Below are 144,179 nucleotides of genomic sequence, written 5' to 3'. Positions count from 1 at the left end.
AGTTCATTGTATTTGAACCAAATCAATTGTATAAAGAGTTTAAATTTTTTCATAAGGGCAGCAGGAAGCCTCTGACGTCGTTGAATGCATCAAGAGTAATACCAAATCAAAGTTACATGCTAGAACTCTCTGCTTGCCACTTAGACAATGGATTGAGAGGGAGAAATCTAGAGGACAGAATTGAAATCTAGTTTTAAGGCTTATAGTAAATTAAACTAAAGAGAGGCCATATAAAGAGATAAAAAGCTATGGCAGAATAAAACATAGGAGTCTGAATCTGAAAACTTGGGGTGCATTAGTGGTTGTTCTGCATTGAGATACTGCCTGTTACAGACTTAGGAATTCTGTGAGCTTATTTTTAAACTGTTGGCAGTTGGAAATCAGCTCTTACAGGAGTAGTTACACCAGGAAATTTGCTAACTCTGTCTCTCAATCTGTCTCTCTCTTTCTCTCTCTCTCCCCCTCCCACCATTCCTTCCCAGAAACAGAGTCCCAGCATGCCAAAGGTAGAGTGATATTGAAAAACCTCACCTTTTAAGCAGGGGAACTAATATTGGCTCAAGATGAAAATGAGGTGGTATGCATGAGGGAGCAAGGTAGACAGAATTGCAAAACTATTTTGATGCTTTTGCAATCATAAAAAAGGTAGTATGGATCCTGTTAAGATCCTGTGAACAGATCATGGGTAAAATTTTATGTCACTAATAATTTTCAGTAGCTCAAATGCATTCTCATCACTAGAGTATGATCTATTTGGATAATTGCAAGTAGAAATATAAATACCTAGGTAAAGGAATATGGTTCCTCATACGTAAACATATACATATGCATACATGCACACACAGTCACACACACAGAGAGGGTTAAGGAAACTTACAAACTTCTCTTGATCTTCCAACTTTCTATTGAGTTAAACAAAAAGAGAGACAAATTGAGATTAAAATAATGTTACTGCTATTCTGACAAGCTGATTCAGAAATAAGGATTTAGATCTTTGACCAAAGAAGTTAGCTCACTCTGCCCCTCAATTAGACCAAAACAACCACTGATATCATTGTAGGCAATGCTGGAAAACCATTCCTTACCAACATGAGCAAAGCCTTCTGCCATGTGCAGAGCACCAATGGTCTTCCTTTGTAAGCAGCCTGGTTCTAAAAGACAAAGGGAAAAAAAATATCAAAACACATTCATGCCAAATTCCTTCTCTCAAAGCCAGCACATCAGAAGAGAAGCATCCCTCTTTCTCTGGGGAGCTAGGAGTGTGAGGAGAAGAGAACGACAGAGAATGACTTTAGTGCCGTGGTTAAGTGATAGGTGGCTCCCCCATCATGGAGAAAAGGGGGAATTTACATTATGGAAGGGAAAATATCCCAACGATACTATTGTAGTATTATTTTTATTTTAAGAATGACATTAATTTTTATATTAGCATAGAAAGTCACATACATGCTAGTAGTAATGATTGAACTACATGGAGCATGAGTGAGAGAGAAATGACATTTCTGCAATGGTGGTAAGAGTATGAATGGATCCAACTTTTGCAAAAGAAAAATAGTAGTATATTTTACAACCAAAAATATGCTTTCTCCAGGGTGCCTGGGTGGCTCAGTCAGTTAAGCATCTGACTCTTGATCTCGGCTCAGGTCATGATCTCACTGTTCTGTGAGTTTGAGCCCCACATTGGGCTCTGTGCTGACAGCAGGGAGCCTGCTGGGATTCCTTCTCTCCTCTCTCTCTGCTCCCCCCACCCCCACTAGTACTGTGTCTCTCACTCTCTCAAAACAAATAAACATTTAAAATTTTTTTTAGATATGCTTTCCCCTTGATTAAGCAAGCACACTTGAAGGAGTTTAATTTATATTTAACAAATAAAAGCTGAAGGAAGACATAATACCTGCAAGTTTATGTAGTTGGAAAGGAAGGGAGCACGTGGACTATAAAAGATAGAAAAATCTTTTACATAAGGTATGACTTTGGCCTTGAATAACAATGCCATTCTTTAGCTTGCAATTCCTTTTTTAACCTGGGTCCTGCTTACACCCATTTTGCTGTTTTTCTTTCATCTGTAGGTCATTTCTCCACATGGAATAATCAGGATTTCCAGGAACTACTCACATATTCAAAAATTCTGAAAAAAATAAAGGAAAAAAAAGTTCTGTCTCAGCATTGTCTCCTTGATAGTCTTTAGCAAGAAATAGTTATAAAACAAATGAAAAAAAAATGACTATAATAAGAGAAGATGTTTTAGTGTCAGATATCCTAAAGAACTCTGGATATCAATGTTATGTTTAATGTATGTAGTAGTCTAAACACTTACCCACTATGTTGTGATTGTAGCTGGCAAGTGCCATTCTTCAGAGCTAATTCATTTAGGATATGTTGAGAAAAAATTCTGTGGGCAGCAATAACTGAGGAAAATTGAATGCTTGAAATTTTGTCAGAGAACTGGCTCCACACATCTTATCTATTAACCAAGAGGAAGCTGACAGCTTGTTATATCCTGAACTTGTTTTAGGGAAGATTATGGTTGTGCAGGGCATGGGTCCACCTGCAGTGGTGTGCAGTGTGACCACCCATGCCAGTGCTCAGGCAGTCATCTGTCCTTCCTCAGAAGTCTGTCCTTCCTCACCTGGACTGCTGCCTTACGGTCACACCACCTGAATATCCCTCATTGTTTGGCCTGTCTGGCTCATCATCTTCCTGATTCAGCAGCCAGAGTTACCAGAGAGAGTCCATCCTCATAAGGATAAATGACTTGAGAAAAAAAAAAGTCGGTTTTTGGCTTCTTCTTCAAAGAATGCAATAGATTTTGTGAAGATAATATCTTGGATACAAAAAAAAGGAGTAATTATTTCTGAAAGGATCTTGTTTTATCTTTAGCGATAGCCTCCATATGTCAATAGAGGAAAGGAGACAGAATCTTAACATGCGGGAAAACCCACATTCACTGCCACTTGACCTCCTAAGTTGAACTAGAAAGGGAAGTATTCAATTTGTATCCATAGAACACTTCCAAGAATTGCATATTTTTCCAGAGTCATACCTAATCTTAATCTGATTTAAGGCTAATAAAAGATTAAACATATCTGACTTTTGAAAAAAAATATGTAAGCCCCATGGCCTAAAAATATAGCAAGCACATTTATGAATACTGTGATTTTTCCAAGGAAGCAGATTACTTTTTTTTTTAATGTTTATTTATTTTGGGGGGGGTGGTGGGCAGAGAGAGAGTTGAGACAGAGGATCCGAAGTGGGCTCTGTGCTGACAGCAGAGACCCCGATGCAGGGCTCAAACTCACAAACCATGAGATCGTGACCTGACCAGAAGTCGGATGCTTACGTGACTGAGCCACCCAGGCGCCCTGGAAGCAGATTACTTTTTATAATGCCCTTCATTCTCAGGCCAATATAGTAGGGTCAATAATAGCTATCAAGTAAGATTAACTATTAAAGAAAATTCTTCATTCTAGAATCTAAATGATCTCTCACATTATATCAGAATTACCCTAATATTCTTTGCTAAGATATGAAATCATCTATTAGAGCAGAGGAACATAAAATTATTTCTAATAACATGTTACCCAAAATTTTTGTCTTACTTTTCAAAATAAAATATAAAACATATTTGACTTAGGCTTTTATAAGAACAGAGGAATGTGTATACCTTGGCTGATAAACAATTATGTCATCCTCATTCACAGTATGGGAGATTTTTCTATAAATATTGTACCTTGTGGATTAATTTTCTCTATCTCAGTGTGTGTTTCTTAAGTCTTCCACCTCATATCTTATTTTCAGCTGAAGCAAGTATTTCTGTACTGACTCAGTCGCATTTTAAGAGGCATGGTAGACCAGAACATTAGGACCATTTCATGATGGCCAATTCCAAACTTTCCTTAAGAATTCTTTTTAAGCATCTGTTGAGCTTGATGTTAAAATGCTAGAACCAGGTGGTTCTGATCCAGTGACCTTTCCACTTATGTGCCAATATGTCAGCATTAGCTGGATGTGAGCAGATACCTAAGTAATGGATTTGATTAACATTATCCTGAAAGTATCATCTTTTTTAGATATGAGATAAAACCTAGCTTAGAGAGGGTAAGTCTTTTAAGCTAAGACTTCATTTTCTTTTCTATAAAATGGAAATGACAACACATACCTCATAGGGTTTTAGTAACAATTAAATTATGACATATGGTAAAAGAAGCCAGACGAAAAGCCTACATACTGTATAATTTATTTTATGTGACATCACTGAAAAGGCAAAACCTTAGGCACGAGTCAGATGGATGGTTTCCAGTGACTGGGAGTACAGGTAGGAAGTCAACTAGTAAGGAGCACAAGCAGAATTTGGGGGATGATATATACTTGTCTTTATCAACTGTTGTGGCAGTTATACAGCTATATACATTTGTCAAACCTCATCATGGACTTTTACTTTATGTAAATTATGACTCAACAAACCTGTTTCTTATTTTTAATGAACATGTGTAATGAGTTTCACACATAATGCAGGATCAATAAACATTAGTTCTTTCCACACCCTTTCCCCAAAGGAGCTAAGCATAACAGTTCTTAAATTAATGTCCTTTATCTTGCAAGGTATAATTGGAAACCAAAGCAAGCATTTTCATTCTTAGCACGTTTCTAAGGCCTTTGCATTTCTCTAAAGAAGCAATGCAGACGCGTGATCTGATTCTAGGAATCTAAACTTACTAAAAAGTCCTTGAAAATCACTACAAAAGCCTAGATCTAAAAACATTCTGAAATCCATATGCAATCAACTGATGGAATAGTCCATATAGATACAATCTCTACACTTCATTGCTTGTTTTTGTATCTGCCAATGCACGCACGCACACACACACACACACACACATATAATCATAAATTAAAAAGTATCAATAACCCAATGTCTAAGAAGAATCAAGTATTTGTATTTATTTATTCAACACATCCACTGTGGGTTTTAATCTGTGCTGGGAGTTAGGGACCCAGGGATGATTATATAGAATTTCTGTCCTTAAGAATCTCATAACTTAAAATGATAAAAAGATATATATGGTGAAATTGACACTCTTATGTGAGCCTGAATGGTTTCTAGGCAAGCAAATGGTCTTCATGTACAGCATTCCCTAACCATCCTATCCATAACAGTAAATGGGGCCTTGAGGCTTTGTCTTTATTAACTTGCTTGTTAAAGTGCCCCATATTTGAACTTCTCGAGAGGGGGAAAAATAGTAATCTTAAGACATACTTGGCTATTAGAGAAAGGAACAGAATAAAGAGACAGGAGGTTTGGGGTGATTCTGTTAGAGTCAAATAATTTTATTTTAAGAAAAACAAGTATATACCCTAACACTAGCTTTAAATTTTTACTAGAAAATTGAAGAGACTTTTACAAATTATTGAAGTTCAGAAGTTAACTGTGAAGCAGAAATGACTATATTTATCATGATTGCAAATAATGGTATATGCTCTATAAATGCATTGGGAAATTCATTGACGAACTGGTAATAAATGAACAATAGTGACTGAGTAACATCAATGGGCCAAAGCTTCACAAGAATTTTTTTTTTTTAATATAGTAGGAACCCTACAAGAGTTAACTTGTTTTCCTGAAACATGAGATTCAACTACTTCTTTGATCTGATGCTAACCTTTATCTCAACTTCATCTCTGTTAACTATGGACAGACCCTGTCTTGAACTCTTCATATAATTTAATTCTTTCAAAAATTTTTTGTAGTAGTTATTACTATCATTCCCATTTTAAGGATGAGAAATATGATACTAGATAGATCAAGTGACTTACCCAAGATGACACAACCAGTAAGTAAGAGAGATGGAATTTGAACTCAACCAGTCTGGGTCCTGATTCTCACTCTTGACTCTGCAAGATACATTGATATGTTAAGTGATTAGTTAGATAGAGATACAACTAGAGGGGAAACATTATGCATCATCTTATTTAGTCCTCAAAACAACTCCATAATTTACTTACTATTATTATCCCAATTTTATATATGTAATGAAATGTCCAAGGAAAGATTTAGTAGTGAGTGGAACATACCAGGAGAATCTACTGCTAGACTTAAAGCCCGTATATTACTCAAATTGAGATATGCCAATGTAGATATCTAAAAGTCCTTTCTAACCCTGAAATTAACTGATTTTAACTGGGAGTTTCGGGTTTCTGTAGCTGGTAGGGGGTAGACTCATGTTGGTGACAAGTTTAGAAATGTCCTAAAGCCATACACAGAAATTCAAGGATCAGCATTTCTATCCCACTTCTGGGCATTATGGAAATTTTCTCTTATTCTTATCAGCTTCCTTATAATCTTGCTTGAGCTGAGCTTAAACTGAGTAGATTTCAGCCTGCAGGAATATTCTAGCAGGCCAGAGGAGCCTCGTAAATTTTCATTCTCTAAGCAATGTTTCCATGAAGTCTTACAACTGATTCCCTCTGAGTATATGGCAGCAGTAATTAGAAAGCTGTAGCCAGAAAACAGAGAATATTCACATTTCCAACAATTAAAATCATAGCACTTTTTGTTTAACCATTTGAATTGCAATCTAAAAACATATCACACAATTAAACACAGTTCATAAATATTGGATACCTCTAATCTATGCTGTTCTAGGCTTCGGCAATAAAAACAATAATAAGCTGTCTCAGATTTCAAAGAACTACCCTTTAAGGTGACAGAGATATCTAAGTAAATAAATTTACATTCTTGGTAATAAATATACAGAGACACAAGGGAACTGCCCTGAAGGAGACAAAGTTCACTGTGATAGGATGCATAAAGCAGGAGAATTTGGGAATGAAGTCAGAAATGTCTTTCCAGGAGAACTGGAAAATGAGATGGGTTTTGAAGGCAGGATGGGAAAACATACTGATTTAGATAGAGTGATTGATAAAGAGACAAAATTTCAGAGAAAAAAATTAGGTGCACATACATCTTAGTTGTTAGGGACTTTATCTAATTGAGTGAACAACTAGACAACAATTAGTGATCAAAAAGTCCTCCATGATCTGATTCCTGGCTACCTCTCCATTTCTGGAAAATTTTCCCATTGCACCATGGGTAAACAACCATGCCCTGGTACATCACACATCCATGCCTTTGGACACATCACTCCTTCTGCTTGAATGGCTTTGGCTACACAGAGAGGGAAAAGACCCACACTCATCCTTAAGGTTGCAGCACTTCAAGTACCTTGTCAACGAAAACTTTCCTGACTTTCATTTCCCAAATTATGGATCATTCTTTCCCTTGTGACATACTTTCATTGCAACAGCTGTTCTCCAACATTATATATATGTATATGTATATACATATGTACCTTTATTGAGAAACCATATATCATACAGCTCACTAATTTAAAGTATACAAGTCATTGGCTTATGGTACATTCACAGAGTTGGACAATCGTGATAGCAATCTAATTTTAGAGTATTTTTATCATCCCCAAAAGAAACCCTATGCCCATTAGCAACGGCTGCTGATTCATCCCAGCTCTTGGGCCCTTGGCAGCCATTAATCTGCTTTCTGTCTTTATACATTTGCCAATTTTAGACATTTCATATCAGTGGAATCATACAATATGTGGTCTTTGGTGACTTACTTCACTTAGCATGTTTTCAGGGGCTATCCCTGTTGCAGCATGTATTAGTATTTCATCCGTTTTTATGGATGAATAACATTCTGTTTTATGGTTGGGAAAAAGTTTATCCATTCTTCAGCTGATGGAAATTTAGGTTGTTTCCACTGTTTGGCTGTTATGAGTAATGACACTTTGAGCATTTGAGCATTTGTATACATGTGGGTTGTTTTTTTTTAAATGCCTGTTTTTTTTTCATGCTAAGCTTTATCTTTTTAAAAAGTTTTTATTGTAATTCTAGTTAGTTAACATACAGTGTTATATTAGTTTCAGATGTACAGTATATTGATTCAACACTTCCATACAGCACCTAGCACTCATCACAGCAAGTGCATCTCTGAATTACCTGTAGGGTCATTCTTCCTTTGTCTTGAAGAACAATTCCTGGCCTCTACTAAAAAGGGTTATCCACACTAATCTCCTTATCTAGTGGTCTCCTGGCCACACCCTGTGTTATCATTTTTTGCAATATGAATAGGCTGAGAATTTTCCAAATATTTAAGTTCTGCTTCCTTTTTGCTTAACAATTCATCTTTAAGTTTTTTCTCTATTCTAGTATTTTAGTATAGGTAATCAGGAGCCAAGACTCTATTTCAAAGATTTGCTTAGCAATTTCTTTTGCTAAATATCTAATTTCATCACAAATGTTCTTCCTGTTGGGGCACCTCGGTGACTCAGTTGGTTAAGTGTCCAACTTCAACTCAGGTCATGATTTCTTGGTTAGTGAGTTCAAGCCCCTCATTGAGCTCTTGTTGATTCTCTCCCCTTCCCCTGCTCTCTCTCTCTCAAAAATAGTAAATGAACATTTAAAAAAAAAGTTCTACCTGCTATAAAACACTAGAACATAAATACAATTTAGCCAAGTTCTTTACCACTTTGTAATGAGGTTTGCTTTTCCTCCAGTTTCCAATAGTACATTCTTCCCTTCTGTCTAAGACCTTGTCAGAATGCCTCTTACCATCCATATTTCTTCCAATATTTTGTTCATGGTTCTGTAGGTTTTCTCTAAGAAGATGGAAACTTTCTTTACAGTTCTTTTCCTTCTGAGCTGTCTCCAGAATCGCCTTTAAAGGTCCATTCACAACAGTATGGGTTTTTTCTAGAATGTACCTCAAATGCCTCAGTCTCTATCCATTACCTGGTTCCAAAGCAGCTTCCACACTTTTAGACATTTGTTACAGCAACATTCCACTTCTTGGTACCAGGTACCAATTTCTGTCTTAGTCTGTTCAGGCTGTATAACAAAAATACCATACAGTAGGTGGCTTAAACAACATATATTTATTTCTCACAGCTCTGGGAAGTCCAAGATCAAAGTGCTGGCAGATTTAGTGTCTTGTGAGGATCCTGGATCATAGATGATTGTTCACTCTCTGTGTTCTCATGTGAAGAAGAGAAAAGGGAGTTTTCTGGGTACTATTTCATAAGGGCATTAATCCTGTTGATGAGGGCTCCACCCTCATAACATAACCACATCCCAAAGGTTCCACTGCCAGATGTCATCATGTTGGGTATTAGGTTTTAACATAAAAATTTTGGGGGTGGCCATATTCATTCTATAGAAATTTTTAGATCCTCTTTTTTTTGTTTTTTCAATTGAGTATTGAATTTGGATATATTATTCCTACTAACTCATATTTCTTCTAGACAAAAGTTTCAGAAATGGGCAATTGTCCCATTTCAATCTCTAATGTTAAGCCACTTGCTACAGTCATGGACAGCAAGTAGAGAAAGGGGTTTTACCCGATGCAACTAGCTGGGAAGAGCAGCCATTTCAGAAATGCTAAATGCCTTGTGCTGAAATCCATTATAACAGAACTTGAGAAATAAATGTAAAGTAGTATTTGATTCCTCATCTCAAAGCTGCAATCAGTAATAAATACGAAACCAACAGCAGCAAATATTTAAATGACAACTTTACATCTCTTTAAATGCAATATAATGTCCTGACTATATGGTAATGACATCATTAAACAGAAATGCCTTGATCTTCAGTACCAAGATATTTTATAGTAACTTTTGCCAAGTGACATCCCCCAAAAGCTCCATGCCCTTTAACTAGACTCCTGTTCACCCATCATTTGGGTGACAAGGTCTGCCTAAAAAATTGTAGGGTAGTGGTACAGCATGGTCTTTAGGCTCAATAATCTGAAGATATGAATTTGAATATTTCTTGTCTTTTATTAGTTGCTTAACATTGCTTGGTTTCAGATTTAATACCTTTAAAATGGGAATAATAATGTTCATCTTGAGAGTAAGATAATCAAATAAACTATATTACTTATAAGATGTACTTATAATTCAGTAAGATATTGATATCATCATTATCACCATCAATCGTCATATTCATCATCATCATCATATTTAAGTAATATTAAGGGATTATGTTTGTAACGGTAGACTAAGTCTTATCCTAGGTTCAGTGGATCATAGTTGATTTTCACAATGCAAGACGCTAAAGTGTACTACCCATGAAAAAGTTTCACTTTTGTGTGTGTGTGTGTGTGTGTGTTTTGAATGAAAAAAATAATATGAGTGACATTGGTATGGTTGGGATTATATAATGTGATTTAACCAAATAATAATATTCAAAAATATCTACTGAGTCATATAACAATAGTTGCAGTGGATAAATCTATAACAACTCCAAGTTTTGATGCCTTAATATAATAAGGATTTATTTCCTATTCATGTTATAGTTGATTTAAGATACATGGGGGAGGAGGGGGTAGGTTGGTTCTGCTCCATGCAATTATTTAGGGTTTCAGGCTTATTCTGTCTAATGGCTTTGTTAAGCTCTAGAGTCTTGGAGTGTCCCACTGGACCTGCTTTGATCAAAATGGGAGTTGAAAAGAGAAAATATCATAAAGGATGACACAGGAGAGTGCAGGAACCAGGCCTGAAAGTGGTATGGGCCAATTTCATGCAATTCCTATTGGTCTCAACTTGGCACATGGCAGCACCTAATCCCAAAACAGACCAGAACCTAGAGGCCACATATATGTGTAGGTGGAAAATATAATGGAAATTTGGTATTGCCAGCAGCCTCTGCCACAGGGTTCTAACATATTAAAACAAATCATGAATTTAATTGAATGAAAGACAATGTATAATTTAATAGTGTCACAATCATTTGTGGTACTTATAAAATTGATGTATAATCTATTCTCCCCTTTCTTATACAAGTAAAAATTAGCAGCACTTTGATGATGGTCTTCTAATTAGTATATACCTCTGGGGAACTTCAAGATAAAAGACTTAGTTTTCTCTCCTGAATGTACATGTGGAGATTAAATGCTCTTCATGTGAATGAGGAACTCTCTTTCATAAAGATGAAGCTAGGTTCTCACAAGAAAAACAGAACAGAAGCAACCAGACCCTTCTCAGGATCTTTCTCTAGAGATAGAGATGATGAGAGAGAGAGAGAGAGAGAGAGAGAGAGAGAGAGAGGTGGTCCAGAATGACTTTAAGTGTTAACAAAATGACAATTTTCTCTCTGGGATTTAGCTGAGGTCATGGCAGCTTCTCATCAAGGTTGTAGCATACCTAGGGCATCAGAGGTCTCCCAGTTTCCTTAGAGGGTCTTTTCATCTTTTTATCTTATAAAAGTTGAACTCATGACTGAATACTACTAATTTTTGTCAGGGTCCAATCTAATATCAGTTTACACTTTATATCCCATCATAAGTCCAACTTGACCTTACTTGCCATTTGATTCTATGGCCTGTTTATAACATGTTCTGGTCGGTGATAATCACCCCCTTACCATATCCTGGCATTAGGGATGTCCAGAACTGCGCTAGAATCATCTGATAGCACTCTGGAATTCTGTCAGTACTGTTATTTCATCAAGTGGCATTTAGCCATTCACACTTTGTGACCATGGTTATCAATAATTCCAAAACTATTTCCTTAGAGGGTATCATGAGAAAGAGGGAGGGAGAGAGGGAGGGAGGGAGGAAGGAAGGGAGGGAGGAAAGAAGGAAGGAAAGAAAACAGAAAAGTAAGGAAAGAACAGAAGGAAGGAAGGAAAAAGGAAAGATCTGTCCTGACTAATTCAAGGAAATCAAATGCAGATGATACTGCTATGATAACATAGGAGGTTTTTGTCACCAAACTCCATCAACCATTTTTATAGTTTTACTTTGAGGAAACAAAACAAGTGGCAAACTGTCATACTTCATTTTTTCCCCCATGGAAACTTCTTTATATGTGAATTGTATATTCCTTAGAAAATACAGTTCCTTGGAAAATGTAAAAGACATAATTAGTCAAAGTGAGCACCAACCTCAGTAGCAATCTAATTCCAGAAGTTTGAGTTCAGAATTATTTAATGCCTTAGGATACAGGAGACAATTTGGTTTTAAGATATATACTAAGAGACAATATGTTTATATATCAAAACAAAAATTAGCTGGTTGTTGTTCTTAATTCCATTAAATTTTCAATGTTTACTGTTACCTTAACACACCACTAAATTTTGCATATACTTATTTAAATGCCACATTTCTCAAGAAAGATGCTTTGGTGTTTGAAGGGTATTATTATTTTCATTATTAGAAATTTTGTTAAACTATATTCAAGTAAGATGTCTTAAATGCTTACAGAATTGATTGGTGAATTTATCAACATAAAAAGAAGGACATTTTAAATTAATAGACTTCCTGGTTAAATTACTTTAATACATTCTTATTTTGACTTGGTCTGAATGAGAATTTTGCATATGTTGAGGGTAGATATGAGACACTCTTGAAGTCAAGAACATTACAGTGTTATTGGGAAGATTATTCTGTTGAGTGCCATTTGTCAGTTACTGAGAATATAATGGAGAATGAAACACTTAATTTACGTGTGATTGTCTTGTCTCTCCTTCTAGGATAGAAGTTTCAGAAGGCAAGGGATGTGTAATATATTTTTTCCTTTTTTTAACCACTCTAAGATTCCCATAAAATGCCATATATTTGCAGCCAACAAACAATAGTTGAATAAAATTAAAAAGAAAATAAGTGAATAAACACAAAATAACTTTTTACAGAGAGGGATATCAGTACCAAAAAACTTCCATTCTCCCAGTGAAATGTCTCTGCACGTACAGTTTGGAGGCAAACAGTTCTGGTTTTTCTAAATCTTCTTAATACATGGCTGTTATCAGTTTGCTGTATAGATGATTGTAAAAGCTCACAGAGGCAAGTTGCTTTTAGCTGTGAATCTTCAAATACTTGAATGTTTCCAAATGAATTAAAAGTGCCGTTAGAAATGTCAGTAAGTGATTATCCATGGACTGTGGGATTCATGGCTTACTATTTATTTATGCATTTCTTCATTTATCTTTGTGCAAAGGGAAACAGGTATACTCACTGTTTGAGACACATGGTGCAGGGGTATGAAAAGATTCATTGGTTGCAATTTCAGAGCACATGATACAGAAACTCCTATTGTTTTTCCATCAAGACATAGGCTGGAACCAGCAGACTTCAACATACTGTGAAAAGCATCCTGGGAGAGAAAACCCTGCCACTGTGATCTTCTGCCCACGAGAAAGTAGGGAAGCAGGGAACATCTAGGTAAATAAAATAATGGAAGCATCTTGCCAAAGAAAATGACCTTTTCAAAAAGGGTCAAATATCATGAGCTCAGTCTATGGGATCTGCCTGTTGTTCCATTGATTTATGTCAGATCTGCAGAGCCAGCTTCTCATTCAACTACCGAAAGGGAGAAGGTAACAAGGGTCCAAGGCCACTCACATTTGCCTCCTTGCGTGCATCTTCCAAATTCTCCATAATCCTTATGTATCATTTTCTTAATAATAAAATAGAATTGTTTTTTTTTAATGTTTATTTATTTTGAAGGAGAGAGAGACAAGTGTGAGTGGGGGAGGGGCAGAGAGAGAGGGAGACACAGAATCCGAAGCAGGCTCCTGGCTTCAAGCTGTCAGCACACAGCTGACGCAGGGCTCGAACTCACAAACCATGAGTTCATGACCTGAGCCAAAGTCGGACGCTCAACTGACTGAGCCACCCAGGTGCCCTCATAGAATTTTTTTTTTTAATAAGGCACATTAAATCTTATATCGTACTTTTTACTCTTCAAATACCTTTTACAAATGCATCCTCCCATTTTATCCTTAGAACTACCTTCTAAAGTAGCCCTAAACAAGTGTTATTCCTGATTCACAGCTGAAGTAAAGAAATTAAAGTGGCACGAAGTCAGTCACTTCTTCAAAGTCATCTCAGGAAGCTACACCTAAGCCTACTAAATTAAAATTGTGTGTATGTATGAGTGTGTGTGTGTGTGTGTGTGTGTGTGTGTGTGTGTATGTGTTTCTATGACCATACCACAATTCTTTATACTTACCTTTGGCTGTGGCAAAAAGTCAGAGAAAGAAAATTCCTTCGAATTAGATTATTGAGTTTATAGAATCTGAAGTCACCCATTTGAGTAGGGAAGAAAAATAACAGTTATACTGACTGCTTCTGAGGGGACACGGGAACCAAATGGTCAATTGAGTGCAGTTGTTATCAACACCAGTTTAACTTCTCTTTTTATTTTATTGTCACATTTACAGATTTAGAGCATTCAGAGCCATGGGAAAACACATTATGCAAGAGTAAGTAATTAAGTGGGTAGTGACTATAGTAGCATTTTATGTTAACTGCATCCTTAAAGTAAATGTTACCATATCCCAGCTTTTCTGGAGAATAATTTCAGTGATTTCAATTAGCTTGTTTCAGTAATTTCACACGATGCACCCCACATAGTAGAATGGAAAGAAGAGAGTGAGAACCAGTGGACATCAGCTTGCAAACACTCGTGAGCTTTCTGGTCATAAGAAGAGGGAAGGACCATGCTCTCCCCTGTCATTTCTACCACACAGGGTCTATATAATGATCAAATGAGACAACATTGGTGAAATATGCTAATCCAGAAGCATAAACCATTTCCTTTACAAGGAAAATTAAAGTACAGATTGGAAACAAAAAGGATCTATGAGCAAAATCATTAAAATTAAAAGCTAGTTTAGGAAGGATTTAAAGAAATTTAATGATGTAATATAAAAACTAAATTAAAGCCTTTAAAAGTAAACAAGATTTGAAAAGACCCTTAACTCAGTGATTGGAAGTGTAAAATTGCATCCGGGGAAAAATGGTAAAAAGAAAGTTAATTGAAAAAAGGAAGGGGCTTAAAGAGAAAAAGCTCAACGCTGGTGATAGAACACACCAAAACAACAGCAAAAATAAGCATTTCAGAACAAAAATCTACACCAGAAAAGAATCATAGTTAAAGCACAAAGGCAACTATTGTTCTTCTTTCATTTACTCAACAGTACTGACTAAAAGCAGGGGTGAAACAAAAGTAAGTGAAAACAGTTTGGCTGCCCTCATGGAGCTTCCTTTACTGAGGCAGGAAACAGATATTAAATAGCTACACACATACACATAAAATACATGCATCTGGCATTGCTCTTGTGCCGCTTAAAATAACCCCATCCTTCCTCTTCTCGAGGCCCTGCTGTCGCGACCGATTGGTGACTATTTGTACCAGTTGCTCTCAGGTACAAGGTGGCAGCACTTTGCCCTTGTACACGCACAAGCCCAGGGCAGGACACTTGATGCCTATAGGGCCATTCTTGATCCAAAGGTGGTGTGGTGCTGGTGTGGAAATTCTGAGAGATGTTCGACAAAGCTTCTCAGAAGGCCCCCTGGGATCAAGAATCTCCTGTAGTGAAGGCCAAAGTGATAAAGTAGCATTATCTTGGCTTTCTTTACTTTTCAAATCTCCCTTCTATCACTCACTTTACAGATAAGAATGATCAGGGTTCAGATAGGTTATGTAATTTACTCAAGGTCACCTTGTTTATAAGGAAAAACAACACTTGGTCTTAAGTGCCTTGCTTCAGAACTTGAGTCAGTTTAAATTTTTTTCTTCTTCTCTCTGTCCCTAAGTAGGCCTTCCTTTCTCCCTCCCCTCTGATAACTTTAAGACATTCGTGCCCCTTCTCATGTGAAGATATCAGTAGTGATTGCTTATTATAACCCTTTCAAGCATATCCATATGGAAAAATATTACTCCAGAGGGTGGAAGTTTAATCCAAAGGAGCTGATCTCTAGTGAGAACTCCAGGCGTTTTCATTCCTGAAACTGGTCAAGTCTTTTCTTCCCCCAAACTCATAATGACAGTATGTAGATGGCCCCTCAGGTAGTTCCACACAGGTACTGATAAAGCCTCCCTGGTAATAAAAATTAAGAATAATAGTCACTCCCATCTTGGGTTGGTTTCAAGTACATCAATAGAACAACTTATAGAACTGTCATATTTTAGGGAAAATTGCAGAAAACAGTGTTTCCAGTCATTTGCTAACTGAGCCAGAAATTATAATGGCATGCCAAATTAGACTGAGCTGTAAAAGGAAAGTATTCACATTATTCTTCTCTGCCCTCACAATATACATAAGAAGCTGAAAAGGCAGTAATTTTTTTCTTTTTCTTTTCTTCTTCCTTCTCCTCCTTCCCTTCCTCCTCCTCCTCCTTCTTCCTTCTACCTTCTTCCTTTTTCCTTACTAAACTTTTTCAAGATTTTTTCCACTCTAGGAAATAGATTTTTGCTTCATTTATTTTCCTTTGCATCCAATCCCTTTACAGCTACAGTAACTCTGTCACCCTGTAGAGCAAGTGGGATTGGGCTCCTTTCTGGTTACTGAATGGTTGAAAGAAATACATGACTGAACTCTTTAATCACACGTCATCCCTCCCCATTGTGTTTTGAGTCTTATGTGTTTTTTAAAGTTCTTAAAAATAGACAGCATTCTGCTCTTTTGGGAGAGATGATGGAAATAGGGCACCTGTTGTTTTTTGTTTTTTGGGTTTTTTTCCTCTAAAGTTTCCCCTTGCCAACGTTGCTGCCTGGTCTGGTGTGAGAAACACTGTCTCTAACTATGGAGGTGTCCTTTTCCCTGTTAGTATGTACATTGCTGGAAGCTCTGTCCTTGACCAAGTCCCACTGCCTCCTGCTAGGAAAGGGCCTCTTTCATGCAGGCAAGAGGACTATAACTGAGGGAGGGATGTTAGATACCATCTTTGAGACTCATGAATGGCACAGACATGGCCAGTTCCTTAAATAAAAAACCAGAAACACACCTCTCAGCTTATGAGCATTTGTGTTGCCACATCACAACACTTGAACTCAAAAGTATTTATTGAGAATTTACCCTAGAGATAATCCACAGGGCCCTGGGAGTTCAGCAATGAATAAAATGGAATCCTGTCCCTAAGAGATTTCAGTCTAAGGAGCTAAAGAATTTGTAGACTGGGATTTGAAAAATCAGAATGCATTTCGCTTTATTAATGCCATTAGGTGTGGGATCTAGTTTTTCCATAGTAACCTATAAAAGGTGCCTTAAACAATAAAGAAATTAAATAAACTGCTAAGGAGAATTTAAGCCTAAATTCTATATTCTGGCAGGAATAAATAGATGGAAGAAGGTAATCCCATTTTCTTTTCCTGAACTCAAGGCCAATAAGCAAGATTTAAAATGATAGTTTGTCTCAGCACACAAAGCCCTAATTTCATTTTCAACTACCTCCTTCCTTCTTTCTTATGCTAATACACTTGCCCCAGAGCTCCTATTTGGAGAACAAGACCAGTAGCTTCATGATACAAAATTGCTGTTCTCCTTCTTTCTAGCAAAGCCTCCAATTTTTACATGGTAGTTCGTCTCAGCTGTGCATTAGGGGAAAATAAGCTGATTAAGCTAAATCACTCTATAATATGAATGACAGAACCTTTGTTCTCCTAGAGATATTAGCGTTTAAGTGTAAATTCTCCTTCATTTAACTTTTTACCTCAATGATTCTCGAACTTCTGTGAGAGACATCATACTCCTTTGGAAGGAAACACATTTTCAAGGACTTCTGAAAATATATCTATGCATCCTCAAGAGTAAGAGGATAATAGCTGGAGAAGCACTGCTCTGTTTCACTGAATCTCAAGGCAGGGAAGTGCGGAGCAAGGAGGAAGATGTCTGTCAAGATGGTGAGGCATGTGGAAATTGGGCCAGCATGTAGTTTGAAAAGATTTAAGCAATATTGAGGTGTAATCTCATGTTTAGAAAAAAAGCCACAGTTTCTGTAATCCAGATTACATAAAGTAAAATTTTATTTTATAAATCATAGAGAACATGCAGAAAAAAAAAAATTGCCATAATTCTCAGGTAAGAAAATGTCTCTTTAGAGGTTCATTCCAGAGCCTCCAGATGTTTGATTATATAAAAAATGACATGAGCCAGTCTTGAGCACCCATCTGGTTACCGATAGTTTAGTTCATATCAAAGTGAGGTGAATTGGAAAAGCCCAGAAGAACCAAATGGCACTGTGGTATTTGGTTAAGAAACCCACCTGGACCAGCTCTGGCCAGGACTCTAGAAAGCTGGGATCTCTAGACTCTCCATCTTTTCAGATATGTTCCCTTGAACCATTTTATCCACACAAAAGAAATAATCCAGACCACTCTCATGGTGGCCATGGCATTTATTCAACAGTATACTGAATATCTATGTACCAAGCATAGTTCTAGGAACTGAGGATACATCCTCTTCTTTCTCCTGGGGTTCCCAGATAAAGCAGAGTGTCAGATGGTGATAGGTACTGTGAAGAAAATTAAGCATAATAAAAGTGATATGATAGGAAATGACAATGGTAAGAGTAGGTGATTGTTTTCATTTGCCTTGTGGTTGGGGAACTCTGAGGGGCTGACACTTGAGCCCAGGTTGAATGACAGGAACCTAGCCCTGCAGAGAACAGGAGACAGAATTCCCAGTACAGGATACAGCAAGCACAGAGGCATGGCAACAAGAAAGAGTTTGGACTATAGAAACAGAGAGAAGGCCATGTGAATGATAGAGAGTAACAATGGTGAGACAGGCAAAAGCTGAAGCTTTGTAGGTTCCAGAAAGCAATCTCATTTTTATTCCAAATGAGATTATTCTGCAGTGGGCAGATATGGGAGAGTTCTTAGTAGGAGAGTAGCAGGCCCTACTATTTATAAACAGCCCCTTATAATTAATTAAATGCTTGTACGTCAATGATTGCTCAAATATTATGCGGATTCCTTGAGAGAACACATGCCAGAAGACCAGGACGATCTTACTGTTCTAGAAAGTGGTGAAGCCAGTGACAAATACAGCTTTACTGTTCAGGCCACTGTCACCAAGCCATGCAAAGTTCAAGCTACTTTTTGCATGAGCCTGTAAGACTTCTGAGGCCGAAAATTGTCTACCTATTTAGCATGCACGTTGCAGTTTGTCTAACTATCTTGTGGGCTACCCACTTTACTGTGATCTTCTTTTGGAGTATTTTAATGGATTTTAGAAGAGTGTTAAATCTCTGCTTTGTAAAGCCTTATTCCTATCCTCAAATTATCTTAATTCATTACCTTCTTGCTATGATAGTTTAATTGAGTGTAGGATATAAAGCTAATTTATTTCACATTTTTGCTCTTAATAGTTTTCACTTTCTTTATTGAAAAAGTAATTACTGAATTCTAATACAATAACTGGAAATTACTTTTTCTAATAACACATATTATCCCGTCACCATCTGCAGAAAATACTTTGAAGTACCCCCAACTTTGGGTTACTGGAAATGAGCTTAAAATTGTTAATGTGGGAAAATCACTAATTGGTTATCTCAGTGCTGGCCTTTTTATTTATTTATTTTGAAATTACATACTTGCCCAAGTTTATTGAGAGAAAAATGATAAAATATAGAAAAGGAAAAGTAAATATAATCCTAAAACTCAGATATAAGTACTATTGGTATTTGGTTGAAGGTCTTCCATATATGTTTCTAGGTACATATCTATAGATATACATACATAAATATATTTAATAGTGTTCTGGTATTTTTTTTATTCTTATGTACTCTAATTATTAAAGTGAGCCCTATTAAAGTGCCATTTTCTTAGGTCATAGATAATTAGTTACAAATTATTTCATTTTTTTTTTTAATTTTTTTTTTCAACGTTTTTTTATTTATTTTTGGGACAGAGAGAGACAGAGCATGAACGGGGGAGGGGCAGAGAGAGAGGGAGACACAGAATCGGAAACAGGCTCCAGGCTCCGAGCCATCAGCCCAGAGCCTGACGCGGGGCTCGAACTCACGGACCGCGAGATCGTGACCTGGCTGAAGTCGGACGCTTAACCGACTGAGCCACCCAGGTGCCCCAGTTACAAATTATTTCAATACAGTGCAACATAATGTAATAATTTCTAAATTTTAAATATTTGTTTTTAAATTTTCAGTATCTTTAGAAATACCATGTATACACAATCCTGTGTTTGTCTAAATATATGTAAGTAAATGACATTTGCACAGTTGCCTACTAATTTCTTCAGGATAAGTTCTCAGTAGTTGAACTGCTGGTCATGGAAAAGCATATACATTTCTAAGGCATGTGACATACATTTCCCAAATAAGTCCCCTGAACTTATTTGTGCACCAGCAATACATGAGGTTGATCATATCCTCAGCAAAACTATTATTCTTTTATTGGCAATCTTATAGAGACAACAAAATCTTTTCCTTTGCATTTCTTTGACTTACTAATCAAAAGAGTTGAGCATCTTTCATAGTATTTTTTCACCATATCTGGTCATTTAACTTTGTTTGAATGGTATCTTTCCACAGGTTGCCGTAGGTCCATGAACTTTGTTCCCTTAGCAAAGCCTTCCTAGGAAGGATCATCCCCAAGAATAGAAAGTGGGCTAAGCAGTTGGCATGGAACAGTGAGATAAACTGTGAGAGTCACAGGTGGTTCATCATTATGTGTTTCATAAATTAGCTGTGGTTTGGGGCAGGGGCACTAAAAATCAACCAGCACACAATACAGATTTCACCAAGCTCTTTTCTAAAAGCCCCATGTAGACTTTCTGGAATCAGAATCTTCACCACATTAATCCATCAAGACATCTGGGTTAAGAGCCATCAGATACAAACATTTGAGAATAATGTATATGAAAAACCCATAAGCCTTCATGATCCCTACCCAAAGTAAGGACCTAGAAGTCTACACTCACTTATGAGAGTGACAGAGGAATACATTTTTGCCTGACTAGAGTTTTATACACCTTATAGGGAAGGAGGACAAGGGAGTGTAAAGGTAATTATTGACAGAGCAACATGAGAAAAAGCTGGCATGTTGGGATTTATTCCCATGATCTCATCCAACAATCAAGCCCTCAGTTCCTTTCACATAGTCCAGACAATAACCGAGGACAGAAGGTAAATGAGCAATTCTAGAATTGCTGAGGACCTTGTTACTCAATGAGGTCCCTGGACCAGCAGCATGGCATCACCTGGAAGTTTGAGAGAAGTTCAGAATGGACATGTCCAAACCTGCTGATTCAGAATGTGCGTTTTAACAGGATCCCAAGCATGCTTATGCATCTTAAACTGTGAGAAGCCCTGATTTTGGATATTAGACTTACAGAGCCTGGTGGCAAGTGAGACACAGAAAGTGAGAGAGACTGTGGGAAAAGGAACCATTGAGTTTCAGTCTCCCTAAGTAAATGCATTGTTCAATACACAAGTGGCTGGATATGACTGGTGAGCTAAAGGTCCAAGGTGGTGTGATGAACAGTAAGTGAGCATGTGCTCCTGACTCCTTGTGATGCAGAACTCTGGAGAAGAACAAGTGCCATGGGTTGAATTAGTTTGCCTCTGACGCATTGAGAAATGCTTAAATAATTTTCTTGACATCATTAAACGAAAGGATGCATTTCAAGGGCTTACGTGATGCCTGGCATATGGCATGCAGACAACCAACTTTACTTATTATTATGGTTATTATCATTGTCAGTATCTTTGTTATTTGTCAAGTAACTAGATTATTAAAGAAAAAACTATACGTATTAAAGAACAATACTGTGCGGATAAGGGCATGGTATGATTATATAGGCCACCTTAATTACTAAGAAACAAAAAAAGGAGAAGAAAACAGAAAAGAAAAAGTTGTCACTTTTAAAAAGCTCAGCAACTGAATATCCCCACATCAGCACTTAGTGGATATGCTTGCAATTAAAGCCATGGTGGGGAATTCCTGATGACTCAGCTTTTGCAAATTGAAGGGATAATAAATAACACAGGAAGGAAAATGGTTACTTCTTCAAAGATGTATAGAAACAAACATCTAATTTTCATGTTATGCTTGTTTAATTAGGTAATTTACTGTAACATATTTATCAGACAAGAGTATAGATAAGAAGAGACTCTTTTTCCCCTTATATCATTTTATGAGTATTAATTTATACTGCACAAAGGAACTTGCTGATTCTCACATAACGATCCTGGTGATTGAAATTTACAGGCAAAAGACATAAGCATGAGTATAGACTATAAAAGGACAAAAAAAATGAGGGGAAAATGATTTGAGAAGAATGAAGAGTAACATAAAAAGAGTGAAAACACTGTTCTAGTATAGTAGCCAATTCATGTTCTCAGAGTAAAGAAACCTAGACTCAAGTGTGAGGTCACACCAGACATCAAACAAGTCTGGTGTGTGTAATCACATCACTCTGGGATTCTTTTGCTCCACCCCTGAATAGAGAAACTGGGGTCAGGTTCAAATCACCTCAGAAATGGTGGATAAATCCAATATTGTCATGTCTCATCTTGGGGTCAGGACAACTTTAGTCTGCCTCACCCACTGAAACAGCTCTGTGAATGTGATCAAATTGACAGATTTGCATATTAAGAAACAAATGAGTGCTAGATTCCAAGAAGAGTAAATAGTGCTAATAGTATTTTCTGGAAAGTTGCTAGAAAGGAGCTACCAGAGAGGAAGTGAAGTACAGCTTCAGGGCTCCCTCATCTTTTGTTGTTACCTCTGATTTTTACTTTTTACTTGGGCTTCCAAGTGAGAGTTTGTTTGAAAATAGATTTCCTCTGGGGGAAAAAAATGAAAACTACAGTATGTATTTCAATATCTTATGTGAGAAAATAACCCGGGTCGTCAACTCTCCTGAACATGCCTACCATCTGTCCCCACTGAGGAGAAGCAGATGACTATAGATTATTGAATGGGCATTATGGCTTAGCTCAATGACCAGTGAACATGGCCAACAGGAAATAAAGAAGGACAGCTAGTAATCAAATGGAGGAAAACACTAAAGACTTGCTACGATATTCAAGTATACATATGTGGCAGGCATCTGTACTATAAAATGCAAAGCTTTTAGTATTACAACTATTAGAAAGTTACATAGAAAGGAAAAGCAATTCCTCTGATGAAATGTCAAACTCTGGTGATCTAAACAGTCATATTATTGAATTAATATTTCACTTTTCATCTAGCATTGGATAACAGTCATGTCTTCAAGTTATCGTGCCTCTGTTGATTTCTTTATGAGCTCTAAGTGTCAACAAAAGAAATCAAAAAATTTAAATTGACATACCCTATTTCCCTAACTTTGAATTCATTGGTGATTGAGGCACCTACGTGGCTCAGTTGGTTAAGCATCCAACTCTTGATTTTGGCTCAGGTCAAAATCAGATCTTACCGGTTTATGAGTTTGAGCCCCACGCTGGGCTCTATGCTGGCAATGCAGAGCCTGCTTGGGATTCTCTCTCTCTCCCTCTCTCTCTGCCCCTCCCTTGCTTGCTCGCTCTCTCTTTAGAAAATATATAAAATAAAACTTAAAAAAGAAGTTTGAATTAATTGATAATTGACATATATTCTTAGTTTATATTTTGTGTTCATTAGATACTATTGAAGAAGAGCCATGATTATGGGTAATGAATAAATGAGCCAGTCAAATCTTTAGGGTGTTGCTTCAATATGAGAATACAATGCATGGAGCACCATTTGAACTTGATGTATATTAGCAATAACACAAGGGCTTGTAGTGTTGAGATGACCTGTAAATAAGGCATCACTCAGAAGTGTGCTTACTTTGAAAAGTTATGAACAATCATGTTAATTAGGAAACCACCAAATTCCCCATTAGAGTTGTCGTCCATACACAAACTCAGATGTTTGCCAAAGAGAAGTAGGTAAATTTCTTGTCCAAAAATAGTTAATATAGCAAGCTTGCATATGCTTGGGCATGCTTAAAATGTTGACCCTTGGCTATCACCTGGGAACATGGATTTTGAGAGGGTTGTTCCCTGGCAAAAATGGCTTATTGTACCTACAGTCTTTCTACAAACAATATGCTTGTGCTGAACACCTTTTTTTCTGGGTGTCTGGAATTTTGGTAGATGCAAGGCAGAGGGTGCCTATATGACCAACCCCCAATGAAAACCTTAGGAACTGGCTCTCTAATGCCAACCTTTCACACACGTTGTCAGAAATTGCTGAAGAATTAAGTATGTCCCATGTGACTCTACCAGAAGAACTCTTAGAATTTTGCACCCTCATTTCCTCTGGGCTTTATCTATGTATCTTTTGTTTATTTTGTTTAGCTTTAGCATCCTTTTACTGTAATAAATCACAGCTATAAGGATGATTACAGTATTGTGGGTCTTCTTAGCATATCATAAACTCCCAATGCAACCATATTATTGTATTCCTTAATATTTACTTAAAAAACAGATATTAATTGGTTGCCTACCGTATGTTGAACTCAGTTTGGGCTACTAGCAATACAGCAGTGTTCAAAAGATACTGCCCCAGCAAAAACTTAAAAATGTCACAAACTGTCTCAAGCAGAATGCTAAGATATCCTACACATTGATTATCTGGGTCCCACTTGCCTACTTTGGCCATCTACAAATTACTGTCAAATTAGCAGCCAAATTAACAAGACAATTTCTAAAATACTCCTTCACTTGAGACATGCATTGATTCAACATTTTACTTCTGATACCATGCTAATTTTTTCAGTTTTCATGTCTGGATACCAATTCATTATGGCCAAACTATATGTTTTCCTGTATTGTTTTGTAATTATTCTCCAGTATATCATATGGGTATACTTCATCTCTCTAGTAAGTTGAAAGCAAGGAGAATATATTTTTTCTTTGTCTTTTTTATCCTAAGATGGCTCATTCTGGTATCCTACAGATAAAGTGTGCTTCAAAAACATTTAATACTGTTTTAATATTTCCAATGTGCTAAAATTATCATTGCATTTCTACTTTTGAGCTTTATTTTTAACCTCATGGCCACGACAGGTCCATATTATATTTTACTTTTGGGTTTTTTCAGAAGAATGGTGACAGAAGGATGGCATTTTCCCTTGGGATTTGACATTATCTGTGACAGGTCATTCCAGTCTTTGTCCAGCTGTGACTTTTGGTACAGTCCCTGAGCCACCACCAACCCATGCATTATTAACAATACACAATGCTCAGAGAACTTGTCATTTCAATTACACAGCCATGAAGGAGTACCACAGACATTTGGCTCTAATGAGACCGAGTTCATAGACAAACACTTTCATGCAAATTTCATAGAACTGAATAGTTCAGAGAAAGGAAAGGTCTTCTGTTCCATTGTTGTTGCTTGTCTGTGTCCCCCATGATTCAAAAATAATAGTAGGCTGGAAAGCCAAGAGACAGCAGTCAGTGGAAGACTGGTGGGGGCATTTGGGAAGTGAAGGTCTGGAGAGCAAACTTTCAGTCACTTGTCAAAATGATTTATACACATTCTATACCCTAAATAATGGGTAATATGTGCCTTTGTCGATAATTGGAAAGTCTGTTTCTGTACTTTGGTAATCAATCCCCAAAGAAAAGTTATAATTTCAGATATGGCCTCCTTTTCTAGTAATTCCATGTCATTGGGTGAGAGGAGGGAAGCATATCTTAAAATAAGACACATAGATCAATCGCTGCTTTATTAGGCTATATTTATAAACACGTTCTCAGTCCTAAGTCAAAATTGCAGTTTCTAATTACTTTTTTATTGGCATCATTAAACATTGTTTGGCTTCAGAATGATGAAATGGATTAATCATATGTCAAAGAATGATAGTACATGTTCTAAGTACATTGCCTGAGGCATATACCACCATTAATCTGGAGTTGTACAATAGGCACCCATATTTTTGTTCCTATGTTACTGTTGGAGTATTCTGTATACCATTCAGTGACCTATCTTTTACTGGCTTGGGATTAATTTGAAAATTTTTTAAAATTATTTTTTTACAAATTGCCCCAGTGTTATTGGATTTAATGAACATTGAGGAGCTCCCGGGTGGCTCAGTCGGCTAAGTGTTTGACTTCAGCTCAGGTCATGATCTCACAATTTGTGGGTTTGAGCTCAGCGGCAGGCTCTGTGCTGACAGCTCATGGCCTAGAGTCTGCTTCTGATTCTGTGTCTCCCTCTCTCTCTCTATGCCCCTCCACTGTTCACAATCACTCTCTCTCTCTCTCTCTCTCTCTGTCTCTGTCTCTGTCTCTGTCTCTTTCTCCGAAATAAACATTAAAAAATTTTTAAAAATGAATTCACAGTTGTTAAAATATAGAGGGTTTTTTTCCCTCTTATGTAAGGAAACCTTTATCAAGAATTCTGAGTGTACTGGGGTGCCTGGGTGGCTCAGTCGGTTGAGGTCCAACTTCGGCTCAGGTCATGATCTCACAGTTTGTGGGTTAGAGTCCCGCATAGTGCTCTCTGTGCTGAACGCTTGCTCAGAGCCTTCTCGTGCTCTGTCTCACTCTGTCTCTCAAAAATAAATGTAAAAAAAAAAAATTCTGGGTGTATTGCTAAAAGCATGATAAATTCTTTTATCCACATTATGGACAATCCACATTGTGGCTCCAATGTGATTGAAGTCCCTTGTTCCCATGTTAATTTAAGTTTAGTGTACTGTTCTAAATTTGCAAGTGTAGCATTATATGACCGTTGAAGACATTTTACATACTTCCCCCAATATGAGCATTTTGGCCCCTGAATTTAGGAAACGTATTTTGACAATTATAAACACAAATGTCTATTTCCTGTGTACAAGTGATAGCTCTCTTTATGACTATGTATAATCCAGTAGTTTGGCCAACGTGATTTAAGTGAAAATGCTTTCGCCAGCTAAAAGCAATACCTATTTCAGAGTGTAACTGATGGACCAGAGTCTTGGAGAGGTCACCTTCTGAATGCTAATAAGCCTTCTCTTGGCTAGATACTGTAGTGGTGGCAGAAATATTCGGCAAAATCTTAGCTGGTTTGATCATAGAACCTTATTTAATGAGATACATACCTGCACAATCTGGAAACCTAAAAGTATAAAACAGAGAGGAAACAAAAAACAAGTCAAGATTAGTTTTCTGTGACCCCATGCATGCCCACAAGAGCACCAAATAGCAACAGAGCTCAGAACTTGCCTAGTTGCTCAATTAATTTTAGCTTTCATAATTAATGTCCCACCAGGGACCCAGCATCCTTCATGCTCCTTCCAGAGGTTCCAAGGCCAGAGAGCTGTTTCTGAGTCCACTGATATTTAGAGGTGAAGTTCTCCTGCTTGGGTCCTGGCGTCTTGTTAGCTATAATTAATCTTGTGAGGTAGGTATTGTCATGCCAAAACCTTGGGGACTTGTGTATCAGAGTTTCTGGGGTTTTTTGTTTTGTTTTTTAAAGTTTATTTATTTTGAGAGTGAAAGAACAGGAGAGAGACAGAAAGGGAGGGAGAATCCCAAGCAGGCTCTGTGCTGTCAGTACAGAGCCTGATGTGGGGCTTGAACTCAAGAACTATGTGATCATGACCAGGAATCGAACACTTTACCAACTGAGTCACCCAGGCACCCCCACAGTTTCTGGTTTTAAATATTAGTTCTACTCCTAACTCCCTGGGTGATTATGGATAAGTTACTGACATATTTTGAGCCTCAATTCTATTTTTAAACTAAGAGTCAACATTCCCAGGTAATGTTGGGAAATTCAAACAATATCTATGCCAAAACACAAGACAGGAGTAAATAAACATATAAATAAATAAGCACATACAAAGGGATGGTAGTATGTCAAAGGGACATGGGGACCACTCTGAACAAACTCCCAAATACAAGAGCTAGAACAATATGAGTAACAGAATTAATAACATCACACTAGATTACAGCCCACAGTATAAAATAAATATACATGAGTTCATGCTGATATAAATAAGTGTTGACTAAATAAATAGGTAGGAGAAAAGTGGCAAATGATCCTTATAGGAGGATTCCACACAACAACATAGGGTGATATTATTTCTTCCAGGAAGTGGAGTGTAACTCCTATGCCTCACTCCTCCTTGTGTGGGGCCTTGACTTAGTGTCTTGTATCCAAAAAATATAGTAGAAAGGGAAGGGGAGTGTTTTTATAGTGAAAATTCCAGGCAGGTTCTACTGTAACCTAAGTGGTCAAGGTTAACATCACCAGTATAAGTCATGTTGATATCATGTACTCTCTGATATAACATGAAGAAAAGAGCACTTCACCTTCCCCCCAAACTGATAACCTAAGCCAATAAGAAGAGAAACATCAGACAAACCCAAATTCACAGTCTATAAAACATCTGAGCAGTATTCTCCAATTTATGAAAGTCTTGAAAGGCAAAACAAGACTAAGGTATTGTAATAGACCAGGGGAATCTAAGGAGACATGATGACAAAATGCAGTGTGGTATTCTGGATGGGATCATAAAACAGAAAACATAATAATTAGTTAACAACTAGTAAAGCATGAATAAAGTCTGATTTTTAGTTAAAATTATAGATCACTGTTCTCTTAGTCTTGACAAATGTGTTAAAAATGTTAACATTAGGAAACATTGATAGTTGTTATACAGAAAACCCCTGGAAAACTTTTACAGCTCTTCTGTAAATCTAAAATCATTCCAAAATATAAAGTTTGTTGAAGTAGGAGAAAAAAAAAAGAAGGCAAGGAGGAGGGGGAGGGGAAGGAGAGCAAGAAGGAGAAGGGGTGTCAGAAAAAAGTCAGTTCTTTTATTCTCTTTCTTCTTAACCATTTTGAGAATGAGGGTCTCAGACTGTGTGGCTGCCTTAACATAAAGGTCAATGCCAAGAAAAGCTGGTAGTTGTGCTGGAAGTCAGGATGGCTATTAGCCTTGAACAGGCAATAGTAACCAGGCATGGGAATGAAGAGACTACCAGGGTTCTGGAAATTCCTTGTTTCTTGCTCTGGGTGCTAGTTACATGGATGTGCTCACTTTGTGAAAATTCATCTAAATAGACAATTAGCATTTGCTCATGTTTCTGTGTATTATACTTGAATTTTTAAAGTTTTTATTAAAAAAAATGCCTCAAGGGAATAAAGAGTGAAGATTTAGAGTTCAATTAAGAATTGGACCATCTATCACTTCTAAGTTTCAATATGTATTCCACTAACTGCATTAAAACTAACTCCAACCTCTTCTTAGGGTGATCTCTAATACAGCCTGTGCGTGCTGCCCTTCAAATGCTAGTAGAAAGCAAAATTCTCGGTGGGGTTACCACCTTCCCTGAATCATACCTTAACTATTTGGGAACTGACAGTTCATTCTGATCACCTCAGATAGCAGTAGAGCACGGTATTGAGACAAGACCCACTTACAGACAGCGAGACACAGTTCTCAATAACTTTGTGCTAAGTCTAAATGCATGGATCCATATATGGATCCTCAGTTCAAGCCTCAGTTATTTTTAAGTTCCTTATCTCTGGCCGCAAAAAATCAGAGAAAAGTCATTCCCCCTTTTGGGCAATTCGACTGGAGAATGGGGTCCTCATTTTTGTAACATAATCTGAAGCTTTCTAAGGTTTGTCCATAAGCAGTGGCAGGCAAATAGAAAATATTGCTATGGCACAAGGAAAAATATGGAAGTAGTTTTTGACTCAAAGGCACTACTCACTAGAGCAGGCTTTTCCATAAGAAATACCTATTAAGTAGCTTTAAAATAAATTGGAAAAAGAAGTAGAAAAAAAAAGTGTTTCGGGGTGGGAGGAGAAGGAGTGAATGAAGAGTCAGCAAATGAGCAGGTTTCCATTTGAAATTTAAATTGGCAGCTGGCACTATTTGAGTCATTCTGCATTTAATATAATTTGAATGGGGTAGATGATAGTGTTGCATTTTGAAGAGGCAAAGCAAAACCTTGAATATGAGGAATGTACAAACCTCTGTTATTCTGCTTTGCTCAATTGGACACACTTCCCTTCACTACGCTTAGAAGAAAATGAGCTGTAGGTATTTTAGCGGTTTACTCCTCATCAGCACAATGGACAAAGCACGTGCTCTGTGGCTGTAAACTGTTCAATGAAATTCTTAAAACAAAAGGTGAAGACAAAACTTTGAACTTGTGCTAACACTGAAAGGGAAATATCCCTGAAGTGGAAATTGGGTTTAAAAGATAGTCATTGGGGAGCCTGGATGGCTCAGTGGGTTGGGCGTCAGACTTGGGCTCAGGTCATGATCTCACAGTTTGTGAGTTTGAGCCCCACGTCTGACTCTGCTAACAGCTCAGAGCCTGGAGCCTGTTTCTGATTCTATGTCTCCCTCTCTCTCTGCCCTCCCCTGCTCACACTCTGTCTCTCTCTCTCTGTCAAGAATAAGTAAACATTAAAAAGATAGTCATTAATTGGGTGCCTGGGTGGCTCAGTTGGTTGAGCGAACAACTCTTGATTTGGGCTCAGGTCATGAACTTATGGTTCTGAGAGACAGCCTCTGGAAGGGTTCTGTGCTGACAGCAGGGAACTTGCCTAGGATTCTCTCTCTTCCCCTCTCTCTGTTCCTCCCCTGTTTATACACACTTGCCCTCTCTCTCTTTCTCTCAAAAATAAATAAATAAGCATTTTAGGGGCACTTGGGTGGCTTATTTGTTTGAGCAGCTGATTTCAGCCCAGGTTATGGTCTCAGGGCTCATGGGTTTGAACCCTACATCAAGCTCTCTACTGACAGCACAGAGCCGGCTTTGGATTTTCTGTCCCCCTCTCCTTCTGCCCCTTTCCCCTCTTTCTCTCTCAAAAATAAATAAACAGTAAAAAATTTATAAACATTTTAAAAAATAGGTAAAAGATAGTCAATAATAAAGTTATCAATCATACTAGCAAAGGTTAATCAGATAGGCATGATATAATTGTAATAGGTCAACTTATAAGATATGAAAGCTTATTGTATGTAAGTTCGGCTTAAACTCACCTTTCATGAATAATTGAGATAAAAGCTTATGTAGTTCCCTATTAGGGTTATCAGAAATTACTAACAACCCTATCTCGCTTCTGTAACTTCGCCTGCTTGCTAAATGCATAACTTAGGTTGCAAAACACTCCCCCATCCCTTCTACCAAGATCCGGCCTAGGCAAAGGCCAACATGTAAAAAGTCAGGAACTCACTGCCCCAAGGTATCTTAGGTGTCTAACTATGATTGGTCATTTTAAACCCTCTTAGAACAAAGAACTTTAAATTGATAGGTTCCCACCAAAACTAACATCTATATGTCACAATATAATTGGCTACCATGAAATGCTGTAAATTGTAATTGATTAACTAAATAATGACATATTCTGACTTGCTAAAATCCATATAAGCTCACTGCTACCTTTGTTCGGGGCCATTCTCTGCACTTTTCTCCTTAAGATCAGGAGATCAGGTTTGGCCCGGCCGTGAATAAAATCTTTCCTCGCTTCTATTCGGCATCTGGTGGTTTTTTTCGACAGCACCCTGTTTCAATAATAGAAAGGAAAATTTAACCAATATCAGAAATATGTAAAATTACTTTTTATAGATCCAAGAGAATATACTCTATTTCCCTGAACACTGATTTTGTACATTTATTTCAATTAACATTTTGAATACATGCATCTCAAAAATACAAGCACTTCACATACAAGGAATATAAAAATTAGGATGGAAAATAGAGAACAAATGGATGAAAGCCAAGGAATTTTATGAGCAAGACGTTCTGACAGGCATACGGGAACACAGTGTCTTAGACACATGATATGTATTTTATCATCTCACATATTAGAGAAGGGAACTGATAGTTATTGTTCCTCTAGAGAGGATAGGCATTTTGCCTATATTATCACATTTTATCCTCATGACACTGAGAAGTGTGTGTTACTATTTCAGTTTTATCTGTGAAATAACTGAAGCTTGGAACAGTGAGTAACTGTAGGCCCAGACAGCTGCAGAAACCATTAGAATCAGAACCCTGGCCTGATGTGAGCTTGAAAGCTACTACTTTTGTACAATGCTTTGTAGACCCTGCATTTTCCTTAGTGACTACCAGTGAAAACACAGGTATTAGAAAAAAATCCTCAGGGGAATTTTAATACTCATTTGGAGCATGAGGAACAAAATGGGGATGTTTTTAATGGCATTCTTTTCTTGAACCCGCCTTGTGATGGTACAGAAGATAAAGAAAACAAACACTTGATATGCGACACTAGGAGGTACAACTGATCCTAAAAAAGTGAGCAAGAAGTCTGGTCAGGACCCCAACTCTCTCCTTCAAGGGCATCACTGTGATACATAGAGAAGCCAAACTTAAAGACAACCAACTTGCGGTGTGGCGTCTGACTCCACACAACTGTTCATATGAATTTGCATACAACCTCTGTGTTTCAGTTTAATTTACAAAATGGGAGAGAGAATGTGCATCATTGGGATTCTTTGTGAGTATAAAAAAAGGTGATGCACATAAAGAATTGAATATAGTGCTGGACTGCATTAAATGTTATTTTGCCTCCTCATTTTGTATACTTGCATTCAACAGAATGAAGCAAACTGACAGCAAAGGACTGGGTTCTTTTATGCTGCCTATGCCAAAGAAGTATCCCGAATCCTACTAATTATTCAGCATGATGTGGATCAAGTGGAGAGAGATTTGTTTTCTTTTATTTTTTCCAGATTCATGGATTCATGTACATAAATTTACTTGTTGCTTAAGGTCCACAGACTGACATATTCAAAGTGGAGTTGTTTCTTTATGTGAATGCAACTCACCAGTTTCCAAGTTTTTACTTTGCTGTGTGAATGAGATCTTTGTAGGGGTTGTCTTTTGGTGTCCACAGTTCACTCAATCTGCCTAATTCTAGGTATTAAGGCAGTGTTAGAAATAGGAGGGTAAATAAGCCCACCAATTGGTCCAGTATTACTCACTTCTCATTTAAGGTGTCAGTCTAGAGAAGAAAAATATGCAAATTCAACAAAGAAGTAAAAGAATGTAAATTATCGAGTAACCAATATCTTAAATACATAAGCTGAGAATATAATCAGGCATGAGGTTCCAAGAAGGGTGTTTTCACAGTTGTGCATAATTTAAAAGGAGAGGGCAAGTATAAATATAGGTAATAAGGGATGAAAGTATTTAAACTTTAAAAATATTTAAATGCCATTTGATTACATCCCAAAACAACTTTTCCTGCCCTGTCATCTGGTATAACTAAATATAGACTTGTGTTCTAGTAGATCAGAGATATATGTACTCAGTGGGTAATTAGCCTCTTGTATTAAAAATAAAACGAATAAATATCACCTCATTAGTAGGATTGTATCTTAACTATTACCTTCTCTCTTCGTGATCTGAAATAATACATGGGACATTTAGAAATCCAATGTCCAATATGGAATATCCAAGGCTAGGTTTTAGGACTCGTGTGTGTCGTTGATCAATAATGAAAAGTGACTGCTCTTGGATTTTAGATCACTGAACTCTGAAAGGACATAAATGAAATGAAAAGAGCTTGGGATTGGGCAGTTTACTAGTAGTCTATTTTTTTTATTTACCTTTCTGTATATTCTTCTTAACTTTTCTTGTGTATTAAACCATTGTGTTCTCACCAAAGATATAACAAATGAGTATTTGGTTCTTAGTTGTTCTCTTTCAAGTGAGTCCATAATTCTATCAAAGGCAAATGGTGATCCGATAATCCAATTATTCTAAAGATATCTAAGGATAATCCAATTATTCTAAGGATCACTGGGTTCATATGTGCAGACATTAACATAAATGTTCAAATTCTTGTAGATCTTAACTGTTAAGAAATTTAACATTTCCCCAGATTTTCCAAGAGTCACCAAGAATATGTCAAATCCATATATTGCTCGTCTCCCAGTCTTTCCCTGGATTTCGTGAGAACTCAGGGGCATTGCTTCTGAAGAGCCAAGAATTCTACTACCTTCACCTTTGGACATAGAAGTGCTTCCTGTACCACTCTGGTGCTAAAGGGTACTGATGCAGTGGTATGTGTTGAGGGGTAATGGGAATGAGGCATGGGCATCTCCTCCCCTTAATGGGATTATTCCTGACTACATATCCCTGATGCAGATGCTTGGCTCAGACACATAGAAAATCTAATCTGAGCAAACTCCTTTGGTCCCCGCTTTAGCCCTTCTCTCATCATTATGTTCTACACCTAAAGCTAGTATTATATGTAAACTATACTTCTATTAAAAAAAAAAGAATAACTTGGCCACTCAGCCCTCCCTAATATGTGTATGTATGTATATGTGTGTTTGTGTGTATGTGTATTTTTTTTTCTTCTTCCACAAGATGTCTACCATAGGCCAGCATGGGAGCACTCCCCATTAGAGGTAATCAGAGACTCAGGTGCAATCATCAGTTCCCATCTCAAATTCTACTGGTTCCTTTTTTTTTTTAAGTTTTTTTTTTTTTTTAACGTTTTTTTATTTTTGGGACAGAGAGAGGCAGAGCATGAACAGGGGAGGGGCAGAGAGAGAGGGAGACACAGAATCTGAAACAGGCTCCAGGCTCTGAGCCATCAGCCCAGAGCCCGACGTGGGGCTCGAACTCACAGACTGCGAGATCGTGACCTGAGCTGAAGTCGGATGCCCAACCGACTGAGCCACCCAGGCGCCCTCTACTGGTTCCTTTTTAATGGACAATTATTGTTTGAGGGTGATACATATCACTTTCACTTACAACTTGGCCATAGTTGTCATATGACCTTACTCAAGGAAGGGATGATGTCCAGGAAGTATCAATATTCCAGGTGCCCTGATGGAGAGAGAACTGGAAGCACCTGATGAATAGCACCACCAGTTTGCAGTTGGGTGCAAACCAGGCGAGTGAGACCCATTGTAAGCCTTTTGCCTGGATTAGGCAACACTATTTCCATTTCCTTCTCCAAACCTCTGCCCAGGCACCTCGATACCAGACTATACCTTCCTCAGAAAATAAACAAAATTACCCAGCTATCTCAGAAAATCAATTAATGAAAAAAGATATTTCAGCTTCCCCACTCTCTAGGTTCACTAATCTAGTTTGGACTCCTCTAGGAGACCTGAGTATAACACAGTCTTATTTCTGAAGGATGTTTACATTACAAGTTACTTTAAAAGCTGATTTTACTCTCACAAAAACATTTAAGAGTAGAGTAAGTCTATTTGACAATATGAAGTTAAATCACAGAAAGGTTGTGTGGCTTACTTAAACCTTACAACTAGCTAATGGTAAAGTTTAGTTTATAATTTTTAAATTCAGGCCTAACTATTCTTTTCTTTCTGGACCATTTTAATTCCTTCTCAAAAAAAAAAAAAAATGGAATAAGTGGAATTATACACTAGAGGCTATACAGATTTATTTTTTCATTTTAGTTATACTTTTCATAATAATTGAGAGTGATGGGTGTAAGTCTGAGTAGAAGAATTTGTTCTTAAATCTTAATGAATTATCGTAAAGGCATTAACTGCTTGATAATTTTAGTAAGTGGTCATTGGGTTTTTAATTTTACATATTCACTAATCCCAAAAGCATAGATCAGGAAAACTATGCATATTACAATAAAATCAAATGCTAGTTGGTGATATTGAAGTGCATAATAATCTCAGTTAATACCATCACAATCCAACCAATTACTCAAGTAAAACATTTATAATCCTTCCTGACTCTTTTCTGTACTCTTCTATCCCCACCTAATCCAGCAGGAAATCCTACTACAGCTCTTATTTCAAAATATATTGAAACTATCCTGCTTTCACCATCTGCACAGCTAATCAAAGCCACCAGCATCTTTCTCTTGAAGCACAGAAACAGCCTTGCCACTTATTTTCCTGATTCCCTGCTCACTTACTGGAGTCATTTTTCACCCAGAAGCCTGAATAATCTTTTTTTTTAACACTTTTTTTATTATGCAATATAATGCAAGTATAGAAAAGTATATAAAACATAAACACAGCACTTAACCAGTTATTATCAGGTGAGCATGTAGTTAACCAATTTAAATAAGAAATAGAAAATTATGCATGCCAGGAAGCATCAGGCACTGGGTATCCCAGATCAAGGTGTCCCTGATCAAAACCATTTTTCTCCCTTAGATGTAATATTTATCTTGAATTTGATGGTAATCATTTCCTTGATTTATTTTGTATGCACCCTCATATGATAAAAATTTTAAAGTTCTTTTCAAATTTTACATAACTAAATCAGAAAATTTGTATTATTTTTGTGTCTAGCTTCCTTTGATACATGTATCCACATTGCTCCTGTGTGTCTGTGGTTTTGTTGATAGGATTCTTCCAGTTCTCCAGTGCTGTGTAACAAAACTGTCCCACTGACACTCCAAAATGGCTTCACATGAACAACTATTTTCTTATGCTCATAGATTCTGTGGGTCAGGAATTCAAATAAAGCATAGCTTAGAGACTTGTCTCTGCTATGCAGTATTGGGGCCTAATTGGAAAGACTCAAATGTCTGGACTTTGGAATTATCTGGAGTCTTCTTCATTCACATGGCTGGCAGCTGAACCAAAATGACTCAGCTAATACTATAGGTTAGAGTGCCTCCAAGTGCCCCCTCAAGATGGCATTTTCTTATAGCATGGTGGTGTCAGGGTAGACACTTTTTTATGTGGCAGTTTGGGACTCCAAGAGTGAATGTTAGAACGTTCAGCTTTAGGTAGAAATGCATGCCTATGTATGTATGTATGTATGCATGCATGTATGTATGTATGTATGTATGTATGTATGTATGTATAGAAAGAGAGAAAGCAAGAGAGGGAGAGAGGGAGAGAATCCCAAGCAAGTGGGGCTCGAATTAATAAACTGAGAACCAAGAACCAAGGTCATCACCTGAGCCAAAATGAAGAGTCAGATGCTTAACCGGCTAAGCCAGCCAGGTGTTCCCTGTATGCCTTTTTATGACCTAGACTCTGAAGACATGTGGTATTTACACCAAGCTGTCAGAGTTGCCACAGCCCAACTAGATTCAGAGAGGATACATGGATCCCACTTCTTGACTGGAGAAGTGTCAAATAATGTTTGGCTGTGTTTTAAATAACATGGTACTGGGGCACCTGGGTGGCTCAGAGGGTTAAGCATCTGACTGCAGCTCAGGTCATGATCTCGCATTCGTGGGTTTGAGCCCCGCATCAGGGTCTATGCTGACAGCTCAGAGCCTGGAGTCTTCTTTGGATTCTGTGTCTCCCTCTCTCTCTGCCCCTCCCCCACCCACACTCTTTCTCTCAAAAATAAATAAATACTTTCAAAGTAATAAATAAATAACAATACTATTCCATTGTATAGATACACTATCATTTATTCACTCTATTCTCTTTTTTAAATTATCTTCTTTAATTATCAACTAATAGCAATATTAAAAGAAAACTGTTCTGTGAGTCACAATTTCACCACCTGAAGTAAACAGGTATTTTTATTATACTGAATTCCCTTCCAGGGATTTGTCCATATGGCTGAATATTCTTACCTAGAAGTCATCATACAGTTTTGTACTCAGGTTTTTTCACTAAACATTATAACATTGAACATATCTTTGCTGCTTTTTATTTATTTTTATTTTTAAATTTGATTCATGTGTTTCTTGTTTATATTTTAGTGAAGTCTAGTTGACATACATTGTTATGTTAGTTCCAGGTATGTCATAGGAATTGATAGTCCTATACATTATGCTATGTTCACCACGGTAAGTGTAGTTACCAATGTCACTACACATTATTACAATATTTTTTTTTACCCTATTCCCTATGCTGTACTTTTGATCCTCATGACTTCTTTATTTTATAAGTATACATTCTATTCTTGATAGGTATTAGGATTGTTCCCATTTTGGACTATTGTGAACGATGTCCCTGTAAACATTCCAGGGTGTCTATTCTGGTACACATCAGCGTGCATTTCTAGGAGAAATATACGTAACAGTTAGAATTGCTAGGTCTTAGGTATGAAGTATTCAATTTTGCTAGATACTGTCAATGTGTTTATCCAAGTAATTGTACCAATTTACATTGATCCCAGGGATAAAAGTAAGAACACTCTTGCCAACATAAAGTGATCTCTTTAAATATAATGCTTTTTGCTTTAACGTCCCACAGAAATTCCAACAGCACTTGCTGTGAAAGTTAAAGCCTTTTCCATGGCCTACAGGAGCCTTTATGACCTGGTCTCTGCATACTTCTGTGACCTCTTGACACATCACCTTGCAATAAAGCTCCAACCCCACTGGCCTTCTTTGCAGTCCTAATATAAAACACACTTGTCCCCTTCATAGGACTACGGCACTTCTATTTCCTCTGCTTGAAAAGTTTATATCCCCCAGTTCAAATATCTGTTCCTCTGAGATTTTTCTGACCACCAGTCAAAACTATCCCAGCCCCCACCCCTGGTGTCTCTCCTTCATGGCATTCTATTTTCATCAGATCACATATCATCACATAAAATTATCTTTACTTATATGCTTATTTGTTTTATATATCATACCACTAGAATCTACAATGACTTGAAATGTGTTAAAGACTGCTTTTTGAACTGCATTATTTCTATAATTAATAAAATAATTGAGCAGACTTGCCTAGGTGTTTGGAAATAGAAGCTGTGTTTTATATTCTTACTATGTGTTTACTTACACCTACTACCATGCTTGAGGCAAGTAAATATTCAATAATATTAATAATTTGAATAACTTGGCCAAAAATAATGTTGAAATTGAATGAAATTGTATGGTGTAGATTGATTGGCTCTCGATAGTTTGAGTTGATCACTACTGAGTCTGAGATGTTAATAAGAACTATGGTCATTCGTGGGTGTGAAAAGGCAGTTTGAAGAATAAAACCTACTTGACTGCCGTCATTATTAATTTTCTCCTTTTAATATCTCTAGTTTCTTTTCATTGTCTCTCCCCCACCCTTTGATAGATAATGCTCAGGCTTCTGCTGCAGGCTATTAGGATGCTAAAATTTGTCTCTAATATTTTCGAAACTGTGATAAAAGTAGCAGATGCTAGAAAAACTGTCTCTTCCACACAGCAAGCAGCTCTCTGTGGAAACTTAAAAAAAAGATTTTGGTGCAAATTGTCCCTTTTCGTGTGACCACCACGTAAATGGGTCAGTTAATTATATGAATTTAAAACTTCTGCAATGAAAACAGCTGAGAAGCTGTGTAGGAAGAAGTTGCACTGCTCTGGAGAAAGACATAAATGGTCATTTTAGTTGAAGGCAGTCACATCTCAGCTGAGTGTGGTTCCTTCAGCACAGTGATTTTTCAAGCTTTAGCTGCATGGGGCTTGTTAGGACAGATTAGGCGAGGGGTGCAGAGTTTATTCAATAGGTCAGAAGGAAGAGGGAAGTAGAGCCTGAGAATTAGCCTAAGTTCCAGGTAACAGGCATGCTGCTGGTCTGGGTGTCTCACTCACAGAACCACTGTTTTCTAGGTGAGATGTTATTCCCTCCATCCCATCTCTGACTTCATGCTCTCTGATCTTCCCTGGGGGTTCCAAGGCCTACATGCAAATATTCAGGTTTAACCCCAGCCCCAACGGCTTTTGGAATGGGACTCTCCTCTCTCTAAATGATCAGTAAACTTCTGTAATTGGATGAGATTTTGACAGTTCAGACTCGATGACCTTGGGAACTTCCTCACTAGAAGGAAGGTCCTCAAATCCAGTTCCATCCCCTCCTCCCATATTTTGGTAAATCATGTGCCCTTGTTTCTCATGTTATCCAGATTTAAATCTTTTCCACCTGTTTTACTTCCTTTCAATCATTGCTTTTGATTTACTTGATTATCATAAATATGAAGAGAGATTTCTAACTACACTAACAGTTACTGATGACAGATAAATTTACTATTGTGGGCAAAGTCCCTACATCAGCTGTTTCTGAAATCTGGTACACAGACAAGTCTTGGTGGGCTGAACAAGAACTCCTGAAGGAGTTTACAAGTAAAACGAGTTCCAAGCCCCACCCCAGGCTTGCAATTTTTATTCAGAAACCCTGAGGATTGTGCCCAAGAATAAGTATTTGTAAAGAGGAGTTGTTGGACCCACCTTTATAATCCAGTAATTTACATGGTGATAGAAGGTATTTCAGTACTGCTTGCTCAAGTCTGGGGTAATCCAAGCCTTTTCATCCCCTATGGACTGAGCTGATAGTCACATTTTCCAGCAATATCAGTATTTCCAACTCTTCTTTATCCAACATTCCCTTGGTGTGTGTGCAAATAGATGTTAGTTTTATGTTGCTGCATTGGTGTTATTTTCTTTATTCCCTGCTGATACCCACTTTGGAACTCTGCATGCAAAATCATGGATAATGATGTGACACAGAGAAGGGTCCTCACCTTAGGTTTCCCTCTGAGCCTCTTTTTGCTAGCATTCTTTTAGTTTGCCATAGCAGTTTATTCACACAATTGATCTTATCCTTCCTGTCAATGAAACTTGCCCAGGGGTTTTCCCCAGAAGATTTTTCTGATAACACAGAGGTGCAACAGAAAGGGCATCATGTTAAAAATAGAAGAGATAATATTTTCTAGGCAATATGATAGCCCCTGCCTTCTATGTCTTTCTCATCCCTGAGTTTCTCCTTTGGATGATTTTTTTTTCCCCCACAGATTTCTTCTAAGGCAAACCAACAGTGAGGAAAACAAGCTAATGCTCTGAGGCCTAACGTGAAGTTTCACACAAGAGGCCAGGAGTACATTCTCTGTCTCTCCTTCCCAACAGCAACAACAATAACAAGACAGCATTTTGTATTCAGATTCCAGGTGACTGGAGTAGGAAAAACAGAAATTGTACAAATTATACAATTTAATTATTGAAGTTGCAACATTTCAGAAAGCCTAACTCAATATGGTGAACGAGGACATATGTCAGGAAATGAAGGACCATGGGACAATTGAGGCGTGTGTTTAGAATCCTCACTGTCCCGTCTCTGTGCACATTTTTCATGCTCCATACCTTCTTTCCACCAACACCCTGTCTCTCCTGCCATTTCCACTGCCACCATCACTCCATCATTAGCACTGCCCCCCCATCATCATCACCTCCGCCATAACAATAACTTCTAATTCTAGTGACACCATCACCACTCTCTACACCTCACCAACCCCAAGCTTCCAGTACCCTCTCTTCACTTCCCATCCTCCCTTCTGAGGAAAAGATCCCATTAATGCTATAGTTTAAAAGATAGATGAGGTCTGATCCATGTGCTGTCTCTACAACGAAATAGAAGAGATCCACTTTTTTTCTGAACTCACATGAGTGGTTCAGATTCCCTATTTTTCTCAGGGCAGGCTTTCAAGAACAAAAATATCTCACTAGAAGAGGTTGTCTGAGGCCTGGTGTCTCTGCCCTGACTTTCCAACTCCTGTGGGACCTGCTCAGGGCACCACTCCACTTTGCCCTGCATTCCTCTCCATAGGTTTCCAAACCGAAATCAGTCCTGTTCAAAATAAAATATAAACCTCTGTGAAAGAGCACTATCAAAGAAAGCTTCTTTTGCCTGAAGGTAACACCTACTTTTAATTTTTAAGCATTTTTTGAAAAGTGTGCAAATCTACATACTTCTCAAGAGTGTTCTTTGTGGGAACCATTAGTCAAAACCAAGGGAAATTTGAAGTTAGAAGGCGTCAGGACCTTGGTTTGCTATATTGTAAAGACTCCAGTGTTTTCTCAAAGTGATTGTACCTTTTTCTAAAGAATAATAACTCCCAATAAAAAACCATGCAGCCTCAATGCCTTTGTTCTCCAACCCCACCCACCTCCTCTTTCACCTTTACTTCCACTCCCACAATCTTTAGGGTTTTTGTCTTGTTTGTTTTGTGTTATAAACATTCTAAAAAAAAAAACAAAAAACAAAAACCTGGGTGATTGGCACAAAAATGAAATGGAAAAGTTCACAGCTCTATTCCTGCAAAGATACGGTTTGGGGTTTATAGAGGCCAGATCTCCAGTTTACAGAACAAAGCAACACATGCTTGGCTAATGCTCCAGGGTAGACTGCAATTTGTGTTACTCTGTTTTTTTGTTTTGTTTTGTTTTGTTTTGTTTTGTTTTGTTTTGTTTTGTTTTGTTCTGGGGAGAGGGGTGGGATTCTGCAATTCCCCTGAGCATCAGTGCTGATGCAGCATGCAACTTCCAGCATGTTACCTGTGCACAGTTAAGCCTCATGACAACTGAATTCCATACAGGGCACTGCTCATCTGCATTTTCCCTGTGACTGTGTCATAATCACGATTCAAATAGTCTTGTTACTGATCCCAACTATCCCTAAAGGGATCTTTAATTGTGGCCTTCTTAAAGCAAACAAAAAATGTGTTGATAATGAATGAACAGACACCCTGAGAGAAGAATGCTGTACAATTTACTACAAATAATCATGTACAAAAAGAATGCACATATGCAAAGGAAGGAATCATGCAAGCCAGTCATAGACATGTTTGATTTTAGGCTCCAAGCAAAGCACAAGCTAGATAGGGGAGCTCTGATGATTTGGCTTCTCAGAGTTTCATTTTCTTAATCTGTAAAATGGGGGTAAGAATACCTAAATTATAGACAATATTTGCAAAGTGATTGGATCCATACATAGTATGCACTTAGTATAAGTGTCCCCACAGACTCTGGGTTCTGATATGAGTCTTTAGTTTCTCCTCAACAACACTGTGCCTACAAAAATAGGTCTGTGACTGATGGATGATATCTGCTATACTGTATGATCTATGATGTAAATTTTTTGCTTCAAAACCCTTCTGCTTTATTCTACTTTTAATCTTGTGAAAAGCACGGCTAAATGGTGTTAGGACACTCCAAGACCCAGATCTAAGCATTTATTATTATCAGTGTCTTTGGGAGAAGTGTTATGTCTGTGGGATTCACATTATTCTCCACTGTAAAGCACTAGGTTGACGAAGAGAGGAAACCACTTCCAGTGGGAAGAGGTTTTTTTGGCTGGGAATGGAAAGTGGATATGGAGTCCTTATCAGGAATATGGCTCTCATCACCTTGTATATTTCTATTAAATATTTCCCTAGAAATGATAGCTAGGGAGAAGGAACTCGTGTTTAATGACTTCATGCTAAACATTGTGTGACTTACATTGGCATAGATGCATAAACACACACACAGCTAAGCTGGCCATTAATTCATTAACTATTTATTCTAAACCTCTACCCCTTATCTTATTTTGGTTAATCGGAAGATCAATACTTATCGAGTGCATATGTGAGTCATTGTTTCAGTAGACACGATGATGAATTAAAACAAGTATTAAGGGGCATTCCTTGCTTTTAAAGCTTCCAGAGTCTTAGGAGCAAAAAACAATCATTTGATACCAATTAAGGACAAGTAATAGTTTGGAATGGTGGTGATTTCCAGTGATATGAGCTTTCAGAGGATGTAAATTATTAATTAAATAATGATGTTTGGAGTCTTTTCTGTGTTCAAATTGGGAAATGAGGGAAGGGTAATTTATTTATTTATTTTTTAAATTTTTGTATTTTTTTAATTCCAGTATAGTTAACACACAGTGTTAAGTTAGTTTCAGGTGTACAATATGTAGTGATTTAACAAATCTGTACATTAGTCATTGCTCATCATGATAAGTGTCCTCTTAATCTCTTTCACCTAGTTCACCCCCACCCCTGCCTGTACTCTGGTAGCCATCAGCTTGGTCTCTATAGTTAAGAGTCTGTTTTTTTGGTTTTCTCTTTTATTCTTCTTTGTTATTTGTTTTATTTCTTAAACTCAACATATGATTGAAATCATATGGTATATGTCTTTCTATGACTGACCTATTTCACTTAATACCCTCTAGATTCATCCATCTTGTTGCAAATGGCTAGATTTCATTCTTTTTTGTGACTAATATTCCATTGTATATGTATATATACCACATCCTCTTTATCCATCTATTGGTGGGCACTTAGGCCACTTCCATAATTTGGCTGTTATAAATAATGCTGCAAAAAACATTTTGGGGTTCATATATCTGTTTAAATTAGTGTTTTTGTATTCTTTAACTAAATACCCAGTAGTGGAATTACTGGATCATATGATATTTCTGTTTTTAATTTTTTGAGGAAACTCCATACTCTTTTCCACAGTGGCTTCACCAGTTTGCATTCTCACCAATAGTGAACAAGTGTCTTTTTTCTCCACATCCTCATCAACACTTGTTTCTTATGTTTTTGATTTTAGGCATTCTGACAGGTATGAGGTGACATCTCATTTTGATTTGCATCTCCCTGATGATTAATAATGTTGAGCATCTTTTTATGGGCCTGTTGGCTATCTGTGTGTCTTTGGAGAAATGTGTTTTCATGTCTTGTGCCATTTTTAATTGGATTATTTGTGTTTTTTCTTTCTTTTTTTTTTTTCTTTTTGACAATGAGTTGTAGAAGTTCTTTATATATTTTAGATACTAACCCTTTATCATATATGTCATTTGCATATATCTTCTCCCATTCAATTGGTTGCCTTTCAGTTTTGTGGAGTGTTTCCTTTTCTGTGCAGAAGCTTTTTATTTTAATGTAGTGCCAATAGTTTATTTTTGCTTGTCTCCCTTGTTTCAGGAGACATTATCTAAAAAAATATTGCTACAGCTGATGTCAGAGAAATTACTGCTTATGCTCTATTCTAGGACTTTTATGATTTCTCACATGTAAGTCCTCAATCTGTTTTTTTATTTTTATTTATGGTGTATGAAAGTTTCATTCTTTTGCATGTTGCTGTCCAGTTTTTCTAACACCATTTGTTGAAGAGACTTTCTCCCATTGCATATTCTTGCCTCCTTTGTTAAAGATTAATTGACTATATAATTGTGGGTTTATTTCAGTGCTCTCTTTTCTCTTCCGTTGATCTGTGTGTCTATTTTTGTGCCAGTACCATATTGTTTTGATTACTACAGCTTTATAGTATATTGACATCCAGGATTGTGGTATCTCCAGTTCTGATGTTTTTCAAGATTGTTTTGGCTATTTGGGTCTTTTATAGTTCCATATAAATTTTAAGATTATTTGTTCTAGTTCTGTGAAAAATGCTGTTGGTATTTTGATAGGGATTGCATTAAATCTGTAGATTGCTTTGGGTAGCGTGGACATTTTAGCAATATTTATTCTTATAACCCATGAGCATGAAATATCTTTCCTTTTTTGTGTGTGCCATTTTCAATTTCTTTCATCAGTGTTTTACAGTTTTCAGAGTATGCATCTCCTTGATTCAGCTTACTCCTAAGCAGTTTATTATTTTTGGTGCAATTGTAAATGAGATTGTTTTCTTAATTTCTCTTTCTGCTTCTTTGTTATTAGTGTGTAGAAATGCATTGAATTTCTGTATATTAATTCTGTATCCTGCAAACTTATTGAATTCATTGATAAGTTGTAATAGTTTTTTGGTGGAGTCTTTATTGCATTCTATATATGGTATCATGTCATCTGCAAATAGTGCAAGTTTTACTTCCTTACCAATTTCAATGCCATTTATTCCTTTTTCTTGTCTGATTGCCGTGACTAGGACTTCCAGTACTATGTTGAATAAACATGGGTAGAGTGGACATCCCTGTCTTGTTCCTGACCTTAGAGGAAAAGCTCTTAGTTTTTCCCCATTGAGGATGATGTTCACTGTGGGTTTTTCATATATGGCCTTTATTATGTTGAGGTATACTCCCTCAAAACCTACTTTGTTGAGCATTTTTATCATGAATGGATATTGTACTTTGTCGAATGCTTTTTTCTTCATCTTTTGAAATGATCATAAGGTTTTTACTCTTTCTCTTGTTGATGTCATGTGTCACGTTGATTTGCAAATATTAAACCACCCTTGTATCACAGAAATAAATCCCACTTGATCGTGGCATATGATTTTTTTAATGAATTGTTGGGATTCAGTTCATTAATATTTTCTTGAGGATTTTTGCATGTATGTTTATCAAAGATATTGGCCTGTAGTTCTCTTTTTCTGTAGTGTCTTTACCTCATTTTGGTATCAGGTTAATGCTGCCCTCATCAAAAGGATTTGGAAGGTTTCCTTCCTCTTCTATTTTTCAGAATACTTTGAGAAAAACAGGATTAAATCGTCTTTAAATGTTTGGTAAAATTCTGGGTGAGGGCTTTTTATTCTTCTTCAGTTTACATTCTATTTCTTAACCTCTTTGCTCTCCAGCTTTATTTTCTTTCTCTAGAGTAGCACTGTACAATGCCACATAATTTAATTTTTTCAACAGCCATTTTCTTAAAAGTAAAACTAAGCAAGAGAAGTTAATTATAACATATTTTATTTAATCCCATATATTCAAGTATTGTCATTTCAGCATGTTACACTAGTACATTTTAAGTGTTCAATACTCACATGGGGCTAGTGAACACTGCATTTATTGGATACAGCAACTCTAGAGTCTAATCACCACTGAATGACATCAAGGAGATCTGGGCATTACCGTGTCTATTGTTACAAAGAATGCTGATTTCCTGATGGAGGTTCCACTTGAGGTACATTCTCCTGTCAATGATCTTCTTTTCTTATTCTTCCCCTCTTTGTCTGCAGTGGTCCAGGTGAGAATTCTGTCTTAGTTCTCAGCCCTTCCCTCTTTCCTCCAGTTGCTGCTGTCGCTGCTCCTGTCCAGCAAAAGAAGAGGGCAGAGCCACACCTTGGAGAATTTAGCACAGGTTTTGGAGACTTGGGGTTTTGGTACAGAACATCCAAAGGGACCTGGAGGATGTTTAATTAGAATCACAGATAAAGGAGAGAGAGGAGGCAGTGGAGGAAGAATGTGAAAACCTGAACAGAAGGACCTTCCTGCCGTTCTACTCCCTCTCACTTCAGAGCTCCATTAATATGATCTGCCAAGTTCCACTTCCCCACATGGGGATGGTGCTGGCAGGTGGTGGGGTCAGAGAGTCAAGAGAAGAGACAGAGCCTGATTTGGGCATTTTCAGTTTCACCACATAGTTCGAATTACATTTTGCATATAAGTTCTGAGTCCAGAAAAATTCTATCATGATGCTTGATCTGGAGTTATTTGCATCTAAGACATTCATTTACTTCAAAAGCATAGCCTTAGCATCTAAAGCTGGCCAAGGACTGAGCCAAAGGCTGAGGATATAAGGAAAGGTAGGAGTTGGTCCCTCTTCTCAAGGGTCTCTGTCACACACTAGCCAGGAAGTTGTGGGTATCATCAAATTAAAACTTTCTAAATACATTTGTTCCTTCAATAAAGATGTCTTTAGGACAGAAGGACTACAATAATTCTTGGTTTATTGCCTTATTTTTATTTTAATGTCATGTACTTCTTTAATTACGCTTCAGAAAAGTTAGCTAAATGAACAAAGTGAATCAGAATAATCTGTAACCTAGGTAGAGTTGCCAAATGGTTGACCTTCTATTAGTGGAATTTCAAGCATCACTAAACACGTAGAAGATACATTCAGGGGGACAGACTATGTTTCTACGTTCTCAATTACATTATCACTATGTATGAGAGTAATCATGGTGCATAGGCTGACACACCAAGAACTGGCAATTAGAAGTAAAATGTCTCATTTCTCATGAAGTCACCAGTCTCTTGGATTGGGTAGGTCCCAATTCTGCCACTTGCCTTTTGATCTCTGACCAGTCACTTAAATTCACATAGCCTTTATTTTTCTCACCTCTAAAATGAAACCAATTATTTTATCTAACTAGATGTTTGTTAGGAAGAAATGAGATAAAAATCTGTACATGAAATACACCTCTTAGAATGTGTTTGGCATTTCAAAAGTAAACATAGGTCATTTCACCTTCAAAATAAAAACCAAAGTGTCTTCATTCCGCATATAGAATAAAATCCAGTCTGCTTATCATTGTCTTGACCCTGCACACAGCAGACATGGCCTCTATCAATTCTCCACCTGTAGTCACATGAGCTTCCAAACTTGTTCCAGCCTCTAAGTCCTGGAACTAACCCTTCTTTATTTTTGGAATTTTCTTCCCCAAGACCAAAGGTCAACAAACTTTTACTCTAAAAGGTCAGATGGTAAATATTTGGGGGCCATGTGGTCTCTGTCACTGCTGTTCAACTCTGCCTGCTATTGTAACAGAAGACCAGCCACAAGTAATACATAAACAAATGGGAAAAAAAATACACAAACAGATGAAAATGGCTATGCTTCTCTGTTCCAGTAAAACTTTATTTAAAAAAACAGGTGATAAGCTAGATTTAGTCCACTAGAGTCTGCTGACCCCTGCCCTCGACCTTTACACATCTGACATTTTCTGGTCATTTTGGTCTTAGATTAAGTGACATCTGAGGCCTTCCTTGTCAACTCTATCAAAAGTCTCTTTGTACCATCTCTTAGTTGTATTGCCCTGTTTTATTTCCTTTCTAGTGTGTATTTATATATTAAATTATCTAAGTTATTCATATGTTTATCAGTTTATTGTAAATATTCATTTTCCATACCACCGTAATCTTAGTTCCTAGAATAAAGACTAGAACAGGGTGGACGGTAGGTGCTCAATAAATGTTTTATTGCACATATGACTAAATAATAATTGAATGAAATTCCAGATGGAAAATTCCAAATTTTAGTAGTAAGAAATCAGGATTTTAAAAAAATTTTAGTGATATTTATTTACTTTTGAGAGAAAGAGAGAGCAAGCAGGTGGGGTAGGGGCAGACAGAGAGGGAGACACAGAATCCGAAGCAAGCTCCCGGCTCTGAGCTGTCATTACAGAGCCCAACACGGGGCTCAAACTCATGAACTGCGAGATCATGACCTGAGCTAAAGTTGGATGCTTAACCGACTGAGCCACCCAGGCACCCCAGAAATCCAGATCTTTTGGGGACAATCAGAGACATATGAAAATCATGGGTTCCTGTAAATTATGAATCCCCTACATGATCTTTCAAAACAAGACTTGTAAAATTCCAGACCTGTGTGAAACCAAGTTATTTTCTTTTTCTTTTCCATATCCTGGCACAAAATAAACTGAATATAACTATTTTATTTTCTGGCTAAGAAATAAATAGATTGGTCATCACAGTCCAAATCAAAGGCATAAGTGATTCTAGCTCATTGGCAGCCTGCGTGCCTTGAAATGGTTTTAATGAAGGCTTTTAAAAACAACTTTCAAAAAAAATGAGATAGTGTATACCCTGTGCTGTCAGCATTCTCAGTCAAATGCCAAGTGCATGATTGTACAGTGGCCTGTGAGGACCCAAGCACAATGAGGCATCCTTTTCCTTCTGGCCCATCAAGAATAATTTTTGTAATGGAACACAGACAAAAAATAGATACTTTTAGTGATAACGATACTGGCAAATCAAATGTTAGTTTAGCTAGAACAAAGGGCTTACACCAAAGTTTTAATCAAAAGGAAGTTAAAGAAGCTATGAGAGTACTATTTACAGAAATGAGGACAAGGATAAAGGAACTATCTAGGAAATGTGAGGCACTCAAGGAATTACAACAGTTGGAAGTCATTCCACCCTTGTAGCCAGAAGGAATTAGGGAAGAAAATTATCTTACCAGAGTTCAGTGAGAGCTGGGTCCTGAAGGAAAGGCCAGCCAACAGGAACTCTGGCCATGGAGAAGTATGCTTCTAAGAAGAACCTCAGCAAGGCAACCTTTCCGTCATTCCACTCTGCCAAACCCAACAGGAAATGAGAGGGTATGGGAACTGACATCTGCCGTCTATAGAAGCCAGGCTCCCTGGATACCAAGTAAGACAGAGAATAGATCTGGTTTTGGGTGATGGGAAGAACAGAAGAAAAATAGCTAGCAAGGTAGGTCAGCAACATGATAAGAGATTACATCTTAGAAATCTACATTTATTCAGTTGATTGTATTTGCCCTGTGGTATGGGAATGCAACAGAGAAAAAAATAATCAAAGAAGTTTTATGGGTGTGTATTCTTAATACTTAAGAAAGTAGGTCAGAATAGTTCCAGGATTACTGGCACAGTTTGTCTAACTCAAGCCAATCCATTTGGAGGCCACCAGTCTTGATGAATTAGAAAATACCGTTCCATTCTGAGGCCTGGAGAAGAAACATCCAGAACTAACTAAGTCTAATCTTTAGCCTGGGGCAAATAAACCAAAGTAAAATCCTTCATCATCAGGACAACATTGAATCTCCATTATTGCCAAAAACAGAAAAGAAAGAGAGCTTACACGTTCCTCGTAATTATGGTTAAATCACTCATCAGCAATATTCCCTCTCCCCCCTACCTTTTTTTTTTTTGACTATCATCATGCAAAATAAAGTCTCTTTTTGTCTGCCAAAACAAAACTTATAGAACCAAGTCCTTTTTTAGGTTGTATTACTTTGAAACCAGCATTCTAGGACTATGATCTTTAACAGAAGGCCATTTGGCTTTAACATCTACTAGAATGAATGCATATTATAGATGTTAATCCATCTTTTCTACAGATTATATACTTGCCTAGAGTATATAAATATCATGCTATTCATGCTATTCCTACGTGTCTTTTCTACTATGTGCACCCTTCCTTCCCACTTCTTGTCGTTGTGCCAGTGCCATTTATTGAGTGTAATATTTTGTATATTTTACACATTTCTTCAAATAACTATATTTTAAAGTGTTTTTTTTTTTTTTTTTTTTTTTTTTTTTTTATTTAGAGAGAGAGACAGAGCATGAGCAGGGGAGGGGCAGAGAAAGAGGGAGAGAGAAAGAATTCCGAGAAGGCTCTGTACTGTCATTCTGTTAGTGTGGGGCTTGCACTCACAAACTGTGAGCTGAAATCAAGAGTCAGATGATTATTCGACTGAACCACCGGCGCCCCTCAAGTAACTATTTTATTTTATTTATTATTATTTTTTAATATTTATTTATTTTTGAGAGAGAGAGAGAGAGAGAGTGCGAGTGGGGATGGAGCAGAGAGAGAGGGAGACACAGAATCTGAAGCAGGCTCCAGGCTCTGAGCTGTCAGCACAGAGCCCAACGTGGGCGGGGCTCGAACTCTCAAACCTGGAGATCATGACTAGAGCCTAAGTCAGATGCTTATCAGACTGTGCAGCCCATGCGCCCCCCAAGTAACTATATTTTAAACTCTTATTATGAAATGATAAATTTGATTTCCCCGAGTAACTAATTGTTTTTCAAATTTCCTTAAGTTACATGTGATCTAACCTTGTTGTAGTCTTGTTGCATGTGTGGCTGCTGGAGGGAAGGAAAGCAAGAAGGAAAGTATGGTTGTTGTCTTAGGAGATTTCACGAGCACAACTTTTTAATACTAAGGTATTTATCTCTCATGATGTTCATAGTTGCCTTCACATGATGCAAGCAACTTATTTTGTAATTTTCTCATCATAGATGTTATTAAGCTCTTAAAGAGAAATTTAGTAAGAAAAAAAAAGCACTTTGTATGAACTGTTTTCAGTAGCTGTCTGAAATTAAAGCTGATTTCATTGTTATTCCAGTTTAGCTGCTAACTTTGTGACCTTAGACAAACCACTTACCCTCTGTGGTCCTCAGTTTTCTCATCTATAAAATGAGAAGGATGGGTTAAGAGGTCCCTAAAGCCCTTTATAATTCTAACCGACTGTGATTATGAGTCTATGTCATCCCAGGAAATACCATGAAATATAAAAATAAAACTGATTGAGTTGAAAATGGTCCAACAATTACAAAGAAATATTTGACATTGTAATCATGAACTCACATCAGTTAGTCTTTTGGCTCTTTAATTTGAGAAACAGATGCTTGATTGCTTGTTTAAAGCCTGTGTAAAAAGCCCAGCCCAGCCTTGTGAAAGCTCAAAATATTCTTAAACAGGGATGTCAATTACATAATTTTCTAGACCTGGCAGTTTGGTTGAAATTAACCCACAGCATATTAGAAAGCCTTTTTCTTTTGTGAGCATCTAACGTAGTTCCTATTGCTCTCCTCCTGGGTATCCATTTGTTATCAAAACCAGAAGCACAGTGTGGCATCCAAATTGAAGTTCAGTGTCAGCTAAGGTTACTTTTCTACATTTCCCAGAAAAGGAACAACTATTGTCATGGGAGAGGATTGATGTGTGGCCATTTGGGGTCCTTATTATAATCTTTTCTTTAAGAATGAGGGATTAGAATGTTAATGCATTCAATAATCTATGAATTATAAAGGTAGCTATACTTCTTTGACCTTTTCAACATTTGGTATTTTGATTGAGTGGCCATTCTGAGCCCATTCTTTTTAACAGCTCTATTACTCTGCATGAAAGAGGAAGGCTAGCCAGGTTTTGAAAATACATTCCTCTTAAAGCAAGTGTACTAGGATTTGGTTTCAGTGTGCTAGAGAGAGTGCTGGGTGTTTTAGGAAACTTTCTCATGAAATCCTAACAATGTTACTTATGAGATAGTATTATTATTAGTGAAGATATTGAAGCACAGAGAATTGACCACAGTACCTCAGAGGTGAAAGGGAAAGGCAACAGCAATCAGGACTGTATGGTACCAAGTTCTGTGCACTTTCCGGAGTATCCCAGTCTTGAAGTTCTGAAAGTTGTAAGTGGTAAACACAAGTAAACATCCTAAACTCTTGCCTTATTCTAGACGGAACTTTTAGTATTGGTATCTTCTTCTAAGAACCTACTAAGTACCAGGTACTCTTCTGTGACTGGTAGAGTGATGAACAATGCCAGAATCCCTACCCTCAAGGAGATTACAGCCAAGGATTTTAACTCAGGATTAAGGGAACACACAAAGGATGATAAGGTACCCAGGGACAAGCAATCTGGGGACACTGGTACCTAACCTCTCTGCCCAGATCTTAATGGATGAAGGAATAAAGTAATGTTATTGGAGCGTAGTGGAAAAAGGAAGTGGATGAGAAGCTACCAAGTAGGAAGAATATTTCTGGAGGTCTCAGTTACCTCCAAAAATGAAATATTGTCGCCAGAAGGATGGAAAGAAGAAATACTGTGTTCTCTCTCTCTTATCCTCTTTTCTCTCTCTTTTAAAAAATTTTTAAAATGTTTTTGAGAGAGAGAAAGATAGAGCGTGAGTGGGGGAAGGGCAGAGAGAGAGGGAGACACAAAATCCAAAGCAGGCTCCATGCTCTGAGCCGTCAGCACAGAGCTCCATGCAGGGCTCGAGCTCACAAGCCCTGAGATCATGACCTGAGCTGAAGTCGGATGCTTTAACGATTGAGCCACCCAGGCGCCCCGGTGTCCTCTGTTCTCTTGACATTTCCTTCCATTAGCTGAATCTAACCAGACAGCAGCCATCACAAAACCCAGTCTGTAAAGGTCAGCCTCTGGTGACTCAGAGCAGACAAGGAACATGGAAAGTGGATGAGGGGGAAACATGTGGGATCACAACAAGATGGCTTTTCAAAGCAAAGGGATGAGGTGTCTCAAAGATAAATTCATGTCTCTATTTCTTTCAAAACAGAATAACTGCCTGCAGTTTTTAACTGATGTCGTTTCTCAGCTTTTTCACATCAAAAATCTCTATGGCGTTTTAGGTGGAGCAAACTTACATGTGGAATGCTGAGGGAATAAAGTGGTACTAGGGATAATGGAATAAACTCAAATCAATCTGTGCTTGTGACCTAGGTGTTAAGAGTGAGAAATGAAAGAAATATTTTCCTTCCTCATTTTGTTGTAGAGATTCTAATCCTACACTCTTCTTCAGTTACTGAGATAATAGGATATAACTAATGATGAATTCGCAGATAACATTGGGGGCTGTGTGCCTTTGAAAGATTGAGAGAAAGACTCATGATATTGATAGCCCATCAGAACTGAAGATGAGATTTCAAAATGACAGTGGTAATGAGGGTTCTTTATTGGCTCCAACCTTGATTCCGTTCTATATAAGGCAAAGAAATAAATACATGATTCCCTTGAGTGAAGTTCAAGCAAAAGCTATTCTGTGACATTTTCAAATTGCTTTCAGAGTCCATGCATTCAGTAAGTTTTTAGCCTTTTAAGATATTTGATAGACTACAGTTTTGTGGGTTTTTTTAAATGAATTAATTAATAGAAACAAGCTTACCTAGAATACTGACCAATAAAAAGAATATTAGGAATTATGTTATAGCTAGGAAGACTCTGGGAATATTATTAAGTTAGAAAGTGAACCATTGTGTGAAGAACCTTGACTTATAGCATTCATAAACCCAAATGCTAGAAAAATATGTAAAAAAATTTTATTTAATAAAATTTCAGGAGACCAGTGAAAATAGCCTTATGATAGAGCTCTGTATCTTCCCCTGCAGACACTCTATTGTAGATAAAAGAGAGACACGTTCTACTAATAAGAAAGATGAAATCTTGGTAAACCTTCTGCAGTGATATTCTCCAGCAAATAGTCCTGAGAGTAGGTTTTGGTTTGATTCACTCAATATGTATTCATTGAGAATCTTCTCTCTCTGGTTAATTCAATGCTATAGAAAGTAGAGAAGTTATCATCAGATCAGCGGGGTAGACCTAAGAAGAGGAATGCAGTTATCAAGAACTTCAGAAAAGCACACTTCCTGCTGTGAGCATTGGTAACCTCATTTGGTGGCATAAAATCTATCAGGGGTCTTCCCAGTAGGATCCAAGAGTGACTGCACGTCTTTCCATCCAAAGCATTTATCCAGGGTTATAATTAGTTTAACATTTAATATCTGGGACTTCCTCACAGGCAGAAAATGTCATGAAAGAGGGAAGCACTGAGAGCTAGGAAAGGGATGATGCAAAAGTAGGAAGGCATGCATTTAGCCTTCTTTACTGTTGATAAGAATTATATGCCTGCAATTTCTATTTCCTTTATGTTAATGTGCTGGCTGAGTCATTGGCCAACTGGGACTCAGGGTGACCACCCAACCTGGTATACTTATTTCCCCACTGGATGGATATATGGTTGCCCTAGGATTTTCCTGGATTGTGGAATATTTTCTGAACATCAAGAAGTTATCTCTTCTACCTTTTCCCCAAAGCATTACTTTCTTACCAGTGTAGCCATAAACAAAAGACACGCTAGGCTATACATTGCCTAAATGAATGATTCATTGAAACATTCTATGAATTTTATGTTCTCTCAACCCAAAACACAGGCCCAGGATTTGAGAAGAATAGAGATGTATGCAGTTTAATATTTTTTTTTTTTTTTTGCCCTTTTTTCATTGGTAGTGAGTCTGAAAGAATAGATGTTCGGTTCAGTAATCTTGCAGTATGTAGGGCAAGCATGGGCACTTTACACGTGGGGCTGTACAGCCTAAACAATGGAGGATAGAAGGAGGTCAAAAAAGTACAATTGAGCTCCCTTATATTGGAAAGGAAAGGCGATGATTTATAATGTAGCAAAGAAATTATCATGGTGTTTCTGTTACCTATGAAGCTGGTTTCGGCTTCAAATTAGAAGTTAATTTTTTTTCTCAAAGAAGTGGTGTATAAAATGTGCTGCAATTGCTGCAGTAATGCAGACAAACTGAGAATATTTAGAGACGAGCAGATCAAAATTCTGTCTTAAAAAACAGAATAACAGCATTTTCAATTAACAAATATCTGTCATCCAGCATTTTGCAGCATATGGAAGGAATAGAGTGAAACTTTGCAGTGAGTAATTAAGAAGAAAGGTTGCAAAGGCTACAGGCATTGTAACTGAAGTTTAGTGTTTCAAGTCTGAACTTGGTGAAATTGCAGACAAGAGTCTGAGAAGTCGCTCTAAATGGCAACATGTGATCAAATAGAGCAAAAGCATCCCAGGAAAGTAAGTTCAAAGAGCCCTGATAATATGTGAATTAGGTGTGACTAATATATAATAAAAATGATTTATTTACACTGTTTATGAATGATGTTTCTGAGCATTTAATAGGCATGGAGAATGTTAAAATAGAAATAAATATGTAGGAACACCCAAACTTAATAGAAAAACAAGTATTTTTCCTCAAAGCCTTGAGGAATAAGTGCTTTTGTGTATATACTTTGGGAAATGTTTTTATAGGATGTGTATCTGACCCAGGTAAACTCTAACTGGTAAGCATTATGGTTCCTAGAATGGATGGGCTAGATAAATGGCATCCCTTCCAGAAATGTATTTTAACACTTTTGATTCATGTGATGAGCAAGCTTAAATAAATTGAATGTGCTCTAAAAGTAGAAACCTGATCTTCATTGAACTCACTTAAACGATTATAAAACAAATACAAATAAGTGTTCAGTCATCAGAATTGGAACCATGGAAAGATTGGCAGAGAACAGGCAGATGACCATGATGTGGTAATCTGTAGAGGTGTGTGATCATTAATATGGAATTAGACCATCCTAACCATAGTCAATGCCATTCAGGTGATAAGAGATGTTTTATGGGAAATGATTCAGTGATGTTTCAATTAATGAGTCTCTTCATAGTACAAAAGCAATTGTAGGTACTGATTTGTGTATGAATATATTAAAGAAGTTGGGACATTACTTTGGTGATCCTGACTAGTGGGGACAAGGCCACAGTTAAGGCTCTGCATATAAACTCCATTAGTTGGTTAATAATTATTTATATTCAGTGAATATGTTTATTATACCTGACTGTGGGTAGTCTCATCAAACCACTTTTCATGGTTTACTTTGTTGTTACATTAATTTCTTGGTTTGTGTATGTGTGTGTGTCTGCTCACAAGTGTTTAATCCATTAAGGTCTCTTAGCATATCAAAATGTTTTTTGTTTTGTAAAAAGATACATACTCGTTTAGCTAGGAGTGGGGAGGGGTACATAGAACAAGCCCAAATTGTGGGGCTGACAATTTTGTGAGCATGCAAAGCACTCAACATTTTTGTTTCCTGGTGAGCCTCTCTGCCTTTCAAAGGCCAGCATGCAACTTTATTTTCCCCCCTTCTGGCAATCTGCTTTCAGATATGAATTTTTTTTTTTACCTTGAATTTCACCATTTTGTTATTTTACAATATTTAAAAGCAGGTTTTTACTCACACATGCAGTGACTCTGTTTTTCTCACCTTATACAAAAAGCTGCATTTATTAAGTATTCATCTTTTTTATTGTCACAGGCAAAATGAAATTTGCTTGTTCCGTTTATTTTGACATTTCAATGCCAATATTCTATTTCTGAAAAAAAAAAGTGGCATAATTCTGTGTGCTGTTGTTTCAGAGACATGAGAGAGAAAGCAGGAAGAATAGTGTAAGTGTTATTCTTCCATAGTGGTCAGATAATCTCGAAAGGCTCGCATTTTCTCAAAAGGAAGAATTTTCTTTAAGGGCACCCGGGTGTCTCGCTCAGTCAGTTAAGCGTCCAGCTCTTGACTTCCACTCAGGTCATGATCTCACAGTTCGTGGGTTCTAGCCCAGTGTTGGGCTCTGCCCTGACAATGTGGAAACTGTTTGGGATTCTGTCTCTCCCTAGCTCTCTCTCTGCTCCTCCCATTCTTGTGTACTCACTCACTTTCTCTCTCAAAATAAATAAATAAACTTAAAAAAAAGTTTTATTTAAGAGGGACAGGGGCGCCTGGGTGGCTCAATCAGTTGACCGTCCGACTTCAGCTCAGGTCACGATCTCGCAGTTCATGAGTTCGAGCCCCGCGTCAGGCTCTGGGCTGATGGCTCAGAGCCTGGAGCCTGCTTCCGATTCTGTGTCTCCCTCTCTCTATGCCCCTCCCCCATTCATGCTCTGTCTCTCTCTGTCTCAAAAATAAATAAACATTAAAAAAAATTTTTAAAAAAGAGGGACAGAACATAAGTCTTGTATACAATTGTATGACTCCACATAAGGTTAATTGTAATTAATTTATTGTCATTAGCATTTCTTTCTGTCATTGTTACTCAGAGAAACTTCTAGTGACACAATTAAATATATATATTATAGTGTGTGTGTGTGTGTGTGTATATGTATATACACACATATATATATAGTTAAAGATAAACTGAGGCATATCAAAATTTTAGGGAGATTATCTGAGCAAAAATCTATTTGAGTCAGGCAGCATGCTATCTAGCAGACAGATTGGAGCTCTGAGGAGCTATACAGAATGAAAGATATTTGCAGACAGAAGAGAACAGAAGCAAGGAAGTTATACTAATGCAAAAAAGTGGGTTGGCTATTGTAAAATTACTTTCCTTTAGGAGAAGGCAGGGGGCTATCAGTCAGATAACCTCACTAGTGCTAATCAGGTGATTTCTGAATGACTGGTTTAAGATTCCATTTCTGGGACAGCCAGCAATGTAATTAAGTCTTGGTTTGATGATGTGGGACTTAGCCTAAGTGATTACACTCTAGACTTTTTTCATGTTTTTAACTGTGTGTGTGTGTGTTATACATACATATATGTATAATATATATAAATATATGTGTTTATGCATATACATATATATGCATATATGAATATATATTTATATAATTATGCACATATATAACTATTCATATATGTATATAATATGTAATTATATATAATATAAATGTATTTATATTATATATGCAATATATAATATCATTGTAAAATATACATATCATATATTATAATATATTTATACATATATATTTTTAAACTGTGTATAGATAATATATAGTTCATATATATTCACATATATGTAAACAAAACACATTTTTATACATGCACACATGTAGGGAACTGCTATGTATTGAGAGTCTACTAACTTGTCTATGGTAGGACCACAAAATGTGTTACACCATTTTTTCTCTCAGTGATCGGTATTTTAGATGGAGGTGACTTAAAGTACCCATCAAATTCCTAAAATAGTGCCTTTCATGAACAAGGAACTAACTCAATATTTGCAAAGCAATTAACATGAAACTGCACAAGTACAAAGCAATATGTGTTATCTGGTGAGCTAAAAATGCACTAGGAAGTTCAAGAGGTTTTAAGAAGTGGAAGAAACCTGAAGACCAACACAACTATTGATGTCTTCACAGGGAAGTTATCCAATGAAATGCCCAAGTTTAAGATGGGACATATACATATTGCAATGCACTCATGTAGGTTGGGGCTGGGAGGTTGGACACAGAGGAATTAAGGAAGAAGTCTGTTTATTTGTTTTTTAAGAGAAAGAGAAAATGAATAAATAATCCAGGGCATAGAAATTTTTGTGTAGTGCAGTGAAAAGATCATGTTCAAGGGAAAACAATAAATAAACTTGAAAAGAACAGGTAGTTTGTACATGGAGGAAATCAGATTATAAAAATGTTATATCTAAGGTCGTTACTAGAAATAGACTAATTGCTAGTGAGTGTAGCCATTTGCAAATTGATTCATAGGACATTCTTGTTTAGAGAATGATAGAAGTCAGGATATATGTCTTCTCAAATAGAGAAATATGTTTTATTTGCTTCAAAATGTCTAACATTTTTTAAAAGTTTCTAAAATAGGTGAAGTTTAATACCTTATTCTCTAACACCTATTAAAAACATTGAAATAGTGACTATGTCTTTTCTCAACAAAAAATATCTGTTTCAGAATCCACATTATCCCTTCTTTTTCCTCTCCTCACTCCTAAGCAATCCAGTTGGGCTCCAGCTACCACTATAGTCTGTCTTGAATCCCCCCATTTTCCTATTATCCCCTCTGTCTTTAGATTATTAAGTACAACCTCTCATTCCCTTTGAGTGCTATTCTCCTCTGGGCTCTCTACTAAAAATGCTTCCTCTGTCATCTCTTCACTCTAGCTGGTCTTTCCTACCTCCAGTTGAGTTTCCACAGCCACGGCAGAATTTTCTGTATAAATACTTATAGAATACATAAGGCCCCATGTTATAAGCCTTTATCACTCCTTCTTGCAAAGAAGATAATGCCAAACTCCCTACCATTGTACTTATATGTGTCATAACTTGACCATTAATCAGACTCTCTTGCACTATTTCCCATTCCTTTATTTCCACTTGCAAGGAGATTCAGTCCCCCTGTTTTGCACTTCTCAAATAGTCTTTGAGCTTCTCAGCCTCTGTGCTGTTTTGGTCACACTATTTTCTGCCTAGCATAACCTCCTTTCTTTCTTTTGGCTGGAAAATTCCTATTCACCTTTCAGGACTCCAGTAAAATGTCACATTCTATTTAGTCACTCACTGTAAAATATTGTAATCTCTTAACTTTTCTTTCCCTATTTACATACCACCTTCTACAGTGAATTATTTACTCAGACATGCCTCCCCGCCTTCTTGTTACAACCCAGCAGCATAATGCCTGGCACATACTTCATTCTTGTGAACTGCTAGATGGGATTGTTTTGAAATTGAGGCAGATATAACAAGGTTTTCTTTTTTAAAACCACTTCTGTCCTTTGTCAATTTCCCGCTGCTAATGGGTATCTTTTTTCTATATCTCTGCAACACACAGAGAAAGGTTTATACATAGTTTCTTTATTAGGCCTAATAGAGAATAATTTTACCATACTAACATAGAAACAAACTCAAACAACTTGTTAAATTCGATAAGCAACAGATTTTTAGCATTAACTCTTTAGATTGTATTAACCAAACTGGTTAGTCACTTTTAAATTTATAGTCAGCTCATCATTAAAAAAAAAAAAAAATCAGTGACAAAAATTGCTCAAGCCTCTTGTTTAGTGTTAGGTTATCTATACAGATTTTAGTGAAAAGTTTCATTTTCTTTTTTTTTTTTTTTTTTTTTTTTTTTTTTTTTTTTAATTTTTTTTCAACGTTTTTTATTTATTTTTGGGACAGAGAGAGACAGAGCATGAACGGGGGAGGGGCAGAGAGAGAGGGAGACACAGAATCGGAAACAGGCTCCAGGCTCCGAGCCATCAGCCCAGAGCCTGACGCGGGGCTCGAACTCACAGACCGCGAGATCGTGACCTGGCTGAAGTCGGACGCTTAACCGACTGCGCCACCCAGGCGCCCCGAAAAGTTTCATTTTCAACCCACAGTGGAAAATCTAGACTATGCAAAGGTGTTTATTTTGCTATACTTTCCAAGAACATCAGAAATCGTTTATTAACAAAATAGATGATATAGTAACAAAGGCATATTTTTTGTGGTAGTAGAAGAAATGGGAAAATAAGAAGTACTATTGTTGTAATTACAGTGTTGCATTGTCTCTGCTTTCTCAAAATGTTATACTAAAATTTCTTCAACAGAATATACCTTTAAAAATAGTTCTCCTTATAATAGGTTCATGTACTTGTGTCCTATATTTCACTATAGGGGATGTTTGTAATATATTTTTGGAATGAGAAATGGGTCAGATATCCAACAGTTCAGTATTTCACATTTATGAACAGAGCCACCGAACTGAAAATTAGCTTTGGGTGTAACCCAGGACCAACTCTGAAATAGAGGCTTTTGGAAAGCACATAATTATGACCCAATTTACAGAAACCATGTTTATTTTCCCTGGCAAAGAGGAGGTATCTATCTAAGTTTTAATTACAGGCATTGAGTATCTCTGGCCAAAAGTGTCTGTTCTGTGGTGTATTAACATGAAAGATCATTTGGAAAGGCTGGGTTTGCAGAAAAACAGTGAGAAAAAAGAAATTAGATGTATAGAGTTAGATATTCTGCACATAATTTGCAAAACCTTTAGCTCATCAAAGGGAGAGGTCAGAATTCGATTTAATGGAATTGGAAATTAAGTTGCAGAGAAGTACAATTTAGCAAAAATGCCACACTGATACTTCAAATAGTTTATCAGTAAGAAGACTTAAAAAAAAAAAAAAAGAAAAAGACTGGTTATGTGTCCAGATAAGGTTTGTTTTTCTCTTTATCTTCCCTAGAAAAAAAAAAAAAAAGAAAGAAAAAGAAAAAAAAATCCCTAAATGTACTTAGGACTTTAACCAAGGCAAAAAAATAAGAGACGATCTTGATGTCCTTAATCCTGACCTCTTCCCCCACCTACTTCTCTATACATATATTTATACTTAACGTATTATTATCTTCTCAGATTAAAATTATTTCAGAACCTCATCTGGACATGTTTGAGTGACATCTTTTGCTTAAATGTATTTTTCATGATTTATTTCCCATTTTTTTCTGACTTTCCAGAACTGAGTCATTCCTTGGTTATGAAACACCCAAAGTTGTTCATGGGAGGAGAACACTTTGAAAGAGCTTTTTTATTTCACAGTTAAAATTAAGTAACATAAATATATGTTCTTAAACAGTACATAACTCTCTCAGATCTTGCTCAAGATGAATCTTCAAAATGCACACTGCCTCACCCTACCATTGCCAGAGTTTCTATGAAGAAAGGCGGAAAAGATATTTCTAGGTATTTCACCACTTACTACTTAGAGTTAAATCTAACTTACTACAGCAAGGACCTTATCCAACAGTAGTTGACATTGTTTTTTCTTTCGTTTTTGATTCTGCTCAGAGTGTCTTGGCTTTAGGTAGACAATCGTAACTATAAATGTACCCTTAACTTAGCAATACCATTTGGTGTTAATGCAAAACCTTCCATCAAAATTGCGCAACCTTCATATATAACTTAGGGTAAATGGGCAAAGATTATTGTTTCCTAGGTATAGAGATATCTAGAAACTTAAGCAAATATTTGAAATCAAAGTTATAATCCAATATATGTATGGATAGATGAATGGATAAACAGTAATCTAGAGCAGTTATGAAATGCTTTGTCCATACACCTCTACCAGAAAAAAAAAAAGAAAGAAAAAGAAAAAGGGACATGAATTAAGGCAACCTAAGCATGTTTCTGAGAAATTTCAAGTGATCTAAGTATTTATACTTTGACTAATCATGACTGCTATTTGGAAGTGAAGCCTTGCAAGCAAACATATATACTGTGTTTACATTTATACAGTAGTTCCTCCTCCCCCTCTTACCTGCTGTTTGGTTTTCCATAGCAGTTTCTGTCCCCCGTGGTTAACCATGGCCTGGGAGCAGATGCTCTTTGTTCTGGTGAGTCTTAAGAAGGTCAGTAGTGTGCCTAAGGCTATGTCACTATGGCCACACCATTCACCTTACTTCATCTCATCAAGTGGACATTTTATCATTTCATGTCATCACAGACGGAAGGGTGAGGACATTGCAGAAAGATATTTTGAGAGAAAGGGAGAGATTGATCACATTTCTGTAACTTTTATTACAGTACATGGTTATAATTGTTCTATTTTATTATTAGTTATTATTGTTAATTCCTTACTGTGCCCAACTTATAAATTAAACTTTATCATAGGTATGTATATACAGGGGGAAAAAACAGTATATATAGGGTTCAGGACTATCTGTGGTTTCAGGTATCTTCTGGGGGTCTTGGACGTATATCCCGTGGATAAGAGGGGATATTGTACCTATTTATCTATATATGTGTGCACACACACTCATACACATCCACACTGTGATTTATAATCTTGGGGAATATGATATTCTAACTGTAATTCAAGATAAAATAACTAAAAATCACATATTCAAAATTGTGTAAACAAGGGTGGCTATTTTTCGGACTTGTGAGTGAAAATCTTGACATTCTGTTCCTCCAGCTAGATTTTTCTATGGCATATTCATTTGGCATGATTGTCTATAAATTTTGCAATAACAACATATCAGCTATACAGCTTACTAAGTCAACTGAAAGAAACTTTAGATATAATTTGTGGAAGAAATCTAGGATGTGACTGTCATGTTTAAACATTCACAGTAAGTTGTTTAAGAAAAAACTGTTGAAATAAATCAAGCTTTAAAAATATACCCACTTGGGGCGCCTGGGTGGCTCAGTAAGTTAAGCCTCTGACTTGGGTTCAGGTCATGATCTCACGGCTCGTGAGTTTGAGCCCCACGTTGGGCTCTGTGCTGACAGCTCAGAGCCTGGAGCCTGCTTCCGATTCTGTGTCTCCACCTTTCTCTGCCTTTCTCCCACTGATGCTCTGACTCTATCTAAAATAAATAAAGATTAAGAAAAAAATTTAAAAAAAAATATACCCACTTGCCTAACATTTTTGACTTTTTTCAATGAAATTATCTAGATGTTTCTCAGGCTTCACTATATATTTTATCCTCAGTAAATAACCTTTCATTTCATTAAAATATGTCTCCTGAATAACAAAACATCTTTATTTAACCATGAGATCACCCTTCACACAGATAAAATAAAATAAGTAAAGCTTGAAATCAGTGAGCATAGTTCTTCCTCTTGGTTACATACAGGCGGAGAGTATATAACATCAAGAAATATACTGTGACATATTAATTTTGGGCCCTGGATTTTGGTGGCTTGTATTATACCAGAGTCAGGCAGCTCTAGGTTTGCCTCCTGTTGTTGCCAGTGGTCTCCCTGGGTCTTAATTTTCCCATCAGCAAATGTGATTATTGTTCCTTATCTCATTATGCTCCTATGAGGATTATATAAAATGAGCTGCTCAAAAAACGCTTTTAGCTCAAAGCCTGACACACAATAAATATCCAGTAAAAGGTATCTATAGACAAAGGGACAGAAAGACAACACTTGATGTGTTCAGAATCACCAATCCTTATTTGTCCTACGGAAGTCTACACGCAAGACATTGCTGTGACACATGGTGATGCTTTTCTCTTAGTGACCCAAAACCAGTCTGTGAAAGCACAATGATTGAGTCTGTAGAACTGCCACTAGGAGATACATATGTATATATGTATATACACATAAAGTATACACACACACACACACACACACACACGCACACACACATATACACACACACATATGTATACACATAACTTAAGTGACTTTTTTTTTATCACATTAGCTTTTAACCAAATCATATTAATGACAAAATAAATATGTGCTTGCTATATTACTCATTTGCTTAGTTCTTGCCAGCATATTCTGGCTTTTCTAGCAGCAGGCTGATCACTTATTCCATAAATCCATCTAATCCAAACTGTCCTGGAGGGACTCAGGCATGTTCCCAGCTGAGGTCAAGATCTTGTTTCCTAGTCACTAAAAGCAGATTTACTCTTAGTGAACAGAGCATAGGAGCAGATTTATTTTACTTATTAAGGATAAAGGTAAACTCCAAAACCACTTGTGAAAATGCTTGTCAATCTGACAAACACAAATACATGTCATGTCCCCAGTAGGCTATTAAACTGTAGGAGAAGAAATGTAGCCCCTGTCACTGAGTTTACAATTCTATCAGAGGGAGAAGAAGAAAAGCAAAAAGATTGCATATAATTATTTCTCAATTGTCTGATGAAGTCTATAACCGGAATCCTTTTACTTTGAATGCTGATAACTGAGAGAACCCTTTTGAGTGACTAGTAATTATGTTTCGTTTTGTCATTTATCTCCTTTTCATGATTAAAATTCAAAAAGATCTATTATCATTCCCTTGTAGGTTTGGACACTTGTTGGTGTGATATCTTCACTCTTACCTGCAAAGCCCTCCTTCCATCCACCCCTAACTTTCCCCTAACTCTCTGACAGTCCCATGCAAGGGGACCAAAAGTAAAGTAAAATTCCTTGTCTCTAAAAAGAATTTCCTGAGTCCCCACCTAGAAATAATCATTCTCCTCTGCCTTCCACAGCACTACATGACACTGCTCTATTTGTGAGACATGGTACATTCTGCTATTGTTCATCCATAATTATAATTCTCCAGTGGTCCTTCTTGAGGGCATGGTTCTTATCTTATCCCCAACAACAGGTAGCAGAGTCCTGAAGAAAGCACATATTTAAAAATATTTGTGAACCCATGAGTGTATTTCAATAATTTGGGTATTTCAGTCTGGAACGTTCAATGCTTTAACTCAACTTGTATAATGAAAGCCTCTGTTTTCTGTCACAAGAAGTGCAGAAGTTGAAAAAAAAAAGTGGGAACGATAGAGGAGCAGTAAGTAGCCATGTGTTAGATAAGGCAAATCTAAGCTGTGGCAACAAACCGACATCTAAATCTCAATGGCAGTTAATATTTATTTCTCACATGATTTGCCATTCATGCCATTGCAGGAGGCAGTTTTACTAAGGTTCATCATTCCATAAAATACTCATTATTTTTCTGACCTCTGATACCAGTGTCCTCATCCCCCACTGTTCAATAATGCTGCCTATTTGCAGGCTTTGGATACAATAGCAGCCTACTTACGGTATTAATTTATAGAGTAAACAGAGCTGTGATAACCAGTGGATACTAAAATATCACTGGCATCCCAAATTAAAGGCTCCCCTCTATCCAATGGCTCTGCCATCTGAAAAATGTATCCTCAAGGTCAACATACTTGAGATGAGAGAGAGCCGAAATACCACATGGGATACTTTGAAGGGCCACAGTATTTCTACCAAATCCATTGGTGTGAACTCAGTCACATACAACCTAACTTCAAAGAAAGTGGGGAGAGCACATGGATACTTGGTAAGCAATAATAGCCGCTGGCACTAGACCCTACAATGACAATAGAAGTTCACTTAATTTAGGCGTGCCTGGGTGGCTCAGTTGGTTAAGCATCTGACTCTTGATTTCAGTTCAGGTCATGATCCCTGGTTCATGAGTTTAAGCCCCACATTGGGCTCTGTGCTGATAATGCAGAGCCTGCTTGGGATTCTCACTGTCTTTCTCTGCCCCTCCTGTGTGCTTGCTCAATATCTCTCAAAAATAAATACATACATATGTAAATAAATACATGTTTTTAAATTAAAAAAAAAGAAGTTAATTCCTATAACAAAGCTGATTTTAAAAATCACTGAAAGGTGATTCCAGTTCCTCCCCAAGACTGTGCTTTATGTCAGCCCAGCAGATGCCGAAGGCATATTTCAAGGGTTGCCATGGAGCATCATTGTGTCTGATCACAGCAGGTCGCTTCTGGGTCTTAGAACCTGTCCTATCCCATCCATGTGGATTGCTTCCCTCTCTCTGTACCTCTTGTCTCTCTGGGCTTGGGTTGACTGTTCCCTATCTCATACACTCTTTGCCTTTCCTTCTGTCACTTCATTTAGGTGTAATTTTATGTTTTGACAAATATTTTGAGAATATTTTTGTTTAATGTTAATCATATTTTGGAGTTGTACTTTGTGTTTTCTCATGTAATGATAGATATTTTCATGCTTCAACATGATCTCAATTCTAATAACAGAATTTTGATAAGTATGCTATGGAACATCATCTTCGTGATTAACAGAGATACTACTTTATTTCATTGCAATTTAATCATTGCTTGCCTTATCTTAACAATTATATCTGGGATGGCAAAACTGTATGATCTGTATTGCGACAGGAGGAATATCTAGATGAATGGTAATTAAATACATCCTATTAACATACGGCATGAGAGAGATGGATTTAAGTTGGAAAATTGCTTCTTGGTGACCTTAGAGAGTGTCTAGATTGGTAATCAGATAAGTCTACAACAGATCCCATGGAGTGAGATGACTTTTTTGAGCTAAACACGTATAATATTTCCATGAGTTTCTCTGTATATCAAATTCTATTAGCAATCTTCAATAAAAGGTATTAATACCAAAATAATAAGGCCAATTAAAAAATAATTACTACTCATTTGGAGTGACAACAGTACAACAATGAAAATGAAATCAGTGAACTTAGGGAGTTTTGTTAATTAACCAAATATATCCTTTTCTAGTCTTTTAAGGAAATTCGGATGCTTATCAACTGTCATACATATTAACTTTCTTATAAAACTACTTTATTCTTTTGTCCTGCAATTTTGTTCCCTCCCACAGTTGCCCCTTCTCTTTCCACTCATTTTTTGTTCTCTTTGTACCTAGAATGAGAGAAAAACATTTGTAGTATTGTGCAGGGGAGGAAAACTTTTCTCTTTTCCCTCCAAGTTATTTGACTGGTCTTATAATTAAATTGATTGATATAAGACAGATTAACAGAAAGGAAAAAAATAATTTTGTACATACTGGAACCTCAAAGAGTCAGGCAGTAGAAGTTTCTAAGGCATCCTAAGCTAAGGAGAAGGTTGTAGGGTTCTGAGGCTTCAAAAGGGAGGAAGACAATGCATAGTAAGACAGGAAAAACAAATGTTTGCTAAGCAGATATTTTCATCTCATGCAGATAAATATTTCTGATATAATAGGTTATCTCTGGCATTAGATCTCTTCCTGGTACAGGCCCTCTTTCAAAATTCTTTTAAGCAGCTAAGGGAGAAATTTAAAAAACACAACAAAACCTCCTGAGTCTGTTAGGCCTTGATTGCCTTTAGCTGAAAATGTTTGGCAGGCCAAGTGGAAGATTTTGGGTTATATATTTTGCTCCCCCTCAACTGTGAATCAAAGGGATAATTTTTAAAGATTCAAATCCTTGTTTGTGGCAAATATTTAAGAAGAAAAGATGAAAAATTCTAATCAATCTAAGAAGACTCAGGGTTTAGGATTTTAAGAATTACCTTTAGTAAATTGGGTAGCTTTGCATGTTAAGGACCCACAATTGTAAAAAGAAACCTGGACAGTTTTATGCATGAAAAATGCAAGAGAGATCTGCTGGTCTATATACCATTTCAGGAGACATAGTGGTTCCCTCCAAGTTTATGTAAAGCTGAATTAGAATAATATTTCTCCCCACTGTGAAAATTCTTAGGCCTTCACATAAAACTGTTAAACAACAAACCAGTGTTTTTCTAAGTCAGTACCTAGTACCAGTTTAATCAAATCAATTGAAAACATTCATAAGGCATGCGTAACTTGTGATCTGGCCCTTGCAGGGTGGTTATGGATTAAATGGATGGAGAGAATTTTTTTCCTTTGGTTTAGTCTGGATTGTTTTGGTTTTCCCCAGCTGAGAGGATTATTAAGAACATTTTTTGACTAAAATGGGAAGAGTAAGAAAACTCTGCTCAAGAAGAGGTATACATACAGAGGGCAGGAGAAATTATATTCAACCAGCTGTCTTGGACAGGTTATTGTATTCAAAGTCACTGAGCTGGGAATCAAATTCAGAATTTTCTGGTTCTGCGACCTATACTCTTTAGTGTATCTAGCTAAATAGAGGGGCCCCTGGATGGCTCAGTCAGTTAAGTGTCCAACTCTTGATCTTAGCTCAGGTCATGATCTCATGGTTTGTGAGTTTGAGCCCAGTACCTGGCTCTGTGCTGACAGTATGGAGCCTGCTTGGGATTCTCTCTCCATCTCTCTCTCTCTCTCTGCCCCTCCCCTACTCTCTCTCTGCCTCTCAAAATAAATAAATAAAATAAAACTAAAAAAATAAATAAAGCTAGCTAAATAGATTACAAATTTTGAAATAAACCTAAACCTCCCAAAACTTATGAAATATACTTCCTTTTCACCATTTAAAGTAGGGAAACAAGTGAAAAACAAACAAACAAAACTTCTCTAAAATCCGATCATCCAAAACGTTCAGTTTAATGTAACAGATTTATTCAAGAACAGTTGTCATTCTGTTTAGTTAGAGGTTGCCTATTGGTTTTTATCCTCTAACTGTATTTGATGCCAGCAGTCACAAACTATTTAGGCTCTGTGGTTGTCTTTCCCTCACTAATCAACATAAGGGAGAGGAATTTTATTGTCACACTATTAAACAACTTCTTTGACAAGTTTGTGATTTTCCTGTGATTTTTCCTAAGCCTTATAAGTGACTCATTTAATTATGACTAGAATCCTGGGCAGATGGAGTTTTTTATCCATATCTGCGTCTGCTGCATGGGCAGACAAAATCAGCCTCATAAACGCAAAATATATTACACTAACAAGACTCTACCAGAGAGGGAGACAGGAATCTGAAGCAGGCTCCAGGCTCTGACCTGTCAGCACAGAGCCTGAGAAGGGGCTTGAATTCATGAACCATGAGATCATGACCCAAGTCAAAGTCAGATGCTTAACTGAGGCATCCAGGTGCCTCTTACAAATATCTTTTTGTTTGTTTATTTGTTTGTTTAAGAGAGAGAGAGAGAGAATGAGCAGAGAAGGGGCAGAGAGAGAGGGAAACAGAGGACCCAAAGAAGTAGGCTCTGTGCTGACAGCAGAGAGCCTGATGCAGGGCTTAAACTCATAAACCATGAGATCATGACCTGAGCCAAAGTGGGATGCTTAACTGACTGAGCCACACAGGTACGTCAATCACAAACATCTTTTTAATGCAATTCTTTCTAAACTGCTAGAAATTTAGGAAAATCCTCAGAGGTGGGAGAAAAAAGTAGAGCCAACTGAAAACCTAAGGCACACAGTGACAGCTGACTAGGCTGAGAAAAGAAAAAAGAGAGACGCTGGAAATGAGACAGTGGTAGAAAGGCAAATTGCCCTGAAACAGTTATATACTCAGTAATACGGGAGATTTAGAAAAAATCTGCCTACTGTCAGGGAGATAAGAAGAATGTCTGGGCTGAGGTGGGAACAATCAAACAAAAAGGTGTTTGAGGCTCATGCCGTAGATAGGCCCTTACAATATTTGTCCTTTTAATTTACACCATTCCCCTACATGCCTCTGAACTCCCCAAGATGATAAGTGAATTTAAAAGTAATCCCAGGAAGATAATACTCATCTGATTCTTGGCCAAAACCAGTACAAAAGCTTGTTGGAGAAGCAGTGTCCACAGGGCTTCTAAATAAATCTGCATACTACTCATGTTTTTATCATTGGTCCTCTGAAGAAATAAATATGTAGCCTCAGGGATATTTTTATGAATTGCTATGTTAATTCCGGTTTGAATCCTTGTCCTTTTTCTTACAATGATGCGTAACGTTTTTGACTCCATGCTTCCCTATGCTATGATTGTTCAACAAAATAAAGATAATTTAGGAGTGGACAGAGTATGCAGGGGTTTCCTGAACAACAAAAAAAAGTAATTTTCTTCTATCCACTGCTTATTTTTAGGATGTGTCCTTAAATTTCAATGTTTGTCATTATTGTTGGTAAAGCTTATCTATATTGACCTTTACTATCCTTTTTAACATCTTAAAAGCTTCAATCATATCTCTGCTCTTCAGTGTCTTTTCTTCAGCTATTGTAATCTCAGTTTTTCTCGCTCTCAAAAGTAATATAACCTCCTTTCCCATTTATCATTCTGGGCCCGTCAATCCCTTCTGCCTCCTCAATGTCTTTCCTGCGACATTATTCCTTTCCCTACTGAGGGAGATTGTCTCAAATGGTAAGTCACTGAGTGTATTTAATCAGCCACCATTACAGTGTCTGGCTCCCCAAGACATGTTTGTGGCCTATTTCATAAATTTATTGTTCTTAAAAGCAAACCTAATTTCGCAATGAAACTACCCAATCTCCTTTTCATCAAAAACCAGGGTAAAATATGTCTTCAGTGTAAACAATACTGTTCAGCTGTGATCTAATTGGGATTAGTTTACACTGTGTGTTCTCTAAAATCATTTCTCTTGGGCTTCTTATTATAGTGGCTCTTGCTTAGATTCCCCCTTTAGTCCCCTTTTGTCCTCTATTTCTCCTCTATTTTAGCTTTCCTTCACTCTTAGATCAGGCACATTCCTGTAACCTAAAGCAGGCAGTTGCCCATTGCCCCTGGTATACTGTAAGTCATAATCTTTGTGCAGTGTTTGTATGCTTCACACCTGACCCTTGGAACAACCCTGTGAAAGAGACAGCATGGCTACTAACACTCAAAAGACAAAGTTTCCTCAAAGGCTGAGTGCCCTGCCCAAGATTAGATAATAGGTTACACAGGAGCCAAAATCAGAGGCCAGATCTCCTCATTCCTCCTCTTTCCCACTTAAACCAGTAATCTGAAAACTAGAGATATTTTTGACATCTAAGTATAGGCTATAGAGGTATTACAAGGTGCTTGATAAGGTTGATATTTCTTTTCTGTGATTACAAGAATAACTAGATTTGCATATATTTGCATAATCCTGCCAAAGTCCCCAGTGTTGAAGTACACAGCTGAAATGTAATGAATCTACAGAAGTCCACATGATTCTCCTAAAAACTGCCTCTGGGAGTGTCCAACTACATTTCTCAATGCCTGAAATTTAAATAATTCTATTCCTACTTTCTCTATGACCCTCCTTTATCAATCTTCCTCTTTTCCTCCTAGGTTAAGTGATATATGTTATCAATTTATATATTTATACATTTAAACTGAATACTTAGGCAAAAGTATATGAATTCCATGGAGGTACTGATGTAAAATTAATCTTGAATAGAGTCAGGGTTGGGAGGGAATGATAGGAGGAAGATAATGTTCACCAAGTTACTTACCAGACTTTGTACTAGACGTATTACACACACTTTCTCAGTAGATGCATTCTCTTATAACATTTGTACAAGGCAGTGATATTTTACTTACTTTATGAAAATCAAAAAGAAACTCTGAAGAGTGTATTTAGTTGTTAATAAAATAAAGGGGCAGGATTAACATTTGGGTATATCTGACTCCAAAGTCAATGCTATTTGCACCACATCAAACTCCTTCATGTGATAAGACATTTCTATATAACATCATCTCAGGTCCTACAAGGTTTTGGAGTCTAGATCAGTCAACCAAAGGGCATCAGACTCCTCCCAGATATGGGATGCTGAGAGGTCAAGAGATAAGCTTCCTAATCAGGATACTTACAATCTCATTAGGAAAACAAGAATAGCAGATACCAAATGATTAATAAACACTGCATAATAACTCAATAAGGTGCTATGTGGGGATGGGAACATATAGGAACGCTCTGTGCCTTCCACTTAAGTTTGCTGTGAAACTAAATTTTCTCTAAAAAAAATAAACTTTATTATTATTTAAAAAAAATTTAATTTTTATTTATTACTGAGAGACAGAGTGTGAGCAAAGGAGGGGAAGAGAGAGAGAAAGACACAGAATCTGAAGCAGGCTCCAGGCTCTGAGCTGTCAGCACAGAGCCCGTCATGAGGCTTGCACCCACAAACCGTGAGATCATGACCTGAGCATAACTGACTGAGCCACTCAGGTGCCCCAATAAACTTTATTAACTTAAAACAAAATAAGAGATAGTTGAGGATTCCTTGGAATTCTTATAGTTCCCAGAATAAGATTCCTACCGGAATCACTAACCCAACCCAGTACATCTCTGTGAGGCAGAAAGGGCCATCAGGAACAGGCCTGGGATCTAAGCAATTTTTAACAACATTTTAGTTGTTTTTCAGCAAATTCTCTGTCAGTGGGCTCCCTCAGAGTGTTGTATCACTCGTCTGGGTGGTATGTGAACCACAAAATGAATTCCAGCAACGTTGCAGGTTGACATCTGCAAAAGGTGTGAAGAAATATCTTTGAGTTGTCAAGAAGTGTGAAAAATCTAGCCATTGGAATATTGCCAATCACTCCTAAATGGATACATTTTTCTGTAAGCATGCCTCCTTGCTTGCTTCTCACTCTTTCTTGTGGCAGGGCTAATGTACAATACTTGAAGGTGTTTGAAGAGGAAAACTCCATCTGAATCTGTTTATTTCCCTAGTTGAGACATTGAAGAATAGACCATGAGCAGTCTGGAGAGAAAACTGCCTTTTTTATCATGACATCTTCCTTCTGACTCACTGTAGATATTTCTTTCTCATACACATATATGTTTATGTATTGGATCTCACTGAGGACAAGCTTAAGGAACAGGCTGTCCTAACATAACCATGCTTGAGGCCATCACAGTTCAGTGCTCTACTAATAACTTCAGTGTAATATATCATAAACATAAGTGCCTCTGATGATGTATTAATAAAAATCCATCATTACTTTAAGAAAATCTTAATGCTATATATTTATCCTGAATTGAGGCTAGTTAAGAACCCAGTTATTCTAATGCTGTCTCAACCCTATGGCATATTATACTGAGAAATCAAAATACCAAGCCATGACTTTCAATTTGTTTTCATCAATTTAAATATGCTGATCAATTACTCAACAAATAATCTAGGAGAAGGCTGTAAGGATCTGTTTGATTACAAAGTGTCTGAAATAGGGTCTTTAAGAAACAAAAAATCATTTCTCAGTTGCAAAAATAGATCTGAAAAGTCCATGGCAGAATAACTTGTAGGGAACTTAATTGTACCCCTGTCCCATCCTTCTTTTCCACAATTTAGACCCAAATAGATAAAGTGAAGTTGTATTTTTCCCTAAATATAAGCTTCACACTCAACTCTGATTTTTCTGTTTTAAGATGAGGATTGAAGATGGCCAAAATTTGTCTTCTGGATTCATCTCTGTACTGGCATGAACCTAACCACAATTGAGACCTCATGAATACTGCTTGATTTCATCAAGCTCCACATTCTCTATCAGTAGACTGCAATTTCAGAATTGTCCATAGGAACATGAGTGAGGGAAAGCCATCTCTATTGACCAGCCTTGTGATTTCTGGCTAAGTTGTCTTCAAATTGTTATTAAGGGGGGTCAAGAGGTAGAAAAGGACTGGTAACACCTGTTCATATGGTGAGATATTTGGGTCCGATTGTCATAAGAGCCAAAAAGTCCTTCTCAAACAAAAAGTCTGCACAATTTCTGCTTGATTTTTTTTTTTCTTTAGCATGGCTAACCCTCTTTGCTTCCTGACACTTAGTGTGGTGTAGTCCCTAGTTACTTTCAGTACCTTGAGCCTTGCTGGGCCTTGCCTCAAACTCTGTTCCTTTCACAACAATTTTAACAGCTCTGTTACCTACAGAGTCCTGCACAGTGTCATACCTGGACTGTCCACCTCTGTATCCCCCATATACAAACCCAGGTCAGCCTCATCATAGTTGTTTACTTTCATTTTCAATGCTGGGATGATGTCTGACTTTCTGAAGCAATTCCTCCTAGTGTATTAACTGTAGTCTTTGATCATTGAATCAACAGCCCTTTAGTTTGTAAATTCCTTAAGAATAAGGACACACTCTTATTTGTTTCTACACTTCCAACCCTTACAACAGTGCCTAACACAATTGAAACTATGGATAAATATCTCTAGAATGATTGTCCTAATAAATAAGTGAGCAAAAAATCAGTTCATCTGTAGAAAATTGATACTATGTGAGTGTATCCAGGGACAATTTTTTGTAGAAGTGAAATAACAACTACCTCCTTTATTTACATTGTGTGATTTTAATAGTCTTGATAAAAGTTCATCTTCATAAAAGTTATCTTTTAATGGGCCTGCTACAATAATCACTCCTTTATGTAAAGGCATTGGTTTCACTAGCTAAAATGCACAGAATAAATGGTAGGTCATTTCTACAGTTAGGGAAAGAACACTGAACCATGGTTCAGGTGACAGGGCAAACCAACTTTGCATGTATGCACTAACATTAATTATAATAATAGTATCATAATAATAACAACAATAACATCTAAAAGGGTTTAAAGACAATGAGAGGAAAATTAATAGCTATTGTAATAAAGTCAGTGTCAAGGTAGTTAGCTTCACTTATGCTGCCAGAAAATACCAGACCTGAGAAATGGTCTTTCATGTCTAAAATACTAAAAACCAGGCTCCTGGGTGGCTCAGTTGGTTGAGCGTCTGACTTGGGGTCAGGTCATGATCTCACAGCTCATGAGTTCGAACCCCATATCAGGCTCTACGCTGATAGATTGGAGCCTGGAGCCTGCTTAAGATTCTGTGTCTCCCTCTCTCTCTGCCCCTAACCCACTTGCATTCTGTCTCTGTCTCTCTCAAAAATAAATACACATTAAAATTTTTTTAAATAAAATACTAAAAACCAAAGGGGATCAAGATGTGTGGTCCTGCACCCAGGTGAGGTGGGGAGCTGGCCATAACTTGGGATCTTTCAATAATAGCCCAAGTTCATAAAATAGACCCTAGAGGAACTTGGCTGACATACAAGAGATGACAGATAAGCCAGCCATCTCTCTATCCTATTATTTGTGGAGAAGAAATTTTCTCATGAGAAACTGAAATGTCCTATCTGGTGCTGTGCATGAAAGTTGGGTTGGACTTACTCTACATTAGTCAAAGTCAAGAATACAATAGATATGAATCCAAGATTCATGACATCCTTGGGGTTCTAACAACAGAAATTTAAAACTATTCTATAGGGATACTTTCACAATCCAGGACACATACTACTTACAGGGCAAATAAACCAAGTCCAACCAAAATGAGTTCTAATAAGAATTGCAGTCCCCTTGAGATAAATAACAATAAGGGAGTTTCAGAAGATGCAAAAGACAGAAATATGATACCCCAAGGACTATAAATAAGGAAGCCTTATTTAACATTCCAAATTTTTGAGATTCAAAAACATGGGATCACATAGATACCACTAGGATTTTTATCAAAGAGAAACTTGATGAGAAACTGAAGAAAATGAACTCACTGTGATAAATATCATGCCACAATGACTTACATAAGTCTTGTCTTATCACACATCTATTTGATTTGAAGAGCATTGAGAAGGTTTGTGTTTCAAGAGGAAAGGCCTTCAATGATCTGAAAGACTTTAGAGCAAAAATACTAATGAATGACCTCAAAGATATTTTATAATAGTAGCTACATGATCTTGGATCCAGTAAAAACCTGTTGGTGCCCATATTCGTGTTGCCCAGTTGGTTCTGAACAGGTTGATTCTGGCTTCAGTCTGATTCTTCATATACATATTTACTCAGATTACAAAGCTTCTATTGATTGATTTCCATGTGGCTGAGTGATGCCCCCGTCCCCAGCCTCTCTGAAATAATTGCTCTGGGGTCTCTGTTCTCTTTGCTTTGCTATCCTCTGCCAGGTTTCATATGTGTGGAGTGGGTCAAGAGGATATATAAACACCTTTTACTTAAAGTCACTTCTTAAAAGAAATCCGTATTCCACAGAAAAGTGGATATCAAACGCAAATAATTTTTTTTTCCTGTTAGCAGTAGCCAAGAGGTAGTTCAGGAACAGCATTTGTTGTAATCTTAACATGCCCAAAGTAATCTAGATGACGCACCATTTCTATCTTGCTATCCTTGACCCTGATCCCAGGCACCTTTTATTTTTAGGATGTCAGAGAGTTGGCTTATCTTAACATTTCTGAAGAAAATTAGATCGACATTAACCCAAAACCTAAAAATAAGTGATTAATTGAAAGACTATTAAAGTAGCATTCTTTTTATAGAATAGAATCCTCTAATATGAATAATAAATATTGCAGATTAAATAAACTACTGCTAATTCTTTTAAAAAGTTTGTACCATTTGACAGAAATCATTTTTAAAATCATCATTATCATTCCCTAAGAGGAAGCCATTATATTGTTCCCAGTTATCATTGTTTTGTTTTGTTTTGTTTTGTTTTTTTCCAAGCTGGTAAGGCTTAATATAGATCCTGGAGACTAGAGCCAAATGGACTTGTTGCTTAAGATGCCTCTCCCTTATTTTTGCGTCCAGACTTGAGAATGGGTTTCTACTTCTCTGTATAGGCACTATGGAGGTTCAAGGAGAAGGGAACACACACTGCAAAGGGGCCTCCTTTCCCTAAGAAAAGAAGAATTACAAAAGACTCAGGCCACAAACTTCACATTATTCTTTGTTGCATTTAGTCTTTAGGAGATCTATCTATCTATCTATCTATCTGTCTATATATAGACAGATAGATATCCTATATATTTATATATTTATGTTTATATTTTTTTTTTTCCTGCACTGTAACCAGCAATGTTATCCCAGGTATTTTTTTTCATGTATTTTTAGTTTCTTTGGAAACCTTCCAGAGATTATTTTGTTCAGTATTTTTTGTACAATAGGAACTTAGACCATTTATAACATTTAGAATCAGAAATGTTTGTGTGATATGAATGAATTCTCTAGACAGAATTTTATATAACTGCTTCATTTTGATTTAGTACCTTGACTCACTTTTCCCTCATTATTTTTTTATTATAGAGAGGATAAAAGGCCGGTGAAGGGAAGATCAAAAGCTAATTAAAAGTAATCAAAAACTTTTCTCTCTAACATTTATTCCTGACAGCACTTTTGGCTCATAGCATTTGTAGCATTTTTAAAATCAATGTTTGGAAAATTATTACCCTGATCCTTATTCAGGGTTTAATGATTTCCTTATAGATATTGTTAGACAGGAGTTTATGTGTGTTACTGAAGGCAAGCCTAATACAATTAACAACTGCCTTGTACCAAATACTTATTCTGTATCATGAAGTACCAAGAACATTAACTCTCTAGTTTAATTTAACCCTCACTGTAACAATGTAAGTACTAACATCCCCATTCTACAGGAGGTGTTTATAGTTTGGGTTACTGATTTTATGCACTCACCAGGATATTGAGCACCAAATATGCGTCAGGTCCTGTGCTAGATTTTAGGAGTTTCAGTAAAAATAAGTTCAAGTCCTTCTCTTAAGGTTCTCAGTATAACAACTATCAAGCTTAGTTACACAGTCATTTACATAACTCTACACTTTGACTCAATCTACATTAATGATCCTTTAATGTAATGGTTTTAAGCTAAGTGGGCATCAACCTCAGCTCAGAAAAAATACATACCTATAGCCCCACAATGCACATATCTCTAACTAACACAATTGTAGGTATAGTGCCAGGAGACTTGGGGACCTCTAGAATGACCTCTGGGAACTCTCAGGGTTCAAGGATGGCAGAAAAGAACCTCTAGAAGAATGAGTTGTACCTGTAATTTTTCCCAGGGTAGACGAAAGAGCCTGATTAGTGCCATATTCAGGGACCTCTCTGAGATGCTTTTACTTTGGTCTCTGCTCACCCCAGGCCAGAGTCTAGTAGGCCCTCATTGTCTCTCATTTATATCATAATTTATCTCCTTTGTGGCCCTCCTGGTCCCATTTTCTCCCTTTTCCAACTCCTTATCTACATTGCTGCTAGAGGGGCACCTGGGTGTCTCAGTCTGTTAAGGGTCCCACTTGGCTCAGGTCATCTCGCTGCTCGTGGTTCTAGGCCCACTGTTGGGCTCTGTGCTGACAGTTCAGAGCCTGGAGACTGCTTCAGATTCTGTGTCTCCCTCTCTTTCTGCCCCTCCCCTGCTCGTGCTCTCTCTTTCTCAAAAATAAACAATAAATCATTTAAAAAAATAAATTCCTGCTAGAGTTATTTTCATGCAAATCTGATCTTGCCTCTTCCTTTACCAAAAAGTTTCACAGGCATTTGATGGCTCATAGGGTACATATAATCTCATAGCCATGACTTGCAAAACATTCATTACCTGGACAGCCCTCACCTTTGCAGCCACATTTTCTACCCTCACTGTTTTACCCATGCCCTCTTTCCAATGTTCAATGTCTATTTTTTCTGCAAATGTTTATAGGTATTACATCCTGTCTTTTAGTGTAACCCCTAATATATACACTGAATTCCTAGTGACTCCTATGAGCCTGCAGGGCATGGTTCAAACATCACCTCCCTGACCCTTCTAGACAGCTAGTGTTCCTGTTCTTGATCTACCTGCTTCCATGATAGTACTCACAGCACTGTGCTGTAATCATCCTTGAATTCATACACTGGAGCTGCTTTTGATTACAAACTAGGCCTATTGATATTTACATTCTAGTCATGTATTCCAATGGCTGACACCTAAGAAGAACACAATAAGTATTTATTTAATGAGTTGATATAAACAAAACTCTCTCTGTCTGAAAAAAAAATCCAGATGTTTACTTTATTTCCCAAGTATGTTACTTCATGCTACTTCCAGGAAGGAATACATGATTTATTAAGTGAATTTTTGGTGATAGAAATTCCAAAAACCTATAGAGCTGTATTTTGATCAGATGGCTTTTTGACTGGACTCAGTGTAACCATCTACTCCATTTAAAAGTAAGGTGCATTGCGCAAAAGAAGCTAGATAAACTTTCATGGTATGATTCTATTTAATTAAATTTTAAAAACTAATCCGTAAGAACAGAGGACAGTGGTATCTGGTAAAAGGTTTGAAAGCCTTCTGGAATATTGAGATGTTCTATAACTTGATCTAGATGGTAGTTACAGAGATGTAAGCATATGTGAAAATGAATTAAGCTAACAAGGAAATAGGATGACTGGTAGTATTACTACTAGTAATGATTTTTATAAGCAGGGCTGACTCTAAGACTTTCAATATAATCTGCATCATCAAGGCCACCATTCTGAGTCAGCACTAAAAGAGAGGGCATGGTTGGTTGGTCAGTTTCAAGAAGACTGACTTAACACCCAGGTTTGCAAAATGTCAGGGGTTTTAAAGACCCGCTGAATTTGACCCCTGGGTCTCACCCTATTAATTTTTATAGATGGTGTGACAGTTTGAAACCATCTCTGTGCATCAAATTATTTGATATCCTCCCTTCAAGAGTAGGGCCTAACTTCCCTCCACTTAAGTGTGGGCTGAACTTGCTTCTTTGAGTAGAAAACAGCCAGTGAGAAATGATACAGTGAGATTTGGGAGAACAGGTAGTAAGAACACACTGAGGCTTCTGTCTTTTTCACTCTTTCTGGGATCATTCACTGTGGAAGCAGGCAGCTGCTCTGATGTGAAGGGGCCTATGAAGAAGGCCATATGGTGAGAAACTGGGGCCTCCACAGCAGCGTGGTAGGAACTGAACCAGTCTTCCAACACCCATGTGATGTGCTTGGTGGTAGATTCCTCAGCCCAGGTCCAGCCTTCGAGATGTCTGTATCCTTGGCCAGTATCTCAACTGTCACCTCAGTAGAGACCCTGAGTCACAGCTGTACACCTAAGCCACTGTTGTATTCCTGACTCCAGAAACTCTATATGATAATTAGTATCTGTTGTTCTCAGCTTCTAGGTTGTGAAGTAATTTCTTATGCAGCAATAGATGACTAATATGTAATGGGAAACTAAGGCCCAGAGAAGTTAAGTAGTTTGTGTGGGATCACACATGCACATGGTCATAATCAAGATTAGAACCAGATTTGTCTCTTCTATTGCCTAACTCCTAGAGCTGTCATGAATCTGAGAAGAGATATTTTTCTAAAGCATTTAGAACAGTTTTGACACATAGTAAGTTGTCAACCGTGTTTGATTTTCACTTATTATTTTTCTTCACAACTGACCTTTCTCAATTGTAATCCAATGTAAAATGCATTGTAGAGTTTGTATCTTCACCTTAACTCCATTGTCATTAAGTATTTTCAAGAAACAAGGATAAAGAGATCTTCTGTCTACAGTGTTCAAAAGCCTAATACTATTCAATTTATATGAATACTGATTGAAAACATAAAGCACCTCTGGCAGAGAAGGCTGTTAATGCCCGAAAGCTTCAAGAATACTTTACAATCTCAGAGGAATAAGAACAGGTGCCATAGTCGGAAGGCAGATATGACCTTGAGTGGTAAAAAACAAGGCTTGAAGAAGCTCTCAAAAAATCTGTCATTTCCTTTGTTATGGAAATTGTAAATACTTGAAGGATAGGGTCCTTGAATATTGCTGTTTAGCACCTATAAAAGTAGAATTAAGGATTCACTCACCCTTGGGGGCATCAGATATATGACACTTCCTTTTAGGCTCTCTAACTTGTCTTTGAAAGACATTCATATTTGGTCATATTTAAGTTGGGGGGCAAAAGTTTGGGAATGGATATCTGACTATTTCTGATTATTTCACAGTGAGAGAGCATGTACACATTTGTGTGCATGTTCATTTTTAGAAACCTTGTTTCGATCCACAAATAATTTTTTTTCTTTTTCTATTTTTATTGAGCTGTCATTGACATATAACATTATATTAGTTTCAGGTGTACAACAGTGATTCAGTATTTGTATACATTAAGAAATTATCATGGGGTGCCTGGGTGGCTCAGGTCATGATCTCACGATCTGTGAGTTCGAGCCCCACGTCCGGCTCTGTGCTGACAGCTCAGAGCCTGGAGCTTGCTTCAGATTGTGTGTCTCCCTCTCTCTCTGCCCCTCCCCCACTCATGCTCTGTCTGTCTGTCTCTGTCTCTCTCTGTCAAAAATAAATAAACATTAAAAAAAAAGAAATTATCACCACAATAAGTCTGGCTAACATCTGTCATTATATATAGTTAAAAAAAATTTTGTTTTCTTGTGATAAGAACTTACAAGATCCACTCTCTTAGCAATTTTCAATATACAATATTACTAACAATAATTACTACAGTATTATTTACCATGCTGTAGATTACATCCCCATGACTTACTGTTTTATAACTGGACGTTTGTACTGTACCTTTTCCCATTTCTCCCCACCCCACCTCTGGTAGCCACCAATCTGTTCTCTTACTATGAGCTTGTTATTGTAATTATTTTTAGACTCCACATATAAGTAAGATCATAAAATATTTGTCTTTTTCTGTCTGACTTATTCCACTTAGCATAATGCCATCAAGGTTTATTTATGTTGTTGCAAATGGCCAGATTCATTCTTTTTATAGATGAGTAATATTCCATTGTGTGTGTGTATGTGTGTGTATATATGTGTGTGTGTGTGTGTCTGTGTGTGTGTGTATGCATATGTATATAAATATATATACATATATATGTATGTATAATATATTTATCCATTCATCTATTGATGGATACTTAGGTTATTTCCATATCTTGGCTATGTAAATAATGCTGTAATAAACATGGGGGTACAGATACCTTTTTGAGTTAGTATTTTATTATTTCATTTTCTTCAGGTAAATATCCAGAAGTGGGATTGCTAGATTGTATGGTAGTTCTACTTTTAACTTTTTGAGGAACTTCAATGCAGTTTTCCATGGCGGGTGCACTAATTTACATTCCCACCAACAGTGCAGGGGGTTCCTTTTCTCCACATTCTCATCAACACTGGTATTTTTTTATCTCTATGATAATAGCCATTCTAACAGGTGTCATTGATATCTCATTGTGGTTTTGATGTGCATTTTCCTGATGATTAGTGATATTGAGTATCTTTTCATGTGTCTGTTGCCCATCTGCATGTCTTCTTTGAAAAAATCACATCTCTGCCCATTTTTAATTTTTAAAATTTTAATGCCAGTTAATGTTAGTACAGTGTTATAATAGTTTCAGGTGAGCAATATAGTGATTCAACAATTCCACACATCACCTGGTGCTCATCATGCCAAGTGCACTCTTTAATCCCCATGGCCTATTTCACCCATCACCCTACCAACCTCCCCTCTGGTAACCTCCAGTTCATTCTCTTTGTTAAGAGTCTCTTTCTTGATTTGTCTCTCCCCTTCTTCTTCCCTTTTAATTGTTTGTTTTGTTTCTTAAATTCTATTTTTGAGTGAAATATGATATTTGTCTTTCTCTGACTAACTTATTTCACTTAGCATTAAATTCTTTAGCTCTATTCATGTTGCAAATGGCAAGATTTCATTCTTTTTTATGGCTCAGTAACATTCCATTACATACATATATACACAGGTACTTGGCCTGCTTCCACATCTTGGATATTGGAAATAATGCTGCAATAAACATTGGGGTGCATGTATCCCTTTGAATTAGTGTTTTTGTATTCTTTGAGTGAATACCCAGTACTGCAATTGCTGGATCATAGAGTAGTTCTATTTTTAACTTTTTGAGGAAACTCCATACTCTTTTCCAGAATGGCAGAACCAATTTGCATTCCCACCGATAGTGCAGAGGGCTCCTTTTCTCCACATCCTCCCCAATACCTGTTGTTTCTTGTGTTGTTGATTTTAGCCATTCTGACAGGTGTGAGGTGATATTGAACTATAGTTTTGAGTTGCATTTCCCTGATGATAAGTGATGAGCATCTTTTCATGTGTATGTTGATCATCTGAATGTCTTCTTTAGTGAAATGTCTGTTCATATCTTCTGCCCATTTTTAATTGGGTTATTTGTTTTTTAGGTGTTGAGTTTTTTGTTTATGTTTTTGTTATAAGTAATCTCTGTGCCAAGCATGGGGCTTAGACTCATGACCCTGAGATCAAGAGTCACATGCTTTACTGACTCAGCCAGCCAGGTGCCCCTATGGCTATTGAGTTTAAGTTCTTTATATATTTTGGATAGTAACCCTTTATCTGATATGTAATTTGCAAATATCTTCTCCCCTTCTTAGGTTGCCTTTTAGTTTTGTTCATTGTTTGCTTTACTGTGCAGAAGATTTTATTTTGATGTAGTCTCAATAGTCTAGTTTTGCTTTTATTTCCCTTGCCTGAGGAAACCTATCTAGAAAAAGTTGGTATGACCAATGTCAGAGAAGTTACTGCCTGTGCTCTCTTCTAGGATTTTCATGATCTCAGGTCTCACATTTAGGTATTCAATCCATTTAGAATTTATTTTTGTATATGGTGTAAGAAAGTGGTCCAGTTTCATTCTTTTGCATATTGCTGTCCAGTTTTTCCATTACCATTTGTTGAAGATACTATTTGTTTCCCATTAAGTATTCTTTCCTGCTTTGTCAAAGATTAATTGGCCATATAACTATGAGTTTATTTCTCAGTTTTCTATTCTGTTCTATTGATCTAAATGTCTATTTTCATGCTAGTGCCTTACTGTATTGATCACTACAGCTTTGTAATATAACTTGAAGTCCAACATTGTGATATTTCCAGATTTGCTTTTCTTTTTCAAAATTGCTTTAGTTATGTAGGGTCTTTTGTGGTTCCATACAGATTTTAGGGTTGTTTGTTCTAGTTCTGTGAAAAATGCTGTTTTTCTTCCCATTTTGAAAATCAAATTGATTGGGTTTGTTTTTTGTTTTTTTGTTTTTGCTTTTGCTTTTTGTTTTGTTTTGTTTTTGGTTTTGGTTTTGGTTTTTTTTTTGGTTATTTTCTTATTTATTTATTTATTTATTTATTTTTTACTATTGAACTGTATGAGTTCTTTATATATTTTGGATATTAACCCCTTATCAAATATATGGCTGAAAATATATTTTCTCATTCCACAGGTTGCCTTTTCATTTTTTTGATGGTTTCCTTTGCTGCACAGAAGCTTTTTAGTTTGATGTAGTTCTACTTTTTATTTTTACTTTTGCCTTTGCTTTTGGTGTCAAATTTTTAAAAAATCATCACTAAGACCAATGTCAAGAAGTTTATTGCCTATGTTTCTTCGAGGGGTTTTATAGTTTTAGGTCTCACATTCAGGTTGAATCCATTTTGAGTTAACACTTTTGAATGGTATAAGATAATCCACAAAAAAATTAATGCAGAAATATTACTTTTGGTGTCAAATCACTGATCTCCTTCTACCTCCAAACTTCAGTGAGTCCACAGAAAGGCAAAAAAAAAAAAATTACCTGTTGAGATATGATACAACAAACTCCTTTCCATTCCAGATAGATTCAATTTTCAATTTCATTAAGAAGAGGAAATATTAAGGAGGGAAATGAGAAGGGAAGGAGATAGGGAAGGAAGAGGAAGATGAGAGAAAATAGGGAAGGAAAGGGAAAGGAAGGTACAGGAAAGGAAGAGAGGGGAAGGGAGGAGAAAGGAAAAGAGGGAGGGGAGGAGGAAGGAAGGAAGGAAGGAAGGAAGGAAGGAAGGAAGGAAGGAAGAGAGGTAGGAAGGGATTTTTTTAAATATATTATAATACATGGTAGTAATACAGACCTCCACTGTAGAACCTCATTGAGAACACCATTTAACATAAAATGGGCATTTATTTTAGCAACTTCTGGTATATGTTATCCAAATTGAAATGTACTCTTGGAAACTTCCCCAAACTATCTGTAGCCCATATGTGAGCACAACTTCCTTCTTTTCCTCCTTTTTAAAGTTTATTAAAGTTTTTGTTAAAGTTTTTTAAAGTTTATGTATTTATTTATTTTAAGTGTGGGTGGGGAGAGCAGAGGGAGAGAGAGGGAGAGAACTCTTGAGAGAGTTCTCAAGATCTTGATCTGAGCCAAAACAAAGAGTCAGACGCTTAGCCAACTGAGCCACCCCACAGCTTCCTTCTTTGTGATGTTAAAGTTGTACTAAGTATCACAATACTTTTGTGCTCCTCTCCTAAACATATTAAGGTAGTCCTGTCATCTAGTAAGCCTCTGACATGCAAAGCTAACTAGAGACAAGTAGGGATTCTTACCACACCCAAAGATCAGCACCTTACACCACAGAGATAATTTATAAGAGGACATTTTAAAATCCCATAAGTCCATGCAATTTTCTTTTTGGTAATTCTAATTTTTTAATGGCTTGTCTTATATAGTCTTGGATGAGATGTTCTGTTATCTTAGGTCTCATGTAAATACACTCCAGACAGTTTCTTGAATGTTAGTGTTGCAAAAAGTATTTGACAAAAGTCACATCTTTAGGCGTCTTTGAGGCTAAGTGAAACGCCACAGAACAAACTGTTAATATATTTTTCAAAAATTTTAATGTTTATTTATTTTTGAGAGACAGAGTGTGAGGGGAGGGACACACACACACACACACACACACACACACACACACACACACAGAATCCGAACCAGGCTCCAGGCTCCAGCTGTCAGCACAGAGCCTGATGTGGGGCTCAAACTCAGGAACTGTGAGATTATGACCTGAGCCGAAGTGGGACGCTTAACTGACTGAGCCAGCCACGCACCCCAAACTGTTAATATTTTCCTTCATTTGACAAATTATTTGTATCCTGAACTTAGAAGAAATTTTAATGAGCCAGGAGGACAAAGGCAATAATGAAAAGAAGAAAAACAAGAGGAGAGTTCAACACTTCAACAGGAACTTTACGTAAGAAAATACTTTAAAAAGAGCTGAATGTCATTAGTTATCACTGCTATGCAAATTAAAATCTCTTATGTCATTACACATCTATAAATGACTGACTTCCTAAGACAATTGAAAATACCAAATGTTGGTGATGACACAGAGAACTAGAAACTCTCATAAGGCATCAATGGGAGGGTTAAATGTGAAAAAATCGATTTTGAAATCGTCTTGCAGCATTTCCTAAAAACATACCCTTGACCAGCACTTTCATCCCTGTTTGTGTAGAACAGAACCATACAATAATGTCACCAGAGATAAATGGAGAATTTTCAGGGCAACAGTCTTTGTAAGTAGCTAAAAACTGGAAATATTTAAAATGTCCATCAACGTTATAAATAGTCATTAAAAAATAAAATATAATATGCAATGAAAATGAATGAACTGCTACATGCAATAGTATAGGTCTCACAAATGTAACATTTACGAAAGAAGTACAAAAGGAGACAGTTGGACAAAATTCTACATTTGTAGAAGTCTCAAAAACATGCAGAACTAATCTCTAGTATTAAAAGTCAGAATTGTGATTAAATCTGAGTTGGTAAGGAGGATGCAAGAGAGTTAATTCAGCTTTTATCTAGATTATACTTACATGAGTTTGTTCACCGTGTGATAACTCATCTAGCTATACACATGTGATATGTGCACTTTTCTATACTTCGAACTATAAAATGTAGTGGACAGTGATCATAATAAGGCAGTAGGGGCTACGGTTTTTCAGTGCCCGATACCTTTCCATTATAATAAATATATAGCAGTTAATTCTTACAATAATTTTTCTGGGTACATATTATTATTCCTTTTTGAAAGGAATGGAGGTTTTGAGGGTTTGAAAGAGGATGCAACCATCTAGAATCACCCAGAGCTAAAAGTTGACAGGAGCAGGATTCTAATGTAGGTCCCTCTGAATCCAAAGCTTTTAATTTTTCCTGACTGATTTTCAGTAGACAGGAATTTAGTTTCTAATTCATCCTGTAGTGCTTCTAGACTGAAAAAATATTCACTTATACACTATGTAAAAATATTGCCTCCTTTTCCCCACTGTTCTCTAGAAAGAGAAAATGTTCCTGGGGTATAATGTGAAAGAAATTCTCTTTCCACCCCATAGAAGTTTTGAATAGCAGTGTCCTTTTCAGAGCCCTCCTTTCTTCTCACTTGCTGGCTGGAGTCTTTAACACCTGACCTTACTAATCAATGGAAACTTTTATCCTCAGGGTTAAGTAAGATTGCCTATGCCTACTGGCCCATCCCCCTTGGATGCATGCTTTGGCACACTGTCTTCTGAGCTCAGTTTTTCTTCTATTTCTTGTCCTTCCTTTTTGGAGGTTGGCTCTATGCTCTGGAGTTCAGTTCATCTTCCTCCTCACAGCCATCCCAGGCCCTGGAAATATTTCTTGGACTTTGTTTCGTAGGGGGAATGTGGGGTGACTTTAGTAGTGCTCTCATTGTGAAGACTCACAGGTAAGAAGAAGTTAGCTGTTAGAAAAATAAGTAAGATACCTGACTGAAATAAGTCCAGTGAAGAAACTCAGAGATGAAACTGATGAACAGTCTCTAAGAAACAGTTGCCCTTATTTTAATTAGCAGTCACTAGGTTAACATCCCAGTCTAGATTGAAAGCTGTTTTCTGAGTTTTCATGAGGCAGACACAGTAGTGAACTCTGCCTGCTTATTGTGCACATCACCTTGAGAAGATAACTAGACTTTCTGAATCTCAATTTCCTCATTTACAAAATGGGAATAAAGATGTCTAACTTATAACTCTACGACAGTTTAGGGAAAATAAATAAATGTGTTTTGTGACATAAAAAAACTGAAAATGTTAGGGTTTTATTAGTATTATTATTTACTTTTTAAAATCTAATCCTCATTCCTGAAGTTCTAGAATATAATGATACATTTTAAGCAATCTTTATATCCTCACTTTTCTTTTTCCTTTCTTATTCCTTAAAAAAATACTTTGGGGGCACCTGGGTGGCTCAGTCGGTTGAGTGTCTGACTTCAGCTCAGGTCATGATCTCATGGTTCATGAATTTGAGCCCCACATCTCTGTGCTGACAGCTCAGAGCCTGGAGCCTGCTTTGGATTCTGTGTGTGTGTCTCTCTCTCTGCCCCTCCCCCACTCACGCTCTGTCTTCTCTCTCAAAAATTAAAAAAAAAAAATTAATTTAAAATACTTTGGAGTATTTTGTGTGTTTATGAATTAACTCACCATGATCTAGCAAACAAGGTGGATTGCGACAGGATTCATATGCAACAAGTTACTAATGGAATGTACGTCGATGGTATTGGCAACGAACATTTTCTTAAAAAGAGCTTTGCAAAATTGGCAGTATTCTTTGTGCTTCACTTAGAGTAGTAATTAAAATGTGCACTATCTGTTAAAACTGTGAAAATTATCAGATTATTTTATGAGTATTATAGCTTTGACTTGAATTCCAGTTAAGGTTTAAATAAGACATAGAACATTACTAGAATTACTGTTACACCTGCCATTCCTACAATGTTTACAGTGCACTCTTTGGGTGTTCTTATTCCTCAAAACAAGTCCGTGAAGTGCTTTTTAATATTCCTATTTTACATAAAGAAATATGGAAACTTTTCCAAGGGAATTTAGGAAACTAGATAGCTACTAAGAGGCAGAGCTGGGATTTGTATTTGAGTGACTCAAATCTTTTGCTCTTGTCCCCACATACAGTCTATCTACACAGGCTCTCCTTTGTTATAAATCTCAACAAGAGTAGCATCTGAGATTCACCTTGTGTTTATATGGTGTCATAATGATTGGTTGAGAAATAAAGTATTTAGTCAATCAGTAGGTTATTAAATGTTCATGTGACCACACTGTGCTTTTGACAGATTTCATATTTTACTTAATTTAAAGTGGGTTTAAATTTATATTCTAACAACTAATCAATTTGTTTAAATACATTGCACAAAGGAAGAAATATTCAAAATAGTTGCTTGATTTAGATATAGCAATAATGCGTTATATTTTATTTGAAATAGAACTTACATATGCCAAAATTAGTGCAATACTTTTCCCACAAAACACAGAGAAAATATATATGCCTATGTCTCACTGTGGCTCTCTTTGTGTCTGTTGTCTGTTCATCCATCCATCTGTCCTCCTTTCTAGGATCTTTCCCTCACAAGTGATTTTGGGTGTCTTTCACTTCTCAATCAGTTGTTTTGACATAATTTTATTGATTTTTTTTTTAGCTAAATCACTGGAGTTTGTTGTTTTCCTACAATTATTTTGTTGTTGTTGTTGTTGTTTCTTAATGAAGAGAAGCTGAAATTAAGCATGACAAATTAAATTTTCAAACTTTAGCTGTATAATGAAACAGGGACAAAAATTAATAAACATTATTATATTGAATATTATACCTACTTTACCACTTTATCTTACCTCTTTACTTCTCCCTATTGTGCTTACTTACTGTAATGTAATGCATTCTCATAATTCAATATTCAAAGTACATTAAAGGGCATAAGATAAAAGTATTTCTCTCTGTGCTATCTGTGAGCCACTGGATTCTCCTCCCTAGAGGCAACCAATATTTGACTTGTAAATTCCTCCTGGATGTCTTAAGCTTATAGAAGCAAACTTTTCCCCCTCATTGTTCCTTATTTATTCATTTATTTTAAATTTTCTACATGAGGAGCTAGGGGTAAAATCCAGATCTCTCTGAATTAAAAGCCCACGCTTGCAAAACTCTACAACATACCACCTTGCTCTTATCAATACATGGTTCAAGTGTAAGTATTTCAGTACAAAAGCAAAATATGTAGGTCCAAAGTGTGTCCCTGACTTGAACTGTATTATTTCCTTAGATCCTGGGTTGTAGGGAGCCACAGACCTTCCAGGGCAGAGAGTAGGCAGGCTGCATCCATCCTGCATTAGACACACTTCCTGTGGCCACACCCCCCATGTCCACAGGATGCCCAGAGTCTACAACAGTGATGCTACAAAACTCAAGGATATGATTCTGCCCATCTCCCACATGAGCACACACCTAACCCTGAGTGTTATGAGTTAATAGACCATATCATCAAGATTATGCCAAACACTTTTCTCAATAACTTTTCTCATAAAAGTTAAGAATATGGTTCTCAACTAACTGAAAAGTACCAATATATTTTCTAAACAAAACAAACAACCACAAAAATATCCAGTTAGTTTCATTCCCAGTAAATCATAAAATATCATTACAGTGGTGCTAATTTATTTTTCACTCCAATATCAAAGACACTCAATGCATAAGTTTAAACAAGTTTACTCTTGAGCCTAATCAATCAACATTATTAACTCTGTAACACATGGAAACATGTGCCAGGAGAGGTCAAGTGAATAAGTGAGCAAGTTGGTTTGTCCAGGTTCTGGGGCTGGTCTTTGGGTGACTTTGTTCAGGCCATAGTTTGGCAAGTTGGATAGTCCTCACTAAGCAGGGTGTCTGATTTGTATAGCTCTTATTTTTCCTAATGTAGGTTCTTCCACAAAATAGCTAAGTAATTGTGGGTAATTTTCCTAAGGACCATCTCTTTGTGGTCATATTTTTATCATTTATAAGGTGCAGCAGAGGTTAAACTAGATATCTGTAGTTTGTTTTGAAGAAACTGGAAAGTTTATTCTTTAGTATTTAGGTACAACGCTTAGGAAAAACTGTAGAGATGGGTGTCCTTTACTTGATAGTAAAATACCCTGAAAGGAGAAAGATTGTGTCTACACACACACACACACACACACACACACACACACACACAATCAGAACTGATAATTTTTTTTTAAAACCAATCAATTCAAATAGTTTTATGTGCATGTAGCACAAAATCAAAGGTTCGATTCATATTTTCACTTCAGGTTCAATGACCTTTGTTGTTGTTGTTTTTTAATAAAAAAAATGCCTACAAATCCACAGACAGTCAAATCCAGAATTTTATTATTCATTTCAAAATTCCTCTTCTCAATATAGCAATATTGTTGACAGCAGCACCAGACATAGATTATAAAGTCCGAGAGAACAAACGCAAAACCAAATAGACTTTTAAAACTCTGCAGATACAACTCCATCTGGAAAGCTATCACATACAACTGTCCAAGTGGAAAAAAAATAGAAAAAAGGACTAAGAACTCACAGCTCATGTAAGATAAAAAGAATTTCTTTCTCCATCATAAGATGCTGCAATTGCATTTTGCTATTTTCCCCCCAATGTCAGAACAGTGTGATACAATATTGGCGATGTGTGTGTTAGCAGAGTGGAAAAAAAAAACTAAATCTCACACCCGGGAACCAGATGCTGACAACCCTTTTTGGCAGATGGACTGTGATTCTCTCTCCTGTGAAATCAAACATTCCAATTTAAATGGCTCTTTGATTTTAGGGCAATGATAAAAGGAAAAAGAAGCTACAGGAGGAGAAGACAGAAAAGTTAAAACAAAAAAAAAAAATGAGCAAAAGGGAAAGAAGATAAAGACAGGTGAGAAAAAATATATCAGAAATAAATGGGAAAGATGGGCAAGTAGAAAAGGAGAAATGTAGGCTGAAGATCATTTGAACAGCAGCAGTGCAGAAGCACCAATGATATTTGACAAAAGTCAGGCTATGACGTGTGAAGTTTATTTACTTTTTGTAATAAACAAATTTTTCATTTTACTATCTGCCTTAAGCCCACTCGGTTGGTATTATACATCAGGAGTTTTTATTTTAGGACCCAAAAGCCAGCTTTATTTTATAGATTTGTTGTGTGGTTCCATCGGTTATTCACTAAACATGATTTAGGCACTTCAGATGCGCCCAAGACTGGTAGGATTTGTAGCAGGTAGGTTTAGCGATAGTGCGCATGTGGGGAAGGAGGGTGAATGCGCATGCGCAGGTATATAAAGCGCATCATGAAATCAACATATCTGTCTTAATTTTCTGCGTTCACTAGTCATTCTCAGTGCTGCATGTGTCTGCTTGAAGCACGTATTCCGTGGCTTGATGGCTACCAACTCCCAGCTTAAGATAATTGACCAGCTTTCTGGATAAATGGCAAGGGACAGGTTAGCCAGAATCTGGTTCCTTATGGGAACGTATGCTAGGTTATTGTACTTGTCAACTTGGTTATTCTGTGACCTACATTTCTAGAGATCCCTGTCCTGTATGATTTCCTTTATTTAAAGGATGGGAGTTGATTGAAAGTAAACTGAGGTAAAGTAAAGCAGAAGCCATCATGTTCTCAAGATGACTGATAGAGGTGGTGTCAGTGGATTCCCTTTTCTGCCCACAGCTCTCCATCCCAATTACCGTCCTTACTAATGAACATTGATAGATCTGGGGTCCGACACCAGGCACATAGCTGCAAACTCACAGCCAAAAGACCCACATCTGTCATAGACTTCATTAGCCCCTTTCATGATTTTGGTACAGGTGTTTTGTCTGCAGCTCCAAACTAGTTCACCAGCATAAAGGATGGTTAATGGTTTTGCTCCCTTTTTTGGCCTTTACTTCCCCAGTGCCTCCCAAATTGTCTGAAGTCCAGTTCATAATTTCATAAGAATTATGGTAGTTCTGCTTCCCTGAATTCACCCTGATGAATACAGACAGAATGTCTTCACTACTGTGTGATTTGAGACAGGACAAAAAACAGTCAAAGTTCAACTACTTCTTGAGATACAGGAAGGCTATGACCATGGTTAAAGATACTACATTTTATTTCTATTTATTTATTTATTTATATTTATTTATTTATTTTTTATTAAAAGGAAAATACTATTTGTCTTAGCAATGCAATGCTATTTGTACCCTCCCCCCCCCCCCCCAATTCCCCAGGTGTGGCTACATTATTCCCATGCCTGTCCTTTGCACACTAAGGGAAAGATGTAGATGAGCAATTTGATAAACTGCCTCGGGTGGGGCTCGGCGCCTCAAAGTCATGTTTGCATCATACAGCTCCTTGCTTATCTGCCTTCTAGGGAATGTCAGTTCAGTTAATTGAAGGACTTTTATTTTGCACAGGGGACAAGCACTTTGAGAACAGAGCTAAAATGATAAGATAATAGAGGATATTGGGAATGCTGTTTTAGAAAAAAAAAAATGGACTACAGAGAAAGGAAGAGCCAATGCTAAAACAGAAATATAGAGGGAGAACAGAGATGTCTAGTAGAGAACTTTTTAAGTTGCTTGCAGTATTCCATAAGATATAAACTCTCTTATTTTCCTATGGAAGCCAATAAAAAATCTACATTCCTCGCTCTTTTACTTTATCAATGTGACATTTGCAATAAGTACAATGAAGGATAACCGGTTCACTGCTCTAGCAAATGAGTGACCAAGAGAACCACATCCTCTTCATACCAGCCCCACAGTCATCAAGACAGAGAATAGGGACATCATTAGCAATCACATAGTCCAAGCAAAAAACACCCTTATTAAAAAAAATCAGTAAAACCTTCCCTTTTGAGACCTCTCCCCCCCCCAAAAAAAAGACCATAGGTAACTCCCAGAAGATACCTTATTTCTAATTGTTAATTAGTCTTTTAAAGCTGTGTTGATTTTTTTCCTATATAAAAAAAGTAGAATCTCAAAAAAACCCCAAAACACCCTTATTAAAGGAAACAGGGAAAGAGATCAAGAGAATGTACTCAGTCCCACAAATTTGTAACAGCCCACTGAGAAGCATGCTTGAACTCATCACAGCTAGGCATTCCATGGATTGTGCTTCTGGAGAGGGAGCCCACTCGCCTGCTTCTTACTTATTGATGGGGAACTTGGGAGGAGTCAGGGAGCATGTAGTCGACTACCTATGTAACAACAGGACCTAACTGGCCTGTGAAACTTCTTGCTGGAAAGAGGAATATTCAGGGTTTGAAAGTCAGTTTGTATGGTAGTTTCATACTGATACATGCCTGTGCTGTATCAGCTATGAACCTTGTAGCTCTTTCTGCTGACCTAGCTCCAGCTTGTTTCTAAAGGTGGAGGAGGGGCAGTCATGGGGGACATTCAGCACAATGGAGTTGCCTCTCCTCTATAAGTCTTTTCTAAGAAATTTCTTATTTGGAAAGTTAGGATAGAGAGGTGAAGAATGAACCACTGCTAGCATCCAGCTAAATTATAAAATCACTAGACATCTTTGTTTATCCAATAGGACTCCCAAAGTAAAATGGTCAAAATGGAGCCTAGGACCTGAGTGGACATATCCTGTTCTACTTTTAGCATGTCAGTTGCCAATTTCCCAAGATTGACATAAAGATGTTAACACTAGAAAGCTCTCAGAACAATTTCAAACTGATTACTTAAGTTAAATTCAAAGAGATACTCTGTAATGTTGCCCAACCTTGCAATGAACCATCTAGTAAGTGATGGTTCACCTCTTTGTTAACCAATGGAATTTGGCTTGGGTACCACCTAGACAAATGGCATGAGAGTACACTTGAACTAATCTTCCCTGATATCACATATTAATTTATACAAAGTAGGAGTTGTAACAGTATTCCATTTTGTGAAGACATGTACCTTGTGTAACTTTTCAAGCAAATGAATGACTAAAAATGCTCTGAAAAGCCTTATTTGAATGGAAAATACCTAGTATTTAATTTGAAATCTATTGCCTGGATAAGAATTTTAAAATTTCTCAAAATAAGATTACCAGTGTCTCATTCTCCTCTGTCTTTCTCTTAGTCACCTTCTCTCTCACATGCACACATTCTTGTAGTTTATTAATCTTATTTATGCATTTATGCATCCTATATATTTTGAAGCATCTAACATACCCAATGCATCCGATTTTTATTAGATTCCTTATAAATATTAGTTGAAAAATAAACAGCAATTCTTTAAACCTACTTTGCCATAGGTAACTTTTGGCCCCAACCTTCACAAAACAATTACCACAGTTTTCTCTTGGGAGACAACCGATCATGCTAAGAAATAATGTGAGAAGATTCTTTGTCTATAGAAGTGTTTCTTTCTAATGTGAGAGGTCATTCTAAGAAATTATAAGATCTGGGAAAATATACAGAGAACAATAGTTCATCCTAGGCTTGAGGAGTGGGAACGGACACATTTTATATCTATTCTAATTGTAAGCACAAGTTCCTGACTGTCTGATACTATGGAAACAGGGACGGATGCTAGGAAAGTTGCGCTGTGATTATAAATTATATTTTCATATTGAGGACCTCTAGGTTTATACACACCCTGAGAGAGTATGGCTTCACTGCAGGAGTCTCAGAAGTGATGTGAAGCATGAAGTCAGGAATGTCTTAGTTATCCATACTAATTGGTCTGAAAATGACAGTTATGTAAAAATCTCAAGGTCAGAGATCTGCATTATTTACTGGTGGAACAAGCTTTCAATTCTTTAAGTAGAATGAAAAAAATAAATATTTGCTGCATGAATTGCTTACAGAAAAGGTGAGATAAATTCATAAGTAAATCTATTACAAAGCCTGACTGAAAACTAATGGTCTACTTTACACATTAGAACTTAAAATGCAGCACTCAATAATGGGAAAGACATTCTTAATCTCTTCACTGTTATTTAATTTAACATGTTGGGCAACAGGTTCATTAATCATTTCATATTAATATTCAAGTGAGAGAGGAGATGCTGGAACACGTTCTATTGCAAATAACAATCTCATTTGGCTGGGTGTTGTCTTAGGCATGATGGGGAGGAAACAGGAAGGAAGATTAACTTTCTAAATTTTTTTTTCAACGTTTTTTATTTATTTTTGGGACAGAGAGAGACAGAGCATGAACGGGGGAGGGGCAGAGAGAGAGAGGGAGACACAGAATCGGAAACAGGCTCCAGGCCCCGAGCCATCAGCCCAGAGCCTGAGGCGGGGCTCGAACTCACGGACCGCGAGATCGTGACCTGGCTGAAGTCGGACGCTTAACCGACTGCGCCACCCAGGCGCCCCAAACTTTCTGATACACCTATTTCTGCTCCATTACTATGAAAGTCTTTTCTGAACCATTAGGAAAACCTAACCAGAGTAAAGCCAATCTTGACATCTACCCAGTTCTAATAAATAAAACCTCTTTTATTTAAAAATTTATGTTTGCTTATTCAAAACATAATCACACTTATAAATCATGGCAAAGGAAGAGTTATCATTAATATCATCCTAGATTTTCACTCACCTTTGGGGCATATGATAACTAATGAGAAAAGAAAAACAAAACAACTATGTATTGAGCTCTTATTCTGGGCTCTGAAATTGCTTTTTTAATATTATTATCTAATAAGTTGATATACATGTGAGAAATCCCTTATGTTCTAAATTCTTTATGCAGAGACATCATATATGGAAAGTATAATAGAAGAAAGGTGCTGTGTAACTTAAAGTATTTACATTGTGTGTTGAAAGATTATATACATTGTTATTAGTAAATATGAAGCTTTATGAAATATTAATGACAATGTGTAGAAGTCTTAAAAACTTGATCTTATTTAATTCTCACAAAGACCCCAGGAAGTAAATATGTGTATGCGTATTTAATAGTCAAGACAACTGAGGTTTAGACATGCTAAGTAACTTGCCCCAGGTCACATAACTGAGTGGTGAAGTCAAGAAGCAAAATGTAAAGGCTGTCCTTTAGCCATATGTTCAAGAAATGGAAAAAGTGGTAAATTCATCACCCAGAATTTAGTAGCCTGAAACCTAAGAAAAAGAGAAAATATGCTGCACTAACTTTCCCTTGATCTGTAGTTAAAAATGTAGACTGGACACTCCCCTAAGTGCATGTAAAGCTCATTAACAGCTCAATCGTCATATTCACATATGCAGGCTTTATTCTTTACTGTCTTGTTAATATTCACTTTGAGCATCTCTGTAGGTTAGGGGAGGTTGTCACAGGTTCTCTCCTTGACCCAACATGTAACTGTCATTTATTTCCATAAGGAATTTTGTATTCTGTATTAATGAACAAGGTACAGAAGATGAAATGCAGGACTCATTACGTTTCTTTACTTTCTTCAAGATCTTTGTTTACCTCTGGCTTAAATCAAAGTGAATCATTTTCCCAGGTATTGTGCTACCTCTAAAACAAGGAGATTCTCGGGTGGAATTCAGACAAATAGTCAGAAATCTGGGTTAGAGAGTCTCTTTGACTCACCCCTGCATCTCATTTCCAGCACAGAAGAGCATCACCTTTTGAATGATCTTATTCAATATGATTCGAGTGGTGGGAAGTTTTTAATTACCCTTTCTCGAACCCTTTGTTCAAAACTTTTCATTCTAGTTTTCAAAAGATAATGCAATCAGAATTGGACTTACTGGATTTTAAACATCTTCCCGAATCCCTTCCTTTTAGGAACACAAATACCAGTTATGCTTTTTAGCTTCTTTTGCCCTCTGGGCAGGAAGTGTCATCCAATTATGCTGCTACAACTTTCTTTATGCCTCTTTCTTTATAAGTTAGAATCTCATTAGATTTTATGAAAAGTTTCAGTAATATGCAGTGTATTGCAATTGTGAGCTTTGACATCTGTCTTAATATAATGTTGCACAAACTTTGAGAGTATTTATTTATGGCTATATGTCTCATTATGCACCAGACTACAGCTTGCTAAAACTGAAACCATTTTTATGCCTGTACTATGTCATGGAAGGAAGTAAGACTCTCTTGACAGATTGCTTATTCTCACTTCTAAAGAAGTCCAAGAGCATAGAAAGATGTTGCTAAAGGCATTTAAGGAAAATAAGGTCATCCTGTCACTGGTAAGGGCCCTGGGATCACTTCTCTCAGGCTTCACATGTGACCCTCAGATCCCTAGACTCACAAATTCAATCTTGTCAGGAGTATCTGAGACTTGATTATATCTGGACACTGAGTTGAATTAAAACAGCCCTAATGAAATGGTATTTAAAACATGAATGGCCAGGTATTAATTTTTAATTAGATTTATTACTACCAGAGGAATGTGATAGTCATATCTCCTGGTCAATATTCTCTCCTGTTGGTCCAGTATTTTAAAGCTAAACTATGGTAAAAGTTGCCTAACATTAAAACAGGGTGAATCCACTATATTTGAATGTTCAAGAGCCTCAAGAAATTAAAGCCTCAGGCATTTATCTGAAGAATTCCTTGCCACCCAAACTATACAGGTTGAACCTTTTATTAGGATCCCTTCTCTCAGGCACTACTTGAACAGTACTAGGAATCATCTCTGGTCCCTTACTATTCCCATGTTCTGTTATCAATCAGTGTATTTTTTTCTGACAGACACTTGACCTAAAAAAATAGAGCTTTTGATGGTTACAGTTAAGTATTGCTAGCTTTGGGACCATTGTATTTTGAGAGTTTTTTTGTTAAAAGAACCACTCCATCTTAAGGTGATTCTGACTTCATCCATAGGTGTTGATTTGTAGTTTAATCCTCCAAGGGTAATTTTATTTTCCCCATTGTACCACTTTCACTTTCAGTTCAGTCCATGATAGAGGGCTAGAAATGGTCAGTTTGTCACATGGGAGTCATGAGACCAACTTCAGGAGACAAGGAATAAGCCAAAGACACCTATCTAATATGGGCAGACAAATGACAGGACATTGATCGTGTTAGATTAAGCTGGGATGAGTCCTATGGATCCAAGGTAGATCTGGAAGATGAAATGCCTAGGGGGAGAAAAAAAAAACCTACACTTGGATCAGATAGGAATTCCAGGGGTACTTGATCTAAGATTCAAGATGGATATGAATTGTAAAGAATTGTCAAATGAATCTTGAGCAGTATTTATAATCATAAGTTTTAGGGTCATCCAGAGCTGGTTCTGAAAGTGTTTAGCTGTGTGAATTTAGTTAACCTAAATAAACTCTCTGAGTTTATTTCCTCAGCTGTAAAAGTGGGAAAATAATAATGCCTACCTCACAGGGCCAGGAAAGTTAAGGAAGAGAGTTTATGGAAAGACTGAATTCAGTGTCTGCACCATAGAAAGCACTCAGTCAGTGAAAACTGCTGTTATATTTATGGAATGTAGGTATTGGTTTTATTTTATTTTGGAAGGATTATCAATTGATGGCTAAAAGCATCATTGGGTTTTATTTAGGAAATAAGTGTATGCAATAAGAAATGAGTTTGGGCTTTTATTGGACTATAAGACACTCTATGTATGTGTGTGTATATAACTTATATACATATATTCTATATAATATATATACTCATATATATTCTTTAACTGATTGGCAGGACTAGCTATAACAGAAGTATGTGCCACAGGGATGAAGCAGTTGAGAGCACTGACTCTGGAACCCATATGCCTGAGGTATAATTCTGGACTCTCTCTTTGCTAGCCACTTAGGCAAGCTTGGACTTAGGCAAGTTATGTGCCATCCTTGAAACATGAAATAGGGATAATAATTATAATTTCCAAGAGTTGTGAGAATGAATGAATTAGCCAATATAAAACACAAAGAGCACCTGGCCCATTATAAGCACCACTTAAGGAAACTCATTATCACATGGTTGGTTTTAGTTAACCATGACAATATGTAGACATCAGTGTTTCCTATAAATTGGATCTGCCATTAGACCTCCTCCTCTAAAGTCTCATTTCTTTCTGCTAGAGCATTTCTCTTTCTATACTTTCCTTGGGACTATTCCAAGTTGCTTTTCATATAAGACCCTACAGTCATGTTTGAGAAGCAGTCAAGTATCAACTCAGGAAGTCGTTCTCAGTAACCCAACTCTTATCCCATCTTTGCCAATGTACAAATTTATTTTTGTGTCTAAAGAAAAGAAAAGAAGAAAGAGAAAAAGAAAGAATGAAAGAACAAGCAAACATGCATGAAATCATCAAATTCCAGGGCTGACAACGAACTAGCAATTTCTGCATGTTCACTAGCAGGTAGTGGTGGTGTAGATGCAGTAATATATCTGTGACATATATTTATTTAAGCATTCATTCAACAAATATATACTGATCATCTCCTAGAACTTGTACTGGTTGGCTGGTGAATTGTAGATAAAAGCCATAGCTCTTTCCCCAGAGATGCTCCAAATCTGGTGAGGGTGACTGACTGTGTCAGTTTGCTAGAGCTTCCATAACAAAGTACCATAGACTGTGAGGCTTAAACAACAGAAATTAATTTTCTCAGAATTTTAGAGGATAGAAGCCCAAGATCAAAGGTGTTAGTAGTGTTGGGATATTCTGAGGTGTGTCTTTTTGGTTTATAGATGGTCTCTTCTTGCTATTTTTTCATATGGTCTTCCTTCTGTACCTATGTCCAAATTTCCTTTATTTATGAGGGTACCAGTCCTATCAAATTAAGAGCCAGGCTGATGATCTCATTTTAACTTATTTATTTATTTAAAGACCCTATTTCTACATACAGTCACATTCTGTGGTACTAGGATTAGGACTTCAACATATGCATTTTTGGAGGACACAATTCAGTCCATAACACTAATATATGGGCTATTATCACATAGTATATAAGTATAAATATGGAATAAATACACAATAACATGGGACCCTGACTCTGGTTGTGGCAAAGGGTAATGGGAATTAGGGAAGAAGATGCTGAGGGAAGGTAGAAACTCAAGGACCTTCAGCCTATTCTTCACATTGAGGAGTATTTGCAGGGTTCCTGGTAGTCCCCAGATCACCTCCCAAGCTATTGTCTCTTCCTCTTACAGCACTTTGTTATACAGATCTCAGAAGCTGAGTGACCTGACTTCTTTACACTTTCACCTGTTGCTTTTAGAAAGTGAGCCCTGGGTTTTTGTCTAACTGCAAAAGGGCAATGTGGTCTTATACAACTTCTCATAACTCACCTGAAGAAAGAACACATCTCTTTGAAGGTTTTTAACCATAGGGAAAGAGGCAGTAGAAAGCTGTATAAGAACAGTCAGAATGAAATTCAATCCTGATGTGTATAGGAATCTAAATGAATCTCCTCTCAAACATGTAACTTCCTGGCTCTTCCTCTAATCTTGGACATGGTTCTCAATAAAGAAGACTGTTACCCCGAACATATGATTTTTGTTCTTTCCAGTAGAAATGTAGCTTAATAGTTAACTTGGTTTCAGTATCCATTTCTGTCTTATTAATTTTTGACTTTGAGCAAACTTCTCAAGGTCTGTTTACTTTTTAGTAAAATGGTGATAATAATGCCTCCTTCTCATTAGTTATTTGGTGAGAAGCAAATGGCATAATGCATGAAAAACACTGAATACATGCTTGATCCAGAGTAAACACTCAATGAGTTATATTTTCCATTTTACTGAAGAACACACAAAGGTGATTATATATAGGGATGAGAATGGAGAGTGTGTAGTTTGAGACTTTTATTCCCTATAGAATAAAATATTTCACAAGGGAATATAGATGGTCTCCTGTTTGGGCAATAGAAGATATGAATAGCAGGAAAATGGGAGGGAAACTCTTGACTGGAAGAAATATACAAAAGGCTGAGGAGACATTTAAAGGTGAAGATATCTCCCTGGGGTGATTGTTCCAGAATCTCAATAAAATATGAGGCTTTAATTGTCACAACAGAGGATGGGTTTTCATTTTTCGTAAAAATAGACTTAGTGGCTAGGTAAAGATAGGATTTGTGGGTAATGAAACATCTATATTAACTTATGTAACTAAAACAAAGTTCATTTTATCAATAGATAAAAATGCCTGTTTCAAATACCTGTCCTCTTATATATGACATTCATCAGGATCTTTCCGTCAAGATAGAGCTGTGCTGAAAATAAAACAGCACATCTTAGTTAGGTTTGTTGTACAGCTTATTGATGAAATGATTGTGAACCCTCAAAGGGCACAGGCAGCATTCGTATAACAAATGTCAGCTACATCCACTCCCTTTGTCTCTTTCTTTTCTTTATTCTTTTTTAAGTTTTTTTTTTTTTTTTTTTTTTTTTTTGAGAGAGAGAGAGAGAGAGAGAGAAAGCAAGCATGCATGTGAGCAGGGGAGGAGCAGAGAGAAAGGATCTTGAGCAGACTTCATGTGGAGACCACATGGGGCTCATTCTTGACCTTAGCCCAAGTCAAGTATTGGATACTTAACTGACTGAGCCACCCAGTCAGTTACATAAAAATATTTTTGTTTAATATTTTAAAAGTTAAAGCAGCATCCACTACTTTTATTTGTTTTTAATTTATTGCCTATGAGAGATGATAAATTTATGGCTGTCCTGGTTACGGTTATTGGTGTTCCCTATCAGAAGGCTGACATGTACTCTCTAGTTCTTTATATTTGGACCATGTCAAATAATCACCTTGCCTCACCTGGATTTTCCCTTTTTTGGAGAGATTGCTGCCATGAACCACTTTGGGAAAAAATCCGTAATCCCCTATAATAGAAAAATCATATTGGGAAAACAAGACTTATGCCCATAAAATAATTACAAAGAAATTCAAGGTGTAAAAATTTTAAAGTGCCCTAAATCCTTTTCCAGTCAAAATGTGCTATATACATCAGGAAAGGGAGAAATTAAAATGTATGGAAGGGCCCTCAGGAAGATCCAATAAAGGAAGTAGAGTTTACTTTGAACCTACAAAGGTAATAAAAGGTAACCCATCATATTAAACTACTAAGAGCTAACATTTACTGAGTTCTTATTCCTGGAACTGTACTCAGTGCTTCCTTTTGAATTTTGGAAATCCCTACACCTCTGTGATATATATAGTCTGTTCTTACCTACATCTTACAGGTGAGGAAATTGAAGCTTAATATTGTTAACTTGCCCACTGCCACACTGCTTATACATGGAGGAGGCAGCTTTTGACCTTGGGCACTTTGACTGCAGAACACCTATTACTAACCTTCTCCTTGTACTACTAGAGAGGAGGCAGGTGGTTTCTTTACTATTCCAATATGCTGGATCAAACAGTCCCCAAAGTCACATCTTTATAAAACAACAGCAACAAAACAAAAACAGTGAGACACAGTTGGTCTGCAGTGTGGGTGCTAGGTCTCATTCGTTGCTGAGAATGTTGTTAGGGAGTGTGGTTCTATGATATAATTTGGAATTTTGTAGTTTGCCTTTAATTCATATTAACCTCAATGACCCAGTGACAGAAATAACTATCAGAGGTTTGGGAATGACATGTGTGCTGGGGATATAATGCTTTTCTTCAATATTCATTCATTCATCAGGCATTTATTGAATCCCTATAATGGTCAGGGCATCATAAAGAAGAAGAGATACAACAAGACAAATAAGACATGGTTTTTATTCACAAAGACCTCACAACCTATTGGGAGAGCAGACACATAATAAATTGCAGCATAGCATAGTCAGTGCCATCATGCAAGATGCTAAGGTTTTTGGGTATTTTTTGTTTTTGTTTTTGTTTTTTTTGTACTGCAGCTTATTGCAGAACTAAAACTAATATCTCTATTTTGGCTCTGACTTGGAGTAAATCTTACTTTGCCTCCTGGGACACTGAAAGCTCTGTTGAGAAACTAATAAGTTCAGCCCAAATTCTCAGCAGTGAGCTTGATGAGAAATAACAAATTTTGAGAAGAAGAAAAGGAGTAGGGCAGTTCAGCTTACAAGAACTTGATCCAAATATTCAGAGACAAATTCAGGCTCTGGTTATCTAAATAAGCAGGTGGAGACAGTTAAGAAATTAGCATAAGTTAAATAATGAAACATTCATTTTTACACAATTGAATTACTGAAATCCTTGGCATAAACACATTTCTCTGTCATATGCTGTTTTATTGTTGCTAGTAGAAGGGAAGCATGTATAATTTAAAGAGATACTTTAATTAGAATATCAATTACTTTCAAATATGTATATATAAATAATAAAAAAATAGACAAGGGCATCTTTAAAGCTATAAATTTAAGCATCATTGTATGTCTAGTGGAATGTGACACTTTGGAATGAATTTTTAGAAGTTCCAATATATTTATATACTTTGAATTTTTATAGCGTGGAATGTCTTGGTCATTTTTTTAGGGTTTTGTTACTATATTCAGTATTCTTGCAAACTAAAGATAAAGTAAATGACTGCTCAAATATTTGGCAAGGAGTTTATAAAGAAAAATATGAATGATATAAAATACAGAATGTAATATAATGAAAAGGCACAGCAAATACTTTTCTCTTTTATACACTCATATTTCTCAATTTCTGTAACTATCCTCTAAGATATTATGCAATATTGGGAGACAGATGAATTGACAAGACACAGTGAAGGGGATATTCATTATTGACATCACCAGAAGTGCAGGGAAATCCACAGATCAGAGTAGACAAGGAATAAAGTCCTTTGCTCTGTTCGACAGGCTTCCATTCAAAATAGGCTCCATAACTTGTAGCTGAGACTCATTCAGCCTGCAGCTTTCCAATTATGGGAGGCAGAGTAGTCAGAACATGCTCTCTGTGAACTCCAAGGTCTTTGGATTTGAACGATGGCTCTGCCCTTTAATCGCTTTGGGATTTTGGACAACCAGTTTTATCCTTCTTTTATAAAATGAGAAAAATTGTATATTGTTTCATATCTCTGTTGTAAAGATTGATTAGATGATATATGTCATCACATAATTTCCCCACTGTTTTCTTTTCCTGTTCCACAAGCCCTGAACTAGCTATCCTTGGTCCCTCCCCCTTGTCAGTGTTTTCATGAGAAAGTCCAGTTAACATTGCCTCTAGAGCAAATCTTGTGTCTGTCCACTTTTCACCATCTTCCCTGACATCTTCTAGACCGAGAATTGTCAACTTTGACATTATTGATGTTTGGAGCCTAAGTCAGCTGCATAATTTGCAGGGACCAGTGCAAAATGAAGTCCTTTGTTCAAAATGCAGGAAAACTGTGACATTAAAGTTACTAAAATATAAATGTTTTTCCTGTTTCCTGCAGTCTCTTTCTTTTCTTGCCATGGTGTTATTTTTCTATTTAATATTGCTCTAGCAAAGAAAAATTAAAAGGTTAAATTATTAACATAAATTTTGGCATTCATTTTTATATTGTGCAATGCCAGTTTTAAATGTAAATTTAAGAGCCTAATTTAACTCCTATGCAGTATCATGGAAATTATGTAAGTAGTCTTTCATAACTTGGGCATTACCAGAACAATGGAAATGCTGTGCAAAACTAACTCATCTAATTTTACTTCATCTCTTGATATGTACATTCTAAATTCATTCTGAATAATAAGGGAAAGAAAAAGGAAACAAGGGTCGTCTTTTTTTTTTCACTGTCATTCAATATCATTCTTTATAAATAAGTTGTTGGTTAATACAATACACTAACACAAGGAAGAAAGGATACATAGGTTTCTTGGTCATGCATGCCGCCTAGGAACTCATTGTTTCTTTGTGCACTGGTGTGGGCACTTGAGGCTCTTGGGCCCTACTTATTCATTCACAAATGTAAAATGGTTATCTTTTACTCACTTTGAGTCTTACTGAAATTCGACAGATCACCAGAACTCTATTGCTCATCAGGTATGGCAAAACCTATGTGTCAGTGGGCAGGAAGTAATGGAAGACATACCTAATGCATATATTTCCTCTACCTAGAAGCATGCTTCATTGTTCAAAAGGACTTAATTCATAAATCAAACTTTCAAAGATAAAAGTATTAAAAATTTCATGACAGTGAACAATAAAAATGGTATGGCTACCTTCTGAGTGTGAGTGGGGACCTATGAGATTTCACAGGACATAACCCATGAAGTTGTCCCCGTCGACACTGGGTAATTCCTCTCTTGAGGGCTGTTCTGTGCTCTGCAGGATGTTTACCAACATCTTTGACCTCTGCCCAGTAGATGCTAGTAGCAACACCCGTCCCCCCCCACCCTTTATAGTCATGACCACCAAAAATGTCTACAGACATTGCAAATGTGCCCTGGGAAAAATATCCCTACCTCCCATCAAGAACTATTGCTCTAAACCAAGTCACTGTTGTCTCTTGCTTAGTCTACAGCCTGACCACCTAACCAGCTTCCCTGGCTGCCAAGATTTACATCTCACATTTCATCCACTACATACCAGAGTGATTTTTAAAAAGACTGCCACTCCCCTGCTGAAACACTACATTGCCCGCTCCTCTTAACGACCCCTCACATACAAAGGCTTACATCCATCCCCACATCTGTAACAAAATTCAAACTTCTTACGCTGGCTCCAAACACCGCTGAAAATCTTTTTCCTGCCTACCTCCTTCTTCATGTCCCTCTGCTCTCATCTTGCCCACCGCCCACAACCCCACCTGATTTTTTTTTTTTTATGTTTCTCATGACTCCTTATGTTTCTGAATTGAAAAGTTACTTCCTCAAAGTGACTTTCTTGACGGTTTTAACTTTGAGCAGAACAAAGAGCAATTTTATTTAAGTAAGAAAAAACGAGTTTATTCGGGAATAGCAGGGGTATTGCAATTTTGGACAAGCAAGCTATCATGAACAATAGGCAAGTCTAAGGAGACAAAGGGTAAGCTTTTATTAGGTTTTAGGGGGAAATTGGGGAGGGTTTTTCTGAACCAAAGTTTATTGGAGAAGAACAAGAATTTGAGGTTATTACAGTTTCTCACTGTCTACAGACAGTGGTTAGTATGTTGTTGCTGTGCAGGGAGGGATCTTCTTAACTTTCTTAAAGGTGAGAGAGAAATTCCTGTGTGAAAAGTGATCTCCCTTGTCACAATAATTGTCTTTCTTCTTCCTGCCAGTTATGTAGGCTGCTGTGAGTGAAACACACATGGGTAGTACATGCGAGCTACCCATTCAGGGCTTCCCAACTCCATTCTAGATGAAGTTTCCTTTGTTTATTTTTGCAACTATCAACATAATGTAGCCATCCAGACATTTTCTATTACATCACTGCATTTGTGTTTTCTGCCCAAATCTTATCTCTATTATTTTTTCTTGCTTCATCATTTATGCGTCAGATGTCCCTCTTCATTGCCTACTACAATAAAGTTCTTTAACAACAGAGACCTATTTCTTGTTCTCCATACCCCCAGTGCATTGACCAGTGGGTGTCATGGACAGAGCAAGTAGAGGAGCAATAGGTGTTGGATGTCTGAGGAGTAAGAGAACAAAGCCTGTTATATTCTTGTTAAGGAAGCTGAAAGGGTCCTAATACCTCTTTTCTGCTTCCTCTGATTACTTATTTGTTTAACTCTTGCTACTTAGAAAGTTAAACCCAGCGCATCCTGAAATTCCTTTCTATTCAACAGATTGTGATAGCGACTCTCTGTGTTTTACTGATGACTTTGAAGGCTATTGTTTCACTTTTAGCTGGGGCAAACCTCAGGAGAGAGCTAGCTACTCTACTGTGTTCCTAACACTGAATTCCATGTTGCGTTTGCTACTAGAAACTCACTTGTTTGTGTCATTAGAGACATTTTTGTTGTTGCTATAGCACACAAAGGATACTGTATTTGAGAGTCAGGAAATGTAGGGTCAAGTTATTGGTTTTGCCATTTACTAGCCATTATAATTTGGACTAGCTTTTTCTTTGGCTTTCACTTTCTTTAACTTTGAATATGGGCTGAGTCTTTAAAATTCTCCAAGTTCTAAAATTCTGTAGCATTTATAAAACATAATCATTGTTTCAGAATAAGAAAGTTCATAAAATTATCAGGAAGATGATATGGCAGTAAGTAAAAGGAAATATTCTCTGGTTACATATATTAATTTACATATAAATATTAATGTATATTTGTATTAATAAAATGTAAAATATATTTAATGAAATTTAATAAAATGTAAAAAATATTTGATGAAATAGTATATATAATATGTATATATTATATATTATATATATATATATATATATATATATATATATATAATTTATATATATATATAACAAAATCCAGTAGAGCTGTTATATAATCTTCTTAAAATTTGAACCTTTGGGAGACTTTCAAAAAATGTACCCCAAATTAAAACATTAATTAAAATACATCACACATGTCAGAGTAAAGCAAATTAATTGATTTAAAAAAAATCATCTCTCTTTTAATGTCTACAGAGTTAGGAAAGGCTATTTGGAAAAGACTGGTCTTGCTAAAGTGAATTATGAAATCTAGACAAATAAAACCCTATCTCCAGTATGGCTCTTCAATTTCTGAGTGTGTGGAGGAAAAGGATGGGGGGAGTATATATACAAATGGATTCCTTCAACTCTTAATGAAGACATGATGGAGTGCTTGCCCTTGGCAAAATTGTGGTTGACCATTCATCTTGGTGGCATTCAGTCAATTCTCCATCACCCCAATCTACCTTCCATTTGCCCACCATCAATTTCTCCTTGAGGGAAAATATTCATCATTGTCAGAAGCCAAGCAGCCTCTTCAAGGTGCTACAGGGCCATAGCTATCATATAAGTAGGGGCAAAAGAGAAGGACAGAAAGAGGTGGGTGGCATTATTTGGCAGGTAACTCTTCCAATAATCTCATTCTATTCTCCCCTTACCTGTGTACCTGGTTACCAGCATCCTGCTGGAACTATGGATATGAAAACCCTTTAGTGGATCTTTGTTCAGTCCTAAAAGACCCTACACTTATCTGTTACTATCTCTCTTCCCTCTGCCTCCTTGAGCATTGATGTAACTGACCACTGCTTGTGGGTTATTGATGGGTCTAGCAGTGGCCCTGGAAAGTTGTTGCACATTCTATTGGCCAGGGTTCTTTGATATTTGTCATATAAGATTCATGACTTTAGGGTTGGACAGTATTTTAGAGTTCATTTTTCCAAATTCTGCAGAAATTCTCTCTATTATATCTCCAAAAGATAATCTATCTTATAGTTTCTGCTTGAGCCACATTCAGTGACAGAGAATGCACCAGTTTTTTTAAGGCACTTCCTTCTACTGTTAGACATATGTAATTGGAAGAAAGTAGCTTTTATCTTGACTCAAGCTAGACTTTCCTCTGACTTCCACTTACTGATCTCAGTTCTATCCCATTTGAATGCCACATACAATACGATTACTTCCTCCTCCCACCCCCAGATGTCAGATTACTTCTCATGTTCTCTAAATCAGGAATTCGAAAATCATGTCATGCAGCCTGAATGAAATTCACAATTATACTTTGGCTTATACAATGATATCCTTACTCTTTATTTTAAAGTATGATTGACTTTTTATTTAGCTCATGTTATAGTGCTTTCTGTATGTCCACTTTAATGTTTATTTATTTTGAGAAAGAGTGTGCACATGTGCACTCAATTGGACGAGGGACAGAGAGAGAGGGAGAGAGATAATTCCAAGCAAGCTTTGCACTGTCAGCACAGAGTGGAGCTAGATCTTAAGAACCATGAAATCATGACCTGAGCTGAAATCCAGGTGGATACTTGACTGACTGAGCCACCCAGATGCCCCTAGTCATTTTTTTAAATGTTCTAAAAATACTAATTTGCTACCCATGGTAGCCCTATGAAACAGACTCCCATTATTCTATTATGATCCCCTTTTCAAAAATGAGAAAACTGAGGCACAGACAGGAAGTCAGTAGTGGAGCTGTGATTCAAATCCAGGCAAAATGGCTTGAGAACCCATACTCTTCTTACTAATGATGCTATGCTGTGCCTTTTAAAATATTAACATTTTATAGGATAATCTAGATTTCTGCTTTATCTTGAAACATGAGATATTTTAGTTTTACTGAGCTCACAATCCCATGAGACAAGAAACTACAAGAAGTGAGGACCATTTAGATGTTAGAAATGGGCTGTTCAGTTTGCCTCAATTTTAAACCATTCTTCTGTACTCCATAGCCTACCCACTTGTGGATACTTCCTGCCTATGTCCTCTAAGCATTTATGACATTGAGTTGAATTTTATCCTTACTGTGTTAAATATATTTTCTTCAACCATTTTTTCATAGGTTCAGAGTTCAAAGTTCTTAGATGAAGACAGAAAGTATCAAACTTAGACAAATATAGGTTTTGGGAAGCCCACTTATGCTTTCTTTTTGTGTGATTACATGAAGGGTATGAGGGGGAAGAAAAAAATTGACCTGATAATAAAACAATTTAAAATGTTCATGATATGTGAATTTGAGGCCGTATAGAATTGAAAATATTTGAGTACATTTTAATAATGTTAGTGATCTGAGATTCCATGGGGAACATGGCACTGTGAATATGGTAAAGACTACTGGGTAGTCTTCCATCCCAGACAAGGGCTATTCCATAATTTGACTATGTTGAATGGATATCTTTGCCACTGAGAATGAAGGCAGAAAGAGGAAAAGTACCATTAAAAATGGTCGATAAAGAAATGACTAAGTCAAATATAAAATCAACCAATCAAAAATCTGTAGGATGTACTTAATATTTACAAGATAACAGTGAACTAACTATAGGAGAGGGAGGATCAGAAATTTCCTTATTTAAATATAGACAATGTTCTCAATAATACATTTTAAAACATAGAACTTCAGCCTTAAGAACCATAATGCTTTTGTTTGAATTATTCTAGAAAAAAATCTGGATATTTATATACTGTGGATTTATATGTAAGAATTGCTTTCATATATCCTTCTTTCTCTGATTCATACAATAAGCTTTTGGGTAGGTAGAGTAAATATCATCGATACCTTCATTTTGCAATATGGGTTTGGCTTTATCCTCTTAAAAACTCTTGTCCTTACAACCACATTATTAAGATGTATACAAAGCATTTCAAGTATCTGATCTAACTCATGATATTTTTCCAGATCCAACTTCTCTTTTGCTTGCTCTGAACCTCACAATTCACACCCCTCATTTCTCAAAACCATTTGGTCTCAAGTCTTTGATTCATTCCTTTAGCCCACACAATTGGAAATTCTGGTTTGGGCTGTCTACACTGGATCTCCCTGTGTTCACATGGGACATTAAACCCAGGTTGCGGACCTTTCCTAACATCCTTGAGGCTCAAGGCTCAAGGCTCAAGGCCCAAAGCCCAAGGCTTCAGTCCAGTTTAACAAGGTAAGAGATCAGGCAGTACAAAAGAAAACCAAACAAGTTAGATGATTGGGCCATGGTCAGTACTGCAGGTGCACATTTGTAATTATAATTATAGCACTTACGTTTGGCTACAAGTATCAGAAAAACTGGAAATCACAGTGGTTTAAACATATGAGAAATGTTCAGAGATTATTTGTTTAAGAATATTAATTGCAGGGACACCTGGGTGGCTCAGTCGGTTAAGTGTTGGAGTCTTGGTTTTGGCTCAGGTCATGATCTCACGGTTTCACGAGCTCTATGCTGACAGTGTGGAGCCTGCTTGGGATTCTCTGTCTCCCTCTCTCTGCCTCTCACCCACTCACACTGTCTCTGTCTCTCTCAAAATAAATAAATAAACTTAAAAAAAAAAAAAAGAAATAGTAAGCACAGGCCAGGGAGGTAGGCTCCTTCTACCATTATTCTCAATGTTACTTCAGGATCCAAGATAGCAGTTAGGTATCAGTCATTTCATTAGTACTCTGAGTTTATAGAACAAAGCAAAGGATCAAGAAGGCCACACCCCTCCACTTAAGAACTTTTCTGAATCTTTGTAATCATACTGAGTTTGAATCTTGATTCCTTAAACTATGTGTTCTCGGTGAGTCATTTAACCTCCATGAGCCTCGTCTTCCTTATCTGTAAAATCAAGATACGTTTTACCAAATGAATGGAAGTTTTATGACATTTACATAAAATTGATCAATTTTAAGTATGTAGAATTTTGGACACCTGGGTGGCTCAGTTGGTTAAGCGGCTGACTCTTGATTTTGGCTCAGGTCATGATCTCACAGTTGGTGAGTTTGAGTCTCGCGTTGGGTTCTGTGTTCACAGTGCAGAGCCTGCTTTGGATCTCTGTCTCCCTCTCTCTGCTCCTTCCCTGCTCTCTCTCTCTCAAAAATAAATAACCATTAAAAAAATTTAAAGTACGTAGAATTACTGTGCCCAGATTAGAAAATTATCATCATTAACAAAATCAGTATTATCACTATTATGATTATTAGTCAATTAGTTGTAAAATTTTCTTACACCCCAGACTTCTGGTAGTACAGTCTCTATTTTTTGTATCTTACTTAATTTGTATTTAAGAGCAACTGTACTTTAAGTACTTGCTAACAAGTTTAACAAAATCAAGTTCATTCTCTTAAAGCCTTTTTAGTGACCAGGGTGCTTCCTTCTTTCCTCCTTTGGATGTATTCACAGGTATTTTTGTCCACACTGTCTCTTTACCTCTATTTGCTCGTGTGTATTTCTAATCCAAGGTTATCATTTAAAGAGAAAAACATTATAATTCCAATTGTCTATGTGGCCATTTTTAATAATGAAACAGCAAAAGTTCTGGAAAGAGAAGGCCGCTGGTTATCTGAATATCCCACCCCACCTATTCATGTTCAGATAAGGAAATAAAATGAAAATGACATTACTAAGAAGTTTTAAGGACATGAAAAGGGGAAAAAATGTCTTTAATAAATTAATCAATACAGATTTCAGAATAAGAAACTTCAAAATGATTCTAAAATGGTTTAGCAGACATTTGCCAAGTAGGAAAAAAAGTCACTCAAACTGATTGATTAGCTGGATTCACCTAAGACAATTGAACTCATTTCCTTGTAGACACAATCTGAAAGATCCATTGTTTACCCATTCCCTTAAAAACAATATACTTGGCCAACTGTTCCTCCATTTGTAGCATATATGCCTGGTATACCCATGTGAAAGGAACAGGATTTACTGGCAAGGTGTGTGACTTTCTTTCCTAGGATTTAGTGGCAGTTTGGCAAATAATTGTCTTGTCTGGAGTAATGAATTATTTATATCCTTCAGATTTAAAAGATGATTCAAAGAGTCGATGACTTTATAGGTAAATTATTTTGCCATTTTCTGCATTTGTCCCTCTCTATTCCTCTCTGACCATTAAACTGAAGTTAGAGTGTATTTATTGGCCACTTAACCACAGTTGAGGCTGGGCATGTGTGCTAAATGTTTTATAAGATGTAGTCCCTGTCCTCAAGGAATTTGCTATCTAGCAGTGAATAATGTTTTTGTTATTTTGCTAGTTTTCTGCTCGATAAATTGTCCACTCTTATTGCTGTTATTATCATCATGTCACAGATATCTTCATTTCCCTTTAACATTCACATCCCTAGATGGGTGAAGCTGTCATTAGGTGAGGTATTAAGTCTTGCTTTGCTGAAGTGGAACTTTAATAGAGGTGACTCAACAGTGGGTCTCTGGGTTTGTTTCTTTTTAATACACAATTCTAAATATTCTAACAAACCTTCATGGAAGTAGGTGGGTTGGGAGTGGGGGTGGATGTCTTTGTGGTAACTGAAATATTTGACAGGTAAAAAAAAAAAAAAGACAGAAAATGTGGTTTAGAATAGATTTTTTTAAATGTTTGTTTGTTTGTTTATTTATTTATTTATATGATATTTATTTTTGGAGAGACAGAGACAGTGCAGGTCAGGGAGGGACAGAGAAAGAGGGGTAGAGAGAGAATCCAACCAGGTTCCAGGCTGCTAGCACAGAGCCCGATGTAGGGCTCAAACTCACAGAATTATGAGATCATGACCTGAGCCGAAACCAGAGTCAGACACTTAACTGACTGAGCCACCCAGGTGCCCCTATTTTATTTATTTTGAGAGAGAGAGAGAGAAGAGAAGAGAAGAGAAGAGAAGAGAAGAGAAGAGAAGAGAAGAGAAGAGGAGGGCCAGAGAGAGAGAGGGAGAGAGAGAATCCCAAGAAGGCACCTCACTGTCAGCACAGAGCCTAACGCAGAGCTCCATCTCACAGTTTGAGTTCGTGACCTAAGCTGAAATTGAATCAGACTCTTAACTGACTGAGCCACCCAGGCACCCCTAGAATTGATTTAAGAGAGTAAATAACTCAAAAGGACTTTTTTTTTCTTTTACTGTTTATTTATTTTGGGAGAGTACAAGTGGAGGAGGGGCAGAGAGAGGAGGACAGAGGATCTGAGGCAGGCTTTGCACTGACAGGCTGATAGCAGCCATCCCAATGTGGGTTTCAAACTCAGGAACCGTGAGATCATGACCTTAGCCAAAGTTGGATGCTCAACCAACTGAGCCACCCAGGTGCCCCAAGAAGGCTTTTAAGTAATTTTACGTGGAAGGTCTTTCAATGTGGTAACTACTTTCTCCCATTGTCAGGAGGTGCCCTGGGCTGACCACATGCTTTTCTGCAGGTGTTAGGATGCTGGGATCTTTTGAGTTAGGCAGAAGAGACCATGCTCAGTAACTTGGAGAATTTAGTGCTAATAAAGACGAAGATGATTGTACATAATGGGATTGCAGGATTTTAGCAACCCCAGTATAGATGACAAATGCCATCATATAAAGTATTTTATGACAACATATAATATAAAAGATTATATTTCCCTGTGGAAATTTGTCACCTCCATTTTACCTACTATTAGGATCTGCCCTAAATAAGTAGTAGAAACTATGAAATTTGATTCCTCCCAAACACTAAGGGGAAAATGTTGAATAAATCTACATAGAAGGCATCCACAACATAAAGTTGAAGAGCTTAGCTTACGTGTTAATCATTGCTTTGTGCTGTTTGCAAAACAACCACCAAATTTGGCCCAAGACAAAATAAAGAATATTGCCTCATTAACAAATTTGGCAGTGCTATAGTGACAGTAATCACATTTTTATTCTATTTTCATATTCAAGACTTCAAAGAAGCTTAAAAAATATTCATTAACAAAGCAGGTTGCAGCATGCCAATGAGGAGCTGCGTCAGCACTGCCATATATAATTTTGTGAGCATTATCTAGGAGGGCAGAGTTTAGTTTTGACTGCGGGAAATATACACACACCAAGAAACCTGCCAGATAAGATTAATGAAAACATTCTCTTAAAAATAAATGAGTTTCTCAACAAAAGGGAAAAATAATTCTACAATGTAATTTGTTGTTTGGATTTTAAGTGCTCTGGTCAATTGTTAATGAGCAATATTATTTAAGGAACTTTCCAAGGACTGAACTTTCGCTAAATACGATTATATTGAATAGCAAGAAAGTATACAAAATGTACCACGTTTTTCAACTTATTAAAGACAATAAAATGAGCCAAGTACATTAAAGCCTTTTGTTGTAACAGTAAATGATGAGGTGATATGAATGGGATGAACTAAATACGAGGTAAATGTCATAGAATTTTGTGCTTCCATATTGAAAAAGGATGGAAGTGAAAAAATGAGAAACTCTGGTTTCTCAAAGAAGATTTAGGTAAAAGACCAGACAGGAGCAGAAACATGGGCTAACAGCTCTCTGAAAGCCATTCCTTGTTTATCTTTGTGAGGTTGGTGTGGCTGCAATGCTGACAGGTTTTATTTAGTTCACCTTACTTTCACTTCACATCTGCCCAGCTACACCGGATACGGAGCTGATATTACCTGTATATTTTGTGGATAGTTCATGTATTTATAGACATGAAGATCCTAGAAAATAATTTACTTTGACTTCAAAATTAAATCAGAAACCTCAATATAGAGGAGGAGGAGTGGCCCATTTTAACATTGATAGTACATAACATGCTTTACATATCTGGCATATGGCTGGGGGAATGTAAAAAATTGGGGCCCCTTGTCTCCAATATCTACTGGACATCTTCTCTCCAATATCAAGAAGAAACAGTGCTTCTTCACACGGAATTTTGATTCCAAGAAAGTCATGAATGATCCTTTTGTACATGTGCTCTGATTGTTTTGTACCTGCTTTGAGCCATTTGGATAGGTTCTCCATCTCTCTCTGTCTCTCTGTCTCTCTGTCTCTCTGTCTCTCTCTCTCTCTCTCTCTCTCTCTCTCTCTCATCTATTTATCTATCTATGAATAGGTTCAAATAATGAGGCAAATTTAATAAGGAATAAGGAGTAGTGGAATTACCTAGATACAGTCAAATGGAATTTTATAGAGATTAGAAAACCAGCACTTTGGTCGTTGGAGATTGTGCCACAGCTTGTGCAGAGAATATTCTTTTTTTCTGGGACACTACGAGAGGCACTAGAGATGTTAATACCCCATAGCACATATGTGAGAGCAAATAAATTGATTTGGTATATACAGTAACCAGGTGTATTTGCTTCTGGTCAAGTGTACTTTTCCTACTGTTTCAGGGTCATTTTGCTAAAATCCAAAAGTTGACCAAACAGTTCATGGTGTCCTAAAGTTACATCAGGCATGTGGCTCATTCCTTCTCCTACAAGTATGTGTTTATGTGTATGCATGTTTGTTTTATTTTTTTGTTTTTACATGTTTATTTATTTTTGAGAGAGAGAGTGTGAGTGGGGGAGGGGCAGAGAAAGAAGGAGACACAAAATTTGAAGCAGCTCAGGCTCTGAACTGTCAGCACAGAGCCTGATGCGGGACTCGAACTCAAGAACTGAGAGATCATGACCTGAGCCAAACAAAGTCTGAATGCTTCACTGACTGAGCCACCCAGACACCCATGCATGTTTGTTTAAAAAAAAATATTTACTAGCTTTTTTCAGAAACTATATGGAATCATTTTAAAATAATGCATATAATGAAATGAAGTAAATAATAAACACCTAAAAGAAAATAAAAATAAAAATATCTAAAAAATCAAGATTAGTCAAAATATGAATTATATTAAAGAGCCAAGCAGAATAAAGAAGAAAATTAAAAAATGTATTCAAGAGTGTCCACATGGTACCTATGGTTTACTTTCCTGATGGGTGAAGCTGAAAGAGAAGAAGATGCCAGTTCAGATCTTTAAGTGCAGAAAAATGAAATAGCTATTGTTCCAGTTAATAAATTTTATCTGTGCTGTTTAGTTCTAAAATGCTAAATTTCATTTTCATATCACTTTGAGACAAGGAAGCCAAGTTCTTACCTCTCAAACTGTAAGTGAAAAAAAGGCAGATACAGAAAAATTAGATGCCAAATCAACAATCACACACTTACTAAAAGCTTTGGGATTAAGATCAAGTATATTGGTTTTGGTCAAGTGTATTTCTCCTAATGACTCAGATTCATCTCTTGCTTGAGGACTAGAGAAGAAACAACTGCATATTGTGTGGGGGTTAAGGAGCCTAGTTTTGCTTCCCGAGTGTCAGGTGACACCAACATGGACAAGGCTACTGGAGCTTATGCTTGTATGTCTTGCAGGCTTCATTCACAGTGTCCCATATAGTACACAGAGGATAGGGCTCAACAAGCACTTGTTGACTGATTAAATACAGTTTCCTTCCTATAGCATTCACAATTCCTAATACAAATTATTAGGGTGAGGTACCATGAAAGAAAATTATTCTTTCCATGAGCTGCTAGACTTTCATTCTCAGTGAGTTAGGAGTAGATATGAATAAGCATCCTGTTTATTGTTTAAGCATGCTCATTTTACTTAATTTGGCCATGATCCTGGCTCATTTTTCCTGGCCTCTTTCAGTGTATTCCTAAAACCATTTCTTATTTACTTGGTCTATAACACAATATTTCTGAGGGTAGTATTTTGATGAAAAATTTTAAAAAATGGATGTATATATATATATACATATATATATGTAATGTGTATATTACTAACTCAGATGTTATAAAGCAGCTGAACATTAAATATTTCCTTAAGATGCACCAAAGCCAGCCTGATGACACCTGGGCTCAGGATGTAGTCTCAGATGGCCTCACTCGCATGTGTGGCATTTAGTTGGGGTAATGGAAGCAATTGGGACATTGTGTTATAAACATCTAGCAGATAGTTGAGGCTTAGTCACCTGGCATTTGGATTCCAAAAGTCAAAAAATAAAAATCAAAAAAGTAAAATAAAATCAACTACTTTACAAGCCTCTGCATGTACACATAAGGTTTGCTAATGTCAAGAATTAGAAATACCGCTGTCGTTTTTATCTTTTGGCAGGCCTTCTACAATGAATGCTAGCTTTATTTTTTAGGTTTTTTTTCTTCTAATTGCCTTATATTGAGTTATTAAATTGACTTGACTCTTTAATGTTAAAGATGTCTTAGAAATCAAATAAAGTATAATATATTGAAGAGCTATTTTATATATATTGGCGCTGTACTAGGTGATGGGAAAGGTTAAAAAGGACCTCTACATAAAATTAGTTTATAATAATGGTGGTCTTCTTAGGGAGATCATGAGATTGTTGTCAGTGTTTTCAAATTTCTTTATAAGCTGTACAGATTTTGTAAAAGAGAAACTTTACTACTGCTAGCTATTCTCTTAACACTGGAAGACCTTTGTTCATACAGAGCAACAGAATGTTGACAAGTCAGTGCTATAAATCCACAGCTACTGCTAGAGTGGGGTCAAGGCTGAGATCAAAATCAAATATTCCTTACCTGTGGCTGCACCTTCACACTTATATTTTTTAACTGTTTGCTTAAAATTTGTGGGCATGACGTGAAACTGATTTTCTATTAGAAAGTCTTTACCTTTATTCAAATCTGTGGAATTTATTATTCAGACTCAGCAAAACATGGACCTTTGAACTTATTTGAGTTCGCCTTCATTGTACCATTTTTGCATTGATCACAAATTGATAGTATTTATCACTGATACTCATTATCTCTAGACACCTAACTACTTTATAAAAATAGAGAAGGTATAAAACTATATTCCGAAGTATGTTATAGATGAGGACTATAGAGTCTTGTGGTTTCACAAATGGAACATAGAGCTGATTCTGTAGGTGCAATCCAAGTTCTTCTACTTGATCTTTGTGTCACATCAAGAAAATTATTTAACGTTTTTTAGCATCAAATTCTGCCTTTAAAAAATAAGGATGATGATTTCAGCTTCAAAGCATTGAGGCAAGTATTAAAGGACATAATGCATGAAAAGTTTTTAACACACACTCAGTGTTCACTAAATTAGAGCTATCATCTTTAGTTTTATTTATGACAATGTCCTGGCCACTATAAACTTACATTTCTTTAGGTCTGTGATTTTAATGAAATTATTTTTCTTGTGGACAAAGCTTAAAACAGTACTGAGAGACGTAAAATTTTACTTCTAGTAGAATGTAGACTTTTATTTTTAAATCCACATTTTATATGAAAATCTGCAGGAAAAATTATTTTTAACATCTGAATAAATATGTAACTGAGGCTACTCTGGACTTTGGACTCCTATCTTTATTTTTTAAGACTTTATCTTTTTAGAGAAGTTTTAGGTTTACAACAAAATTGAGCAGGAGGCACTGAGATTTTCTATATATCCCTTTTCACCGTTATCAACATCCCTCAAAAGAATGGTAAACTTTTTTTTTTTTAACCAAGGATGGATCTCATTAATACATTATAATTACCAAAAGTCCATGGTTTACCTTAGGGTTCACCGTTGGTGTTGTACATTCATTGGATTTGGACACATGAATAGTGGCATATCCATCATTATAATATCAGTTTTACCTTGTTGGATAGGTTTCTTTCATTTAGTAATATGCATTTAAGGTTCCCCATGGTTTTTCATTGTTTGATACTTCATTTTCTTCTAGGGCTGAGTAATATTCCATTGTTTGGATGTACCGCAGTTTACATATACATTCACCTACTGAAGGACATCTTGGTTCCTTCTAAGTTTTGGCAATTGAGAATAAAGCTGCTGTAAACATCCTGTGCCTGTTTTTATGTGGACATAAGTTTTCAACTCTTTTGGATAAATATCAAGGACCATGATTGCTGGATTGTATAGTAAGGTTAGGTTTAGTTTTGTAAGAAACTGTCCACTGTCTTCCAAAGGGACTGTACTATTTTGCATTCTCACCAACAACGCATGAGAGCCCCTGTTGCTTACCAGCATTTGATGTCATTAGTGTTCTGGATTTTGGCCATTGTAATATGTTTCATTGTTGTTATTATGTACATTTCCTGATGATATATAATGTGGAGCATCCTTTTGTATGCTTATTTGACAACTCTATATCTTCCTTTTTTACTTTAAAAAAAATTTAACGTTTTATTTATTTTTGAGAGACAGAGCGCGAGTGGCAGAGGGAGAGAGAGGGGAAGACAGTTTCCGAAGCAGGCTCCAGGCTCTGAGCTATCAGCACAAAGCCTGATGTGGGGCTCGAACCCATGATCTGTGAGATCATAACCTGAGCTGTAGTTGGATGCCTAACAGACTGAGCCACCCAGGGGGTCCATTTTTTGTTTTGTTTTTAATCTTTTTAAACATTTTTATTTATTTTTGAGAGACAGAGACAGAGCGCAAGCCGGGGATGCTCTATATCTTCTTTGATGAGTCATCTCTTAAGGTCTTTGGCCCATTTTTTAATCAAGTTGTTAGTTTTGTTATGTGGAGTTTTAGGAGTTCTTTGCATATGTTGAGTAACAGTCCTTTATCTGATGTGTCTTTTACAAATATTGTCTCTATGCCTGTGGCTTGTCTTCTCATTCTTTTGACACTTGTCTTTCACAGAGGAGAAATTTTCAATTTTAATGAAGTCCAGCTTATCAATTCTTTCATGGGTCATAACTTTTCAGTCACATCTAAAAAGGCATCACCATGCCCAAATTCACCTGGGTTTTCTCCTATGCAACCATCTAGGAGTTGTATATTTGTGTAGACACACAACATTTAGGTCTCTGATCCATTTTGAGTTAATTTTTACGAAAGATAGAAGGTCTAGATTTGTAGTTTTGCATGTGGACATCCAGTTGTTCCCGCACCATTTACTGAGGAGACCATTTTTGCTCCATTGTACTGCCTTTGTCAAAGATCAGTTGACTTTATTTATGTAACTCTATTTCTGAGTTCTCTCTTCTGTTCCATTGGGCTGTTTGTCTATTCTTTTACCAATACCTCACTGCCTTGATTACTATAGCTATAGTAAGTCTTGAAGTCAGATAGTATCAGTCCTCAAAACCATTCTTCCCCTTCAGTCTACCTTCAATTTTAACTCTATTTTCACATCTCATAAGTAAAAGACAATTCATTCCAGGTGTACTTTTTGTTCAAAATAACACAAACAGCAATATATTTTTAAAATCCATTTGATAATTTATCATATAAAAATTTGAATCTCAGGTTGCTGTTGAACTTCAAAAAATTTTTATTAATATAATGATACAGAAAACTCCATATAGTACCTACAAGACATTAACTTTCTCATGGAATCTGTCTGTATAGCAGTTTATATTATAAAAAATATCATGATCTACAGGTTGAAATAACTTTGTCAGGCAGTGATTTTAAAAGTCTTTATTGAAGATGTAGGCTTAGATATATCTCTTACATCTCTTAGCATCTGATTCCTTAAATTTTTAAATATTATTTAATTTACATAAATTTTCAAAAAGTCAGTATGTATATTTTGTCTACACAAATATAAAAATAGAAAATATTTAAATAAACATTTAAATGTAAAAATAGAAAATATTTAAATAAATATTTAAATATAAAAATATAAAATACAAAATATAAAATTCTTCCCTGAGAATCCTTGTGACTACTTTCCTCCCTTTTCGTGTGAGTGCATATTCTACATTCATGCACCCAGACGCCTTGCCCTGGATGTACTGACAAGCAATATATAAATAATTATGCAGTCACGCATATCACTGAGCTGTGTTAGTGACTGCTTTCTCATTAACTTTCCTCCTCCCTTCATGATATTTTCCGTTTCCTCCAGACTGGCATTCCCAGGTTTGACTCATTTTCTCTCATGCTGTCTCCACTAGTTTGAGTTATTTTATTTTGCTTTAATTGCTATAATGGTTGATAATCCATAGTAATCTGTAGTCTCTCTTTCTTCTGTATTCCTTTCTCTCTTTATTGTTTGTACTCAATTTCCAAATACCTCCTTTTATGTAGACCCCCCAGGCTTTCCCTTACTTTGCTAGAGCACTCAAGTACATTCCCTTTGAACATTAGGTCTTCTCAGTAATGACTGGTGCCTGTGAACATGTTGGGTATTGGATTTCAGGTTAAAAGGGATTTATTATGTGATCACAAATAAATCAATTAGTTCCAAGTGATTGATTGGGTTAGTGACTCAGTGAAGACTGAAATTTAGGTTGCTCAAGATAAGCTCAAGGGGAAACAATATAAGTCTAAGTATAAAAAAATTTTTGCTTTGGGATTATATCCTCTTGGAACATATTCACTTTCACCAGGATACCATTTGGATGCAAATATGGATTTTTTCTTTCTAATTTTAAAGTTTTACAACTCTCCAGTTAATTTAAAACTCCCTAAGAGCAAGGTTAATGTTTTATACTGAGACAAAGTCTCAAGGTTTCTTTCATCTTCTGTCTTTCAACACTTGTGCCATCATATTTAGCAGGTTGCTTACTTCCTTTAAAGTGAGAATCTTTCCTCTGTAAAATGGTGATAATTATATATAATTCAGAGAGCCTTCTGGGTAATCACACCATCAAGACAGAAGGCTACCATAAATGTTATTGTCTTTACCATTTTACCATTTGGAGAAAAAAAATATTGTGTGACATATTAAAAAGTGTAGGTGTTGCGGCGCCTGGGTGGCTCAGTCGGTTGAGCGTCCGACTTCGGCTCAGGTCATGATCTCGCAGTTTGTGAGTTCGAGCCCTGTGTCAGGCTCTGTGCTGACAGCTCAGAGCCTGGAGCCTGCTTCAGATTCTGTGTCTCCCTCTCTCTCTGCCCCTCCCCCACTCATGCTCTGCCTCTCCTTCAAAAATAAATAAATATTAAAAATTTTTTTTAAAGTGTAGGTGTTGATGCCGGTGAAAGCTTGGGTTTGAGTATTAACTCATGGGGCATACTTTTGGTCTGATCTTAACATGTGTTATACCACGTGGCCAGGTTTCTCATTTAGAAAATGAGTATCATAATATTTGTCTCTGTATTATAAGATATCAATCAGTAGCAGTGCTCAGAGCAGAGTGGTATCCTCTGACTCTCCTTTTGAGAATAGTTTTGCAACACAGAGTAGAACCTACCAAATGTGTTGATTGATTAATCACCAGATTTTTGAATGCATCATTAAAAAACACTAAGTAGGTCATTAGACTGTAGTAGATAAAAGAAAAAAGAGATACATTTAATGGAGATGTTGACACAAAGCGACTTGTCAAAAATGTTCATGTATCTGTATAATAATCAGGATTAAACAAAGTTTTACTTTGAAAACTAAGTTTCATAACTATATTTAACAGAAAATAAAAGATCAAAGAAGTTCTAGTTAACTCAAAGGATTTAAAGTTGAATTAGTTTGTAGGTAGAACTTGAAGTTCATTTAAGAGTGATTTAAGTTATATAAGCTCCTCAAGATGGAACTCAAAGAACAATTTCCCTGCTTAAAAATGTATTTTTTATATTAAGGCATTTTCTTTTGTAATAATGTGCTAAAAAGAAGATTTTTCTCTGTGAGGTAAAACTCACATAGGATTCCCATGTTTCTCTTCCTGATTTCTACTTATAATTGGGGTGTCATCATGAGATAGTTTACCAGAGATAACTTTATCCAGAATCTCTTCATTTACCCGCAGACTGTACAACCAGCTCTACCTTGGGAAGATCTACCTTGAGAAGATCTCATATTCTTTGTTAAAGGCTATGGTGTTTGTTATGAAACCCCAGTAAAGTAACATATTTCTGTTCATATTGTCTCTAGCACTGGGTTTAGAAAATTTTCCCAGGTTATTCCTTAATCTGCTCAGTCTGAACTGTGATCACCAGGTCTGGATTCATGTGATTCTACATTAGCTTTAAATAATTTACACACATTTTTGCACATATTTCTAATAATAAATCTATAATTTGAACCAAGGACTACATCATTGTCACCTTTACTCATGAAACTATAGCCTTTGGGTTTGAATGTACAATTTTTTAAACACTTCTATATCACATTATAAGCACTTAATTTTTAGGGAATTTTTATAGGGTTGTTCCTTTTGTCTTCCTGCACAGCTTTGGAAAAGAAGGAAGCCCAAAGAAAATCATTATCTTAGAAAAAATGTCTGTTTTTAAACTTGTCTCTAACTGCAAAATGTCCATATTAAAACCAATGAATGAAGTCATCCTATTGTTGCTTTCAGACATCAAGAAATTTGACAGATGGTTGTCACAAATGTTCCACTTTTTTTCTTCATGTTTTGCAGTCTAAAGTGAGAATGACTAATATTTTAATTGAAAACATTTGGCAAAAAGAGAAATACACACTGTATATATATATACCTTTATTATGTCTGTTCAAATGTCATTAAAGTCAGCATTCATTTGCAAAAGTCAAGCTTCTCATCTGGGTCCCAAGAAGACTGTGGTTGTTACAAGTCCACCAGTGCTTACTGGGCTGACATTGCTTCCATCAGGTATGGATATATACATGGCTACACCATGTCTTCCTCCCTAAAGGATTTCACAGTCTGATGGAGAGACAAACACGGTTTAATGTCATTTAATGCAATATGTGCTAAGAGAGGCACCTGTATATTGCAACGCTGATCAAAAAGCTAAAGAAGTGAGCTCAGATTGACTGATGTGTTAGCAGGTGGTAAGATGGATTTTATGCAGGAGCACATTTTCTAAATGATTTTGTGTGCTACAGGGCAAAGAGAAAACATGTTGCCCATGAAATAGAAGACAGTTGGAAAAAAGCAGTTTGATCATGAAAGGTGCAAGAAACAATACAGAGGAGAAAATGCAGATAGGAAATAAAGTATAAAATCCTCTCCCCTCCACCCAATGAAAATAGAGAGCAGGAGCCTTGGAGATATGAGAGCTCTAAATAGAACATGTACAAAGAAGGAACAATTTGAATTTGATCCACAAATTCAGAACAGTCCTCAATAGCCCAAGCCAACTTTTCAAAATTGTATAAAAATAAACCACAATTAGAGTAATTTAAATTATCACCCATTTGTTGTTGTAACCAACATTCAGATACTTATTGGTATCATTCATTCCTGAAGCATTTATTGAATGCCTACTATGTTTTAATAATTCAATGATAAATTAAATCAAGTTTGAAGCCAAGTGAGGCATTGAGAATGCATATCAATTTAGAAATAACAATATTTTAATTTCTCCTATTTATTGAGTATATTCCATGTATAGGACTCTGCAGCAGGGTACAATGTGTGCAAATGCCATCACCCTGCTCAGAAAAATCACCAGTTATATTTGGTACTTATTTTCAGTTGCCAGTAGCTCTGGAAAATCACATCCTGATGAAAGATGCTGTTGTGAAAATCAAAACTAACTTTTTAAACACACAGGAAAAAATAAGTCCTAGAGAAATTCCAAGGCATGAAGGAATGCTCATCCCAATCAAGTCCATGGACAGACTATCTGCTGAAAGTGGTTTGTAGCCAAGTATTCAAGTAACTGCATAATGGCAAGACAAGCGAGCACAGAAAATAAATGTCACAAGAAGGAGATATACCAAGAACAAGTTGAAGTAGCAGTTCAAGAAAAAAAATAAGAGGCACCATAGGGTCACAGAATAAGCCTTGACACAAATAATGTGACTAATGCTATTTACCACATATACTTAATGTGCAATTAGAAACCTAATTCTGGCTCTCTTTACCTCTCAGGACTATTATGACTTTGATGTGGCTCACAGGTGTTAAAGTGCCCTAAAAATGTTAAACACCAGATAAATGGAAAGGTTTATTATTAAAAATTAAGCTTAACGGCATCAAGAAATGCCACAAGTAGACACACGTGCAGACGGCTTGTCTTCAAGTATGTGGCTATGAGGAATGAACTAAGGATGAAATATCAGCCTTATTTGTGCCACACATAAAGCCATTGCCACCAGCAGTGCTTTTATCAAAAAGGAGCATAATCAGTCATTAGCAAACAATTTCAAATCACTGCAAGAAAATCATGTGACCTTGCTGAAGAGTCATTTTGTAACATCTTTCAGTGTATTTTCTCTTGGCCGGTGATTAAATAGCCTGTTAATCTCCTTGTGCTATGAGTGATTGAAGGACACTGAGTCAAAAGTACAATTTAGAGAAGAAGAGGAAATCTGCACTTATCTTTCAATATCATGTGATATGTTAAATGATGATTTACACCCCAGTCCTTCTTGGCAAAATGTTCTCTTCCAGAGGATGTCTGTCTGTAGAAATAACATATGCTTTTTTTTCTCTTTTCTGGAACCAGTATCAGCTCTCCATGAGGCATAACCTTTAGAATGAGAACCCCTTAGCGCACCTGGGTGGCTCAGTTGGTTAAGCGTTCAACTTTGGCTCTGGTCATGATCTCACAGTTCATGGGTTTGCGCCCTGTGTCAGGCTCTGTGCTGTCAGTTCAGAGCCTGCAGCTTGGAGCCCACTTTGGATTCTGTGTCCCCCCTCTCTCTGCCCCTCCCCGACTCATGCTCTGTTTCTGTCTGTCTCTCAAAAATAAATAAACGTTAAAAAAAATTTAGAATGAGAACCTCTCTACCATCCCTCTGGGCTGACAATTAACAACCTCACCAAAATGGTCAGAGATGGTTGGAAGACTTTCCCCACAACTAATGTCTTAAAAACTTTATACTTATTTAACAAATATTCATTAGACACTAATTCTTTGCTATGCACTATAGACAACACAACTGACAAGGATAAACCTCAAGAAATTAATCGGTGGGTAAGAGATAATTCACGTACATCAGTGTATTAAGATAACAGTTTGTATTAACCGTCTGCTCTTGCTACCCTTTCCAATCTTCCTTGAATTCTGAAGTTCCATCCTGACTCTCCACCTCCAGTGTCACCAAAGAGACTTGATATACCAATTAACTTGGATGAAATTTTCACAGGAGAACAAAGGAAGGCAACGTGAAACTCTTGGCTCTTATGTTCAAATGAGATGATCCTTTAGTTATTACACACACACACACACACACACACACACACACACAAACACACACACACAAACACAATTAAAAAGAAAAGAAAAAAAAATGATGATCCAATTTGTTCTCTCCCAACCAAAACTAGTCAATGGATCCATAGGCTGAGTGAGAGAATGAGGCCAAGGATCACAGAAACTGAAATGGAGTTTATGAGGATAGTCCTCTGAGCTCTGCTCTGCGGGCATAGTAAGCACTTAGCTCCAGGGAACCACCAGAGCTGTCCAGCTCCTTGAAAAGCACATGTCTTTATGCAGGTAAACCGTATACAATTCCTGTGACAGAATCAAATGAGTTGTTCCTTTCCTTGTCGTTTGATGAAGACACCCAAGGAACCGCAGCATGTAGCTTTTTAATCACTCATGTTGCTCAAACCCTCATCCCACCCCCAACATATCCTTCCTATGTAGACAAACCTTCTTTCCAAAACCCAGGACAGAGGATAGAGTTCTAGACTCCAAGAAAAATGGCAATGACAAGACAGAAAAAAATTCCCATAACTGAGGAGGATTAGATTTAGTAGAACTATCTCAAGATCTTCCATTGAGCTGAGGCAGTGGTAAAACTAATGGCCGTTGGTGTCCACGGAACACCAATATACTGTAAGGGAAAAGTGTCCTTATTATTAAAAATTATTAATTTCATAGTTAAACTTTCTAACACTTTATATTCTAAATACATCCTTGACTATCTCAGAGCTCCAAGAATAAATAATAGGGAAAAATGACAATTTTCCAAATGTAAATGATCTTAGAATTCTTTTTTAAATTTTTTTTAATGTTTATTTTTGAGAGGCAGAGAGAGACAGAGCATGAGTGGGGGAGGGGCATAGAGAGAGGGAGACACAGAATCCGAGGCAGGTTCCAGGCTCTGAGCTGTCAGCACAGAGCCCAACATGGGGCTCAAACCCACAAACTGCAAGATCATAACCCGAGCCGAAGTCGGACACCTAACCGACTGAGCTACCCAGGATCCCCAAGAATTCCTTTTCAAAAAATACCAGTCTAAGAGTATACTAATGATGCTTCATGTAATGCAGTTTACAAAACATGTATTCACCATTAAATATATTGCACATGCTCTATGATTTAAATATGAATCTAAAATAATAAACTGGAAAGCAATGTGAGCCTTAATAGAGATATAGATCAAATGCTATGGAGGTTGAAAGGAGATAATTCTCATTCTAGCCAAGGCAGATGGGAGAGGTTTCAGGGAAATAGCATTTAGCTTTGGACTTGAAATCACCAAGAAGCTTTTGGACATTTGGATGTGTGTGGGTCAGGGAGAAGTCATGCTAGGACAAAGGAATACCAGGAACATAGGTGCAGCCATGAAAAAGAGAACCAGAAAGAGCAAGAATAAGTAGCTTATCTTGGCTGCGGAATGGGAAACTCAGACAAATTAATAAGAGTTATCAAGGTGGAAGAGGCTAGTTGGGACCAAATATGGAGATTCATGATTTCTAGAAGAAGCCACTTGATCTTGACTCCATAGAAATTATACCAACCCTTTACAGACTGATAAGCAAGTCAATAACAACTTTTAAAACTTGAACTTAATTTCATCAAATCAACCAATTAATGATGAAAATCTAATTAAAATTGACCTTTGCTCCTGCTCTATACAACTTTGCGAGGGTTGAGTCTAGTCCTGTTCTCTGACCAGATAGTAATTTAGCTCCCAGCCACCTAAGAATCTTTGCTAGCCCCTTCTATTTCCCCATGTATAGTTCCATTTTCTTCACTTCTTTCTGCTATTCTCTCCACACCTCTCCATTTGTCAATTATTCTGCATATTTAACTAGTCCCAGCTAGCGCACTTTAATAATAGCTAATATTTATACAAGGCATTCTCTGTTTCAAATCTTTTCACATATTTATTTCATTTGTACAGTACCTCCATGAAATATGCATTATTATTTTCATTGTACAGGTGAGGAAGGTAAAAAATCAAAGTACTAACTATAGAGAACAAACGGAGGGTTGAAAAGGGAGGTGGATGGGGGATAGGCTAGATGGGCGATGGGCATTACGGAAGGCATTTGTTGTGATGAGCACTGGGTGTGATATGCAAGGGATGGATCACTAAATTCTATTCCTGAAACAAGTCTTACCCTACATGTTAACTAACTAGAATTTAAATAAAACCTTGAAACATAAAAAACAAAAAAAGTGCTCTGTACAGTACAGTCCATGGGATTCCAACCTGTGCCTACAAGATTCTAAAGCTGTGTACACTTTTAATTCTTTGGAAGCAATTTATTTCTGGGTCTCCAAAGACAGTGTTGCTTAACCCTTAAGTAACTCTAATTAAAAGAAGAGCAACAACAAACTTTAAAAAAAGTTGAGGATGTAAATTTAGCCCCTTAGGAAATCCATAGGCCGTTGAATGTTGGCCCACTCCCACCATCCAGAGGACCACTATGCTTAATAACTTTATTAATTGATATCCATGGAAAAATATTACATATTTTTTTTGTCTAAAGGATATTTATGGAATACTGTGCATCAAAGCAGAAGAATAGTAGTTGCAATTAAGTAGTTACTTTTCAGAGTGACACTCAGCACTGGTAATTCTCCTTAAGAATTAGCAGATTTTTAAAAATACCTGGCTTTGTATGGTTAACAAAACTGGCTTAATAAGAAATCAATCAAGTCCAAAACCTAAGCATGATTTATGAGAGTAAACTTAATAATAAATATGGGATTACATATCAAATTGTATTTAATAGCTTGAATTAGGCCTTTATAAAAAAATATAAAAAGACAAAATAAATTAAAAAGTAATATATGTAAAAGATGAGAAAGTACATAATTTATGGCAAAGAGATTAAATATAGAAAAGGAGTAGTATGCTGCCAATTGAGTAAAACTCATTGTTCTTTATTACACTTACTAGAAATATAATTAAGCAAGTTACTTAAAGACTGTACTTCAGTTGCCCAATCTACAAAAAAAGATAATACTTCCTACTTCCTACATAGATGTTGAGAAAATGAAACTAGTAAATAATCATAAAGGATGGAGGAAGTGCTTAGTACGTGGTATGAGTTACATACATATTTAAAAAAAATTTTAAGGTTATTCATTTTTGAGAGACAAAGAGAGAAAGAGGGTGAGTGGAGGAGGTGCAGAGAGAGAGGGAGGCCACAGAATCCAAAGCAGGCTCCAGGCTCTTACCCATAAGCACAGAGCCTGACATGGGGCTCCAAGTCACAAACTGTGACATCGTGACCTGAGCCAAAGTTGGATGCTTACCCGACTGAGCTACCCAGGCGTCCCATATATGTATTATCTATTATTACTAAAGGACCTGAAAATGAAGGCTATGAGTAATTAGCATATCTCTTAAAAATAAAATAATGGAGGGGCGCCTGGGTGGCGCAGTCGGTTAAGCGTCCGACTTCAGCCAGGTCACGATCTCGCGGTCCGTGAGTTCGAGCCCCGCGTCAGGCTCTGGGCTGATGGCTCGGAGCCTGGAGCCTGTTTCCGATTCTGTGTCTCCCTCTCTCTCTGCCCCTCCCCCGTTCATGCTCTGTCTCTCTCTGTCCCAAAAATAAATAAAAAACGTTGAAAAAAAAAAAAAATAAAAAAAAAAAAATAAAATAATGGAGTGTGGATGCTCAAATATCAAACAAATTATGCAAATGTGGTTGGTAGTAGTCCTAAGAATAGAGGTATTATGGTAATGGATAGAAACTCATCATATTTCTCCCTCTTCTTCACAAGCATGTAGTAGGACTTCATTTCTCAGCCTTATTGCAGTGAGGTGAGGTGAGGCTACTGCAGTGTCTAGAGTGAGAAGCTCTAGACAATGGAATATGAACAGAGATATGTAGGCCATTTCCAAATGTAAAAGTTCAAATTCTTCCATAGGATGCTGGATGTTCTTTCTTTTCTTGGACAGATGTCAAAGGATCCAGGGGAAGACCACTGGCCTTAGAGAGCTAGGAACTAGAGGAAGCCTGGGTCCCCTGAAGGCTGGGGGGTGTGCACAGCCCCTATCCCTCAACTCGGCATCCAAATGTTAGATTGGAACATTTAAAAAATGAACATTTTTTTAAGTTTATTTATTTAATTTGAGAGAGAGGGAGAGAATGAGAATCCTAAGCAGGCTCTGCACTCTTACTGCAGAGCCCAATCCAGGGCTCAAACTCACGAACCGCGAGTTCATGACCTGAGCCAAAATCAAGATCCAGATACTTAACTGACTGAGCCACCCAGGTGCCCCCCAAAATGAACATTTATTTGTTTTAAGCCACTTAGATGCTGGGGTTTTTTTGTCAAAGGAGTTAGCCTACTGTAACTAATGCAATAAAGAGAAATTATTCAAACAGCAATTAGGGCTCTTGTGTCCAAACTGTACTTCTATAGCTGTGTAACTTTGGGCAGTTTAGATAATCTCTTTGGTTGTCCTTTTATTTGCTATAAAACTCCCATCATAAAAGTTTCAAGAATGAATGAATATATTGACAGAGCTTGGAATAGAGCAGGAAACCTGTAAATGGTAGTTAAATCTAAATGTAAAAATCTCAGGGGTGCCTGGGTGGCTCAGTCAGTTGAGCATCCGACACTTGATTTCAGCTCAGGTCATGATCTTGGGGTCATGGGATCAAGCCCTGTGTCACGCTCCATGCTGACTATTGAGCCTACTTGGGATTCTGGATTCTCTCTCTCTCTCTCTCTCTCTCTCTCCCCCTCTGCCTCTCTCGGCCACTCACATGCTCTTTCTCTTTCTCTAAAATAAAATACATAAATAAATACAAATAAATAAATAATAATACATTTAACAATATCAGTACTTATACACCACTGAAATATCTATACTACATACAGCAATTGGTTAAATTGGGTTTTTTACAATAATACAACTATTCAGTTGCCAGAAGGTTTTAGTTTTCAATAGCGTTTGTTGATTTCTCATAGAGGCAGCTCTCAAACTGCTTCATTCAGATACATGGTATGGACAATACTGAAGAAAAGAACAGGGTTTTATTTTCTTCCTGAGGCCTCTGCACCAATTTACCCAAACTCTTCCCTAATAGAGTGGCCCGTATTTAATATGCACAACAAGCTCAGGTCATTAATTCTCTGAGTCACTCCTAAATCAATCCTCTAGATGTGGACTAGAATCTTAATGCAGCTGTGGTAGTTGGGAATCTCATCTAATTTATTACATGGAGAGAAGTGCGACACAGGAAAAATGCATATTAACTACTTAAATGAATATTTTTTTTTCAGGAATTCACTTTCTTTTCAAAACAGTCATGAACAGTTAGCTACCCAAGAAAGGCTATTCATAGTAGCTTGATCAATATAGAAATTCTGTATATAAATAGACTTTCATGCACGCATACATTTAATAGTTAATTGTTATCTCTTTTCTAGCATCAGCTAGATGGTGGTTAAAAGTGAGTTTCATTTTTTTTTCTTTTGAACTTTTTATTGGAAAATAAAATATATGACCAGAAAAAATGCATTAAACATTGATGTAAAGCTTAACAGCTTGCTATTAAATAAGCTATTGTACAACTACTGCATAGAACAAGAAATACAATAGAGCCAGCACCTTAGAAAGCCGTCTATGTGACCCTCCCCAATTAAAATTCCTCCCTCTTTCCTAGATGAACCATGCTCTTGACTTTCATGATAATTAATTCCTTGCTTTCATTATACTTCTACCACCGACCTATACATTTTTAAACACAATAGTTTAATTTTTATAGATTTTTGAAGCTTATATAAATGGAATCATCACTATTATTCTTTTCTGATTTTCTTCCTTAACTCAAAAATACATTTGTAAGATTCACCCATGATAATTCACGTAGCTGTAGTTCATGCATTTTCATTGCTGACGATGTCACAAATTTTTTGAGTTGTTTCACTTTGGTGCTATTATGACTGTGTTGCCATTAGTATTTTGGACATGTCCCCTAGTGGCCATGTGTACACCTTCTATTTATGTATACCTAGAAGTAAAATTATTGGTGCAGAAGTTTATAATTTACATTCCCACCAACAGATTATGGGGGCCCAATGTCTCCCCTTCCTTGCCATCACATGCCATTATTGGTCTTTTCAATTTGGCAGTCTGGGGAGTGCGTTGTGTTATCTTATTGTGGCTTTAATTTTCACTTGCCTCATTTAATTTTCACTTGCATACTTTCATTCATTTGTATGTTGCAAATATTTTTTTTCTCATTCTGAGTCTTATCTTTTCATTCTTCTCAAATTTCATTTGGTCAACAGAAGTTCCTAATTTTAAATGTAAGATTTAGCAACCTGTCTTTCATGGGTTTTTTCTTTTTTCTGAGATTTGTTTAAGATGTCTATTTCAAACTTGAAGATAAAAGGTATTCTCTCATATAACCTTCTACAGACTTTGTGGCAAAATGTGTTTCAAGTTTAGGGATATAATACACTTGATTTATTTATGTGATATGATATAGGTGTCAAATTTAATTTTGCAAATGGATATTCCCTTGTTCCCAAACCACTTATTGGAAAGAACTGTCCTATTACCTCTGTTCTGCATTGCCACCTTTGTCAGAAGTCAACTGCCAACAGATGAAATAATGTACTTCTGAACTCTATAACTGTTCAGTTTTCTGTTTGCAATTGTTATACTAATACGATATTTTCTTGATGACTATTGCTTTAAAATAAGTCTTGAAATCAAGTTGCGAAACTCCTGTGTTCTTTTAAAAGTCTTAGCTATTATTGGCCTGTTATTTTCATGTACTTTTAGAATCAGCTTGTTAAATTCTCCTCAATCCCCAAATTAAAAAAGCATGCTTGCATTTTAAATTGGTCTCCGTTGAATCTCAGCATAAATTTGTGGAGAATTGTGACCTTTATAACATTAAACCATCTAATCAATGAATATATGTTATAGACTGAAACGGGTCACCTCAAAATTCCTATGTTGCAGTCTTGACCTCTAATGTGACTGTATTTGGAGATAGAGATTTTAGAAGGTAATTCAGGTTAAATAAGGTCATAAAAGTGAGGACCTAATCCAATAGGATTGTGAGCTTCCGAGAAAAAAAAAAAAAAAAAAAAGATCTCTGCCTCCACATGCATGCACTGAGGAAAACTGTATGAGGACACAGTGAAAAGGTGGCCATCTACAGGCCAAGAAAAGAGGCTTCAGAATGAAATCTCCCTTGCTTGGGATTCTCTCTCTCTCTTTCTCCCTCTCTCTCTCCTCTCTGCCCCTCCTCCCTCTCAAATCCACCACTCCCCCTCTCAAATAAATAAAACTAAAAAAAATCATGACCAGATGTTGGTAGAAATATGAATATTAAAAGCCATTCTGATGAGGTCTGAAATGGAAGTGAGGGGCATATTTTTGAAAATTGGAGGAAAAGTAATCCTTGTTAATAAGGTAGCAAAGAATTTGGATAAATTGTGTTTGTGGAAGGCAGAACGTGTAAGCAATGGAACTGTATATTTAGCTGACCAAATTTCTAAGCAAAGTGCTGAAGGAGAAGTATGGATTCTTCTGACTGTTTATAGTGAAAGGTGAGAAGAAGAGATGAAGAAATAGTTAAGCAGAAAGAAATAAAACTTGAAGATTTGGAAAATTCTCAGCCTGCTCATATTGCAGAAAGTGAAAAGGCATGTTTTGAAAAGAACACCACTAGTATGACTGGACTATAACTCAAGAAAGAGTTTATGGGGTTATTATATGAGAATTGAAAGGGATGGAGAAGGAAGGAAATGAAGAAATGCTGTCAAACTCCTTAGACCTGACAGGACTGACTAATAGAGCTATTTGGCTACAAAATGTGCTCTTCTTCAAGAAGAGGAAAATATGACCTAAAAGGTGACTCAGGTATCACCGAGGCCACTACTGCAATTTCACCAGGCCAGATGGCCAGCTCCTGGAGTCTTGGAGGTAGGATCACCCAACATAGCCAGGGGTTTCTATTACTAGATTATTTGATATCCTTATCTTATTATACATGATGTATATGGTGAAACCTTATTTTCTGTTCATTGCTAGATCCAGCAAAATCTTGCCAAAATCTCTTAATTATAGCAGTTTATCTGATGTTGTTTCATATTTTATACCCAAATAATTTTTCTTAATAGTAAATGGTTTCATTTTGCTTTCATTTCTTTCTATGACTTTACTGTTCTGACAAAAGCCTCTGGTAAAATTTTGAAAAAAAAAAGTAGTGATAGAGGATGTTCTTGTGTATTTTTTTTTATAGTTGCCGTCAACATTTCATCAAGAACAATGTTTGCTTTAAGTTTTGTTTTGTTTTACAAAAACATATTATGAAATCCCTTTCTATTTTTAAGCAGTTTTATTGAGATATAATTAATCTACCATATAAGTCACACATTTAAAACATAAAATTTGGTGTTCTATAGTATATTCATACAGTTGAGGAACCATGAAAATAATGTAATTTTAGGACATTTTCAGCATCCCCCAAAAGAAACTCCATTCCCATTAGCAGTTACTTTTCTTCCTACCCTAGGAAACCACTGGTATCATTTCTACCTCTATAGATTTGCCTCTTCTGGACATTTCTTTTAAATGGAACCATATGATAACCTCTTTTTTTGTGATTGGCTTCTTTTACCTAGTATAATATTTTCAGTGTTCACTAATTTTGTAGCAAATATCACTACTTCATTTTTTTTATATTGCTGAATTATATTTCATTTTATGGATAGACCACATTTATTGATCAGTTTTACCGATGATGGACATTTGGGCTGATTCTATCCAGGCTATTTTGAGTTATACTGTTATGAATATTGGTGTACAGGTTATTTGTGAAGTTACAGATTTTCATTTATCTTGTTGTATAACAAAGGAGCAGAATTTCGAGGTCATATAATAGCTATATATTTTTAAAGCACTACCAAACTGTTTTCTAAAGTGGTTGGACCAGTTTATCTCATATCCTCACTGTATCTCATATCTCATATTCTCACCAACACTTGATATTCTCTATCTTTTTGGCATAAGCATCTTAGAGATTGTAAAATGGTATGTCATCATAATTTTCACATGTTTTGCCTAATGACTAATGATGTTGAACATCTTTTCATTCATTTACTGACCAGTTGTGTATCATTGTTGAAGAAATGTCTATAAAGGTACTTTGTTATATCACATATTCACTTCTTTGGTTAAATTTATCCTTGACTATTTTATTCTTTTGATGCTATTTTAAATAGAACTTTTTCATTTTGAATTATATATCTTAGTGTATAGGTATAAGATTAATATATATGTGTGTGTGTGTGTGTGTGTGTGTGTGTGTGTATGTATACACACATACACATGCACACATTTATATGTATTTTAATGTTTATCTATTTATTTTGAGAGAGGGAGCAGGGTAGGGGAGAGAGAGGAGAGAGAATCCCAATCAAGCTCTGTGCTGTCAGCACAGAGCCTGATGCAGGGTTAGATTTCACAAACCATGTGATCATGCCCTGAGCTGATATCAAGACTTGGATACTTAACCAACTAAGTCTCCCAGGCACTCCTAATTTTTATATCTTGATTTTGTATCCTGTAAACTTTTCCAACTTGTTTATTAGTTCTAATAGTTTTTGGTGGATTTATTAGGGATTTCTATTTATAAGATTATGTTATCTGCAATACAGAGTTTACTTCTTTCTTTCCTATTTGAATGTCTCTTCTTTTGTTTTCTTGTCATATTACTCTGGTTCAGTTCTCTAACACAACGTTGATAGGAGTAACGAAAGTGGCATCCTTGTCTTATTCTTCATATTATTTGCAAATGAATCAATCCTTCACCATTTAAAGTATAATATATTAGCTGTCTCTTGTTAAGTTGACTAAGTTCTCTTCTAAACCTAGTTCATTGAGTATGTTTGTCATAAAAAGGTGTTGAATTTTGTCAGATTATTTTTCTGTTTCGGTTGAGATAATCATTTTTTTTCTTTAACATATTAATATGGTACATTACCTTAATTGATTTTTTGGCTGCATCCATGGGATAAATCTTATTTGTTCATGGTATGTAATTATATGTATTTTCTGTGCTAATATTTTGTTAGATTTTTCTGTCCATATTCATGAGAGATATTTATCTGCAGTTTTCTTGTGGTGTTTGTCTCATTTGATATCAAGGACTCATAGCAGTTTGGAAGCATTCCCTCTTCTCCTATGTTTTAGGAGAATTTGTGAAAAATTGGTATTATTTCTTCAAATTTTTGCAGAATATACTAGTAAAGCCATTTGAGCCTGGAATTTTATTTGTGGATGATTGAGATTTCTGATTCATTCTCTTTACTTGTTTTCAGTCTAGTAAGATATTTTATTTCTTGTTGAGTCAATCTTGGTAGTTTACTTTTCTATCAATTTTAACCACTTTCTCTAAGTTATCTAATTATTACATATTGCTATTCATGGTATTTCCTTATAATTGTCTTTTTAAAATTTCTATACACCCATATTTATTTTAGTAATTTGTAATTTTTCTTGGTCATTCTATATACTATGTCAATTTTGTTGACCTTTTCAAAGAACCAATTTTTGGTTTTCTTAACTTTATTTTTTTAACTCTCTGTTTAATTAATTTCTTCTGTAACTTTCATTATTCCCTTCCTTATCCTTGCTTTGGGCTGTTAATTTCTCATTTTTTCCTGTGTGTTCAGAAAATTAGGGAATTTGGGATTTTTCTTCTTTTTAAAAAATATTTATTTATTTATTTTGAGAGAGAGAAAGAGGGCATGGTAGGCAGGGGCAGAGGGAGAGGGAGAGAGAGAGGGAGAGAGAGACAGAGAGAGAGACAGAGAGAGAGAGAGAGAGAGGATATCTCTTTCTGTCAGTGCAGTGCCTAACTTGGGGCTTGAACCCATGAACCTGGAGATCATGACCTGAGCTGAAACCAAGAGCTGGATGTTTAACTGACTGAGCCATCCAGGAGCCCCTCTTCTTTTTTAATGTAGCATTCACAGTTATAAATTTCTCTGTAAGCACTGCGTTAGATGCATTCCATAAGTTTTGGTATGTTATGTTTTCATTTTCTTTCACCTGAAAATATTTTCTATTTTCCCTTCTTTGACCCATTGGTTATGTAGGAGTGTACTTTTTAACTTCAACCTATTTATGAAAGTCTCATATTTCCTCACTGATTTCAAATTTATTTCAACTCTGCTTTGTAACACATATTATTTCAATTCTTCCAGCTATTTTGAGGCTTGACATATGGGCCAGCATATAGTTTTGTTTTTAAATGTTTTCATTTATTTGAGAGAGAGAGAGAGAGAGAGAGAGAGAGAATCCAAAACAGGCTCCAGGCCCCAAGCTGTCAGCACAAGAACCCGACACGGGTCTCGAACCCATGAACCGTGAGATCATGACCTGAGCCAAAGTTGGACATTCAACTGACTGAGCCACCCAGGCACTCCCAGCATATAGTTTATTCTAAAGAATGTTATATGTGTCTGGAGAAGAATGTATGGTCAGTTTATTGGGTAGAGTATTCTGTATATATTTGTTAGACCTAATTGGTGTATAATGTGGTTTAAATCTTCTGTTTCCTTGTTGATTTTCTGTTTAGTTGTTCCACCCATTATTGGAAATGGACCATTAAATTCTCCAATTACTATTTTTGAATTTTCCATTTCTCCCTCATATTTTGTCATTTCTTGCTACATGTATTTTGGGTTTCTGTTGTTAGATGCCTATATACTTGTAATTGTTATATCTTCCTGATGAATTGACCCTTTGTCACTATAAAATATTCCTCTTTACCCCTCATTATATTTTTTGTTTTAAAGGTAGTTTTGTCTGAAATTAGTATAGGCACTCCAGCTTTCTTATGGTTCCTGTTTGCATGGTATACCTTTTTCCATGTTTTTACTCCATCTAGTTGGATCTTTGAATCAGAAGTATATCTCCTATACAGGCATGATTGTATTTTGATATTTTTAATCCAGTCTAAAAATCTTTCACTTAGATTATTACATCAATTAATGCTTGCTGTTATTGTTGATATTATTCAATTTATGTTTACTATATTTTTTACTTTTCTATATGTCTGTCATTTTTCTTCTACTGTTCCTCCTTTACTATTTATTTTTATAGTCAATAAATATATTTTAGTGTGACATTTTAATTCTGTTAATAACTTTAAATTATATTTTTCAGTTATTTTCTTACTAGTTTCTCTGGGGCTTTCATTATACATTTTAACTTAAATCTATTTTAGATTTATACAATCTTAATTCCAGTGAGATGTATTAATTTTAGTCTTATAAAGCTCTGTTCCTCTCTCTCTTTTTATGCTGCTATTCAATATTTTATTATCTATGATGTTCCTATCACATTTTTTTCCTTTGGTAGATAAACATATCAGTAAATTTCTTTCTTTTTTTTTAAATCAGAAGTGGATATGATTTTATGAAATGCTTCTACATCTATTGAAGTTATCATATAATTTTACCCTTCATTCAATTAATGTTGTGAATTATCTTGCTTAATATTCCTTTTCCAAATAAAATTCTAATTTCTAGAATAAATCTCTATTGATCATGATATATAATTCTTTTTATATATTGTTGAAATTAGTCAAGTAATATTTTGTTCAAGATTTTGTATTTGTAATATTTGTAAGTGAATTTGGTTGAATGATTCTTGTCATAGTTTAATATTGAATTTATGCTACCACCAAACTGGGATTTATTCTTTTATTTTTTACAGTTTCTTGAAGAATATTTGTAAGAACAGTGTTATTTTTTCCTTAAATATTTGAAAGAATTGTCTAGTGCTGCTATCTTGGTCTAAAGTTCTCTTTGAAAAAAGATTTTTAAGAAGTTTATTTGGTGGTTGTTAATAGCTTGCTTTTCCTTTTGTCCATTTCAGTGAGTTACAGGTTTTTAGGAATGAGTCCATTTCACCTAAATTTTCAAATTTACATTTCAAAATTTTCAGATTTCTTATTATAAAGCTTTTTTGTCTTAATAAAATTGTAGCCAAGTAGATTGGGTATTAATCTGGGTTCAGCCACCTAACAGCTATGAGAACTTAGAAAATTTTATTTATCTCTCTGGCCCTCAATTTCCTAACCATTAATATGTGGTTAATCTACATTTCTTTTTTTTTTAATTTTTAAAATTATTTTATTTTATTTTTGAGAGAGAGAGAGGCAGAGTGTGAGTGGGGGAGGAGCAGAGAGAGAGGGAGACATAGAATCTGAAGCAGGCTCCAGGCTCTGAGCTGTCCGCACAGAGCCCCACTCGAACCCACAAACCATGAGATCATGACCTGAGCTGAAGTTGGATGCTTAACCAACTGAGCCACCCAGGTGCCCGCCTACTACATTTCTGATAGAAGGTTGTCTATCTGAAAGATCCCTGATGTTATAGATTGTCTAAAACTCTAGATATAATGTATAAATAATTCTTGAGCTGTAAAGTAAGTAAAAAAATCCTCAGACATTCTCAAACATCAGGAATACAGAGCTAGCTTTGATACTGAGGCATCTTTGAATAACTAATGGCTTGGAAATTGGGCAATAAAAGCCAGAGACCAAGTAGGATGAAAACTTAGATCAGACCCCACAAAAATCCAGGTTCCCTCAAAAGTAATACTATTGATAGAATCCTTGGAAAAATCATACCATTTGGAGAAAGTGTCTGGAGATACATATCTTTCTCAGTCTAGATCCAGAGAAAGGCGGGAGTTTTTTTCTTTTAAAAAATTTTTTAAATGTTTATTTATTTTTGAGAGAAACAGACAGAGCACAAGTGGGGGAAGGGCAGGGAGAGAGGGAGACAGAATCCAAAGCAGGATCCAGGCTCTGAGCTGTCAGCACAGAGCCCAACAAGGGAACCCAGGAACCCTGAGATTGTTATGCCCAGAATTCGTGATCCCCAAAGACCACTAGGGAGCCGAGTCCGATGCAAAAGCAAAGAGCCTTTATTCGAGCTAGCTCGAGCTCAATCCCCTACCTGCGCCGACGCAGCGGTGAGATACCAGGGAGAGAGAGCGAGTTTCAAAAGGACAAAGGTTTTATTGGGGCCTAGGGGCAGTTGGTGAGGTAATGGCTATGGCCTCAGCCAATTGGCTGGGGGAAGGGTCCTGGGGAAGGGTCCGAGTCCTGTTAGGCAGGTGGGGGGGGGGGGTTACTCAAGGGGAGGAGGTGTGGTCAAGGTGAAGGACACAGAACAAGATGGAGTTGGCTGGCGTAGGCCCGCCCTTTCATTATCATGACCTGAGCCTAAGTCGTACGCTTAACAGACTGAACTGCCCAGGCACCCCCAGAGAAATTTTTTTCTGAGAGCCCTTAACTGTAACTCAGCAGTCATTAAATTGGAGATATAATACTTTTTGTGTGAGTCTTGGGGGAAAAATTAAATCATAATTTGTATTAAAGTTCTGAATTGTTCGTATCTCAGGCACCTGGCAGAAGCAAACACAAATCACTTGTAGGAAAGACTTTCAAGTTTAAATGAATTTATACAAAGAAGTTCTGAAGGACATATATTTAAACACACACACACACACACACACACACACACACACACATCAGAAACACTTAAGGAAATAAGCCACCATTAGCAAGAGTCAGTAGGTGCAACAAACCACAGGTTCAGAACCGCAGACTACAGAAACTGCATGTACTATAACTCAAAAGAATCAACCAGTACTAAATACAAATATTTATATATACTTAAAAAATTGAAACACTGAATTGCCAGAAGGCAACCTGCCACAGGTTGCCAGAATGATATTATGATTTTGGTCAGCCATAGACACTTATTTTTTGCCTTTGTAGGCACCTTCTACCATGTATGCATGGGTGTGTGTGTGTGTGTGTGTGTGTGTGTGTATGTTTATGTATAATATACATGCATACGTATATATTTTAAAAATTATATTTTATGACTATGCTGCTAAAAGGCAAATATATTATTTTATATAAAAACATTTTCTTAACGCTAGAAGTCCTTTGTTCCCCCTTCTGATTTTAAAATAAAGTAAAGCATTTTTGTAGGTCCAAAACATATCATGAGCCCTAGGCATTGTACCTACTGTGTCTAATGGGTAATCTGGCCCTGGAGGAAGGAACAAAAGTCCATCAACAGCCAGATTTGGAAAGGAACCAAATAGAACTTCTAGATTTTAAAACATTTAATTATGAAAATTTGAATCTTAATAGACACCCTAGTAGCAAACCAGACACAACTGAAGAAACAATAACTATGGTAAATTGAGGGATTGGTTTTTGAAATATCTAAAATTCATCAGATAAAGGAAAAAAAAAAAGGAAATTTTGAACAAGAAATTAAGAAACACAGAGGAAAGAGTAAGGATATCTAAATACATCTAAACAAAATTCTAAAAGGATAGACTGGAGAGACTAGGGCTAGACAATGGCTGGAAATTTTCCAGAATGAATTAAAGAAATATATTCCTGGGGTGCCTGGGTGGCTTAGTTGCTTAAGCATCCAAGTTCAGCTCAGGTCATGATCTCATGGCTGGTGAGTTTGAGCCCCGCATTGGGCTTGGTGCTAACAGCTCAGAACCCAGAGCCTGTTTTGGATTCTGTGTCTCCCTCTCTCTCTGCCCCTCCTCAACTTGCAATCTGTCTCTGTCTCTCAAAAATGAATAAACATTAAAAAAACTTTAAAAAAGAAGAAATATATTCCTATATTGAGGAATATCAGTTAATCCCTAGGTTGTACTAGTAGACCTCAATTAAGACAGACAATCCTTTCAAAACAAATGGCAAGCTGAATTTCCTAAAATTAAAAAAAAAATTAAAAACTGAAAGCAAAGGTAATTTTCAGCATTTTCAGGGACCCTAATTTGAAACACGAATGACCAGAACTACTAAGTACAATTTGATAATCTAGCTATTGGTCAGATAAATGAATAATTCATCATATTTAGAATTAAAGATTTTATATGACACAATTTGTTAGCTAATTATCTGTAGATAATAACCAGGAGCTGGGCATAACCTAAGAAGGTATTGATGACTTACTTTAGAGAGAGCAAGACATAATAACTACAATTTATTTGTATAAAAACGGAGATGATTTATTTTGCCAGTTTTTTCTGAAACCTTTTATTTTTTCTGTTGAAATTTCAGTGTTTAGTGTGGGCCTGAGTCACGTTATTTCTCTTGGCAGAGGTGCTTTCAATATATTTTCATTTGTTGCCTATTTTGGATGGTGAAAAGCTCTGTTTTGCTTACGGCATCTCTTCAGATTTACCAAAAGCCTCTGAGTAAACTGTCTGCCCTTTATTCTGGCATTAATATTTTGTTGTTATTCTTAGCAGAGAACATCTGCTTTGCATTTCCACATTCTTTATCCTTTTGTCAATTACTAAGGCTCCAAAGAGCCATATTTTCTTGACTTAACTTGAAAATTCATAATTTCTTTAAAAGTAGAAGGCATTCATAGAATCTCTTGCCTTTTAACATGCTCTTAGATATTTGTAGAATTTTAAATCTGGAAGAAACCTCAGAAATAATTTGCTTTAGCCTTCTTATTTTACATCTGGTATAACTGAGTTATGAAGCCATTTGTTCAAGGCCCCCTAGTATTTCAGGGGCATACCCAAACTTGAAACACATGTTTTCATTTCCAATCTAATGTTTTTACATTCTGACTTTTTTTAACCGGTCAATTTGTAGGCATTAGTCACTTGTTTTGTGTCTAGAACTGTGTGCTGTGACATCATCAGATACAAAAGAGAGGATAGGTGCAGATATAGGTATAAGTATAGTTACAGATGTGGATACCCTTTGATCTGGGAATCCCCCCAATTTTTTGTGCCTAGGAAATCTTTAAAACTAAACTCTAAAAGTTTATGCTTTAAGATATAATGGTTCATGCTCAAAGAAATCTAATACTATTTGGAATATAGGACACAAAATTTAATAAGTTTATTCAACTTTGGATGGTTTTTTTTGTTGTTCAAAGGTAATCTGGAGCATCATTTTTTTTTTTATTAAATTTAACCCTTTTCTCCATGAAGGAAAGTTGATTTTTGAAGAAGTGTATGGATTTTTCTTGTGTTTTAACATTCAAAAGTGGCTACTATCCAAACTATAGATAAGAAATGTGTATTTCTGTATATATGCCTCATTCAGTAAATATTAAGCAGATATAAAATAAATATATAGATATAAAATATATACAAAGATGTAAAATAAAGAAGTTACCTAACGTGTTCTCTTTATTCATGTACCTGGTATGGGTCTAAGT

The sequence above is a fragment of the Panthera leo genome, chromosome C1 (genome assembly GCF_018350215.1).
Source record: "Panthera leo isolate Ple1 chromosome C1, P.leo_Ple1_pat1.1, whole genome shotgun sequence".
Classification (NCBI taxonomy): domain Eukaryota; kingdom Metazoa; phylum Chordata; class Mammalia; order Carnivora; family Felidae; genus Panthera; species Panthera leo.
The sequence above is the reverse complement of the archived record's forward strand: the minus strand, read 5'-3'. Positions refer to the sequence as shown.